At 26.2% G+C, this 115,571-nt stretch overlaps 22 protein-coding genes across 22 annotated transcripts; 11 read left to right on the top strand and 11 right to left on the bottom strand.

Annotated features, from left to right (window-relative positions):
- Positions 1 to 1,445: 1,445 nt before the first annotated feature.
- Positions 1,446 to 5,500, bottom strand: OCT59_002227 (uncharacterized protein; the record flags this gene model as incomplete). Its single annotated transcript, XM_025309739.2, has 8 exons — positions 1,446 to 2,859; positions 2,951 to 3,060; positions 3,144 to 3,223; positions 3,342 to 3,761; positions 3,843 to 4,238; positions 4,316 to 5,010; positions 5,100 to 5,255; positions 5,325 to 5,500. 8 exons carry the CDS (start codon positions 5,498 to 5,500, stop codon positions 1,446 to 1,448), a joined length of 3,447 nt encoding a protein of 1,148 aa, XP_025189868.2.
- A 1,479-nt stretch (positions 5,501 to 6,979) lies between these two features.
- OCT59_002226 (uncharacterized protein) lies at positions 6,980 to 7,448 on the top strand (the record flags this gene model as incomplete). The annotated part of the gene is made up of 3 exons (XM_066144352.1): positions 6,980 to 7,014; positions 7,097 to 7,136; positions 7,194 to 7,448. 3 exons carry the CDS (start codon positions 6,980 to 6,982, stop codon positions 7,446 to 7,448), a joined length of 330 nt encoding a protein of 109 aa, XP_065995522.1.
- A 7,863-nt stretch (positions 7,449 to 15,311) lies between these two features.
- OCT59_002225 (uncharacterized protein) lies at positions 15,312 to 21,063 on the bottom strand (the record flags this gene model as incomplete). The annotated part of the gene is made up of 14 exons (XM_025329871.2): positions 15,312 to 15,389; positions 15,467 to 15,819; positions 15,887 to 16,961; positions 17,034 to 17,457; positions 17,528 to 18,053; positions 18,136 to 18,400; positions 18,473 to 19,507; positions 19,580 to 20,089; positions 20,167 to 20,211; positions 20,287 to 20,413; positions 20,481 to 20,536; positions 20,608 to 20,765; positions 20,847 to 20,893; positions 20,966 to 21,063. The coding sequence occupies 14 exons, from the start codon at positions 21,061 to 21,063 to the stop codon at positions 15,312 to 15,314; spliced, it is 4,797 nt and encodes a 1,598-aa protein (XP_025189871.2).
- A 2,583-nt stretch (positions 21,064 to 23,646) lies between these two features.
- OCT59_002224 (uncharacterized protein) lies at positions 23,647 to 24,016 on the top strand (the record flags this gene model as incomplete). The annotated part of the gene is made up of 2 exons (XM_066144351.1): positions 23,647 to 23,685; positions 23,789 to 24,016. The coding sequence occupies 2 exons, from the start codon at positions 23,647 to 23,649 to the stop codon at positions 24,014 to 24,016; spliced, it is 267 nt and encodes an 88-aa protein (XP_065995521.1).
- A 67-nt stretch (positions 24,017 to 24,083) lies between these two features.
- Positions 24,084 to 24,320, bottom strand: OCT59_002223 (uncharacterized protein; the record flags this gene model as incomplete). The annotated part of the gene is made up of 1 exon (XM_025323760.2): positions 24,084 to 24,320. One exon carries the CDS (start codon positions 24,318 to 24,320, stop codon positions 24,084 to 24,086), a length of 237 nt encoding a protein of 78 aa, XP_025189872.2.
- Positions 24,321 to 24,911: 591 nt separating this feature from the next.
- Positions 24,912 to 25,205, top strand: OCT59_002222 (uncharacterized protein; the record flags this gene model as incomplete). The annotated part of the gene is made up of 2 exons (XM_066144350.1): positions 24,912 to 24,925; positions 24,989 to 25,205. 2 exons carry the CDS (start codon positions 24,912 to 24,914, stop codon positions 25,203 to 25,205), a joined length of 231 nt encoding a protein of 76 aa, XP_065995520.1.
- Positions 25,206 to 25,741: 536 nt separating this feature from the next.
- Positions 25,742 to 25,975, top strand: OCT59_002221 (uncharacterized protein; the record flags this gene model as incomplete). Its single annotated transcript, XM_066144349.1, has 1 exon — positions 25,742 to 25,975. The coding sequence occupies one exon, from the start codon at positions 25,742 to 25,744 to the stop codon at positions 25,973 to 25,975; it is 234 nt and encodes a 77-aa protein (XP_065995519.1).
- A 15,456-nt stretch (positions 25,976 to 41,431) lies between these two features.
- OCT59_002220 (uncharacterized protein) lies at positions 41,432 to 43,162 on the bottom strand (the record flags this gene model as incomplete). The annotated part of the gene is made up of 2 exons (XM_066144348.1): positions 41,432 to 42,381; positions 42,592 to 43,162. 2 exons carry the CDS (start codon positions 43,160 to 43,162, stop codon positions 41,432 to 41,434), a joined length of 1,521 nt encoding a protein of 506 aa, XP_065995518.1.
- A 2,544-nt stretch (positions 43,163 to 45,706) lies between these two features.
- On the top strand, positions 45,707 to 49,160 carry OCT59_002219 (uncharacterized protein; the record flags this gene model as incomplete). The annotated part of the gene is made up of 13 exons (XM_025331283.2): positions 45,707 to 45,769; positions 45,861 to 46,016; positions 46,083 to 46,312; positions 46,413 to 46,641; positions 46,716 to 46,785; positions 46,869 to 47,123; positions 47,252 to 47,446; positions 47,533 to 47,694; positions 47,799 to 48,069; positions 48,184 to 48,311; positions 48,376 to 48,550; positions 48,616 to 48,737; positions 48,829 to 49,160. 13 exons carry the CDS (start codon positions 45,707 to 45,709, stop codon positions 49,158 to 49,160), a joined length of 2,388 nt encoding a protein of 795 aa, XP_025189874.2.
- A 1,170-nt stretch (positions 49,161 to 50,330) lies between these two features.
- Positions 50,331 to 51,199, bottom strand: OCT59_002218 (uncharacterized protein; the record flags this gene model as incomplete). Its single annotated transcript, XM_066144347.1, has 7 exons — positions 50,331 to 50,338; positions 50,402 to 50,464; positions 50,540 to 50,605; positions 50,690 to 50,749; positions 50,817 to 50,873; positions 50,934 to 50,975; positions 51,124 to 51,199. 7 exons carry the CDS (start codon positions 51,197 to 51,199, stop codon positions 50,331 to 50,333), a joined length of 372 nt encoding a protein of 123 aa, XP_065995517.1.
- A 3,181-nt stretch (positions 51,200 to 54,380) lies between these two features.
- Positions 54,381 to 55,010, top strand: OCT59_002217 (uncharacterized protein; the record flags this gene model as incomplete). The annotated part of the gene is made up of 1 exon (XM_025331284.1): positions 54,381 to 55,010. The coding sequence occupies one exon, from the start codon at positions 54,381 to 54,383 to the stop codon at positions 55,008 to 55,010; it is 630 nt and encodes a 209-aa protein (XP_025189876.1).
- A 9,355-nt stretch (positions 55,011 to 64,365) lies between these two features.
- On the bottom strand, positions 64,366 to 64,835 carry OCT59_002216 (uncharacterized protein; the record flags this gene model as incomplete). The annotated part of the gene is made up of 2 exons (XM_066144346.1): positions 64,366 to 64,677; positions 64,794 to 64,835. The coding sequence occupies 2 exons, from the start codon at positions 64,833 to 64,835 to the stop codon at positions 64,366 to 64,368; spliced, it is 354 nt and encodes a 117-aa protein (XP_065995516.1).
- Positions 64,836 to 67,264: 2,429 nt separating this feature from the next.
- OCT59_002215 (uncharacterized protein) lies at positions 67,265 to 69,674 on the bottom strand (the record flags this gene model as incomplete). The annotated part of the gene is made up of 10 exons (XM_066144345.1): positions 67,265 to 67,340; positions 67,420 to 67,586; positions 67,674 to 67,798; positions 67,886 to 67,995; positions 68,072 to 68,238; positions 68,315 to 68,412; positions 68,492 to 68,604; positions 68,679 to 68,863; positions 68,955 to 69,107; positions 69,180 to 69,674. 10 exons carry the CDS (start codon positions 69,672 to 69,674, stop codon positions 67,265 to 67,267), a joined length of 1,689 nt encoding a protein of 562 aa, XP_065995515.1.
- A 1,137-nt stretch (positions 69,675 to 70,811) lies between these two features.
- On the bottom strand, positions 70,812 to 71,965 carry OCT59_002214 (uncharacterized protein). Its single transcript, XM_025312336.2, has one exon. The coding sequence runs from the start codon at positions 71,634 to 71,636 to the stop codon at positions 71,022 to 71,024; it is 615 nt and encodes a 204-aa protein (XP_025189878.1). The 5' UTR covers positions 71,637 to 71,965; the 3' UTR covers positions 70,812 to 71,021.
- A 3,214-nt stretch (positions 71,966 to 75,179) lies between these two features.
- OCT59_002213 (uncharacterized protein) lies at positions 75,180 to 75,914 on the top strand (the record flags this gene model as incomplete). Its single annotated transcript, XM_025323762.2, has 1 exon — positions 75,180 to 75,914. The coding sequence occupies one exon, from the start codon at positions 75,180 to 75,182 to the stop codon at positions 75,912 to 75,914; it is 735 nt and encodes a 244-aa protein (XP_025189879.2).
- An 896-nt stretch (positions 75,915 to 76,810) lies between these two features.
- OCT59_002212 (uncharacterized protein) lies at positions 76,811 to 77,476 on the bottom strand (the record flags this gene model as incomplete). Its single annotated transcript, XM_025323763.1, has 1 exon — positions 76,811 to 77,476. The coding sequence occupies one exon, from the start codon at positions 77,474 to 77,476 to the stop codon at positions 76,811 to 76,813; it is 666 nt and encodes a 221-aa protein (XP_025189880.1).
- Positions 77,477 to 79,323: 1,847 nt separating this feature from the next.
- On the bottom strand, positions 79,324 to 80,199 carry OCT59_002211 (uncharacterized protein; the record flags this gene model as incomplete). Its single annotated transcript, XM_025331285.1, has 1 exon — positions 79,324 to 80,199. The coding sequence occupies one exon, from the start codon at positions 80,197 to 80,199 to the stop codon at positions 79,324 to 79,326; it is 876 nt and encodes a 291-aa protein (XP_025189881.1).
- An 11,065-nt stretch (positions 80,200 to 91,264) lies between these two features.
- On the top strand, positions 91,265 to 92,406 carry OCT59_002210 (uncharacterized protein; the record flags this gene model as incomplete). Its single annotated transcript, XM_066144344.1, has 3 exons — positions 91,265 to 91,456; positions 91,537 to 91,648; positions 92,084 to 92,406. The coding sequence occupies 3 exons, from the start codon at positions 91,265 to 91,267 to the stop codon at positions 92,404 to 92,406; spliced, it is 627 nt and encodes a 208-aa protein (XP_065995514.1).
- Positions 92,407 to 95,906: 3,500 nt separating this feature from the next.
- OCT59_002209 (uncharacterized protein) lies at positions 95,907 to 99,212 on the top strand (the record flags this gene model as incomplete). The annotated part of the gene is made up of 1 exon (XM_066144343.1): positions 95,907 to 99,212. The coding sequence occupies one exon, from the start codon at positions 95,907 to 95,909 to the stop codon at positions 99,210 to 99,212; it is 3,306 nt and encodes a 1,101-aa protein (XP_065995513.1).
- A 753-nt stretch (positions 99,213 to 99,965) lies between these two features.
- On the top strand, positions 99,966 to 100,642 carry OCT59_002208 (uncharacterized protein; the record flags this gene model as incomplete). Its single annotated transcript, XM_066144342.1, has 2 exons — positions 99,966 to 100,373; positions 100,442 to 100,642. The coding sequence occupies 2 exons, from the start codon at positions 99,966 to 99,968 to the stop codon at positions 100,640 to 100,642; spliced, it is 609 nt and encodes a 202-aa protein (XP_065995512.1).
- A 3,299-nt stretch (positions 100,643 to 103,941) lies between these two features.
- OCT59_002207 (uncharacterized protein) lies at positions 103,942 to 106,309 on the bottom strand (the record flags this gene model as incomplete). Its single annotated transcript, XM_066144341.1, has 5 exons — positions 103,942 to 105,125; positions 105,196 to 105,556; positions 105,649 to 105,821; positions 105,914 to 105,986; positions 106,073 to 106,309. The coding sequence occupies 5 exons, from the start codon at positions 106,307 to 106,309 to the stop codon at positions 104,128 to 104,130; spliced, it is 1,842 nt and encodes a 613-aa protein (XP_065995511.1). The 3' UTR covers positions 103,942 to 104,127.
- Positions 106,310 to 113,339: 7,030 nt separating this feature from the next.
- On the top strand, positions 113,340 to 114,250 carry OCT59_002206 (uncharacterized protein; the record flags this gene model as incomplete). Its single annotated transcript, XM_025331286.2, has 8 exons — positions 113,340 to 113,436; positions 113,511 to 113,522; positions 113,594 to 113,638; positions 113,711 to 113,761; positions 113,833 to 113,871; positions 113,938 to 113,988; positions 114,067 to 114,135; positions 114,234 to 114,250. 8 exons carry the CDS (start codon positions 113,340 to 113,342, stop codon positions 114,248 to 114,250), a joined length of 381 nt encoding a protein of 126 aa, XP_025189886.2.
- Between the last annotated feature and the right edge of the window lie 1,321 nt (positions 114,251 to 115,571).

Raw genomic sequence — 115,571 nt, 5'->3', positions numbered from 1 at the left:
TTGAATTAATCGATAAAGTTTGTGATTCTTTATCAAGTTGTCGAATGTCGATCACTATATTGTTATACGAAACTCATTAATTTCATTGAAGTATGATCGATCGATCACAATTGATTGATTTCTGGCGTATAATTAAAATAATTTGTGTACACATGTAGATAATTTGACATTGTTTTCCTCATTTGGATCAAAAAAAAAAAAATAACTACAGTCAAACTTCGATATACCGATGCTTCCGGTTTGGGGAAAAAGTATCGGTACATTGAAATATCGGTACATATATGTAATTAGTAGATTATAATGCAGGCCAAAATCTAACTCTGGATCGCACTATACTTAATTCCAAGTCCAAAATTTCCAAAATTTCTTGAATATATTATGTATAATGTGAATATGATTATTGAAAAAAATCCAATTCCGGACATAAGAAAGATGCTCAAATTTTAAAGTTACAATTTTTTAACTCAGGCCAAACTTATAGTGCCGGCCGGAATTAACACTAGTGTAACCAAAATTATCGGTACATCTTAATAAATTATAGATTATGTAATCGATATGATCGACAATCCGCAGTGCAAGAATACTATAACTTAAACTAAGAATAACTAAGAATAACTTATATTTTTGTATATCATGTAACGAAACATGATTTATATCTAAGATATACAAAATAACAATGATATACAAAAAGCTAAAGAACGAAGGGAGTGAAAGATCAGAGTTTTAGTTTAGAATTGTTTGTCTTTAGCGTTATTCTTTAGTCTCGTTAATGAAATATCGCAGATCGCCGGTTGGCGGCTGAGACATTTCTTTTTCTTTTATGATTATTTTCTTTATGCTTTCGTTTATCATCAAAATATTTTCACTCGGCCGGTGTCACATAAATAAAGCATATATTTTAAAGTCGCGTATACGATACTGGGAACATTTCTTTTGTTTGTGAATTGATTCAAGAATAAGAATAAATGTACGTCCAATTATTACAAAGAATAACAATAAGGATTGAGAATTTATATGACAAGATTTTGTTTCACGTTTCACGTACGTATTTATATAGATAATTGCAAACAATTAAAATCATTTTAAAAATAATAAGTATTTAGAAGCCGCCGTACAATTTTATTTATTAACTTAGTATCATTTCAAATTGATGGAATATTAATAGTAATAATAAATCAAAATTTTTGCTAAATAAATATTTGTTAAAAAATTGGCGCATATTATAATGTGTTTGATGTAACCTTCTTATTGCGTACATATTTAATTATAGTAAATCCTTTGCGAAAGAGATCAATACTAGCTTTTAAAATACAGGTGTGTAACCAAGTGACACAACCCGAGTCACATAAAAAAACTATTATTAAAAAACAAATAAGTCTTTAATGTTTGATTTTATAAAAAGATAAAAATCAATACAAAAAAATAATTACATACTTGTAGAAAGATCAAAGAAATATCCCCGATAAGAGCGTTAAAGAATTTTCCCCATATAATTTTACGTTCCGCTGCACGAGATAATTTAGCATTAAATAAATATTAAAACTTCGAGATCGCTTTAATTCAAGAAAATTGAAGTTACTAGGAATTCGAATTTGTATCTTTGAACCAAGAAATTCTAAATGTGTAATGTCAACTCCTGCTAATGTAATAAATAATACTGTCGTTATTTGATTATCTCTATAATCTTTTAACCATTTTGAAAACTTTTTATATCCTTTTTTTTGTGTTGACTGACGATCATTTTCCTCTTTTTCCCTTTCAGCCATAAATTTTTTTATCTTATTTATAATCTTACTATACCAACTCTCTTTATTCGAATTAATTGCTTCGCTATTTTCGTTATTTTTCATTTCATTTATATCACTACCTTCTTCTACATCATCTTCAACTTTATCTTCATATTTATCTATAAACATTTTGACTTTTTCTAATTCTTCTGAAAGTTCTTTAACTTCTTTCAATTCTTTCATAAGGCCGTTAATTTTTTTTAATTCTTCAGCAAGTTCGTTAAGCTCTTTAACTTTATCCAATTCAGCTTTAAGATTTGTATAAACTTTTTTCAATTTAGCTTTAAGTTTTATATGCGCTTTATCCTTTTTAGGATCTTTTGTAAATTCGTCTACGTTAAGTTCGTTAACTTTTTTCAATTTAACTTTAAGTATTCTTGTATATTCTTCTTTAAACGTTTTACTCTTTTCAGGATCTTCTATAAATTCGTCTACTTTTCTCAATGTCGACGTTAATATTTCTTTTGGGAGTTTCTCAAGTTCTTTTAATTCATGTACAAAATTCTCAAATTGCATTATTTCTTTTATAAGTTCATTAATTACTTTTAATTTTTCTATGATATTTTTTACATCAACTTCTGTGTTATTTTTTACTTTATCTTCTGAGGTATCTTTTACTTCATCTTCTGCTGATTCTGCAATATATTTTACTAATTGATCTATAAGCTCATTAACTTCTTTCAATTCTTTCGTGAGTTTAATAACATCTTCTAGTTCTTCTATACTCTTTTTTAATTCTTTCACAACTTTTATAAGTTTGTTACATGTTGATTCTTCTTTGGGATTGGAACCACCGTCTTTTATTTTCTTATCTTTCGTATGATCGGGATCGCCGGCTACTTCTATTTCCATATCTTTTGTATGATCGTTCGTATCTTCTGTATGATCGTGATCGCTGACTATTTCTGGATGGTTGCTAGCTTTTTCTGATTTTTTATGATCGGTTTCATTATTTAACAGCTCATTAACTTTTGTTAATGATTTTTTAAGGTCGGTTTTCGTAAGTTCATCAATTATAATTATAAATGCAAATCCCAAATTTACAATAAACGGAAATGTCACAAAGAAAATACTAAGAGATGTAAAAAAAAAATCAGTGTAAAATAGTGTAAATAATTTTTTTGGGGGAAACTTTTTTACTTAATTATTTAATTGGATTTTACCTTGTGGTAAAAATATTTTCAACAGATCCTGCATCTATACTAGTAAAAAGAATTGTCGTTGCGAATTCTTCGATAGCGTTTCCACAATCATAAATTGCAAAATTGCCTTTCTAATAAAAGAAAAAAAATGTATTTTGTTTATTTATTTTGATTGAAATTTATAATAATTATAATTATGTATATTTTTATTTACCTTAAAGGAAAATGTGAATAATACAATATTAAATAAAACTGTTATAATAAGGTTTTTCCAATTATCCTCTATCCACCTAGCTATTATTCACAAAAATTTAAAGTATTTTTTAAAGGTAAAAATTAATTTAAAGTCGATTACGTTTTTAAAAAATATTTTTTTTTTTTTTGAAATAAAATTCTCAGAAAATATTCTTACGTATGGTTACATATCCATATTCATGATCCAAATAATTTGAATATTCACCAGATCCAATAAGAGTTATAAATTTATTCTTTATTAAAGTATCTAAATCATCAGCTACTGAATTAACTGAATTTTCATCTTCATTCTTAGCTTTTTCAATATTAATAGATAAAATATATTGTTCAGGAGAAACTGAAGTATCAATTTCATGTCTTCCATTTGAAGTTACTCGTTCTGAACTAACAGGGATCGCTTTAACTAATTCTTGTGTTAAATTATTAAAAAATTCTTTACGTTTAATTTTATCATGTTTAATACTTTTAAAATAATTGGTACCATCCAATGTTAATCGAACTTTTCCTTCAATTCTAGTAGAATTTACTTTTTTTCGATATTTCTCTTTTATACTATTTGCATGATCATCTTCTTGGACTATTAAAAAAAAAAAAGATAAATTATTTTAAGAAATTATAAGTTTTACTTATATGAATTCATTATAAATAAAATACTTACGAGTTGTAAAATTCCAAGCGCTACTTTGTATACCAATCATAGGTTCATGATAATCTTTACTACTTGCAAAACCATCATCAATTAAAACATAATATCTTCCACCAGGTTTATTAAACGTACTATTAATTATTGTAATGTTAATAATAGAACTAAATTCATCATCAATAAGTTCCACAAATTTGTCATATCCATTGTTACCAGTAGAAGTCATAGAAGTTATTTGACGTATAATACCATGACTAGTACCATCATCTTGTAAAATTGTAATATTACGATTTGGTGATAAAACAATTTTATTATAATATTTAATTATAAGAAATTTAGTTTCGGATGGGTCTATGACATCACCAATTTTAGGAATTGTGGTATTGATATGTAAAATACTATAACCATGATCTAAAAGAAATATAAAAAGTTTATATATAAGTTTAAAAGGTATTAAGAAAAAAAAAAGAATTTCTGTGTTACGTTACCTCGTTCCCCCTCAATTTTATACAAATCAGTGGTGAGTAAAGACCAACTATTTCCTTCCTCTGGTTGAGGAATTACAAGTGTGTTATTTGGTAAAACTAAAACATCAGCTACAGGATTTGCCAACGTGGGATATGTAAGGTCCCAATTAAAGAGGATACCGTAATAATCCAAAATATAACCATAAATATAACCATAAATATTAAAGTTTTTTTTATCACTATTTCGTACTAAATAATAAGATAAATAACCTCCATATCTTAATGATTGAATACTATAATCTGTAACATTTATATTTTGAAAAGTAGTAATATTATATACAGTTCCTGATGAAAGAAAATCAATTTTAATAAATGTCTTATCAGATTGTGTAGAGTTTGCAATTATTATACAAGTTTGTCCAACTCCTACATAAGTAAAATCACAATCAAGTAAAAGAACATTTATTGGAGTCAATGTTTGATAAAGTACGAATGGTCCTTGTGTGATTCCTTTTTCATATCCTAATAACAAGAAGTAAATTCCAAACTGTGGAGTAAGAGGAGTTGTTGAAATGGGGTTTGAACCTGTAAGTCCCGTATTATTAGGATAAATAAGCGCGTACCCTCCGTCCATCGTTGCAACTGTTTCGAGCGGGTGACCTGTAGGAAATATGTTAACAGTTTCTACAATCTGTTGTATGCCTCCATTTTCATCGCTTAAAAAAGGGAATATACGAATATTAAATTAATTTTAATCTATGATTTTATAATTAAAAATTAAAAATTTATTAATAGGATAAATTACATTTTAAATTGCTGTAAAGAAAAACCAGTAGAATTTGTTATAGGAGCGGTTCGGATAAATCCATTATCACGATGAACATTTAGCGTGATGGAATCTTGACCTGGCTTCCATTCTTTAGTAGTGTTATTAACGTACAATGGTCCCAGCTTAATTTTACTATAAAGGAAGTAAGTATTATATTTTTATTTACTGTATTGTATATTTAAAGAAAAATTTATTTATTACCTGTGAATTACTCCATCTAAGTCGATAACAATTCCCCAATCATTATAAGTGAAAGGATTGGTTATATCATCAGCTTCCGCGTAAGTTATTAACAAAAAATTTTTTTTGACGGGATAAAATCTAAGAGGATTTGCTTTTAAATATTTTGGAGGAATACAAAAATTAAAAGGTTGCATATTTAATTGGAAGGATCTTTACGAACTATTCTAACGACCATCGTGTTATCATCATAACAATCTATATTGAACACTCTGGGTATTTCTGCAGATAAAGGTTGGTTTTCTTCAAAGATGATTGATGATTTTACTGATGATAATGTTAATAAAATTATCGATAGGGATATAAAAAGTGATATATGATTTAATTTCATTTTAAAATTTTTTTCAGAGTTGTAATAAATTGAGTAATTAAATTTTTTTACTTTTTTTTTAAAAAAAAAAGGAAAAGAAAAAGGGTAAAGAATTTTTTTTTTTTGGAGTACGTCAGATTTTTTTTAGAATTTTTAATTAAATTATTATTCTCATTTTGTTATAATTTTTTTTAAATTAAAAATAATATGCACATTACTATTAAGCAGGGATAAATAATGGTTACATTTTATTATACATAGGAGTAATAGGACTTACTTTTTTTTTACAATCAAAAATTGAAGATAATCTTTGAAGTCACCAGTTACGTCACAACAATTTTGGAATCTTTGAATGAATGAGCGAATTCGATTATTAAAATTCTTTGACAATCCATTGTAAATTTGCTTATCTCCGAAGATGACCAATTTTGACTTTTTTGGAATCTTTGAATAGACTTCTTATTGCGTATTCCAATTATTTCTTCTATAAAGGGTAAAATTAAAATAAACATATAAATAAAGATTTTTTGTAATATTAATTGGACTATTGGAGTTTTTCTAATCCGTACTCCGACTATCTTTTGAAATTTTTTCATGAAAACAAATTTAGTAAATTCAATCAAATTTACTTAATTTACATAAAATAAAAAGATTTTATATTTGTTTACACGTTCTTATGCATAAAATTTCAATGAAAATTTTTTTAGTTATATAGATGTAATTTTTTTGTAACGTAATTTTTTGTAATGTAATTTTTTTTTTTATTAAAAAAAAAATATTTATGGCGTAAATAATTTTTTTTTCTGTGGTACTCTTTCCTCTTTTCTTCTCTTTTTATATGAATCAAAATAATTTATCCGAAAATTATTGACAATAAATATCCTTGCAGAATCGTAATTTCTTAATATGTAATACAGTAGCAATTACGCGGTTATTGCATATTAAGGAAAACAAAGTTTCTTTAATTGTTATTTGTTTTTAACTGTAATAACTTTTATTTATTACTATAAATAAATAAATATATAAATAAACAAATATATATATATATATATACGACCGATACATTTCGATAGCTTAATATAAATGTTTAATAATAAACTTAATCAAACTTAGGGCGTTCTCAAACATCTCCCTCAATTAGACCTGATAGTGATGTCATTGTGCTCAAGTATCACAATCAATGACGAGATCAATAGAATTATAAGCTCGATTTAGCTTGAGCATGCCTCTTTTATAGTTTAACATAAATTTTTTAAGCAACAGTTTTTTTTTATGATAACCAATTTTATAGTTTTCGAATTTCGACATGCCTAATAAAAAATTCAATAAAAACCTCAACCAGTTGCTGAAGTTTCAAACCCAATTTTTAATGCAACCACTTTAAATGATTTTACGAACTTGCAACTTTTTTGCAACAGCAAAGTCAAATATTGGCTCTAAATGAAGCTATACGACAAGAAAAAGTAAATACATATTCTTTTTAAATGTAATTTAGGTCTTTATTGATTTCTTTTTTATAGTCATCTTCTTCCATTGATTGTAATAATCCTGTCGCTATTTCTCCTGATTATGCAACTTCAACTTCAATTCCACCTACACCAATTCGTGCTAGCAAGCCATCAAATCGATGGACATCAGCAGAAATTCGGATACTTATTAAAGAGGTTGGAGAACATCAACAAGCTTTGCAAAAGTTAAAGATCCAAGGGAAAAAGGCCGAATTTGGGATAATATTGTTTCTATGTTGCAAGTCCCGTTTTAAAAGAACGTTCTAAGGCTTCTATTCAACAAAAGTGGGACACAGTTTTTCAAAAATATAGAGAGTACTTTCTATAATTTGAGTAAAAGTTAAAAGATAATTCATATTTGTGTCAAAGTCTCTATTATTTCTTTTAAAATTTTCTTGCATTAAGAATAAAATAATAATTTTTTTATATTTTGAAAGAGCTTGCTGAGAACTCATTTTTGTCATAAAAAAATAAAGTAAATTATTGTAATGATTGAGCATCATCTATCAACTGAAGATCATTGAGGAAAAAAGGTGGTTTTTAGCTCGCTTGTTGATCATCAAAATAAGAAACTCTTTGAAACTTTTTTGACCAATCAGATCATTCATCAGTCTATCAATTGAGGTGCTTGAGAACGCCCTATGTGTTTTGTTTTGTTATTTATTTTATTTATTTGCTTGATTTTGGAATTCATTCCTGTAAATAAATAGATTATATAGAAGAATATTTGATTTTGAACATGCTACATGAGGGTTTATTTTTATTACAATGTACAGTATATTACTTTGAAATTTTAATTCTAATTTTATTTGTATTCATACTTGTTTAATAACAAGCTTTCTAAAAAAAATCGTAAATTTAAAATTCGCGATAAATACTACCTACTATTAATTATTATTAATTACAGAAGAGGAGTGATCTAATAAATAACCAATATTATATAATTACAGTATATATTTTTAACTTTATCATAAAAAAGATTCTTATGAAATTTAAGTGTTATCTTTGAAAAATTGACAACATTACGTAGTTCTAGCAAGTGTTATATGAAAGAGAAAGAAAGATCAGTTATTTATTTAGTAAATTTATAAATTGACCAAAAAAAAAAAAAAAAAAAAAATTAACAAAAATAGTTAAAAGGAACCAAAAAAATAAAAATAAAAATAAAAATATTTAATAATACAAATAAAAAAATCAGGTTTGAAAAAAAAAACTGAAAAAAAAAATTAAATTTGAAAAATAAAAAATTTCTTCTGCTACAGAATTCCAAAGGAAGGAACATGATAAACTAAACCTTTTCACTGATTTAGCCATGAAAATCTTCATAGAAATTATTCTAACCATAAATAAATATAGAATAGATCATTAGATCACCCATAAAAAAACTGATTGTGCATATGATTATTCACACCTTTTTTTTTAACGAAATATTTTTTCTAAAAAAATTGTTAACATGTCATATCAACAGTAAAATAAGGTTTGTAAAAGATGTATTATTAGAGGAATTACCAAATTAAATCATTGGAAAAGATTAATGATGACATTAGAGCACAAAAAATTGCCAAACCAACCTAGAACTTGGAGAGATTTGAACCATAACACAATGTATTATGTAGTACCTTAATAGTTTGTTATAATAAATAATAATATCAAAGTAAATAAAATAAGCTTTTTAATTTTTTGCTAATAAAGAAATAAATACATACAAATGGTTTCATGATCGAAGTATAATTACCAGCACAAAAAAATTTTTCTAGCTAATAGCAAAAATTTCCAGGTTTAATTATATAACTTACTTATATTTGTTCTATATATTTTTCATTCTAGGATAACGTAAATTTATAACTATTCATAATTACGAAAATAATCCTCATTGATCAGACGCTATGTCACGGTTTCATGTTACACAAATCAAAAAATTATTTAAATAACTATTCTAAACATTCGCAGCCCGATTTTAATCTTCAATCTGGCTTAAACCTAAAAAAATGAATTTTAATTGTACTTAGTAAAAGAGTTCTATTCCTTTTCTTTTGGATGTTTTTTTTTTAAATAAAATAAAAAATTTTTAATTGTTTTAATATTCAAAATAGTCATAAAATTATTTTGATTTTATATGTATCTCGTATATGCATGGCTATTTTACGCAAGATAAAATAAAAAAAAATTTAAATCAATTGGCTGGATAATTTAATGGCTATACAATAATCAATAATACGAATTACCTATAAAATTATTCAATGATCAGAAATGATCTAACAAAACGTAAATTTAATTTATTGTTAAAAAAAACCCATTATTTTAAAATTAAATCATATAATTTACTTTATTATTAATTGTTAATGGAAACTAGTACAGACCTGAGAATTTATTTCATTAAAAAATTAAAAAAAAGACTTCAATTTATATGTTTATTTAGTTTATTTGTTTAAACAATACAAATGAAATTAACTATAGGGACAAAGTCCTACTGCATACGGCAGTAAAATTCTAATTATCTATCAAAGTTTTTCCAATATTGCAAAACACTCATATTATCAACATATAAATCAACTTTATTATCATCAGCAGGAAGTATAATTACCACCGCTACAATTGTTACTAGTTCCAACTCGAACACGTTAAACGAATTTTCTATATTTGTTTTAAATTTATTTAACATATTTGTTCTTCACAATTGTTTACCGTTCCCTCTATTGTTTTTAGTTTTACCTAATTAATTTACTAATCACTATGTCTCAACCGTCAAATATCTAATTAGTGGATCAGCTCAGATCAGGTACCCGATCCAACCTGAACTAAAAATTTGGACCAGGTCATGATAGGTTTTTAACCTACTTTTTGGGTTGAGTAACTTTATAATAAAATTAACATAATATAATATATTAATGTAAGTTTACTTTGTTACATTTTTATAACAAACTACATACAATTTATTATATTTATTTTTCATATAATTTTATAAATACTTTATTTAATCATAAAAAATATATTCCAATAAAATATCATATTGTAGTAATGTTAAAAAAAATAAATAGTAAATAATAAAGAAATTTACACCCAAGATCACTTTCCTTTCTTTAATTCAGTTACTTTTATCTATAAGTGAAAAATAAATTATTAAATAATATTATTAATAAAATTAATCATGTAAAAAGTTAATGTATATAAGTACCTAGGTCTAGTTTAGTAAAATCTATTGCTTCTATTGATTCTATAATATATAAAAAAAATAATTATATACATCAATAAAATATTTAAAGAATACTTTTGTAAAGTTAAATTAGGAAATTATTTACCTGAATATTCTCCAAATGAATTATTCATCCTTGTTATCAATATCATTTTTTGGTTCTGGAAGATTTTTAAAATCTAAAAGTCTACTCGTGTAAATTGCTTGAGGATTTGTAGTATATGAAAGAGTAGGACCAGTATATGATAATGATGATGATATTAACTTCTCATTAATTTTATCTGCTTCTTCAATTTGCTTTTTGAATTCAGATTCATTATCACATGATTCATTCCATAAATTGTTGAATAAATTATACAATTCAATAGCTTTAGGTCGTTTTAAAGGATCAGCATCCCAACATTGTTTAATTATGTTTAGAATTAATTGAGGAATTTTATAATTTGATTTTGGCCTAAGTCCTTGACAAATGCTAATAGTTAAGAATTTATCATGAGCAATATCATGATAAGGAGGAAGCCCTGTACAGACTTCATATGCAATAATTCCAAATCCATATATATCACTTTCTTGAGTAAATTCTTTTCCTCTTAAAACTTCTGGTGCTACATAGGGTAATACCCCATATAGTTCTTTACATTCATTTTGGGATGGTTTTACATTTGCTGGTCGACATAATCCTAAATCAGTAATTAAAGCATAATTGTCTTCTTTTAATATATTACCACAATGAAAATCACGATGAATTAACCCTTTTTCATGAATATAATTGAGGTTTTTTTAAAGATCTTCTAAAATATTCAACTTTTCATCACATTTTATTGAATTAAAACTATTATTTAAATGTTGTCTTAAACTACCATTTATTACATATGCCATTACTATTATAAAATTTCTAGATTCTGGATCTTTAGTAATGCCAAAACATTGTGTTATAAAAATTGAGTGTGAAATCATATTATGGGTTTCAATCTAAAAAAAAATCCATAATAATAATAATTAATAGACAGTTTAACATTTATAATAGCAGGACAATATCTTGAAATTACTATATACAAATAAGTAACTTACTTCTCTTAAAAAATCGGATGTAATATCTTGAGAATTATGTAAACATTTTAAAACAACTGGAAACTTCTCATATTCCCTAAACCAATATTTACTTCTTATCAATTTATTATTCTCAAAATCCCATTTATCTATACGTCCATCTTTCCAAATTGCTTTATAAATAGTTCCAAATCCTCCTTTTGCCAAGTGTTCAACATTTTCAAATCTATCATATTCAATCCATTCTAAAACGTCATGATAATCTTTAGCTTTAAGTTGTACTTTTTGAATAAACTTGTCAACTTCATGATTTCCACTAGTCCAATTTTTAAAATTTTGTTGGAATTTACATTGACACCAACGATCAGAAGCTCTAGGTTGCTTACATTCTTTGCATAAACCATTTTCTTTATAACGTATTTTTAATTCTTCATTTGATATTAACTTATCAATTAAAAACTTTGTTCTTCAGTTAGGTTCTTATAGTCAAAATCTTTTATTTGCTCAAGTACATCATCATTGAGTATAAATTCTTCCATATTGGATTAATAAATATTACCTCAATTTTATATCTAAACGGAGTAAAAAAAAATTTTTTTTTTTTTTTAAAAAAAAAGGGCGTATTTAAACGTATAACAGTTGCACAGCAGCGATTTACAAAATTATTTTTAATTTAGGCAAAAACAATAAAGCGTTCAAGAAGTCAGCTGATGATCACAGAAATCACTACTGATTATAAATTTCCTTTTCAATCAAATTCCAAACCAAAATACTTGTTTCACAAAAAAAAAGCTGTGTCGATCATCAAACGCCAAAATTTCATTATACTATATAGGTACTTCATTGAATTTGAAAAATACATTATCAGTAACAATATGTATTAAAAATTATAATTAGAATCAATCACGTTAAATTATTTAGGTTAAAAAATTTTTAAAAAATGTATTGTCCAATTAGTTTTAATTACTATAAATCTGTACAAAAAATTATAAAAAGAAGTAATTTCCATTATTATTATGTGAAGAAAATTCGTATTAACGAATGAATTCAGTTATGATATAATCATCATTAAAGTAGGTTAAGATTATAAAAATTTCAACTGCTTGTAAAATAAAGATAATTAATGTTATGACAAAACAATAAATTAAAATTTCAATCTATTATAACATCCTTTTTCCTAATAACCCTAATAACATGAATTATTGTAAAAAAAATTGGTATTTAATGACATAAATATTTTCTCAAAATTCAAAATTTTAATGTCAAAAGTATTTATTGCTCAAAGATACTTAAATTATCTTAAATAAAATCAGAAAGTTGCCTTTAAAATAATTGACTGTGTTATTTAGTTTCCATTATCTATGAAAAATAATTACAAAAATTATTCCTATATTAATAAATAAAGTAAGAAATGAAGCTATTTAAAAATATTTTTCTTAAGCGGATAAATGAAAGGTGGTCAGTAGAAAAGGGCAAAATCCAAAGTTTTGGTCAAAATTTTTTTATTTCCAATCATGGACACGTGAACAAAGTTAGCTTAATGACTAAAACAAGTAAATGTTAAATATAACAGTAAACTTTGATAAATAGTAAAATTTTATGGGAATTGCTAGGTTTTTTTTCAAATGTCACATGATGTACAAGTAAATTTATTAATCGGCTGACGGCTGATTTTTTTAACTTAGCTAATTTTTGATCGGCTAAACTTAAAATTTTATCGCAAAAGATATTTTAAAAAAATTTTTTTTGAAAGCATATTTATTCAAAATAATCTTATCTAATGAAATTTTATTTGCAAATATTAAAATTAAATCACACATTTACGATTTTAAAGAAAAAATCACTGTATTTATTTTTAATGAAGTGATACAAATAAAAGAAAAGATAAGTAAATTACAATGATCAAAAAAGGAGCGATTTGAATAGATTGCTTCTTTAATCCTTTTCTATGGGAGATGAAAAGGAGTGATGGGAGACGAAAAGAAGTGACGGGAGTAAAAAAGAGAGAAAAAGAAATAATGGAAAATGAAAAAATGTAATAGAGAATAATGGGAGACGAAAAGGATAGAATAATGAGAAGTAATAGGAGGTGAAAATGATGAGAGACAAAAAATAAAAAAGATCATGATAGGAGTTGGGTAGCAAAAGATAATGATGAAAAATAAAACCATAAAATAAAAAAAAATGAAGCTAGTAAGAAACGAAATATAAGATAGAAACAAAATAAATAAAAATAAATAAAAATAAGAAACATACCTTTATTAATTGTAGAACCAGAAGAATTATAAGATCTAAAAAAATGAAATAAAATTAGTGAAAACGAAATATGTAACAGAAACAAAATAAATTCCGCAAAGTACCGCAATTCAAAAAAAATAAAAGATACGAAACGAAACGTAAAGTGAAAAACAACTGAACCTTAATTGCAGAACCGGAAGAACTAAAGGACCTAAAAATAATGAAATAGAGTTAGTAAGAAACAAAGTGTAAGAATGTAAGTTAGAAATAAAAACAAAAGAAAAAAAGAAAATACCTTGAGACCGAAAGAACCAAGGAAACGAACCTTGAACCTATACTGAAAATGAGATGAGATTCGATAAACAAATAAACATGACAAGATCATGTAGCCAATCTGGCCAATCAAAAATATTAAATCTGCCACGTGATCGAAGACCCACAACGCGGAGATAAACGTGAGCAACATGTAGCATGGATAGCATAGGGGAGATGTCTAACATGGCACGAGAAGTAGCATGTATGATGAGCATCGAATTAGGAGAAATTATTTTTTTCATGCCCTATTCGTATCATCTGAATTGGGAAGAATTTTCTTTATTTGTGGATGGGGATAAAAAAATAATTTCCTCCAAGTTCAGAATTGGGATGAAAAAAAAAATATTTCTCCCCCAAGTTCGGATTGGGAAAAAAAAATATATTTTTACCCCATACAAGTAGAGTTCACAGAATAGAAATAAGTGGAATGCTATCCCATAGCCATGATTGAGTACAGCAAGAAGGATAGTGAAAGAATTATGAAAATTGGTTTACAGTCTATGGCTTTGTTCTTGTGATCGGTAATGCTGGCCAGTATGTCAGCCTTCATTACCGTTAGAGGGAAGTTTAGTGCGAAGTTTGTTATTACAACAGGGAATGGGTATCAAAATTATGAACAATTTTGGTCTGCACATTGCACTATGGCATTAACTTGAGGATTTTTAACTCATTTTACTCAAGTTGACTTTAGTTGTTCTAACTTGTATCCAAGCTCTAACCCCAAGGAACCAAAGAAACAAAAGCTGGTAAAAAGAGAGGAATAAATTCCTGTAGATGCAACTGATATTGTATTTTCATAATAAATAAATGTTATATCTGTTTACTATTTTCTTAATACAATAATTTATTAAGAAAAAATTATACATTTACACACATACAGTATCTTAGTTAGGACCGTCAACTCATGAATTTTGTAATTAAAAAAGGAATTCAATTCACGGCTCGGATAAGTCATGTGATAGTAACAGAAAAAATATCTTAAGTGCATATTTATTAACTAGGGATACATGGCGAGAGACTTCATCCCCTTCTTGTTTTCTCATTTCTCATATTAACAAACAGAACATTAACATAATTTTATAGTGAGTTCTTTTATTTATTAAACCTAATATTAACTAAGGAATGGAAATTTTGATCAATTGGTAGGAAAATAATTCAATATTTAATATTTATTAGATTTAAATTCGAAGAACAAATATATATAATTATGATATAAATAACAAAAAAAAATAATAACAAAAAAAAAACTAACAAATATACTGTACGAACTCACAGTATAATAAATCTCCGTTCTACATTGTTATTTCGCTATTTTACCTTTCATATTACCATTTTTAATAAAAAATTTCGCATCTTCTCAATGTTTCTAAGAAACTTGGCATATAAATTTCCGCAAATAATAAAAAGTAGTACTATCGAAAAAATAAAATAAAATAAAATTAGATATATGTATGAATTATATTATTAAAAGTATTATTATTATACTTACTTCATGTTCAGAATTATGATGTTGAATAAAATTATGTGATAATTCATGACAAATCATCATGAACCAATAAGTCATAGCATTAATTGTAGGTTTATTTTTACATTCTTCATCATGTAATTCACAATAAAACTTTAAATTGAAAAATAATTCATTATTACGATTGAATGCAATTGAATTTGAAGTCTCATCATAAAATACGTGAATATCTTTTGGAGTGAGTTCAAAAACAGCTGCAAGATTTATCAGTATACCAATAAATTGGTTTAATGAAGCATTGAACGCCTGAGGTAATTGAACTGAGTCTTCAGGAATATGAAGTTCGACTCCTTCGAAGGTATTAACACAATGTAAATCTGAAAAATAAAAAAAAAAATTAAAATAGAATTGGTAAAAATAATAAAATAGTATAATATTACATACTCGTTACAATGTTACAATAATTCATTTGGTTTTCATGGACAATTTTGATACTATCTTGATGATTAATAATACTACCCCTGTCGAAATTACAAGCTTTTATGATGTTCTTTGTGTTGGCTTGATTACTAGTAATACCTTTTGGATCAGAATAAAAAGTTTTTATTGTATCTTGTAAAAACTTTTGCAGAGTGCGAGTAGTTTCAGAAGTTATAGGAACTGGTTCTCTATTTTTTATGTCGACAGATTTTTCGTTTGTTATATTAATTGAACGCTCATTTGTTATATTAACTAGTTCAATATTAGCTACAGTAACTGATTCCCTATTAGTTATAGTAACTGGTCCCTTATTCGTTATTGTAACTGATCCCCTATTCGTTATATCAACCGATTCTCTATTTGTTATAGTGACGGGATCTTTATTTGTAATATTAATTGGTTTCTTATTCGTATAACTGTTAGGGTTTGATGTACTAGCACTTTGGTATATTCCTTGCCCTGGATATAATTGAGATTGAAAGGGTATAGAAATATTATCTACTGAAGGTTTAACAACATTAGAAATAGGTTTTCCGTTTTCTTGTTTCGTATTTACTTTAGCAGCTATTGGATTGTGTTGTTGTAATATACGTTCGACTGGATATCCCATTTCCTTTAAATCTTGTAAAGACGCAGTTAAAAGTGTGTTAACAGCAAAGATATTCTTCCACTCATGTGATTTGTAAATACTCCTAACTATGTGTTTTGAAATATCAAGCGAAGTCGAATTACACGTTATATAAAGAGTCCAAGAATCCATTTTATTATCATCTCGAAGAACGCTAGTATTATTATTCCTAGTCTTTTTGTTATTTCCTAATGTATAGCTTGTTTCTATATAATCAATCTCTCTAACTTTTAATTTTTTAAGCCACTCATCATCACTTTTAATATCATCTTTAGGATTTTTAAAATAAAATAAACTTGCTCTTTCTATAATTATTTCTTGAAATTGTTGAGATTTATCGGTTACTCGGATACTGCCTTTTGGAATTGAAGCTTCTTTTACAGAATCACGTAGTGATTTACATCCTAATTTCTAAATAAAAAAATTCTATAAAATTAGTGCATGTTGTTCGTATAAATATAATAAAAAGAATTAGTTATATACCTTATATAAAGTTTCTAAGTTATCCTCTTCTGGAGCTGTCAATGGATTAAAGATTCCTTGATATATTTTATCATCATTTATATAAATTTTTTTGGCCGTACCTAAGCGAGAATTATTGGTTTCTTTCATTTCAGAATTGATTTCTCTATTTTCTTTCGTTATAGCAACTAAAATTGGTTCTTTTCTCATTCCTGAAACCAAACCTAATTTACTAGTCATATTTCCAAAACTATTAAAGTCATTAGCGATTTTCCTCAAAATATTTAAATATTTTTCTACACCAATTAATTGCCACAATCTACGCGATGAATTTATCAATAATTCAGCATACTCTATTGAAGATGGTTCATCCTTGACACCACAACTTTGCAGAAATCTGTTGGCCTTATCTCCAAAATCAATTTGTAAAAAGAAAACTTTCAATCTAAAAAGAAGATTTTTTTAATTTTTTTTAAATTAAAGAGAGAACTTACAAAGAGAAAATAAATACGTACTCGTCTTGAACTTTAAAAAAACATTTACATGGTCTGGTAAGGAAAATTCCATCAGATTGATTTCGAATTGGAATAAAATCAAAATTAGCAAGTCTATTCAAATCAGAACGATTAAAATCTGTTTGTCGTGTCGCCAAATATTCAAAAATTTTTTCCGCATTAACCACATCTCGTGGAGGATTCTGCAATAACTCGTTTAAAAGCTCTTCACGATAAGGATGTTGGCGGACACCTAATTTTCCCACTTGATACTGCAACTCTCCATTAATAACTTTGAAACCCATTACCGTGCATTCAGGATTAATAAAGCACTCTAAGGGTTTTGCATAATTATCATGTAGACAAGGCAAAAATTCAACGTTTACTTCAGCTGGATGATAAATTCTAGAATATGTTCTATCAAAATGATTAATAAAATATCTGAGAGCTTTGTAGCGAATTTCAGAATCAGATGGAGATGCTGCCAGTTCCAGAATTTTTGTAAGTGTAGGAAATTGTTGTATACCCAAGTCAATTAAAAATTTCTCTAAAAAAAGTTTATTAATTTATTTGTTATTTGTAATTAAAAAAAATGTACATAATAAATCAAATAATAGTAATATGTGTACCTTCTGGTGTGTTACGAGTCCATCTTACTTTCCAATCAATTACCGGTAAACCAAGATCGCGATGAAGGTCTAAAGGTATATGTAGATCACTAATAACGAAACGTTGAGTTTGTTGCGAACCTGGCCAGATTCTTCCGTTCATTAACATATTTTTGTCATTTTGTTTGAGATCATTTGACTTTAAAGTAAGATATTTTATAAGTTGCATATAATCGCAATCTTCATGATTAGTAAGACGATCAATAATGAGGTTTATTTCAACAACCTATAAATAAGTTTAGAAATTTAGTTTAATTATTAAAAAATAAATTAAAATTTCAAAGAAATTTCTGGTTACCTTACGAACACCAAGAAACTCCATTAAATTCTTAACACTTAAAGGTCTTTGAAAATCGATCTTTGGTAAGTCAGGAAATAGATTCACATTTTCAAAGTAAGCCTCACTGGGAATTTTCATTCCCAATTTAGTTGGAATGCATCTCTTTCGCTCAAATAACTGGCGAAGTACTCTCTTGTCATTTTTCGAAATTTTATTAAAATTCCTTGCTAAAATTTCATGAATCTTTTCAGCAAATGTAGGGTCCGTTTCCAAATCAGGTTTGTTGACAATAAACCTTGTCCAATTAACTAAAGATAACTCTGACCATCTAAACCATTTTATAAGATCTTGGCGATTTAAATTTCTATAAATAGCATGTGGCAATACATAATCTGGAACATCTACATTGGGCGGAATTATTCCTGGATTCAAAAAACAACGGATTGTTTTCAAAGGTAGAAAATTATTACCAATATGTGCAAGTTCCATAAACCGTTCAAATTCTGATGTATCAACAGTATTCCCTTTTGACAAATAGGAAATCATCCATTTCAAAAGTTCAATCATTTCGTTTTCGGAAAATTCTCGACTCCCCAATTCAGTTAAAACATCGTGAAAATTCAATTCTCTTATAAGATTCATCGAACTTGCTTTCTTAAAAAATGCTTTACATTGTTCAAATATAAACATTGGAACAAGTGGAACGGTCCTTATGAACTCTGCCATTTCTGGGTTAGGAATACGAACATCAGATATCGGAAGGATGCCGGTTGTTGAAAGAATTGGCAATTTTTCTTCTGAACAATTGAAAAATCGGGACTCTGTTATTTTCCCAACTTGCTCATTTGGTGTAGTTGTACTAAAGGTAAAGTGTGTTAAAGCACGTGCTGCCCGTTCTTCAAACCATTCAAAACCTTGAGTATCAATACTCCTATTTATTTTATTCATTTCATCTTCATACAAGATTCTACACAATGTTCCTGCTAAACATAGAATCTCGCTATTATATTTAGCTAAAGTCATATCCACTAAATCTATCGATTCTCGCTCCACCTAAATAATGTAAATACTAGTATTAATGAAAGTAATTTTTTTCTTTTTTATAATCAAGATAAATATACGTACAGTAGGAATTACACGAGCTGATAAGTGAGAACAACATCCTGTAGTTTGATGAGTAGGGAAACCAATATATATCCTTCCTTGTTCCGGATATGGAAGCAAGTCCTTGAAGATCGGAGAAACATAATTTCCATGCTCTTCAAATCCAGTATAAATCATTTGAATGGTTGTTTCACGTGGTAGTTCTTTTTTTGTAATCCGTTTCATCTTCGTAGAAAACTCATCTTCGGCTCTAACATCCAAATTTCCACTTGCAATTTTAAGAGATATAGGTGTTGGGTACTTCGGATAAAATTTTCCTGTACAAATATCTTCCGGAACAAGTAATTTCTTAAAGCTTAGTTTAACGTCTCTAACATCTACCGAAGTAAGGTAGAACAATCCTTGTGGAGAAAGCCTATTAAACTCAGGAGTGATCTCCATAATTTCCGGCTCTTGTATTTCTTTTGATAGTTGTATTACTAATTCGTCATTAAAGTACACAGATATTTCCTGAAGATTTTCCGTAAATCCCTTATTAAAATGGAAAAAGAAATTAATAAATTATTGCTAGTGATTATAAGATATTATTTAAATTATTTTAAGCATACCAGCGAATTGACCAAGAACTGTGCGAATTCTTCAACGTCCTCCAACTAATTAAATGAAAAAAAGGTTAACATAGTGAATGATTCAAGCACTAAATATAACATACGTGCATAAATATTCACCTTCATAGGTTCTCTCATGTCAAATAAAAACGTTGTCCAATTATCAGTCGATTCCTGTTCTCCCCGCTTTGTATATAATTTGTTTCCACGCCAGTAGAAAGCCATTCCTTGTCCACCGGATGAAACACTATTAAATTAAGCGTAAATTAATATTAATTAATAGTTCACGTAACGATACTACTAAAATTACTTACAATGGGTTTTCACAAACTTGAAACAAAGAGTAGAAGCCTACGCCAAAAGCCCCTATCTGTATACATCATAAAGTAGAGTTAGATTTGTTAACTAACTTAATTTAACGAGAATTTTCGACAATTTTACTTTTTTCTCATCTGGATTTCCTTCGGCAATTTTTTTTAACCTTTCCCAATCCTCGGGTCTAAAATGGAATCCATCATTTTTGAACAGAATTCGAGTAACTTTATCCGTATTCGGTTCAGTTTCAAACTTAATTTGGATACTTTTTGATTCCGCATCATCTTTATTTAATAACGATAATTATTATAATCATATATCATATTATAAATCAATAATTAATCAATAATAAATAAAATTATTACCAGAATTTTGCAATAACTCCCGATATATTACATGTTTGGAAGAATACCTAAGTTAAATGGCGAAAAAAAAACATTAAAAATAGCGAAAAGAAAATCCAATTTTAACTAAGGGTGCTTACCTAGCCAAAATTTTATCAATCAAATCTCTTTGATTGACTTCGACTATTTGTTCTTCGGAACCTGATAGGATTTGATTTCTAAAGTCGTTCACGGACATTGATATTATAGTCTAATGTGGAAAAAAAACCAAAAATTGCAAAAAGAAGATAAAAGGAGCTTTTTCAAAAATAAATGAATCAAATATAACAAATTTGTCAATTGTCCGACTTCATGTGCACCATTGTGATCATACTTGCATCACCCCCACTTTTAATTTTAAGTCCAAGCAAATTTCCTTATTTATTATAATTTCTAATATTTGGGCATTTATAGCAATGTCAAAAAAGCAACTTTAGGATTTGTAACACGTGTAAATTATTATCCGGTTAAAAATCAAGTTTAAAGGTCATTTGTTATGCTTAGATAATTGCGCCACAATATTGGGCGTAAAAAGTCATTACTTTGTAACACTATGAAGTATTTACTTAACTTTATACAGTAAATCAATCATAAATAAACCAAGATCTACATTACAAAATGGAAGTTGGATTAACATTATTTTCCGCATGGATTCTAAAACGTGGAGAAAAAAAAATTTAGTTGGAAGAAATTTTCCGATTGGCCATTTGTAAACATCACCAAAATTTATATACCTAACGAATTTATAATAATGACATTTGTTAAGCGAACAATTATAATATGAATGCCACATATAGAATACCGAATTCACCTTTAGATTATGCATTTCTGATTTGATTATTTGTTAAATTCACTTTCCTACTTGCACAAACATTGACATTCTTTAGTTTGTGGATTTTAGTACTCAAATATAAAGGACATGATTGTTAATATAAAAATAATTGTAATAAACGTTAAGGCTTTCACGAGAAGTGATTCAATCGAGTTCAAAATGACTATATGGAAAAAAAAGTGAATACAAGTTGTGCTTGAACTTCGCCTTCTTTTATAATATAACTTAAGCGAGCATAATTAATATACATATATTTAATATGTAAAACAGTTTATTCTATACTGTATTTAACGAATATTATTCTAAAATTTATAAATATAACTTAATTTAACTTCACGTATTTAAAATACAAAAGTTATTAATGTTACGCTTGTAGATAAATTCTTAAATCCTTCTATCTTAAGATAGAAGGATTTAACTAGCTTGGCCTCTGTACATTTCTGCGATGAACTTTTCATTTTATAATTTCCGTCAAAAAAATTTGATGTTTAGATTACCCTCCTGTATAAATAATTTGAATTGTGCAACATGAAATGTGTGATATATCTGCGCCAATTTATTATAGTCGATTGGCTATCATGGTCATGTGCACAAATCCATGAGATTTTGTGGCTTATCTAATCCATTTTGTCTCAAAATAAAATATATTTCTCAGCTGAAAAAAAAAATATTAATATAAAAAAGCCCATTATACATACAATGTGATATGCTGCGGTCAATTGCATCATCGGAAATTTATTTTTTTTTCTGAAATTTTAAAATTTTTTTTTTTTCAACCCGAAAAAAATTTCTTTAATTGGTTTTTTATTTTAAACTGAAGAAATCATAATTTTAATTGGTTTCAATTTTTTTAAATATTTTATTTTTCAGTTTTTTACCAGTTTTTTTTTATTATTCGGGTTTCACTGTATTTATTTATTTATAATTAACACTAATATATAGTATATCTAATTATCAAGCGTAGGGCACTTATGATTATTAGGTACTTGGATTCTTGTCTGTTTTAAATACCAATCATATTTAAGTACATTGTGTGACAATTAATATACGACCCTAGCATCGCCACCGAAAGGTGGTAACCGAATTTATTTGCCGCCGGTTACATGTGATTTCGGATAACCATTTTCGGTAGATTAAAATGCATTGAACTTTTTTTTTACAAATAAAATTTAGATACTTTTTTTTTATAATTATGGTTTTGAATCAATATTCGGTGCAATATTTTAACTTTACGTTCCTAATTAGTCCGAAGTGTAACGAAGGACTATATATTATTCGTATTGGTTTCCTGTTGTCCGTCCGGCACGTGATGATGTACAATGATAACTGCGCTTCGGACTTGATAACGGTTTCCGTTTCCTAGTATAATTGTTCTAAATACATCGTATTCTTATAAAATCTTCATAGTTTGACGGTTTTATAGCACTATAATATTATTACTCATTATCTAATGACAAAATTTGAAAAATCATTTTTTATCCATAAATGTCGTTTTGGCTTGTTATTGTGACTCTACTTCTAAACATGAGTTTATAAAAAAAAGGTATAGTGAAGAAGAAAATTGATTTGTTAAAATGAGGAAATCACATGTAACCAGAAATATCACTTTTTGGTGGCGATGCTCTCCGTTACCTAGTTTATTAAAAAATTTTGACTCATTTGAGGTTTGTATAAAAAAAGCTAAGTGTAATTTGTAAATATATTATCAGCATAACTATTGTCACATGATTATTAAATGATTTTCATCGGATTTAAGTTTATTTTAGATTAGGCTGTTCAGTTTGTACAACGCAATACGAAAAGATGCCGAAACGGCATCTTTCGTATTATTCAATTTTTTGGGGGGTTTTGTCGAACGCCAAAAAATAACCAATCAAAATTGATATTTCGATAATTTCTTGAGTCGTCATCTCTTCGCGTGTTAAACCTTTTTTACGCGTTTTTTCAATTATGTCTTCTCAACAAATTCAAAAAGTCCGAAACTCTAAAGTAACTAAGCAAACTTCAAAAACGTATAGACCTTTAGCACAAAACCTCTAGCACCAAATCCTATAGAACCAACACCTTTAAATTCAGCACCTTTAACGCAAAGATAAGACCTTTAGAATTAGCACCTCTAGCACAAAGACCTTTATCACCAAAATCTATATCCATTCCTTATTATTATCTATCAAGCCAAAAGTCCAGCTTTGAAATGACTAACCCAAATAATATTTTAATGGGTTATGGAGCTAGTACTTTGTTGGCTTTAAGACCAAATATCCAATATGTAGAAGGTACTGAAGTTAATGGTGAAATGCCATTCAACACACATGTATAAATAATAAGTAATTCATGTCGCATACGTGCTTGCTCCTTCTCATACTCCCATCTTTGTTTTTCAACTTCTACCTTTCTGATTGCAATTTATATTCCTTGTCCATTCTATCACGTTCTAATTCAAATTTTCGTTCAGCTATTTGGTTAATGCTATTCATATCATCAACCAAAAACTCTACTGTTGAATTCTTTTTTCTTTTTGTAGTTTTAACTTCCTTTTCTTCATCATTACTGATATATCTTGTTGAATCATTTGAAAGAAAAGAAGTATTAATATTTTCACGACATCCAAAAATACTATCCATCTTTCAAACCATTTTCAATCAACCCTTTCAGATCCTTTTGATTATTCTGCTTCTTTACTTTTTCATACTTTTCCAATATTCGTTTAATTCTACCTTTAATGCTGTCACTAGACTTTGTTTTAATGATTTCAGTAGAAATTAAATTATACATAACAGCTTTTTTTCCTCCTTGTAGTTTTCCGTATTATCTTTTAAATATGATAATAACTTATCAGTTTCATCATCACTCCATCTTTCAATGATTTGAGATTCAACTTCTCACTTTTTTGCTTATTTTTTTTTCTCATTTTCTTTAGTAACCTAAAATTAATGGTTAATTATCTGCATAAATAATATTAATAATAAAAAATATTATACTAACTGTCAAATCTTCTCAACCGAGACTTAACCAGCTATAACCCTCGAAATGCGCCTAATACCCGAATGAGTTAATCGAAGCGAGTATACCAAATCATCAGCGCTTCATGCGGTATTATCTCGATACGATGTGGCCTGATAACTGCGACACATTTGAAATCCCTTGTGCCGATTCTATAGCACTTAGCAGAACCGGTGCAGTGAAAAAGGCGAGCAAAAAACACTCATTAAAACATGGAGATTAAGGAGTTCACTTCTAAAACCCGTTTAAGACGTTCGGGTACTTGAGAAAATCATTATATAATTGACAGGACAAAAATCGCGGAGAATTTTGGTAGAGTCATCCAACCCGTACAGGAGACACAGGTAGACCAAGAGGACGCGGACCCAGTTACTGATAATCCAGTTGTACAGGCTGCGGAATTAGTTCCTGAAGAACCACCTGTTACTAAGGAGAAACCAGCTCCTAAAGAGCAACCTGCTCCCAAAAAGACCCACCGCCAGTCTTATCTAAGCCTGATCGCTTAAATGCGAAACTCGCACCTGTTACTGAGGAACACTTTGAACATTTGTGTCCAAAATACCAATAGATATGATTTCTAAATGATCCACTGCGTTCTTGTAGTGAATAGTCTTTAATGTTGTCTTAGAATAACTTTTTTGGTAACAACTTTACCATGGTTTAAATTTTAGCTGATGTGTATGTAGCAAATGTAGGTTAATGATATTTCTTGAGCATTATATAAACTTTTTTTATAAAATTAAAGCTGCGCTTAGTAATCCAAAGAATAATTCTCATGATTTAGTTAATTAATTTTCCTAAAAATTTTTTTGTCAAATAAGTTTATTAATAAAAATATTAAGAAATTGAGAAATTCTGACTTTATAAAAATACAATTTACATACATACAATATGCTCTTAAATTACACCAAAAATAAAAAAAATGGTTATAAATACTTTATAGTTTTTAGGATTTTTGATCCTAGCAATTACCTATTAATAATGCACAATTATCACAATATGGAAATCAAGATATTTAGGCAAATTTTATGGAAAAGAAAAGATGATTTTATGTGAAAAATTTTCACCACTTGTTGATAAATTTGGGTTGAAAAAAGAATGGGGATATGTCAAGTTTTACTTACAATCTTATAAAATTCAAGAATTCAAATTTCGTGAATGTTGGAAGCATATTTTTGATACAGACTCTAATTTTATAATTAATTTTCCAATATCACAAATAGGACTAATTATTCCTTTGTCAAATGCTAATGTTAAACGTATATTTTCACAATAAAAACTTAAAAACAAATTATGAAATAAGACGTCATTAGAATCTCTTAATCAATGGTCCGGAACTAAAAAAGATGGATTACGAAAGCGCTTATGAATATTGGTTTATTATGAAAGAGAGAAAATTTGGAAATCTTTTGTTTGATATTTTGATAAAATAGTAAATAAAATAAAAATTTTGTCTATAAAAAATTAATAATATATAATAAACATCTTGTTTATAAAAATATGTGTGCATTGCAAACACGTTTAAATTTAATTCGTGATCCGCCTACAGAACAATGTTCCAAAGTGTATTGAATGATAAATTTGCACACTTATATATTAGTTTCACAAATTTTATCAACGTATACTTGTAATTTAAGGTTACGACATTATACAAATTACGACGTTATACAAATTGGTGATATCGCCTAAAAAATGACTAGCTATATTTGTATTACAACCCTGGCTGAAAAATAGTGCTTAAAACTGAAGGGACTAAAGGTTCGTCAATAATTTTTTTTATTGTACGATTAGTTAAAAAATTTTTTTTTAGCGACACTGGATTCCGGCCTTTAAAAATGTTATATTATTCAATTACAAAAAGTGTAACATCACAAAATTGATATTTTTTTTTATTAAAATATTATTTATATGCTGGTAAATAATTTGTTTTAAAAGTTATAAACAAAAAAAAAAAGTATTAAAATTATTTATTTCTATCAATCACAGGCTGTCTAGTTTGTTATGCGATATTTTGCTTGTATCGAGCAGTATACCAATTTTAAATGATTAACACTTTTGGAAAAGCAGTTTCTTTTAAAATATAATGTAAGTTTATTCCACATTTCCTGCACGCTATATCTATCATTCTTATCTGGATTTCCTGCTAATTAAATTGTAAAAATAATTCCCCAAAAATGTATTAATAGTCTTCACTGGTTCGGAGACAGATCACGAATTAAATGTTCGCTTATATAATATAGCACACATGATTGAAAACTATCATGTGTGTTGTGTTAACGTTCTGAATTTTGAACACTGAATACAACTGTGAACTTGATAATGTAAAAATAATAAATATTCATAAAGTCTGAAAATTTTATCATTACAGCAAGAGTCATAAGAATCAGGAAGGTGTTTAAACCATAATTCTTAGCCCAAAAGTTAAACCAACATGGTTGTAGGATAGTGCATGATCAGCATCTTTGACGATGTGTCAACATGATTTTTTGTTCATTCTTTGATGATGAGAGACAAAGGTTTTGAAAACGAAGATCCCCATACCTTAAAAATGTTTCTTATTATATGTGTGTCTTTGAAACAAAAAAAAATAATGACAAAAATATGACAAATAAAAAAAAATTCCTTTTAAAATTTCAGGGTTGGCATGAAATAAGCAATAGACTTAAAACATATTTCACGACTTCTTTTTTTTGGGGTTTGAACAAGAGTTATAAGGAATCAGCAGTTGTTATAAAGTGTTGAAAGCATTGAATAGTGGTTTCTATTTTTACTATTTTGTATTGCCTTCTGTTTTATATAAATAATGTTTTTTTGAAGTATTTCAAATTAATATAATTTTAAACTTTGAATTAGAAACCCTAATTATTGTAACTAGATAGTATTATTTTTTAATATTTATCTATTGTGAGGTCAATATTCAAATCTTTAAAGATTTACCAAATTTTTGCATAATGTGAAACTTGCAGAGAATAATTTTTAATAGACATTAACACCTAATTTGGTTGACCTAGCCATTATCAGTTATAGTGACAGGATTCTATAAATTTGTTTCTTTTGGTTGACTTTTTAAATAAATATTTTGTCTATTGAAATATCATATTATTTAATAATGTATTTAAAATAAATATATTTATATTTACTAATTAATGATGAAGTAGATTTAATTTTTTTATTCCAATTAAAATAATCCATCATTTGTCAATGCTGTTATTATTTGATTGTATTCGTAATTAAAGGTATAAGGGATATTATAATATAAGTTACTATATATTCTCTAAAAAATTTGTGATCTAAAAAATTTAAAAATATAATATGGGATTTCACTTCTAGTGTTACGCAGTAAATTGTTACGCAGAAATCACGTGATATAACTGAACCCGTGATGCCGATCAATGTAGTAGATGTCGAATATGTTCGATATGTTATATATGTCCGATATATAGAATATATGGTATATAGGGAACATATAGAATAAATAGTATATATAGATAATATAGTATATATAGGGTATATAGCATATATAGTATATATAGTATATATAATATATATAGCATATGTAGCATAAATTTAATATGTTAGATATTATTTTTCTTAGTAAAAATTTGTTATAAAAAGACAGTGTAAATGCGCATTATAAAAAAGTAGTTCTTTAGAACAGTTCTTAAAAATCTTTAATAAAATTAATTAAAACCCATATACCCTTTATTTTCGTGTTGTTATTTCTTATACACTTTATTTTTATTCATTGTCTGTATTTGGTTAGTTTAATCCCTTACTCGTATAGGCTATTTGGAGAGCTATACCATATTCGCATTTGATCGGATTTTTGTTAAGATTTACATTGAATTAATTGAATTAGTATAAGATCTATGCCGATCCTATTAATTACTGACCCTACCGATCCTTCTGCTTACACTAAATATACCGCTTATTTTTAAGCACATAAGAACTGACTCATAACAATTGGTGCCTTCTGCCAGAATCCTTAACATCCCTGTTGACCCAAAGTGTATGTTTGTAGCGCATTTTCAAAGGAACATTAACCACGATAGATTACATCAAGACCTAAGAAGCCCTAACATCACCTATCGTCATCGTGACCGATCCTGCATCCACTGTTACCCACCTGAACTGTTATTATCCGACAACTTTAGTACCTTTTGGGACTGGTACAGCTCGGAATACCCAGCCATAACTTATACTCGGTACACTCAACAGTATTTAGAGGAGCTATCATACGTCGAAGGAGAAGACATTTGGATAGCTATAATTGATTTAATTTTCAGTATTAGATATTCCGACACACCTATTCTAAATTTTGAAGCATTACAACAAGAAATTTGGAACGTATACAGCATTACCCAAGGATTCCGCCTAGATTTATTCATAATCGCCTATAATTATAGCGAAATTAGGTTTTCAACATCACCTGGTTCAGAAGAAATTGTAAACAATAATCCACAACCAATAGCTCAACAGCCTGATAATATGGCCCAACCAAACCAACAAGATTTCCAGCAATTGAGAGCCGCCATAGCCGCTTTAACTCAAGCTTTGCCAAATACTAACAACGCATTGGCCGGAAATACCCAGGCGATTACCAATCCACCTCGCCGGGAAGGAAAGGTAGCCGAGCTACCATATTTCTATGGGGGGAATCAAGATCCAGTAGCATGGTTGGAAGACTTTACCCGAGCGTGCAATGCAAATGGGATTGCAAATGGTCGAAAATTGGAGGTTGTGCCGGCTTATCTTAAAGGAGCCGCCTCCACTTGGTGGAATGCCAATCAAGCATTACCAAATAATAACCCGAATAAGGTTGTTGCATGGACCGGCAACAATAATAATACTGATTTTGTTCTGAATTTCCCTGCCGCCTTTAGAACACAAACCCTGATCGAAATTTGGACTACAGAATTGGAACAGAAGCGACAACAGCCCGGAGAAGACGTCAATACGTACGCCGCAGCTCTACAAGAATTATACCGAAGAGTGGAAACAAACGCCTTTGTATACCCAGAAGCCATCAAAGCTCGGAAATTTGTCAACGGACTGCTGCCTGACCTATATGTCACTATAAAGCCCCATAACGATCAGACTTGGAATGCCGCAGTAGATAGGGCGAAAGCCTACGAATTGACACATCAAGATCAACATGCCGTTAGTGCATACTTGAATAAGTTCGCGCCATCCGGCACCAATACACAGTCGGAGGACTTATGCAAGGCAATTCAAGAGTTGACCAAACAGGTACAACAATTGGGCTCCGGAAATAGAGGATATCGAAATAATAATAATCAACGAAATGCTGTACAGCCTAACAATCAAGCGCAACAAAATCCAGCCATACAATCTAGAGTGACTTGCTATTCCTGTGGACAACCGGGACATATTGTAAGGACCTGTCCCAACCGAAACAATAACGCGGCACCCGCTAATAACAACAACGGTAACAACAATACTGGTGGTAATGATAATAATAATCGCACTACACCTCAGCAGACGAATAACGTGAGTGAAGGAATCGCCCAGATTCACCAGTTGCTTGCCCAGCTGGTGCCTCAGGAAGAATCTTTAAACTAGATGGCGTACCTCATGGGGTGAGTGTACCCGCCAAATCACAATTCCCTCAAATCTCACCTTACTCGAAACTTACCCGGCTACTCGACTTACTAGAAGTAAGACTAGACTAAACCCATTGCAAGGAACACTTAAGAACGATTCGAAAGATGAAGAAAAGATGGTGCGGAATAAAGCAAAGCAAGTTACCGAATCTAAAAATGCTGAAACAAAGAGAACGGTCCAGAGGCCTCCTAAAAAGAAAGTACCGGTTGTTGCCCCGGTCAATAGAATGGTTGAACCTTACACGCCGCAACAGTTTTTTGATCAACCCGCAAACATTACAAATGGACAGTTATTGGCCTTGAATCCGAAGTTTGGCTTAACCATAGCCAAACAATTAAGAAAACCAGTTGTTCGAAAGAAGGACGAGGAACAAGAGAAAAGACCAACAAAGGAATCAATAAATAATGAGACCTTGGAAGAAGGAATTGCTCCCGAGACGCAGGACCTGATGCAAGTAAATACAGCAGGACCAAATGATGACAAGACGTCTGCATTATACTGTGATGCTTCAATAAATCACATAAGGTTCCCTTTAATCGTGGATTCGGGCTCAGCAGGAAGCATCATATCTTTATCCTTATTGAAAGACTTGGATATGGAGATAACCCGAGCTTCGAAAACAGTGATGGTAAATGTAAATGGAGAACGACGAAGGCCGTTGGGCGCAGTATCCGATATCCCTTTAATGATAAAAGGATGTATCATACCGATGGATGCGATTGTACCGGAAGCAGACTCCTATTCTGCTATTGTAGGAAACGACTGGTTGCGGAAAACGAAAGCCGTTATTGATTATAACAATAATAAGATGGTAATTGAATGGAAGGGTAAAGTACTTGAAGTTATAACCGAATGTCAAGAAGCACCACATCATATTGTTAGTATTGAAGCCTCCGGAGTTGAAGAAGAGGAAGAGGAAGTCGCCGAAGAAGATGTGATAGAAGAATCTGAAGAGGAGTATGAGACTGATGATGATGATGAAAATTTACAAGAGCAGATGTATTGCAATACGCAGTTCATCACTCAAGAGGAAGCTCAGGAAATCGAAGAGCTTTTGAAAGATGATACATTCGTTGAGAACGAATGTTACTATCAATATAAGGAAGTTGAAAAGGGGAAATTCCATACGGGAAATTTGGATAATGAACAACGACAAAAATTTCAAGAATTCATGAATCGGCATAAGGATTTATTTGCCTGGGAACCGGATGATTTCGGTCGAACTTCGATAGTTAAACATTGTATTGATACCGAAGATGCAGTTCCAATCAAGCAAAGATTCTATAGGACATCATACCAGAATCAGATCTTCATAAAAGAAGAAATTGAACGGCTTCTAAAGGCAGGATTAATTATTCCGTCCAATAGTCAATGGACTTCGCCAGTGGTAGTTGTCGAGAAAAAGAATGGTAAAAAACGATTATGCGTCGATTACCGAAAATTGAATAAGGTAACGAAAAAGGACTGTTACCCTTTGCCTAGGATAGACGACATGCTGGAAACATTGTCAGGGTCCCAGTGGTTTTCTTCATTAGACCTGGCAAGTGGGTTCTGGCAAGTAGAGTTGGATCCGAAGGACCGAGAAAAATCAACATTTATTACGAAATTCGGAATATATGAATTCACCGTTATGCCGTTCGGCTTATGTAATGCCCCGGCGACCTTTCAGCGTCTTATGGATACAGTCCTGCGAGATATCCTTTGGCAGTATGTTGTGGTTTATATCGACGATATTAATGTAGCGTCAAAAACGTTCGAAGAACACCTGTTACATTTGGAACAAGTATTCTCGCGATTAGCACAGGCCAGATTAAAGTTGAGCCCGGAAAAGTGTTTCTTCTTTAAAGACGAAATACCCTTCTTGGGACATATTGTAAGTCGAAAGGGCATTCATACCGATCCTGAAAAGTTGATAGTTATTAAAGAATTTCCTGTTCCGAAGGATCTAACACAACTTCGAGGGTTTATAGCGTTGGCTTCTTATTATCGAAAGTTCGTGAATAACTTTTCAAAAATAGCTGAACCTTTACATCGTTTGCTAAAGAAGAACGTTCCTTACATTTGGGCAAGCGATCAACAAAAGGCTTTCGAAAATTTGAAAATATGTTTAACGACCCCACCGATATTAGCTTACCCAAATTTTGAAAAACCGTTTATGGTATTCACGGATGCTTCTACCTATGCATTAGGAGCTATATTAGCTCAGAAGGATGAAAATAATAACGAGTGTGTAATTGCTTATGCGAGCAGGACTCTAAATAAGCATGAGAGGAATTATGGTATTACAGAGTTGGAATGTCTCGCGGTTATTTGGTCTATCAGACATTTCCACCATTATTTGCATGGCCAAAAGTTTGTTGTAATAACAGACCATGCGGCGTTAAAATATCTCCTAAAAATGACGAATCCCGTTGGCAAACTTGGACGATGGTTAATGACATTGAATGGCTACGACTTGGAAATCATAAATCGCCCCGGAAAACAACACTCAAACGTAGATACACTTAGTCGGATTAAACACTAAAAAAGGAGTATTTACGTTTGAATATTTTTTTACATCGGACACGCATTATTGACACCACTTTACGGACTACCCATATCGATTTGACGGAATGGATTTATCCATATATTTTTCACTCGTACAATTTTTAACGGACTATTCTATGCCAACACACCTAACAAAAGAGCAGCGGGCTGCCATTAAACGAAAATCGAGATATTTTATCGTATTGAACGATCAATTGTATAAGAAAAACAAGGACAACCCAAACAGACCAATAAAAGTTGTCAAAGAGAGTGAAGTTGAAAGTATATTACATCACTCACATTCAGACCCTTTGGCCAGTCATTTTTCTATTGATGAGACATATCGAAGAATAAAAATCCGATATTACTGGCCCCAAATGTTCAATGACATTCGGGACTATGTCAAAAGTTGTGATGAATGCCAAAAGAGGGGTAAAAATCGGAGGAACGAGCCTTTACATCCGATAAAAATAGGACAGCCTTTTGATAGAGTCGGCATGGATATCGTCGGACCACTCCCGAAGACGAAAAAGGGAAATATGTATATAGTGGTCGCCACGGAATATCTTACCAAATGGCCGGAAGCTCGCGCTTTACCAAATGCAAAGGCTTCATCTGTTGTGTCTTTTTTCTATGAAGACATAATATGCCGGCACGGATGTCCAAAAGAGATCCTTACCGACCGTGGAACCCACTTTGTAAACGAAATGTTGAATTCACTCTGCCAAGAGCTTGGAGTAAAGCACCAACTATCAACAGCTTATCATCCTCAAACGAACGGATTGGTGGAAAGATTTAACCGAACGTTATGTGAAGCATTGGCAAAGTATGCCAACGAAAACAAGGATGATTGGGACGTGTATTTGTCATCGGTATTGTTTGCCTATAGAACTAAAAGGCATAACACGACCAGACACGAACCATTTTATTTAATGTATGGCAGAGATGCTATATTGCCGATTGAGTTTGCCGTCCGGACTACTCAGGTTGATATATCTGAGAGTGATACTCAGCAAGACCTTTTTAATCGAATTCATACATTAACTGGGAAAGTTGTGGGAGAACGGCTATTAACACAAGACATAATACACCAATCACAACAGAAGCAAAAACAACGTCACGATAGTGTTCTTCATGACGTGCAGTTTAAAATCGGTGACTTAGTTCTCCTTTATCAGAGTCAATTACGAGGAAAACAAAAGTTGCGGGAACGTTGGAAAGGACCGTATTATATCCATGAGGTTCTAAGCAATGGTGCCTATAAGTTGCGAACCTTAGATGGGAAAATTTTGAGAGATCCCATCAATTCGGAACGTTTGAAGCCGTATAACCAGCGTCAGAACGTAACACCATGAAAATTTGTGTAAGGAATTTTTAAATTGTTGGGGAATGTGCATATGACGATCATCTCCTATTTTAGACAATCAATAGATAATTGATGTACCGGTTGATGAAGATTTGTGAAATTTTTTTTATTTGATAATTTTTTTTTATATATATATTGAAGATTTTTTTTTTTTGAGGATTGTTAAAATTATTAAAGAAAAAAATGACTCCATATCAGTGTATATTGAAAGATTTACGAGAAACTCAACCAGAATATGTTGTTCCTTATCCAAAACCATATGAAGATAATATGAACTTCGAGGAAAAGTTCCGATTAATGAATGAAGCCACAGAAAGATCTAAGCGAGTTGGTGACAGAGTCCTATGGTTAGTTAATTTGTTTTATCTAGGACAATTGTTGGAACGACAAACTAAAGATAATAAGCAACGAAACTATTATCGACAACAATTAACGGAACATTACCGAACTATTGTCACTCGAATGTTCTATTTATTCGAATATCTGGGAGTCGAACAAATCATGCGCACGATCCGAATAACGCCCACATTACTCCGAGAGGTTAGCCAAACCGAATTTCAGAAATTGGTAACTAAGGCTCTTCAAATTTTCAACGGAGTTGAAAACTTGAGCGGGGAGTGATGTTACGCAGTAAATTGTTACGCAGCAATCACGTGATATAACTGAACCCGTGATGCCGATCAATGTAGTAGATGTCGAATATGTTCGATATGTTATATATGTCCGATATATAGAATATATGGTATATAGGGAACATATAGAATAAATAGTATATATAGATAATATAGTATATATAGGGTATATAGCATATATAGTATATATAGTATATATAATATATATAGCATATGTAGCATAAATTTAATATGTTAGATATTATTTTTCTTAGTAAAAATTTGTTATAAAAAGACAGTGTAAATGCGCATTATAAAAAAGTAGTTCTTTAGAACAGTTCTTAAAAATCTTTAATAAAATTAATTAAAACCCATATACCCTTTATTTTCGTGTTGTTATTTCTTATACACTTTATTTTTATTCATTGTCTGTATTTGGTTAGTTTAATCCCTTACTTGCGTCTGATCGTATAGGCTATTTGGAGAGCTATACCATATTCGCATTTGATCGGATTTTTGTTAAGATTTACATTGAATTAATTGAATTAGTATAAGATCTACGCCGATCCTATTAATTACTGACCCTACCGATCCTTCTGCTTACACTAAATATACCGCTTATTTTTAAGCACATAAGAACTGACTCATAACACTAGTAAGAAATAAATTACTCATAAATATATAAATAATATAATGTGGCCCTTTTTATCTTATCATAAGCATTACTGTTTTACTGATATGCCTTATCAGATTGAATAATTTCACATCCAAGCTTCATGTATTGCTGATTAAAATTTGCCTTTTTCTTTTTGGCTCTTTCAATCACCAAATCCTTTCCCACAGACTGTGCACTCACTATGTAACTAGTAGCATAAACTGACTTCCAAAGTTGCTATATCTCTTCTTTTATGAATAATTGATTTTGAGGCGACATTCGGTAAAATTTCTGTTTGATCAGAATGGTACCTCCGGTGTTAATATTATGTATAACCACTGAGGTTTAGCCAAAATTGTTCAAATTCCAAACATCCTGCCACAGTCATATTTTGGATCTCATCAACAGTCTCTTACACTTCAAGCAGTAAAATAAATGTTTCCTTTTTTAAATTGCAGGTATAAACAATAACTTCACTTGGTAAAATAATATTTCAAAATTATTTAATATAAAACTTTGAAATACTAAACATATTTTTGTAATCAGATTTATTCTGTCTAGTCTTACTTATTAAATTTTAATATATTATCATATTTAAGCATCTGGTATTACTAGAAAAATCCTATCAATTGTAGTATAATTTTAACAATAAACCATAATAAATCTATTTCTCTTTTAGCCCATCTATAATTGGCTCTTCATATAAATTACATTTTATTATACATGTGGTAATGAGAAGTATTTCCATAATCTGTAATCCAGTCCTGTCCTGCTGTAGTTGTCTCTGGTGTTGAAAATTGTCATAGTATATAAAGGACATTGAGTGGTGGTTTCTGTTTTTTACTATTTGATATTATCTTCTGTTTTAAATAAAATAAAGTTTTTTTAAAGTATTTCAAATTGATACTATTTTAAACTTTGAAATACTAAACCTGATTTTTGTAATTAGGTTTATTTGCTTATTATATTATCATATTTACTAAATACCTGGTATCACTGGAAAAATCCTATCAATTGTATTTTTAAACTATAATAACCCATAATAAAATCTTATTCCCCCTTAGTCCCCCTATAGGTTCTTTGTAAATGTAGTTTATTATACATAAACCATAGGGAATCAGGAATTAATAAGAAGTACTTCCATAATCTGTAATCCAGTCATGCTGTAGTTACTACCTAGTTCATTACTAAGAATAGTCAAACATTTTTTGAAACCTCATTTTTATCTCTGGTCCTAGCAATTGTTATAGTGTATAGAAGGCATGAAGTGGTAGTTTTCACTTTTACTATTTGTATTATCTTCTATTTTATATAAAATAAAGTTTGTTCAAAGTAATTCAAATTAATGTAATTCAAAACTCTGAAATATTAAACCTAATTTTTGTAGTTAGGTAGTAATATTCTTTTAATATTTAATTCCAAGTCACGGGTCGCCCACTTCACATCTTTTTATCTTTTTACAAATGATTCACCTTTTCTTCTAACAGATTTTGTATTAATGTGTGTAATTCATTATTATTAAATATTATAAAAAGACTTTTAATATCTAATATTTGGACAAAAGTTTGGTATATACAAATTGCATTATGTGAAACCAGCAGAGTATAGTTTAGATAATAGCTATCAACACCTAATTTAGTTGACCCATCTATTACTTATGTTTATCAATCATAGTGATAGGACTGTTCCTTCTGGTTTTAACTTTTTAAATAAATATTTGTTTAATTTAAAATGTCATAGTAAATATATTTGTATCTACTAATTAATGATATTAAGCACTATAAGGTATATATGAATTTGTGAATAGTTGTTTAAATTCTTTTAATTCTTATGTGATTTAAATGAATTTTTCCTTAGAATATTTCAAAATAAATGTTGAAGTACTTTAAATTCTTATTAACTCTATTGGCTATAATAATATTATAAGTAAAGTGATGCCTTGTTTTCTTGGATATGAATTTTTCAATTTCATCTATTAGACAACAATGGCTATTGTACTAATTGGACTTATAAATACTATATTGTTAAGAAGTAGCAGAACGATGGTCCATAGTTGAAAAGTTATTTCAATCATTGATTTACAAAATCCTAATCAGGATTCCAAAAAGATATAAAAGAGCGAGATATATAAAATATTATTCTAATTGAAATTCCTAAAATAATGGTACTTCAAATCTATCCAAGTTATTACATAAAATAGATGATTTTTCTCTTTGCATTGTTGAAATACTATCTATTCTTAACCGCCATCCACTCAAAGATTTATTATTATTAAAAGCATGATGCAGCCACATGACAATATTACATATAATGTGACTCTTAATAAAAATTTTCCGGGTTTATTGCCTATGAAAAATTTTAGGGCTCTCGTAACCCTAGGGTTTTATACGAACTTATCATCTGATTATATGGTAAAATTTTCAAAGTTTTAACATAAGTAATTCATATGTAAAAAAAATATTCTCTATTTCTTAAGCAAAAAAAGGAAAAGAGAGAAAAGATGATTAGATTAATAAATTTTGAACCTATTTATTTATTTTTTAAATCAGAATTTACCACATGATAATATCAAAGCCTAAGTCACAGCCACACATCTTCGGCCCACTTAGCAGAAATGAATATGATATCATATGTCAAATCAAAAAACTACAAGTTTATTAAAAATTATATAATAGTGTAGAGATATATTAAAGAATGAAAGTAAAAATATACATAAATGATTTGTATCATACATTGATTAGAATGACAATTGATATAAATAAACTGATTACCGGTTACAAGAAAAGTTCAAAGTTTAATAATCATTATTAAAATATATTCCAATAATAATAAAAGCTTTATGATGAGAAAATTAAATAATAATTTGTACCTTTTCTAATAGTATATTTTCAATTATTAGAGTTTAGCTGAAATTATCTTAATATTGCAAACCAGAATTAAAATAATTATTACTGTCATTAAAACCACATAAGTTTCAAAATAAAAGAAAAAGTTATATAATCAACTGGCAGTAAATGTCATATATAATAACCAAATTTGATTGTTTTTTCACAATAACCTTTTAATTCACTTTGTTCTAAATTAAAATTTCATGACAAAGCTCAAAAGCCACTTATTTTACTATATTAATAAATTCTTGTTGAAAATCAGGAATGAGATACTTATTATTGATAATAAATTAAAAATAAATACTGTATATAATAGATTTAGAGTAAAAATTAATGATATTTATATAAAATATGCAGGCTGATTCCTATGGCTTAGTTATGCCGAACAAATTGTTTTAAGGCTTAGTTTTAAAAAGCCTTTAGCCTTTACTTACATATCTGCTTACATAATAATAAGAAACCTGTTAATCATACGTATTGTTTTGTTCTCACATGATTTATTAGAACATAATCTTTATTTAACGAGGATACTTTTAAAATTGTAATACGATTGCGCCACGGCTGCAAAATTAATTATGGCCTATATCACGTGCAGTAATGTCATAAGTTTTTTTTTGCAGTAAGATATATACCCTAATGCCGACAAAAATTTTATATAAAAAATAGATCATGATAAATTTTTAATGTATAAAAAAATTTTTTGAAATAACAAGGTTATATAAGAATATAAAATTTATTTTGTAACAAATAATTTATTTTTCGGAAATCTTTGCTATGATATCATTCCTAACCTCCAATCCTCCATGGAATAAATAATACTAAATTAAATTTTAATGAATTTGGATTTTTTTATTTCTACAATAATTTTAAAAGATATTTTTGAAATTGAAAAAAAGAAGTTTTATCAAATCATCATAGAATTCAAAGAATTTTAAATTCATAATAAAATAAAATTTCAATATGCCGCATTTGTTCTAGGTTATCAGTAAATTTTAATGATAATATAAAAATATTAAATGTTAAATTAATTAATTTTCTTTCCTTCTTTTTAATTATTTAAATTAATTAATAATATTTTATTTTAGTTATTACTCAGGATATTTTTTATGCAAATTCAATTTTGGTGATAAGTTTTATTTGTATAATATTTCGATATTATTAAACGGTGACATATTTTTTCAGGAAAATTTTATTGATAATGAGTATATAAAAATTGAAAATTAAAATGATTTAGGTCATTTTTTCTATCGCAATGAAATAAAAAAAAAAACGGAAGATAATAATCTCGCCGTAAAATATATAAACAGATTATTACATTTGAAGATTAAATATTGAAAATAGAATAATATAATATATATCCTTTTTCTGAATATAATGACGTTATGAGCAATCTCTATTTTATTTCAAATTCTAAATTTCTGTTTATCACTTTCTATTCGCCTTTTAATTCAAAAGAAGATAAATTAGCTATAAAACAAAAGACCGATAACTTCCTTTTAATTGAATTATGTAGAAATCTTATTGGATAATTTTATAATTTCGCACTAAAAACAAAATTGTTAAATAAATTCTTTTTATAAAAAATGTTTAGAAATTAATTTGATTTTAATATGGAATTATTTGAAACTGACCTTCTATTAATACCAGGGAGTCTCAAACATTGAAAATAATTACGCATAATCACAAATCCTCAAATATTCCGAACTACTACTGAGTAAGTATCAAGATATCGAAAATGAAATTTTTAAAATGAAGAAAAAAGTGTTTTTTTTTTTAACTATGAAATCTCTTTTTTTTCAAAAAAAAAAAAAACTAATCCAAAACGTATTACTTTTGTACATAAATTATATTATTTAGGTACTTCATTATAAAATATTTTAATATAATCTAATCGGGTTGGAATTTATTAAAAAAAAAAAGAATCGAAGAATCCAATCTTGATCATCTTTCAAACGAAAATGTTTGAAACAATTGAATATCCAAAATTATAAACATAATAAATCAAAACAATAAAAAAAAATGTCAAATTTAAAATTTATCCATAAATGAGGACAATGGAAACATATGAAAAAGGGTCAGCTACGATACATTACTACACGTGATTCCGTGATTAAGTTATAATAAGACAAAGGTAATATTCTTTTATATATCGGAACAGACGCTACTTTTTTTTTTTGTAAATTTTGAGATTTCATAAGAATATCTAGAAATTACATTTCCGAACATTTTAATTTTTTTTAAAAGAAAATTGAATAATATAATCCTGATTAGAATAGATTAGAAAGATCTATAAATGTAATTGAAATATTATGATATTGCTTGCGATACAGTTAAACAACAGTAAATTTATCTGAACGTTCAACATGAATATTATTAGTAAATAAAAATTCTGAAACACTAATTCAATTGGATATTTATTTAGTAGTTAGATGAAAAATTTCTGTTGTCAATTACATAATTATCAAACATAATGTATATCTGCTTCAAATCACCTAAATAAATCATAATATCTGTCGTATGACATTCCAAATAAAAATATTTGTAAATATTAATTGTCAATTTATCTGTCAAAAAATAGAAAAAATTAACTGTCTGTGGCATTTAGTAGGTAGCGTGCAACTTGTATCAAACGAACACGCAATCCACTTTTTTTGCAGGTCTATACTATACATAGTTTTTTTTCGATCAATTCGATTTTTTTCCCAATATTATTCAGCTTTCATCCAATCCTCCCTTTTTATCTTTAACACTTACAGAACTCGCGATTTAGAAACAAGATTTTGTATAATTTTGTATAGTAAAAACATTGAAGAACTTGCTGGCAAAGTTGGTTGAAACTAAAAGCGCCAAATTATCCAATCACGTAACTACTTCATATGATATCCCTCATTTGTTATTTCTCCACTCACATTTGGCACATTAGAAATAAAGACGTGATGTGATCAATCCAGTACCAAATGGAAAAAAATCAAAACTTCTATAATGTATTAAAATAGATATATCATATAAATTATAATGTTAAAAATATTTTATTTCATCCAACTTATTAAATCACAAATAATTAGTTGTTTACAATATCAATAACTCTAATATAAGATTCATCATATTCATCATATTTTTGAACTTTAATATTATATAATTCAAATTCTTTTACTTCATCTTTCAAAGAAACCAAGTCTTGATTATTAATAAATATGGCTAAATATTTAGCCCTTTTCTTTTTCATAATGTATTCTTTTATATGAGGTAAAATATCTTTGACTTCCTCTTGAACTGTGATTTTAATAAATAACCTTTTGATAAGAGTATTTTGAGAATTTCCTAAAAATATTTTCAATAGTTTACTTGGTTTAATACTAAAAAATTCTAATTTTAAAAATCCTAATTTAGAAGGAAGAATTTGTCCAATTGATGAATCGTCATAATAATCATAATAACATTCAAATTTTATATCAAGATAATTAAGATTTTGATTAATATTTTCAATTAGGCTAAGTGTTGGATTAATATTATTATAATTGGGTTCTATTAATGAAAAATATTTAATTTTTCTACAGTATTTTATAATTAATTTGAATAATTGTTGTTTTTTTTGTATTGGTAATTTATAATGGCCAAATCCAAAATTTTCTAAATCACTACCAAATTTTTGTATTAGCAATTGTAATAATTCAACATTTAATAATATTTGGTTCATGATCAAAGATTTTAATTTAAATGGTCTAATAACATTAATAATTTGTTGAACAAAATCAGAATTTAAAGAATAACAATAAATAATATGAATAGTTTCTAAAACATTCAATTGATTGAATATTTCTTGAATATTATTAATTATTTCCTTAAAATCAATTATATAGAATGTAATTATTTTCAAAGTATTTGAAATATTGGAATTTTTTAATGATGAAAATGAATAGTATAAAAAGTTATTTTGTTCAAATGAAATTTTTTTGAGATTCTGTTGTGTATTAATCATTTGTGTTAACCATTTTTCAACATGCTTAGTCCCTTCAAATTTATAAATATTAATAATTCTAATATAAAATGATGAGATTGAATTACAATTAGAACATAAAAATTTTAGTAAAAGAAAGAAATTTGTATTAATATCGATATATATAATATCCATATAAAATATTAAATTTAAATGTCTAATATTGCAAGTAAAATTTGGATTTTGTAAAGTTAATTCCATAGTATCATTAAGATAGTAATTACGATCATCATATGTACGTACTTCAACTTCAAAAGAATGTAAATTTCCTTCATTTTCAATAAACATTTTAAATAGTAATCTATAAACTAATATTGAGATCTCCAAATGTATAAGCAAATTTTTAGTAATTAGTTCAATAAAACTAGGATAATTTTCCCAATGTTTATCATCCATTAACCAATTTTCAATAGAATAAGCAACTTTATGTGTATTTAAACGTTTAATAAAACTAGAATAATTGAATAATGTACTGGAACAATTTGCTATTAATTCCATATTCACTAATTGTTTACAATTTGCCATTAATTCCATATTCACTAATTGGTTTACATATTCATTAAATTTTGTTCTATCATCCTCATTTAAATTACATAAGTAAATTTCAATAAATTGAAAATTTTGAACGTGAGTTGAAGAAAATGGATCTTCCCATAACAATGGAATTGCTAAGCGACACCATAATTTGTTGACTAAAATACATGAATACAATGTTGAAAGATCATTCCTAAAATACTGTATAATTTCACATATTAATTCAGGTAAATTTCCTAAAAATAGTTTTGAGTATGCCATGTTTGTGAAGAAAAAATATATTCAAAGGAGAAGTTTGTAAGTTTGTTCGCATAAATTTGATGACTATTTATAGTCGATGTGTGTGTTTGTAAATAGTAATATTACATAATATTAATTGCACATGATTTAATGTATACTAATTTGTCAGTCTTAAACATTCAGTATTAGTTGTTAATTAATACTTTAAGTTTTATACTATGTTTGTTTTAGTGTTTGGCAACTCTATAAAAAAATTCTGGAATAAATGATCGTTTTTCTAGTTTTTATTCCAAAGAAACTCAGACACGTGATCATTTTTCTGAAAAATTTGTTCATATTGTTACCAAAATTTTTGCTTAAGATAGAATTAATCAAAGAAAATAGTTGAAGATCGAACAAGTCACATGATGTAGCACGCAGAAATCCTATGATTATGGCTGAGTTTATTACAATATGAAACATTTCTTATAATATATTTTAGTTTTATTAGTTACTTACATTAATTAACCACTTTTAGTATTATTATTATTTTTGACTCATAAGTATTCAATTATAAGTATCAGTTTAATTATTATAACCGTAGAAAATTGCTTTATTAGTTTAGCTAGAGAAGTTTCTTAAACTTTACATACTGTTGATGAATCATATAGAACTTATACGAAATGGTAATGGAAAGGTTTTTGCAGATAATTGCAATGGAAAAAGGACAATTAATTGATTATTCATATTAGTATAATAGGATAATATTGATAAGTTCAAACTGTCATGTGTGAAAATGTAAGCATATATAGAGCAATATTTTCTTTTGAATAAAGATTGTTAACACCTGGGTAAATCTAACAGTGAGTTTAGATTGTGTTATCCGAAGTATTGTGTTTTTGTATAATTTGTTTGTTAGTTTTTTCTTTGTAGTAAACTTTTCGCGTGTTTTATTTGTTTTACCTTTGTGTTTGTTATTATTTGTTTGATAGATTTCTATCTTTAAGAAACTCTTACATTTTTTACCATCATTATTAATTTTCTACTGAGAATTATTAGTAATACTCTTATATTTAGTTACAATATTATCAAAACACTTATCATTTTATTACTTGGCCTTTTTGTCACGACTGTTCAATTTGACATCTATGACGTTAGTTATCACTTCAAACCAAATCGGTGATAACAATATAAATAAAAATGTCTTAGATCAATAAATTAATAAAATGAAACGTGACTTACGAAAATTATTAAAGGATGAATCAATTGATATATATAAAAAACCAATTGACTTCATTTGATTGATTACACAGGTGATCAGATCTTCAAATCTGGAATTGGCGTTATTTCAGATTTTCTCTCAGAACCAAATCTGTCCAAATTTTATTAGTAAAGTCATAATATTTTATAAGTCGATATCAAAAAAATCTTGATATATCAAAATTTTTTCAAATTTTTTTAACATACGGTACCTTCATATTATTGTAATTTTTTAAAAAAATGCTTAATTCCGGTTGAAATGATTAATTTCGACCAGAATTAAATTAAATTAATTATTTTATATCCAAAATTCTTCACAAATATCTCATACAATTTTTTTATTTTCAATTAAATTTTAAAAATAGTTTCACTTTTCTATACCTTAATACACAAAAACCTAACATAATTATCATATAAAATCCGGTATAAAAATTTATTGTATATGTTCTATGTAAGCACTGGACATTTTTCATGTATGTTATTGATCACTTTATAATAGTGATACACAAATTTTGGTCACTTTATAATTAGTGATATACAAAATTTTGATCACATTATTATAAAATAATAAATAAGATACGCGAAAAAGGTCTCAGTTGCTTTACGTCATACATATCCAATAACTTTATTATCAGTCATGTTTATGATAACTGATTTACACTAGGATGCTACTCTATCATGTGGCCTTCGGCCATATGATATACATAGCAATCCTAGTGGTAAATCAGTTATCATCTACAACATGACCGATAACAATTACATATTGGATGTTTTGATATACCGGATATTTTCTCTAGAACAAACCAATCTAATTTATCGTAATCACCTGTGTAAATGGATATTTAAATATAATTTTCTTGAATTTAAATTATCTTTAAATATATAGTAAGTATATTATAAGATACTGTAATTCTCATTTCTGTGTTCTGAAATTTAGAAACGGTCTTGAATCCTTAATAGGATTAAAATTAATACATTTGAAATGAGAAGTTTAATCACGTAATGTGTGTATTATGAAAGAACAAAAAAACTGAGACTTATAACGAGTGATACGGAAAGTTGTAGAGTCGGATCAACCAACTGAGTACTGTATGATATTAAATTGATGATGTGTATGATCACTTGACAACTTTCGAAATTAGTTTATACAGCATGATTTGTGAAACTAATACTAGTATATATATAGTATAAAATCATCTTATGATCTGATAATCTGGTCAGTTATACACGATATAAAATAAAGAAAGAGAAAAATTTTTTTTCACGCGTTTAAATACCATTTATTGTTTTCGTGTTAAACAGATGACTTTTCACTGTGAAATAAACATGTCTTATACTAATTTTGTTAATAAAGAAGATATCATCTATGAAGAAGATCTTGTTTCGGAGGTAAACTTGCTTTTTACGTGTATATTCATAAAGTAAATATATTATAATAATAAAAAATTTCAATTATATAAATATATTCTTAATTAAACAGGAAGATAATACAGAAATATATATTACAAAAAATATCACAGTTAAAACGATAATTCACTCATTAACTCCATTAGAATACCCACCAACTAGTGAAGAAGGAACTGCAATAATTTATCATGTTGAAGGGTGGCAAAATATAGAAATGGCATTTGAAGATGTAATATCAGTTAATTTTAAATTATATATTATATTAAAAATACTAATTATTTCATTATTTTTGAAGGTTCAGTATTCTATGGGTTTGCCTTGTGGCCAAAATAAAACAACTTGTACATATCTTGGTGATATTGCTGTAATTAAAAAAGATAGAACATGCCACGGAGTAAAGATTTGTGAATTTGCAGATCCAGAACTTCGGGAAATGGAACACAAGTCGGTAGATCCTAACTCAGATTTACGTTTAAGAATGAGTAAAGAGTTATCAACTGATAATGTGAATTATAACACTTTTGCGTAAGTATTTGGAAACTTAAGGTCTTTTATACTATTTTTAGTTGTACAATAATCCTTGTCATGCATAATAGCGATCATTTGCTTATTATTTTTATTTTAGTAAATATTTAGCTGCATACAAAACTGAATGTCGATATATGCGTGATGGAGTTCAATGTAATGGAAAACCTATATTAAAATGTTTACGACGTCATGATGAAACTGTACCTCCATCATATTTTATTGGTTGTACTGGTTGGAGAATGAATGAAAAATTTCATCGGTTTATTAGTATTAAAGAAAATGTAGACCTTAACTTACTTCAACAACTTTTAAATGGATTATATGAGGTTAGATATAAATATTTTGAATATTAAATTAAATATTTTATTTGCTTATTTAATTTATTTAATATATACTCTAGGGAGAAACGGATGAACCAGTAAATAATTGTTATTCAGTATTCAGCAATAGTACGAAAAGAATATATTGTCGTAAGTCATTAAATTTTAATATAATTTTTAACTTTTACTGCTAAATTACTTCAGTTTATTCACATAATTATGTATACTATCAGCACATCCACATCGTTCAGAAAATACCATTACGCAAGGAAAGCTTATGAAAAAATTATGTGAAGTTAGATTTTCTAAACTAATTCCTGTTGATATTAAAAGCTGTCCATTTGTGATCCTTATATCAAAAGGAATTCATACTCATCCTCCGCCACCTCCAAACCAAGTACCTGTTACTATTCGTACACGTCTACAAGAATTAATTCACCAAGCAAATAATGATAATACTGATGTTACTCCAACTCATATTATAACAGGTAAATAATAAAAAAATAAAATATATAAATATTTATTTATATTTATTTATATTTATTATACAAGATTTTTTTTTATTTTTATAAAAATTTTTTAAATTCATACTAATTGTATGTATTTTATTTGATAGGAAATTTAATTAAAACTTATTTTGGCGTTGAATATCTTTCTGATATACATGCATCATTAAATAATACTGATCGTCTTCGGTATTATATTGATAAGATTCAGAAAGAAATTCATCCACAAGGGCAAGGATTGCTAGGAGTTGTTTACAATTATTCACGTAATATTAATAATTTTCGTGATTATGTAAAACGTTTAGGTATAAATTAAAAGTAAATTTTACTTTTTGTATTTAATTTATTTAATGACAGTTTTAAGGAAATAATATATTATTTTTATTATTAGAATTCTTTGAAGATGAACATGTAATAATTGTTTGTACAACTTCTGAACAATTAAATGAATGGATAAAGTGCAAACATTTTCAAATCGATTTGTCTTTCAAGCGTGTAATGGGTGAAATAAATGAATTTGAGATTAATTATTATAGTAATGAACATAACTTGAGTAAGTTTCTTACTATATGATAATTTAATATATTTTATTGTTTTTAATACTATAAATTTTGAAATTACTATATATATTAATTGATAATTGATATTTATTTTTAGTTCTTACATTTGCCCGAGTGTTTACTAATCGTGCAACAACTATTGCGTATCAAAGAATTTTTCGCGTTTTATTTGATCTTGTATTACAATTAACGGGTTCACCCCCTCAGTTTAAACATATTCATGGATCTGGTTGGAATTGCATCATTGCAGATCTTGATTATGCCCAAGCAAAAGGACTTGGATTGGCTCTAAATGAAATTGATAATACAAAGGACTGGGAGGAACATTTGGTTCATATTTTTAGATCTTGTTTAGTCCATTATAAAAGGTAATTATTTGTTTTTTTTTAAGTCTAAAGAAAAACTATTAAAAAAAGATATTATATTTATAAATAAACTTTATTTAAACAAAAAAACTAATTTATTTAATTATTAATATTTAGAAAAATTCGGGAAAAGGGTTACAATGATATTGTAAAGAACAAAATGATTGCACTTCTTACAGCTGAATCAGAAAGTGCAATTAATCAAGTATTTGATGATATTCAAGCAATTGAAGAGAATGCTGCAGGTTAGTAAAACTTAATAAATGAATTTTTATTGTAATATATATTACTAAATGGTATTATTTTTAGATTGGATTACGTTCTATCGTCAAAAATGGGTTATTGCGTCACTTAATAAATCCATGTCAAAAATTGCTAATGATGTTTGGATAACATCACCTGATAATACAAATGTAGCAGAATCGGCTCATGCGCTAAGCAATCGACGTGGAAGAGATCTTAAATTGTTAACGGCTATTTTACAGTATGTAGATATATAATTTGTTCTTTAAAAAATTATTATTTATTTATTAAGTTAATTTATTACAGTGGTCAAAAATTAGATAAAGAAAGATTTACTACCATTTATGTTCACCAAAAATATAATATACCAAATAAAGGACGTGATAAAGGTCTGATTTCACGTAATGTTATGTCCAATAAACGTAATGGTAAGTATATTTTTAAAATTTCAGTTGTAATGCTAAATAAAAATATTGTAATTAACATTAAATTGTTTTAATTTATAATTTATTTATATAGCTAAGAAGTTGACGAAAGTAGTTCCTACCAAACGTAAACAAAATGAACATACAGGTTCTAATAAGAAAACTAAAACAAATATTATTGAAATTGAAGAGAATGATAAAGAGAATATATGTACGATTTCTAGCAGAAAGATTAAAACAAGAAATGGTACTGAAGGGGATGATAAAGAAAGTGAATTTACTTTAAAATTAAGTGAGCTTGAATTTCAAGAACGAGCTTTAGCTTTAAGGGAACGTGAACTTATTTTAAGAGAAAAAGAAGCAAAAATTCGTGAAATGGAATTATCACTTGCCGAAAAAGAACATGTGTTAAATTCTACTAAATAGTCTAGGTAACAGCAATCTTTTTTTTTTACAAATTAAACGAAGTAATTAGCAGATCATTTCTATTTTGACCGCTATTATATCGGTATATAGAATTTTATAAATAAATCAAAAATACCACTAAAATTTGATAATTTATTAAGTTTTTACATATATTTATTCTTTAATAAATAGATTTCAGTAAAATTATAACATAAATTAAATAAAAAGCAATTGAGTATGAAATTGAAATTTAAAAAGTTATACATCACACATTTCAAATGTTAATAAGTATATCAACTAACATGTAATGTATTGTATAATTAATGTATTGTATGATTATACATACCATACTCAATACAATTTTAACGTCATACAATACTCAGTTGGTTGATCCGACTCTACAACTTTTCGTATTACCGACTTATAACCATTAATAGTTTTGTGAAAATATCATACATTTTTTCTATTACATTTTCGTATTGTGCAAAATGCTTCAAAAATTTTTTTATTTAAAAAATAAATCTTTTAATCATATGGCTATTGGATTTAACTGATATTTTATATAATTTTTAACTAACTCGGGCAAAGTATTTGCTCAAATTAAATAAAATACGATAAATCCAGATGATCAGATTACAGTCACACTTTATACATACTATATTTCACCCGAAAAGTATGTAAAATATCTATAATAACTCTCTTCCTCAGAGCAGCAAACTAGAAATTGATGAATGTTACTATAATATTTAGCTCGGTTTGATAAATCTTTTATGTATAGAACTATCAATCGTTTCTTGTCAAATAACAAAATACAAGAATTTCTATAAAGTTTAAATTGACATAATTTTAAAAATAGTTTTTTAAATACAAATGTTACGTATTATAAATATATAAAACTCGTCAAATTTTGATAAATATTATGTATGATTTGGTTTACTTTCTTTTTAGCTTAACAAAAAATAATTATGTTATTTATAATTTCTCATGAGAGCTAAAGAAAAGGATTAAAATAATAATATGGATAAACTTATTTTATTGCATGTTAAAATATAAAATAAATAAACAAATTATTTAAATTACAAACTAAGAATCTTGAAAGATATAGTATCTTACTACTCTAGTCTTTAGTGTTTAAATAATTTATAATAAGAAATGCTTCAGTTGTAATAGTGTTTATAAATACATCTGTATCTAAATGTCTAAATTAAAAAATTTAGTTAAAATTAAATAAAATTCAAACACTAATATAAAAAAATTCTTACTATCAGGAATTTCCAATTCCTCTTGTTCTTCTGAATGAAGATTAGGATTATTTTGAACCTCATCTATATTAAAATAAAATTAGAAAATAAACAATACTCTAAAATAAATTGCAATCATTAGATAATTATATTGAATACCATCAATATCAATATTCTTTCTTTGTTGTTGCATTATTTCTTCTCTATAATAATTGTTTTGAACATCTGAAGATTTTAAACAATAAATTAAATAATAATCATAAACAATTTGTGATAATTAAATTGCATATTTTGATTAAATTTACTTACCAGTTTTTGATGAGTTTATTTGTAATTCATTAAAAACTTGGGGTAAAATTTTACTATTATCTAAACAATAAATTATTGTCAATATTATTATTCATGTTAAATAAATGAACTAATGAAATAGAAATACCTTTATTAATTAACGTATCACTATCCCTTTGATTAACTGATTTACCAAAATCATCAACTAAAAAACATCAAATCAATTAGTTAACGCACATATTTACATTAATCTAATAATACTTACTGTTATCAGGAATATAAAAGTTATAAGGTTTACTATAAAATGCTAAAATTTCAAAATATTTAATTTAAATTATTTATAAAATAAGAAAATTTAAAATATTTTATTACCTTCTAATTCTTCTATTATTTTAGTTAAAATAGTATCATTAGAATTAGTATCCTTTAAATAATTAACTAGAAAAGTAAATAACTAGTTATATTACCTTCTGTTGCATTCCTTGGTTCAGGAAGATTTTCGAATTGATGAAGTTTACTTGTACTATTCATATAATTTTTTAGACTATTGATATTACTATCTATTTCTAAATAATTATTCTCTTCTCGTTGAGTCAATGATTCATTTGATTTACTTTGATAAAATAAATTAATTCCACTTATTTTTTTCCAAAGTGTGTCAGTATCAGGTCGCTTTGACGAATCAGCATCCCAACATTGTTTCATTAAATTTTTATATTCTAAAGGAGTTCCTGATACAATTTTTGGTCTTATGCCATTAACAATATTCATAGCGAGATCGTAATTATGTTCATAATTAATAAATGGTGGTTGTCCAGATGAAATTTCCCACATAAGCATTGCAATACTATAAATATCAGATTTAAAAGTCTGTTCGTTTCCGATAATAACCTCAGGTGCTACATAAGGAAGATTTCCATATATACTTTTTAATGGTTTATCTGCAAGGTCCACAAAATCCAAGATCACTAATACTAAATCTAGTTTTAAATAATATATTTCCAGAATGCAAATCTCTATGAATTGCATCCTCATAATGAACTCTTAAAAGCGCTTTAATTACATCAACAGAAATTAGAATCCTTTTTTTCCATGTAAGTTGATTATGATTTTGTTGTAAATATTCTCTTAAATTTATATCCAATTGATTCATTATAAGCATGTAACTTCCATTTAATGGATCTTGTGTTAATCCATAACATTGGACAACTTCTCCCCATTTATTGCTTATAGTTAAATGTGATTTAGCCTACAAAAAGTTGTATCAAAATTTTTAGTACAAAGTTTAGTTATTGCCTTTTTAAAATATTTATATATTACAAACCTCTTCAAACCAACTTTGATTTGCATTTTCAACATTATCTAATCTTTTAAGTACTACATATTGTACAAATCCAGATTCTCCAATTCTTTTTAATTGTTGCTCTTTAGAATCCCATTTAATAAAATGCCCATTAATCCAATCTGCTGTATAAATTTCTGAGAATCCGCCTTTTGTTAGATATTTGACATTTTGAAAATTATTATATGGAATCCATTCTGGTATTAAATATGGGCTTATTGCTTTCATCTGACATTCTTGTATTAAATTATCAATATTATCATTTCCAGATGTCCAATTTGAAAAATTTGCTTTTAAATAATTTCGAACACAATATTCACAATATAATATAGCTAAACATTCTTTGTTACAATTTTCACAAATCCTTTTTGTTCCTTCATTATTTACAATTTTACATTCGTCATAATATCCAGTTAATATTTCTATTGCTTCAGATTTTTCATCATCTGTAAGCGATTCATCATCAATAATTGTTTGTTTTTTAAATTCATATTCTTTGTGTGCATTATTGTAAACACTATAGTCTATTAAAGCATATGCTCTGTTAATTGCAGCTCTAACTAATTCTTTACGAATATCAGACATGGTTAAATTTTATTAAGAAATAAATTTGAAACAAAATAAATAAATAAATCAGAACGAAGTTGGAGTCATAACGTCATAACTCTTGAATTATCAAGTTAGTCATATAACCTAATGAACGTTACAGTCGTTACACGCTGTAAATCAAAAAATGTACTACCCGAGTCTGTGATACTGATTTACATAATAGTGTTTATAAAAACGATACCGTATTTTATTTTAGGAAATGAGAAAAAAAAAGGGTTTCATCAAATAAATAAATTAGAAATCTTATTGTAACAATTATAATAAAATGCTGCTTTCTATTATGAATACTATTTACATAAAACTATTAATTAATTATTGCTCAAGTAATAAGGAGTAATAAGGGAAATCACCACAAAATTTTATTGAAAATATTGGAAATATAAAATAATTATTTTTAGATCTTTTGTTAAATAATCCTAATTATATCTTAATTATTTACTTCACCCTTGATTAATTTTTGTTTTATTTATTGTATGTACAGTAGTTATCATAATACAAACTTGAATAAATAATTAGACCAAAATAACCAAATTAAACAAAGTAAAACTTAACAAAGCAATATAAAAATATGAATTTAATTTTAATTGAGACAAATTTCTTGATTATAAATTTTTTTCAGAAAAGGTTATTATTATAAACTGAAGCGTCAAGAGAATTAAATTCTTTTACTTACGACTGTTTACATGGTACAAAATTCTTTGATACACATAAATAGTTAATAGAAAATAATTGTATTACAGGATCAGACCTAAAAGAGATAAGTGACATGTTGTGTAATTTTGTGTAACATTTTTCACAAAAAAATTGAATTGAATAAAAAGAATTGATATCTCTTCAAAAAGAGGATTGAATGTATTTTTAAATTGTATTATTATTATTATTAAAAAGAATCTCATATTTTGTTAAAAAAAAAATCTACTGTATTAGTATATTACTTATACCCTGGCTAATTAGGAATAAAGTGAAATTTTACTAGAATCGGATAAATGATCGGCCGATAGGCCGGATTCTAAAGTAAAATTTTACTATTCCAATTAGCCATAATAGGCCTGTTCATTTCCGGTCGGTTGCATTTTTCGGTCGGATTTTGTTGTACAAATCTATTGATATATATATTTTTGCTAAATATTACGTAAACAGAAATTATCCAATTTTGGTTGGTTATTTTTGGCGTTCGACCAAATCAAAATTAACTTAAATCTGACCGAAAAGTGCGACCGACCGGAATGAACAGGGCTAATATAATTGATTTATCTCTGCCATTTACACAATAGTAAGTACTTTATAGTATATCATGAGTATAAATAGTATATTTTATTGTTGAAATCCTATTTTCTTTTGCTTGGTTTTTTTTTTATTTTAAAAGATTTTAAAAAAATGATTAAATTTTAAAAAGCTTCGGAACTATTATTATTACGCTTGAAAAACAATATTGAGATTATGAACAAACTAAAAGCAAGTTTTTCTTATTTGAAAAATGCAATGAATTACTCAAATTTTCAAATCCGTAATTTTTACTGCAAAATATCCTAGGAACGGATAAATAAATACATATAAAAATTACTACATTTGCATAATTATGTAAATGGTGCATAACAACGTGTGGTAACAAGTTTCGTTGGAAATGATCGACAAAATTCTACGTATGACTTTTTAATGCGCAGTTGATACAGTTATCATTACGTTACACAGGATAAAATTATATAAATTCAACCATTTTTCTCAAATTTTTTTCTTTTTTTTTTTATAAAATAATACTCAATGAGTATTTCTCAAGAAAATAATATTCTACCTTCATCTTCACTACCTTACGGGAACTTGTCTCCCATGACTTCTGCAACTGGTCAACGTAATAATAGTATGCAGCCAATAACTCCAAGCCTGGCTTTCTTTTATAATCCACCAGGTATTCTCGTAAATTATCATATTACTTGTGAAGAAGTACCAATTTCCTTTGAACTTGTATATCAATTAACAAATGATACCGATGACAACAACCAAACTTATAATTATGATCAACCGAAAAGTTATGTATTTTATCACAGTCAAATTGATACGAAAAAAATTTATCAAGTAACTTGCGAATTAGCTTCATCCCAATTTTTAAATAAAAAATTTTATAATATAAACTACAACCAGCAGAGTGTTCAACAACAACATCAACAGCAACAACAGGAGATTTCTCCACTACACCTTAAATTTCACTTGAAGCAATATTTAATTAATTACTTGGCAACTAAAGAAATTTATAAACAAAATTTGCATGGAAATATGATGCAAGATAATTTTAACGACGAAATCGTGAATGGTTCTCCTTCTTTTCGTGGCGATTATACTCAAGAATATGAGAATAGTCCGGCATCATTCAACCAGGACCCCGAGCAATACTGAAATAGGTAACAAGAAATAACGCGTAGAATAGGCTAAAATAATCATGAAAATCTTTCCTTTTTTAGATAAATTTTGATAACGTTGGTAAGAAATATATTACTTTATTTAGTAACTGACTGACATTATCATAATTCCGGCCCTGAAAAAATGCGTAGAGCTAATAGTAAAATTTTGCCAATTTCCTATGACCTATTTATATATTGTTCGGGGTCCTATTCAACCTCAACAACGATAATATTCAACAAGTTTAAGGTTTTTTATTGGAAATTTATTATTTTTTTTTTAAAAAGAATGTATTAGTTATTTATTTTATTATTTTTATTTATGATTATAAATTATTTACTGTATGTATATTGTTTATAAAGTTTACAACATTGAATAAATATTAAATTTTTAACCTAAATATGAAAGCATATTTAAATAATAAATTTCTTGTTTGATAATAAAAGAAACTTACTACTCACGAATACTCTTATGTTCACTACATACCTTCCACTTATTTGTTTCACTCATATATTGGTCATATAATTTGGGAATTATAGCATTTTCCTGTATTAATTTTAATTTATTAATGTTTGAAATAATGAAATTAAAATTTTACTCGATATTTCATTACTTCGTTGGTGCGGTATAATATCATTTCCCTTACAGAGTTAATTTTCGATTTCTATATCAGCAATATACCGATCAGATTAAGTTGATATGCGAGGATTCGTTCTACAAATATTATTATCTATCACAAATTATTGTTTTTCTAAAAAGGACTTTTTTTTAAAAAAAAAATAAAAATAAAAATAAAAAATAATTAAAGAAAAAATACCTTTAGGCGAAAGACATAAAAAAAAGGTAATTTTTTTTTAGAAGCAATGATTATTATAAAATTAAAATTTTAATAAAAACAGTTATTACTGTATAATGGCGTGTAGCTAAAATTTGTGGTACAACTTTCCATTATTCTTTCAATTTTTTTTTTTGTGCTACGTTTACATTCCTAATTTTGTTACGCCATTAATCTTATTACGTAATGCAATTAATTGTACCAATTGTACTGTACTGATGTACCAATAATTGATCCACTAATCATATTATTTTTTTCAGGTGTTACACTGAGTTATTTGCGTATTAAAAAACGGAAAATTTTTTTTTTAGGATAGACACATTCAATTCAAATCCGATCTGTAATACAAAAAATACAAATTTAATTTATCATCTCAATTTTTTTAACAACCAAATTTATTCGATTTTTTTTAAAAAATAATAAATCTATTTTGATATTTTTATAATCTTCCAGGAAAACTATACACCCCCCTTAGAATAGTATGTCTTGATAGATGTTTCACAAAATTTTTATAAATTCTTTTGTAAATCTATTAATATATTATATTGTAATAAAAATTTATATCTACAACAAACATCGAACTATTATTTAAATAAATTTAGAGCATAAGAGCATATCGCCAAAAAATCACTCATTTCCGACAATTAACAAAACATTTTTTTAAAAAACTTGACGATTTTTTTATATGACTTATAATTTAAATTTTCGTTCACTGTATACGTTAAGTAATAAACAAGCTCCTTTTTCGCAAATCATCTGATACCAAATTACCAAAAAAATGTTAAAAAATATAGTAATGTTTTGCTACGTCAAAGTATGAGTAGATTATCGTTTATTTATTGATAAAAAAAAGAATTAAATATCAAGAGATTAAAGAAAGGGATATTGTTTAAAAAAAAAGACAATGAAGAAATAATTGTACAACTTTAGCTACACCCGGGTGGTAATAAGCACGCCGACTGCACGCCGTCTATGCAACTAATGCAAGTGATGCATAAAAAATTTTTCAGTAAAATGATGAGTTTCTTCGGAAAAATGATCATTTATCGGGGTTTTTCAAGAATTTTTTTTTATGAGGATTTTCTCTTTTAAGTTTTAATATTTCATAATAACAATAAAATTTGTTAACAGTGTTAACTTCAATATAAAATAAATAAGAAAAGTTAACCGTTAGGTTAGCTCCCTTTTTTCAAAGAAATATATGAGTAAAATGGATGAAATCTCCGTAAGATCGATGATAAAGACGATATTGATATAAGCAACAATATTGATAAAGATACTGATAAATTTCATAACGATCAACCTATTACGAAATTAGAAGTATCGCCAAAAGGAAATTATCTCGTAACTTATAGTAAAGACAATCGTTCAATTGTCGGTTGGAATGTTTAGAACGTTAAAGATGAGAATCCAGACCAAGCTGTTAAGTTTAGTAAAAGTGAAATTCCTGAATTACGCCAAATGTGTGTTTCCGATGATAAGAAACTGCGTACATTGATCATAAAGGCAAAATAAGTAAGAATAATTTGTAGATTTAAAATGTTTGATATTTTATATATTTTATTTATCTAACTACGGTAATTAATAACACTTATCCTTTTAGAAATATACCATTTAATTAGAAATATACCATTTCGATCAGTATCTCTGTTCAGAAGCTTCAAGTCTGAACCTAAAATAGCAATGAAGAAAAGAAACGTCGATTAATAATATTTGAAATGGAGAAAAAAAATAATTATTAAACGGACATTTGTAATCTACCTATATTGTTCCATTTCGATCAGTGCCTTCTATTCCGAAGCTCCAAGACTGAACCTAAAATAGAAATGAAGAAAAAAGATAGAGAAATTAGTTCAAAATGAAAAAAAACAACAAAAAAAAAGTTGATCAGTAATATTCAAAATAGAAAGAGAATACTCACATTATTTCATTTTGATCAGTTCTGTTCTGAAACTCCAAATCTGAAACCTAAAGTAATCTTTGAAATGAAAAAAAATAAAAAATTAAAAAACAATTAATTAGTAATATTCAAAATGGAAAGAAAATACTCACATTGTTACATTTAAATCAGTACCTTCTAAGGTTGCTGGAGAAACTAGGGGTTTTGGCAAGTTGGCGAAATGCCGAAATAGCAAAACTTTGCCGAAACTATATGAAAGTCTTATTAAAAAGTTAGCGAAACTCTGGAGAAAAGTGAAACCTGACGAAACTTATTATAAATGCCGAAACTGCTGAAACCTTGCCAAAACTATAATAAAACTATAGTAAAATCTTAGAGAAACTAATCGTAGAATTTTGGAGAGGTTTAGGCAGGTAACCTTAGTACCTTCCAATCCGTTCTGAAGCTCTAAGTCTGAACCTAAAATAGCAATGAAGAAAAAAATGGGTCGATTAGTAATTTATAAAATGAAAAAAAAAAATAAATAAATAAATATTCCATTTTGGTCAGTTCCTTACTTAAAATAAATGAGTGAGTAGGTTAGTAGTAATTCAAATAAGAAAAAGTAATTTGTGATTTGTCAGCGAATAATAAAATAATAATAATAGATTTTTCTAACTATCACCGGGGTGATGATCACCGGTGACTGAAATTATGACGATCGACCAGCATTAAAAAATATAGTGCCGGTAAAAATTGATAATTCTGGCCAACGGTGATGATCACCCCTGAGTAAAAATATAGAATTTAATAATAATTCCAACTTCGAAGTTTTTTTTTTAAAAATTTCGAAGATCAAAATTTTACTCTTTTATTTTACTTTCAGTTCTAAGCGAAACGTTTCTAAATGTTTCAAAAATTTATTGTTTTTAACTAATAAAGGAACATAATCATTTTTAATTAATAATAATAATAAAAATACGTGAAAAAGATGGTCGCATATCTTCCATTTGTCGTTGCAACTGTTTGCCCGTAGGATATTTGATTACTTTTTTGTTATAGGTGTAGCAAGAAGAAATCCATCATCACGATGAACGTTTAATGTAATAGAATGTTTGGCCGGGCGACCATTCGTTATCAACAAAAGAAGTCCTAGTTTAATTTTATTATAAAAAGAAAATACAATACTAGTTATTTCGATGTATAGTTTATTTTATATATATAAAAAAGCCAATTTATTTACTTGTGAATAACTCCATCTAAGTCAATAACCATTCCCTAATCATCATAAGAATATAGATTATTTGCATTTGCAGCTACCATATAAGCTACGAACAAAAGATTTCTTTTTACGGGTAAAATTTGAGAGGATTGATTTTGTAAGAGTACAAAAATTAAAGAGTTGTATGTCCAATGATATATCACATTCTTTAATTCCATTTGGATAAATCGTACGAATTGAAAAAATTCCTTCAAACAAGTTCTATAATCATCACGTTAGGTATCAATTATTTTATTGGTGATGTTACCAATTGATTATTACATATGAAGTATAACTTCATTATGAATTTTATATGAGAAAAACCATTTTAAAAAATAAATTATCATCACTGAAATTTTTTAGGGTGCGTCACCAAATTTATTATACAAGACCTTTTTTTTGATCTTTGAAAATGATTACTTTTTTTATTTTTCTTATCTTTTTCACAAAATGGTATTGAAATTTTCTTTATTCGTAATCCTACTAAAACTATCATGAAGTACAAACAATTCTTGATAGAAAAATAAATTATATGTTTTTCCAAAGTTTCTTCTTAAGAAATCATACATAATCTATATTATACCTTTATCATTCGTTTAAATGAATGTATTGAATACAGTTCAGCTGAAATTTCATGAAAAAGGGAGAAAAAAAAATTCTTTCCGTTAAACTTTTTTTTTTGTTATGGATAAAAGGAGTATAAACTGATTCTTTTTTTCTAGTTTAAGCAATCAAGTTTATCCCAAAATTTCGTAAGGTGTATCACCAAGTTTGACTTTTGATTCTTTGAATGAAAAGTAATTACATCAATACGTACTTTTTTTTATTGCATACATTTTTGGAATTTTTCAATCCATACTTAACTTTTATTATCTAATACTTAAAAGCTTTTTGGAATTTCTAATTTTTTATTAAAACTCATGTTTAAATACTAACATAAAGAAAAAAAGAAAAGAAAAGAAAATCAACTTTTCTGAACGGAATTACGAATAAATAATGAGCTTTATTTATTGTTGTATGCATAAAAAGCATCGATATTGTTCGATTACTTGCTTGAATACTACCATTTTTGGATTTTTTGAATAATTTCGTTCAATTACACTTTTTTGGTTTATCATGTCAAAACAATAAGTTTATCCGAAGTTTCTATAAAACGTAAATATTTGTTTTTAAGCAAGCTTTCTATGGAAAGCCGTCCTTGACAAAAGGTTGATGTCCAAACATCATGAAATATAATGTTTAGACATCATGATGGTATGTCTAGACATCATGTTTGATATATGTAGGATGATGTTTGTACATTATTTAACATGATGTGAAAGACATCAACCGACATGATGTCTAGACATCATGCTGATCGAATTACCAAATATAGTAGTGTATTTATGAGTTACACAAAATAAAATCTACTATATTTGGTAACATGATGTCTAAGACATCATGTCGGTTGATGCTTGAGCATCATGTTGAATGATGTACAAACATTATTCTACATATATCAAACATGATGTCTAGACATTATCCAACATGATGTCTGGATATCAACCTTTTGTCAAGGACGGCTTTCCCATAGCTTTCGTCAACCCTTTTTTGGTATCACGACTATCACGTGTAAACACGGACCATATGGATTAGCCAAATTAAGCAGTTGAATGTTCGATCACTAATATTCTTGTATGACGATATTTTTTAATTTTCGCTAAATTAAAGGATGATAATAAGCTTGTTACAAAAGACAAAAAATGACTAATTCACAGTCCGTGAATTCGATAATAAAATATAAAAGGTTTACTGACCTTAGTCATACCTATATGCATGTATATTTGCTTATTTTAATCAATAATGAATCAAATCAAAATTCTCCTTCTTGTGAGGAATATAAAAAGGGTGATTTTTTTCCACTCTTTCCATTCCTCACAAATTTGATGATAATAATAATTGTAATATAACATACTTTACCACGTTCTTTCTCCCCTAAAAAAAAAAAAGTAATGAAATACAATATATTATTATCATTTATAGTTCTCTTATCCCTAATTACCATTTCGTTAGCTTTTCCAAATGGTAATGAATTATTGACTAGACCATTTGAAAAACGAAATCAATGTCGTTGCGCTTTCATCATCACGTATTTCAATTCTAGTTCCAGTTGGAGGAGTTTTAACTTTTTCTCAAAACGAAGGAGGCCATGCGGAAATTTTCAGCAGGGACTTCATTGAAACGAGATTCAACTTTTGGACTTCATATTGTTGATGAATACCGCAATGTCCTCTTTGATCTTACTAGGAAAACGAAACCCGTTTAAATCCGTCACGGTGGTTTTCAAAGTTAATAATTTACACACCAGAATTTTTTGTTTTTAAAAATTTATTTGTTTTTTTTTTATATATTATCGAAAACGTTATTTTATAATATTTAAAAAATACAGATGTTTAGTACAAAAAAAAAAAAAAAAAAAAATACGATACTGATAAAAAAACGATTAACCCTGGCAAGTTAAATTAGTTTTGACTATATTAAATGCACAACAAATCACTTGATGAATTTCTTTACAAATTATTTAAATTTTATTAATTTTATTCATTAGTAATAGAATTTTTATAAGTTTCTAAGCATAAATATACATATTTCATTATGATAATTTTTTTGATTATGACATTAAGAAAAAATTGTATTATTAAGGTTGGTATTTAATTTATTAAATGTTTGATATAATGATTTCAAATCATTGTCGGTTATAATAAAAAATAGCTTTAATATTTAAAATACATTTTGTTTTACAATGCAAGATCGTTTATCAAATAACGTTTTAATATATAATCACGTAAAATCAAAGTTGATTGAATCGTCTTTTTTTTATTGAACGCGTCAAATTGCAAACATTTCTGTTACTTGCATACATTTTTCAAATATTCTTTAATACTCGATATTTCACACTTAATTCATTTAATAAATTTCATGCAAATATCTATGTCTAATTAAAATATGGTAAGATAGCTGATAACGCTTAACGTTGTGGTTGCTCTTCTCTCATTTACTTGTCTTTAGTGTAAAAATTACTTAATTTACCTAATTCATAAAATAAATTTTCGAAAATTCACTCAAAGGAATGATATTAAAAGAGAATGACATAGAAGAGATGCATCCTTCACGTGACATAGGCAGGAAGTGGAGAATGACTGAAGAGGCCAGTGAGGCGCATTTAGCACATGATTGAAATGAGAAACGCGAGAAAGCCGGAGCAAAGTGGCTGAAGAGACTCATGAAAACGTGAGGCACGTTTGGTGGCTATTAGGGTACGGAGTTAAATTTTATGCAAATTATAAATTTTCTTATAAAGATATATTATTCTATTAACAATAATCACAAACTCTTGTTATGAAAATACAGATTCGACAGGTATCGGTAAATATTAAAATTATATCGATTATTTTACTAGATATCCGCATATTGAAATTATTAAACCATTTAAAATGTATAAAAATATGTTAGTGAAAATTTTATGCTTAAGTTTAACTCGTTATAAGATAATATTAAAAATTAATAGGTATCGATAAACTGGTTTTTCATAATTAGTACAGTACTATATTTGTTTTATTTACGGACTACGGGGACAAATTTAACATTTTAATAATTATTCTTCACATAATCACATTATCTTTTAATTTTTACTTTATATTTTTACTTTTATTTTTACTTTCATTTTAATTGATGATAATAAGTTTGTACTAAAAAAAATTCAGTTGTTTACATCATCCTATACATAGAATTAAAATGCTTTTAACAATAAAGTTTTTCCAATTCCTATTATATATAATGTTTTCAGTATACAAAATTGAGTTTAAAATCAACATTTGTCCATATTTGGATTATTTACAATGGTATTGCTATTATGCAACCAAATAGATAAAAATAAATGTGATCTTTTTATTTTATTTTACTTTTTTTGCAAATATCATAGTATCATAAAAAGTTTTATTAATTTTGAACTTCTGCCAGAGATATTAAGATTTTAACTTTTTAAATAAATTAAGATCTAATTGACTATCATATTCTCTCTTTTTTGGTTGCTTTAACTCATTGAACATGTTGATATGATGTTGGTCAAAAATACGATGACAATTCACGTGAAATATCCCCTGATTTGCATTTTATGGATTGTGCTAGTAATTGAAAATAGAATTTTGTGATATATTTACAATGAAATAGGAGATAACTAATTATATATCATTTTTTGTGAAATCAATTTTGTAGATCTATTTCAGCCCATGCGTCTCCTGAAATCTGGATACCACCTTTCGAGTCTTATATCTTAGTGAGATGTCGCAGGATTTTTGAGACGAACTGCAACATAAACAAGAAGTGGTCAATAGAATATCAACATAGTTAGCTTTGATAGATTTTAGCGTATAGATAGATATATATAGAAATTAACCTCTCGCTTTCTCTGATGTTGACACGTGTACTATTATTAATAAAAATTGAATCTACTTTCTCTTGCTAAGTGCCTAAGGCCAAGCATTTACGAAAAAAGTTTTCACATGTTGTGGGTATGAAGAGGAGTATATTAGAATACGCTAACTTTTTTATCTTTAGGTGCAAGTGTTAAGCCCAGATCTTACCATTTTTTCCTCTGAGAGATAGACATGAAATCATTCCACAGGTCTATATTTTGAATCAGAATTTTCTTTCCAACTGTATTAGCATTAATAAATAAGTTTAACATTAAAATACAGTATATAAAGGACCATAGATCCGCTTTTGCTTTGCAAATAATATCAAAAGTCAATAAATTGTTGTAAAGTCTAAAAGACAATAAAATATTATAAAGCTCAGTGTATCACTACTTTTTATCATAACAATATGTATGGATAAGATATTTTTTTAATCTCACTTTTCATTTCCGTCATGGCATTCCGTGAGATGCTATCCTGAGACATCCTAACAATGGATATGATCCAGAATGTTTTTTTTTTGGGAAACATTATTACATACACAGTTCTAGCAGGTGCATTCTTATTTTTTCGTAAATATCAGCCCAGGACAAATAATGAACTTGAAAGAACAGCCTGGTGCTAAATAATGAACTTCAAAAAATGCGCTCTGAAAATGAGTGGTGGAATGACGTAATCTCACAAGATAAGTCTATCATGCCGCAGTCTGCATGTGATTCATTGCCTGTGATATGTGATTCGTGGCGTTATCCTAATACATATTATTCTGCACCTATTTCTAGTCAGATCAAACCAATTCTCTTCTGCAAATCAAGCCAATACCCCATGTTCAGTAATGAGAATAAAATATATTGGGTCAAATTTACTGTCATTTTTGACCAGAGAAGAAAAAAGAGAAATGTTCTTCTTGATTTCTACCCTTATTACTGGTTTGGTGGTTGAAATTGCTGCACCAAATGCAAACAATTATAATCTTCTCTTGATTCACCTTCCAAGAGATATTGATGGTCACTGGACAATTTTTGGAACTGTGCTTCATTGTTGTGATCTAAGAAAGTTGGATAAGACGTCAATAAAGAAATTTCATTTGACTTACATATGTGGAATTCATTTTTTTCTTCTTGAGGCCTTTCTTTAGAAGAGGCGTGTATAAGTGACATAGGGTGTCCTATAGGGTAATTATCATTATTGTTGTTCCGTTCACTTTTACAACCATTGGTTGCGGATGATTGGGACTGTTGAAAATTTGATTATTTTTTCTAATGTATATTAAAAGAATAAGCATCAACATCATGTCATGCATAAAAGAAAACTAACCTTTAAGACTTACTTATACAGAAATCTGTCCTACCATGCTTTGTACTTCTTCATGGAGACTTGCCTCTCTTCGCATTGGTATCCTAACCCAAAAGCAGTTGGCTTATTTAATCATGTGTATGAAAAAAGATTCCCTCAATATAAAAATGATCATACATATGAAATGTTATATAGATATAATGTAATATGGATCTCGTTTAACTCACTGACAATTACTTCACCAACAATCATTTCATCAACAAGCAATTTCACCAATAAATATAAAAATTTTATAAATATTTTTACCAAGATTAGTCACTGATTGGATTCACTGCTAAATTTCATGGTTAGGTTATTAGTTAGGGCTGCTAGTTATAAAAGTAAAAAAATTTTGTAAAAGTTAAACAAAATTTTAGTTTACTTTATCAAATTAACTTAGCAGGTAATAGATAAGGGTTAATTGATAGTTTGGGTATTTTTTTTGTTTTTTCTTGGTTTTTATATATATTCTTTTAGATAGATACTTATGCTTTACGTGTACATGATAGTTCCACATTTGTGAGAATTGTTACACTAATAAAGTTTAAGATCCAAAAAAAAAAATTAAAATAAAAATAAAAATTTTTTTGCATATATCTTTATATCTTTAGTATAAAATGGGAAATTTTTACATATTTTACAAAAAGAAAAAGAACCAGAAATAAGAAATTCAGATTCAAACAGTTTATAATGACCAGGATAATATAAAAGATATTGATTTTCCTTAGAGACATAATCTATCATTTTAGCTTAATTCTATCAAGAAATTATGATTTAAGGAGGGTCTGCCAAAAGTTTACTACCTAGAATACAATCATATTCATTTTTTCTGGGAATTGTAAAGGTGTATTCTTGTTATTGGATAGGTTGGCCAGTTGTGAAGACTTCCCTATAAAAAATAAGTGTCCGGAAAATGTCCGGAAAACACTCGTTTCCAGACACTCATTTTGTCCAGAATTTGTCCGGAAATTGACCTGAAATATTTTTTCATATAATTTGGCACAAAAAGATGATCAACAGGTGACCATCATTATAATTGCTTTTAACCTAAAGTTTTATATCATAGATATATAGTATTTTTGCCTGCTCAGCAAATTTAATTAGTATGACAAAGAAGGTTATGAATGTCAGACTTGTGCTTTTTGCATTTTTTTACAAAATTAATTTATCCTTTTTTGGAAGTAGCGTCCAGAATTTGTCCAGTTCAAATTATCTGAATTTTTACTATGTCCGGAGTTTATCTGTCCGGAATTTGTCCAAAATTTTATACTGGACAAATTCTGGATATATTCTGGACAAAAGTCCGAATATGTCAAAATTTTAGGTATCAAATTTGTAGCAAAAAATAGACATTTTCTGGACAATTTCCAGACATTTTCGTGGACATTTTCTGGACATTTATTTTTTATAGGGGCTTGTGTCATAAAAATATGTCAGGTTGGTCTAAAAAAGCATCAGTTTCTATGTCAGAAGAAATTGCTTATAGATTTTCTTTGTAGTTTTGCTCTTGTGCCATTTCTTTGATAATCTTCCAGATCTACAAAAATTACTTTATGGTCTTATTTTTTGTAAAAAAAGCTAAAATTACCTTTTCTAGCATCCATTTCTCTTCCAATTGAAGATAAAACATAAAGATTAGGATTATAATTGATAGAGACAAAGTTGACATTGTCCATTTTGATGTTTTCTTTTGTGATAAATATCAATAAGATTTTATGAAAACAATGAATAAAATGGTTTATAAGTAAGAAAAGTAAAGAAAAGTAATTGAATATGAAAAAGTAAGGAGTAATTACACAATTTTTACTGGGATAAGTATCAAACTCCAATATTGTCATTATTATAGTCGCATCTTAAAGTTCATTACGCCAATAGGCTATTGGATGACTTCCATCTGTTGGTCACAATTTGATGGATATGTTTGATGTTATCCGAAAATTCTTCTATTGTCTTTATACATGAATCACAATCTCGGTGAGATCATTACATCCTATTACAAAAAATAGCAAAAGTAGTTCTAAATCCGAGAGACTCAGAATCTTTTGAATTTAGGATCAGTTTCAGAATCAACTCGAGTTGGCTCATTGAATTCGTATGATTTGATGAAAGAAAGGAAAGAAAAACTATTGAGAATCGTTTCATGTACGTTTGTTTATATATATAGATAATTACAAACGATTATAAACATTTTAATAGCCGGACAAATCAATTATTACGTAAACTTATGTAAAAATATTAGGTATTTAGAAGATGCACAGTAATATATAATTTATTTAAGTTCAATATTATAATTAAATTATTAATCATTTATCAAATTTTACCACAATTAAATATACTATTAAAATGATAACCATTTTTTATTATAATATAATAACGATTTTATTTAATAATTATTCTTAATTCATTTAATGAAAATGTAATTTACTTAACTATTTCATAATTCAATACTAATTTTTCATGCACAAATCATAAATTATATTAGTTAACCTAACTACTTGAATTTTGTATAACAGCTCGTGCTTGAGCTATTGAAGGAAAAACATAATGTTCACATTCATAACACCTTAAATAAACAATTAATATGTTAAATACGTAGTAATTATATTAAGAAGTTATTAAATGAATAAATTCAAATTACATACCAGGCTTTATAAGTTTTTAAATCAAGTGAAATATTATGATTTGCTTTTTCTTCATAGTGTTGAATTCCATGTTTTTCATCAAAGCGACCACAATGTGGCTTACAGCAAGTAAGACAGAGCCAAATAGTTTGTTTTGATAATGCTTTTGTATTATTATTAACACAAGTCTATTTATTTCATGATGATAATCTGATTAATATAATCAAAAAAAAAATAAAGATAAAAATACAATTATAATTAACGTGAATACCTACTGTACATTTAATATTCAAAGGCACCAAGTTTGGCAACTTCTTTTCAAGTTTCTTTATATTCACTGATTCTTTGACATGCTTGCAACTTATATTTAAAAGGTCAAGAATTGAATTGCTTTCCGTATCTAGTGTGATAATGCATCAAATAAATTAATGAAACCTCATTTAAACCATTTGTAAAATTTGGACCAACTAGTATAATTTAATCCTACCTTCTTCCTCCACATCTCTCCTGAAATATTTTTGAATAATAGCTTGTGCTTGAGCTATAACTTGATTTTTATTCAATGAAGGAAAAACATAACGTTTACATTCATAGCACCTTAAAATAAACAATTAATGTGTTAAATAGTAATTATATTAAGAAGATATTAAATGAATAAATTCAAATTACATACCAGGCTTTAAAATTTTTTAAATCAAGTGAAATATTATGATTTACTTTTTCTTCATAGTGTTGAATTCCATGTCTCTCATCAAAACGACTACAATGTGGCTTACAACAAGCAAGGCAGAGCCAAATAGTTTGTTCTGATAATGATTTTGCATTAGCATTAACGCAAGTCTATTTCAAAATGGTAATTCGATTAATATAAACTAAAAAAAATCATTTATAATTAACGTTCAACTTAAATACATACTATACAATTGATATCTGAAGGTATCATGTTTGGCCACCTTTTTTTAAGTTTCTTTATATTTACTGATTCTTCAACATGCTCGCAATTATATTCCATAACTAATAAAATGATACATTAAAAAGGTAATTTAATATATATTCGCAAAATTAAACCAACTATCGATATGTTTAATCCTACCTTTTCTCTCTATCTTCACATCTCTCAGATACTTTTTGATAACAGCCTGCGCTTGAGCTATACCTTGATTTTTATCTAATGAAGGAACAACATAAAATTCACATTCATAACACCTTAATATATAAACGATTAGTAGGATTTAAAATATATTACGAAAACATCAAATAAATCAATCCAAATTACGTACCAGGCATTAAATTTTTTTAAGTCAATTGAAATGTTATGATTTACATTTTCTTCATAGTGTTCAACTCCATGTCCTTCATCAAAACGACTACAATGTGGCTTACAACAAGCAAGACAGAGCCAAATAGCTTGACTTTGCAAAGAACTAGAAGGTTTTTTAGATTCGATACTATTTTTAACACAAGTCTGATCGAGAAAAAGTAAATTGTTAATAATAAATATATAACGGACTAAAATAAAATCATATAACGGAATATATTTGAAATATTAAACATACCACACATTTGATATCTGAACATATCAAGTTCAATATCATATTTTCGAGTTTCTTTATATTTACCGAATCTTTAATATGAATGCACCGTTCATTATTACTGTATACAGCGGGTACGAAAAATGTAGATGGAAATTCTTCGACTTCTATAAAACTCTATTTAAGAACAAAAATTATTTACATGAAAAAATATATAATAAAATTTCGAAAAATAAATAAAATACATACACAATTTTTTATTTGATTCCGTTCAGAAATAATTTCATCAAATTTCTTTACTAATTCATCAATAGATTTAATATTTCTCATTTTATTAGCAAATTCATTTTGTAACGATTTATCATTTGAAAATGCTTCTTTCCAATATTTTTTAACTTCATCAATTTCTTCATTTATTTCTGCATCACAACAGAGTGAACAAAAATCTCTAGTGAATTTAATAATATCACCTCCATCATTTTCCGAAATATATTTCATATATTGTAATTTTCTTTTAGAAGTATTTTTAAACATTGTATGAAATGGATTTTCTTTTAAAACTTTAATTAATTCATCAATATTTTTTATGTTATGTTGCGAAATATTTATATTAGAATTAATTAAAAGTTTACATATTCTCAAGATTTCTCGATCGGTTGTTATTTGTTTTAATTGACAAAATAATTTAATTTGTTTAATCCATTCTTCTGGATGAATTGTTCCATCATAATTTGGTGGTTTCATAATGAAAGTAAGAAAGGGAGTAGTGGGAAATTATTTTTTCTCATTTTCTTTTAGTGGCTCAATTTACGCCAGATCATCACGTCACGTGAGAAAAGTATCATGACGCTTTGACATTTTATTCAGAAAATATTATGTCGGTTCTTTATACGCTGAATGTAATCGTTTCAAGTTAGTTAAACATCGATCCGTTTCTAAAGAAATTTCAAGAACTTCTATGATAGGAGAGGTTAAATTTCTTCCAGGAAAGTTAATTCACCTCAATGTCCCTCTAGTACCTCCCTTACTAACCCTCTGCTAAAGAAACGAAAATAAAAAATAAAACTAATAAAAAAATTAAATTAACGAAAATGAGAGAATAAAATAACAAGCATAAAAAAAAAATCAACGAAATAAAAAAAATAACAAAATATCAGAAACTCACTTGCAACAGTACTAATCGCCAATTTCTTATCCAATGACATTCCTACACGAGCAATAAAATAAAAATAAAATAAAAAAAAAAGCAAAAGCAAAATAAATAAAAATAAAATAAAAAAATATTATGGTTATTCTGCGTAAGGTTGACAATTATTATAGAAATTACCAAGCTTCAACTTACCATAATGATGAACTCGATGGTGTTGGTTGGCGTTTTACTTTTTTTTTCGATTTTTTTTTATCACTTTTTTATTTCTATCTTTTAATTACTTTCTAATAAAATTATTTTTCGACAATAATTTTGCTTATTTGAGTCGTTGAGAATGGATCGTCCATCAAGTTTTTCAGGATCTGGTTCTATTTGAAATCCAAAAAGTCAATTAACATATACTATGTATATATAAATTTTTTTTTACTACGATTTATGGAAATAAGCGTTGTCATGTTGCTGGAAAGTTCCTTTATTTGTCGCATCTCTAAAATCTCAAAGAGCATTATTTAAAATTCGCATAATAAAAAATTATACCTGTCTCGATTCATTCACTATACGCAATGTATGTAATTCGTTATAGCTAAATTAGAAAACACGTGCTTGCATGAATTTTTAAATTTAATATAGTGCGAATATTTAATATATGAATTTTCATTTCATATTTATTTTTATTTAATTGTTTGCTAATCGGCTATTACTCGTTTACCCATTTTAATAAGATAAGAATGTACAATATGTACTTTCATAATAATTTTTTTAATGAAATTAATAATGAAAATTAGTAAACGCTAATTAAGATCATTAAAACTACTAATCAATATCACCGCTATTTTTCTACCATCTACTTAATTATTAAAAAAAAAAAGAGAGATTCTATCTTTCCTTCTAATATATGTAATATATGTAAAAGAAACTAGGTATAATTTGTAAGTTATATTCTAATAATGATAAGACCGTTCATCATCATCAGAATAGCCATTATTCTCATCAAAAGAGCTATCAGACTCATCGTCACAATCATTAGCAAAATGACTTGGACTGCCACATCTAAAACATCTATAAACCTTATTGTTATCATTCTCATCACAAGAGCTATCACTTTCATCAAAATAATCATTACAATCATTAGCAAAATGATCGGTACTGCCACACTTAAAACATCCATGAGAATTATTATTATTATCATTCTCGTTAGAATAATTACAGTTATTAGCGAAATGACCAGTCCTACCACATTTGTAACAAGTATCATTCCCAGAAGAAAGGTATTGATGAATACTCTGTATTTCTGTTTCTGATAAATTCACATTAGTATAACAACTGCCCCTTACATTATCAATACCGTATTTGTTCATATAATCGAGAGTTTTAGTTAATTCTAAGTGGGAATTATCAGTTTTTTCAGACTCAACAATTCTTATTGGCTGATGTAACCATGTCCATTCTGAACCGGATCCATTGCAATGTTCTTCAAACCTAACATCAACACTTCTAGAAGTTTTCCCGACGTAATATTTATTATTTCTGCACTCCAAGACATAAACAGTAGTCATTTTGATCAATAACTAGATGAAAACACCTTCGTTTAATTTATAAGGGATGTTAAAAATTTTTTGTCGAGTGATCAAAGAGAAAGAGTTTTTCTTTTATTTACGTTGATCGTATAATTAAGAAAAAAGGTCGAGAAAAATGTAAGTACTACACGTGAGAAGAATTTAACCGTCTTTTATAATAGAACAAGTTCTTTTACTAATAGGGTTTTCAAAAATATTGGACGACTACTGGAAGGAAAACGAGAAGTCCTACAAAGCTTATCAAGGATATAATACTAGGTTAAACGCAGGAACCGGAAGTTTATTAAAGAAGTATGAAGAGATAGCGTATGCAATATATCGAAAGAATCTCCCATTTTATCATGTTTCTGTAAAATGATTTGTTCCTTTTTGTTGAGGTCAATTTCCTTTTTCTTAACTCTAGCATCATTTTCTTTGTTCTTTTGCTACGTTCCCCATAGGGAAACGAACGAAGCAAGATCAACGTGGCAAAAACTTAATTTAGTTAAGTGACTAAGTTAGAAAAAGTTGCTATACATGAAGATCACAAGGTAATACAAAATGTATCGCTGATTCGCTGTCATCAATAGATCACGTGAAAATATTACAATATGTAAATAAGGGCGAAAATGAATTTAATAAGAAAGCAGAAAAACATAATTATGAAAAATACTTGGGAAGTGATTCTTAGTACTTAGAAAATGTCAAGTATTTAACGAGATGGTTGACGTGAAACTGTCACAAATTCGAGTCGGATATAGATGGCAACTATCAAGTGATAAAGAACTCAATAAAGAGATACTAAAATAGAAAAAGCTAATTATGATTTGAAGAATTTGTTGAAATTACGATGTTAAATTTGATAAATTGATGAAACTTAACGATAAACAGTTTAAATAGAATTAACAAAAGTGATAGAAAATCGATAGTAGATGAAGGTATCGAAGGCGCATATCAAGTTATGAAGCTTTAAACAAAATGAATTTAACTAATAAAATCGTGTATTGAATAAAAGATATGAACAGAAATTACCAACGGATAAAGAGAAGAAAATGATAATAACAAAGTTTAGATAATTTATGACTTTTTGTTGGATCGTTAGGTCTTAGTTTAACAAAAAGTATATAATATAATCATTGATGGTTTTTATTATTCTTTTTCTAGTTTTTTTTTAGATATGGTAGTAATTAGGTTGTCTTAACTGATGATCAATCAATAAATCAACGAAATTCATAATAAAGAATAGGTTACATAGCACATAGTATGTCTAGAATGATTATTTACTGTAACTCGGAAATGAATCTTGCGAAACTTCGTAGAATATTCATTTTCATCAGTTTAATACTTGAGAGACAATCTTATTAAGAAATTTTATGTATTTTTAATTATAATTGACTTTTAATAAATCTAACGCACATAGTTATATCAAAGAAATTTCTTGTGATTTCGTAAAATGAACGTAACACTTCTTGCGATAAATAGTTTTCATTATTGACATTATATTCATCGAATAATATCGAAGGGCACCCGCATGATAAAAAAAATCATAAGAAAAATTCTTGTCATATAGTTCTTAGAAATTTATTCAGACATTACTAGACATTTAACATAAGATTTTCTCTCCAAATATACATTATATTAACGTTAAGTACTTGCAAATATCGAATATTTTTCCTTTTTATCACTATTCGATAATTAGTATTTGTGATACATTGAATCTTAGAGTCATCGTTTTGAAAGAATAAGAATTTGAAAGAAAGAAATTATATTCATATGATAAGATCTTTAATAACGATTAAAAAATTTTACTTTTTTTACTTTTTTTAAAGATTATTATTACCGTAAAGTCCCGAATATAAGCAACCTTTTTTTGTTATAGGGGTGCTTATATTTGGGTAAATTTATATATTTGGTATATTGTAGTATTGGCCAAAATTATCATAGTGTTGGTCAAGGGTGCTTACTTTCGGGTAATATAAAATCTGGGGGTGCTTATATTCGGGGTGCTTATAATCGGGACTTATGTTCTTCCCCAAACCGGTAACCAATAATTTATACGTCTAAAATTTAGTGAAATATATGAAATATATTTTTATGATATAAAAAAATATATAATTGCATTGTATTTAGTTAAGAAACTTTTTATATATTCATAAATCATACCCCCTTTCCCCCATGTGATTGGACGATTTAAATCACGGTAATCAAAAAAAATAGCTAAATAAAAATCTAATATTTATTTACTTAAAAAGTTTTATTATATTTTTAGGAATATTCAAGAATACATGTATTGTTGTGAAACATTTATAAATAAATTTTATAATACAAAATTCGTTCTTATATTTTATTTTTTTTAGATCAAATTATTGTTGCTATATAATTTTTACAGTCACGTTTACGCTTTATAATTCTTATTAGAAAATGTTACGTTGATTATACTAGTTTTTTCAACTTTTCAATTCGTTCATTATACTCTGAATGTAGTTTCTCCATTACGGTGTTAATTCCTCTATTAAATATATATACAGTATAAAAAAAAATAACGAAAATAAAAATAAATCTTTTCAAAATATAAAAAAAAAAGTAAAATAAAAAAATAAAACAAGTAAAATAACGAAAATAAAAGATAAAACAAATAAATAAAACAAGAAAAGCAAAAAATAACAAAAAAATAAAATTCAATAAAAAAAAAATAACTGAAAAATGAAAAAAAAACAATATAATGGAAATAAAATAAAATAAAATAATAAAACAATAAAAAAAATGGCGAAATAAAAAAATAAAATTATAAATAAAAAAATCAAATTGAAAAATAAAAAAAAATATTATGGATGTTCTGCGGAACTCCTAATAGGCTGACGATGGTGCTGATGGCGTTTTATTTTTTTCTTCGATTTTTTTTTATCCCTTTAACTTCCATTTCACTTTCTAGTAAAATATTTGGGTTGTTAAGAATAGACCTTAGTCTGTAAGTTCTTCATTATGGTACGAAGGATCGACCCCTATTTGTAAATAAATACTGTTATAATATATATATCAGAGGATGGTTTTTTTGGTTTAGAAATAGTTGATATAAACGGGATATGTGAAAAAATTAATATAGAGGATAAGAAAAAATTTGTTAAAATTGCATTGGTGATGGTACCGTGTAGCGACTGTAACGTCAATACAGAATTGAGAACTGATAAAAATATTATAAAATAGCTATGTGATTATAGCGAGATAGGTAGCGTAAGAAGAGAGCAAGATGATAGATTGTATATGTATTTGAGTTTTGTTAATACGATATCAGAATTGAAAAATATATGTTTAGTGTTTAAAGATGATAAAAGAGATACATAGTGAATGGCTACACAAGAAGTGAAAATACCAGCAATCAAAAAAGAATTAATACGTTGTAAGAATACAATTCAAGAAATTAATATTAATATGAATAATATTTTAGTAGATGAATATAAGTATAAGATGGAATTGTATACCAGTAGAGGGTGCATTTAGAAACTGGTTTAAATTAATAAGTTATAATAGTACAAAATTGATTTGATGTTGCTGGACTATGTGAAAAATTGTTTTGTAGATTCAAAAGAAGCAAATTTAACAATTGATTGGCCATTGTCTTTTAAATTGATTAATAATGAATTTAAAACGAAATGTAATGTGACTAATCAAGAAGACGCGTCGGCAAGAACGTTTAGGGTTAAAAATTTTTTGAAAATGTTGCCAACTTATAGAACTTTAAACGAACGTAAAGTGTGTGGAATAGATAGTGCTAAGTGTCCTAGATGTAATGTTATGGACGAAGACTGGGAACACTTATGGGTATGTGAGAAAAATGATGATATAACGTCAGAATATGCGTCATTAGAAAATAGTATTCACGAAATTTTACAGGAGATTAAAATGAACGATAGTGATGAGATAAATGTAAGACTGGTTGAAATGAAGGATGCTTTGACTGAGGTATCAAAGTCACGCTCTTGTATCGAAGTAACAGAAAATGTTCTTAGAGAATTGACAAGAGGTATTATCAACGAAAAGTGGATTAAAGTGTGTAAGGTTAAAGGAGATAAAGATATAATTTATAAAATATATAGATATATGGATAAAATACAAAAGTTATTTTGGAATAAAGAAACGATAGAGCTCGAAAAAATTAGAGGAATAACGAAAGAATTAAAAAGGATAAGAGGGAAAAAAGTAATTGAGAGTGAAGGAGATGAAGGTAGTAGTGACGACGAAGGAAAGAATAAAAATGAAAAAAAAATAGTAAAAAATTAAAAATAATTACAAAAAATATGATGTTAGAAAATAGTAAAGATAACGTATTTAGATTAGGAGAATATGATAAAAATAAATGGGGAATTAGGTAGATATAGTATACTTCGTTATTTGCGGCTCGCTCATTACTTGCTGTGGCTGGAGCTAAAGGAATTGTTAAAATCAAACATAGTGTTGGATCGGTTATAAAGTTATACGAAGGTTTTTGATATGAAGAGATTGAGTTGGGCTCATTTAGAGTTGTTTCTTAATTTATATGTATTTCTAAATTTACGATGTAATATGAAATTTAAATACAATTACTAATAAAGAAATGCGTTTATCAAAAAAAAAAATAATAATATATATATCAAAGCATTATTTAAAATTCGCGTATACCTGTCTTAGTTGTATGCAACTTATGTAAAATTCGTTATAGCTAATCAATTTCATATATTAATTGTATATACTGTATTGTCGAATATTTAATGTATAAAATAATTTTCTTTTTCATATTTATTTTTATTTAATTGTTGTTAATTATTCGTTTATTCATTTTAATAAGAAAGAAAAGAACATACAACGTATTAATTATATTGTATTGCAATTATTATTTCTTTAATAAGATTAATAATAAAATTTGTAAATACTTAAAATACACGTAATTGATGAATCAAAATTGGTCAATTAGTAGGAAGGTCTCTTTTACTACTACTACAACTTTGACAATATACAATATCCCATTACCATTCTTTTCATTCCCGGTTAATTACTAAAAAAGATCCTCTCATTTCGTTATATATATAAAAAGAATACTTAACACTATGATATGAATAAAATGTCAATATAATAAGCGACCTTTTAACGTACTGTACTATTTAGAAACTAGTTATAACTTGTAATCATTTTATACATTTTTAGTTATTACATCTATTAGCATAATGACCAGTATGGCCACACCTGTAACATACAACATAACTAAGGCGTTCATTATCATCATAATAGCTATTATCCTCATCATTAGAACTATCAGACTCTTTATAACAATTATTAGCAAAATGACTTGGACTGCCACATCTAAAACATCTATAAAACTTATTATCATCATTCTCATCACAAGAGCTATCACTTTCATCAAAGTAATTATTACAATCATAAGCAAAATGATCGGTACTGCCACACTTAAAACATCCATGAGAATTATTATTATTAGCATTCTCGTTAGAAAAATTACAGTTATTAGCGAAATGACCAGTCCTACCACAGTTGTAACAAGTATCATTCCTAGAAGAAAGTAATTGACGAATATTCTGTTTTTCTGTTTCTGATAAATTCACATTAGAATAACAACTGCCTCTTACATCATCAATACCATATCTGCTCATATAATCGAGGGTTTTATTCAGCTCTAAATGAGAATTATTGCTTCTTTCAGACTCAACAATTCTTATTGGCCGATATAGACGTGTCCATTCTGAACCAGTTCCATTACGATGTTCTTCAAACCTAGTATTAACGTTTCTTCTAGTTTTTCCGACGTAATACTTATTATTGCTGCACTCCAAGACATAAACAGTATCCATTTTGAAATTTATAAATTTACAAAACTAGATGAAAATACTCGTTTTAATTTATAAAGGAATGTAATTATGCGATCAACACAAAGAAAAATGCAAAACAAGGTTTTGAGTTGCAGATCTTTGTATGACGATAGATAAGGTATCGGTTACATAGCATGGGCTAAATTTTTGTAACATAAATCCTAAAATGTAATTGTACTTGATTTTTGGTTAAGATAAACTGATCTTAGAAATATTATTCGTTCTTAATAGTACATTATATTTAAATTTTAATATACAATTTGTAATTGTTTATTGTTGTGTTTAATTTTGAAACAATACTATTATTTTCTTTATGAACAATATTTTTGCATAACTATTTACTGTGACTTGACTTTTATAGGTTTGAAATGAAGCTCTGCAGATGTTCATTCTTATCAGTTACTTGGAAGATTATTTAGTTTATCAAAAGTAAATTATAATTAAAATACATAAAATTTCTTTTACTAGTAATGCACATGACTGTATTGAAGAGATCCGGTTTTTCAAGTGTTTCCGTTTATAGTGCATAAAATGAACGTGACATTTTTACGATAAATAGTTTCCATTATTATTATTTTATTCATCAAATAATATCGGACGAAGCACCGCATGATAAATTAAATTATAAAAAAATTTCGTCATATTTAGTTTCCAGAAATTTATTCATGACATTAATATTTATTTAACATAAAATTTTTTCTTTCAAATATTTTTAATTATATCACTAAATACTTGTATAATATTTAATATCTTTCCTTTTTATAATTAATATTTCTATATAGTATTGTATATTAGAGTCATCTTAGTTTTGAAAGAAAGAAATTATATTCATACATCAATAATTTCAATAACATTTAAAAAATCTTTTCAGTTTCGATTATTGTAATTATTCAAAATGTTAACCAATAAAATCGTTATGCGTCTAAAATTTAGCGAATACATCATTTAATCATTTATGATATCAAAATAAATAAATAAATAAATATTTGCATTGTATTTAATTAAGAAACTTTTTATATGTTTCATTGCATAATTTGCATAAAATAGGCGCATCCTATAATAAACCACGTGATTGGACATTTAGACGCAACGGTCGGATTTGTTGCCAGGTTACACATGATCTGTTCACATGATCCGGACGATTATACTACATTTTACTTACTTTCGCTATAATAGACAGATCATGTATTTTATTTGTAAATATAATTAACGCTAAATAGTTTGTTCTTATACATTACAACCGTCAGAATAACTATTATTCTCATCATAAGAGCTATCAGACTAGTGATGCAGTTGGAACTGTCCCTATGAATTGGCCGACATATAGCGGATTGTGGCCACAGTTACGGCAAAACCGTGTGAAACCCAATGTGACGTTAATGTTATTAATGCCGTAAATTTTACTGTGCCCAATTATGCCATAGAGTATAAATGGTCTAAATAGATAGCATAAATGAAAATAGTTTAATAATATACATGGCTTAACGCCTTAACAGTATAAATTTTTTTAATCTCTCCGAATTTGTTATCAAAATTTAAAGTTTCCATACTGGCTTTAAATAACTACTTTGTATAAATTTTATGGAATAATAATTTTAATAGTAATGAAGGAGAAGAAGAATGAATAATTAGAATGATATAAAAATATGATATTCACATACTTTATTTATGCTTTATAATATATGTTTTTAAGACAAATTTAAAATTTAATATCTGATTTACATAAGTTAAAGTGCCTATTTACGATACATATACCAGTTATGGCGTATTTACCAGTTACGGCGTATTTAACAGTTCCAATATGCCGTATCTTAAAGTAAGAGTTATAACTAGTTATAACTCATCCCAATGTGATCGAGTTCCAACCGCGTCTCTATATCAGACTCATCATCACAATCATTAGCAAAATGATTTGAATTGCCACATTTAAAACATCTATAAGAATTACAATCATCACTTTCACTTCTATAAGAATTACCATCATCACCTTCACCACCATTCTCATCATAAGAGTCATTTTCATTAGAATAATCATTACGATAATTATCAAAATGACTCGGACTGCCACACCTAAAACATCTATAAGGATTATCATCATCATTTTCACTATCATTCTCATCATTTTCACCATCATTTTCATCAGAATCGCCACAATTATTAGCATAATGACTAGAACTGCCACATTTAAAACATATATAAGAATTATCATCACTTTCACCATAATAACTATTAGTCTCATTATTTTCAACGTCATTTTCATCAAAATAATTATCACACTCATTAGCAAAATGAATGAGACTGCCACGTTTAAAACTCCCATAAGAATTGTGGTTATTTTTGTTGTAAGAATAACCACAATATTTAGTGAAATGACCAGTCATACCATAGTTGTAACAAGAATCATTTCTAGAAGAAAGTAATTGACGAATGCTCTGTTTTTCTGTCTTTGATAAATTCACACTAGAATAACAACTACCTCTTACATTATCGATGCCATATTCGTTCATATAATCAAGGGTTTTATTCAGTTCTAAATGTAAATTAACAGTTTTTTCAGACTCAACAATTCTTATTGGACGATATTGGCGTGTCCATTCTGAACCAGAACCATTGCGATGTTCTTTAAACCTAATATTAACACTTCTGCTAGTTTTTCCGATGTAATATTTGTTATTATTGCACTCTAATACATAAACAGTATTCATTTTGGATATAATAATAACTAGATGAAAATACTTTCGTTTGACTATCAATACAAAGAAAAATGCAAACCAAGAATTTTTTTTTTGAAGATCCATCTTTATTAAATAATTCATTAATTCTCACATGAATATGTTTTTAAAGTTTCGAACGCAGTCAATACAGGTTTCCCTTTGTTAAAATTTCCATTTTTATCATGATTCATGAAATGATTTTGCCGATCGAAGATCTTTATTTGTTGGAGTTGCAGATCTTTGTATCGATTACAAGTTATCTTTCAACCATTACCCAAAACGTTGTAAACATTATGTGACCTAATCAACTAAAAAGCACCTCATAAAATAAAGCATCCCATAAAATAAAAATTATTATTCCACTATGGTAGATCATGTCAAACCATTGTACCCCGGATTCTTTTGATATTTTATTGGCTGCTATTGAAGTCAATTGATATGTACCACATGACGGTCCATTTAATCGATCAATAAAAATATACCCCAAGATTTTAGGGACTAGCCGATACGTATGACTAAATATTTGTAACATCTGTAATGTTTATATTGTGTTTAGTTTTGAAACAATATTATTTTCTTTTTTTACTTGACTTTTATAGGTTTTGAAAGGTTTTCACGTGATTCCATTTATAATGCATGAAATGAACGTAACATTTTTTGCGATAAATAGTTGTATTTTATTCATCGAATAATATCGGATCACTGCATGATAAAATAAATTATAAAATGAAATTTAAATTTTACATTCTATTAAGTACTTTCATAATATCTATTAATATTTCTCCTTTTTTATTATTATTCGTTATAATTTGATAATCGATATGTGTCATATATTAAATCTTGCGTTTTAACAAAAGAAATTCATACAACATATCTTCAATAACAATTAAAAATTTTTTTCTAAAGATTATTGTTAAAGAATGTTATTTTCCAAACTGTTAATCAGATATAAATGTTACAACTAAATTTAGTGAAAGTATTTTTTTTTTTTTTTTATGATATCAAAATAAATAAATATTTGCATTATAATTAATTGTCATATATTATGTACATTTTATAATATAATGATATTTATTAATGATTTAACAAAAATTTAAATTATAAGTAATTATTATATAATCTTGAAATGCTTGAAGTTCGATATAATGAATTTATTATTTATACTTGGTAGATTTTACTTCTTTATTTGTCTATACCGTATTTTAAATAATTTAAAATATAATCATCGTTGATTTTAGTTAGGCAAAATTTATACCGTATTCAAAATCCGCGAGAGTATTATCTAATGTCAATAGTTATAGTTTATTTTAATCATATTAACAAAATTATTATTTACTTTTTTTGGAAAATAAACATTAATAAATTAGTTATTTAATTGGTATTAAACCCATTTTTATATACTATCATTATAATTTCTCTTGATTCATAAATTTTCGTACGTTTATACTTTTGACCACGTGATAGCATTGTTCACCAAATCATTTCCCTTATTGGTAAAAAGATTTGCAATTTAACGAATCATTTGGTTACACAATGTTTATGAATGTAACTTTATTTATATGCGTTCCGAAAATATTTTTTGCTGCTTCAAACTTTATTCTAAAAAAAATTTACAGTATATTTATTTCATTATGTCTGTTAATAGAGAACAATTAATTGATGCTGCAATTGATAGAGCATATGCACTAACAGACTATAATCTTTATGATAATCTACAAAAACGATATGACAAACAATTCTTGCTGATGAATCACTTACAAAAGATGAAAAATCTGAAGCTATAAGAATTTTGACTGCAATTAATGACAGTAGTAAAATTATTTATAATGAAGGAACAAGAAGAGTCTGTGAAAATTGTGGCCAAAATTGTTTAGCTATACTATATTGCGAATATTGTGTTCGAAATTATTTAAAAGCAAAATTTTCAAATTGGACATCTGGAAATGATAATATTGCCATATGATAATTTAGAAAATATTAAATATTTAACAAAAGGTGGATACTCCGAAATCTATACAGCAGTTTGGATTGATGGATCATATTATTTATGGGATTCTAAAGGACAACAATTAAAAAGATTTAGGAAACAAAATGTGGTACTTAAAAGATTAGAAAATGTTGAAAGTGCAAATAAACGTTGGTTTAAAGAGGTTTGTAATCTAAAAATGTTATAATTATTTATTTTAAAGTTTTTCTAATATTTTCTTTATTTTATAGGCTAGTTCACATTTATATATAAGTAATATATGGTCAGATGCGATTGTTCAATGTTATGGTTTAACAAAAGATCCATTAAATGGAGATTATATGCTTGTAATGAATAAATTGGATGCAAATTTAAGACAATATTTACAAAAAAATCATAATCAACTTTCATGGAACGAAAGAATTCGAATTGTTGTTGATATAATTGATGCACTTCATAAAATTCATCATAGTGAAAATGCAATTCATAGAGATTTGCATTCTGGAAATATATTATTTAAAACTAAATTTTGTATTAGTGATCTTGGATTTTGTGGGCCTGCAGATAAACCATTAAAAAGTATATATGGAAATCTTCCTTATATTGCACCAGAAGTTATTGCAGGAAAAGAAACTACTTTTAAATCTGATGTTTATAGTATTGCAATGCTTATGTGGGAAATTTCTTCTGGACAACCACCTTTTAATAATTATGAGCATGATTATTATCTAGCGATGATGAATATTGTTAATGGTATAAGACCAAAAATTGTGCCAGGGACTCCTTTAGAATATAAAAATTTAATTATACAATGTTGGGATGCTAATCCATTAAACAGACCAGATGCTAAAATACTTTAGGATAAAATAAGAGAAATTAATTTATATTACCAAAATAATTCAAATGAATCAACTAAATTAGAAGAAAATGATACTAGATCGGAAATGAATAGCTTAGAAAATTTATACTAGCAGTAGCAGGCTATTTACAAGTAAAGTTCATCAATTTGAAAATCTTCCTGAACCAAGAAATTCAACAGAAGGTATTTATTATAATATATAAATACATTAAAAAAAAAAATAACAAAAGTTTAATATAAGATTTTCCATTTTATTATATAGAAGAACAACAGGGTATAAATTAAGCAATTTTTTATAATTTTTTAAAAATAATTAATGATAAATTATCTCCCTTTATTAGCATTTCATGGTAACAAATCATATGATTTCCATATCCCTGAGAATAGTAAGTATTTATTAGGTTCAGTTTATATTAATCATTAAAACGACACAAGATATTTATTAATTTTTTTTTTAGTCGATGATATTGGTAAATTGAGTAATCAGAATAACAATTCTTCAGAAATAAGTGGGTAATTTTATTTTTTAAATATTTATTTTTATTTGAGTTTATATTAATTATTTATAAAAATTTTAAGCTAGCAGTAACAAATCATTCAAAAGAAGATTAGATAATGGCAAGTAAATATTGGTATATTTGTCTAATTGTCTAATATTAAACGCTATTTTAATTTTAGATTTTCAAGAAATAGTGCAACAAATGAAGAGATATCGTATTAATAATGACGGTATATATAAATAATTATTTGACCCTTTATAATAATGACGATATTTAGCTTAATTTTATATTATTCCCAAATTTTTTATTTATAGATGATGAAGAAATATATAATAATCTAAATTTTCATTTTGAAGAACAAGATGAATATGAACTTCCCGAGAGTAAGTATTTTAAAAGTTTAAATTTATTTAATCATAAAAAAAGTTTTTAATTACTAAATTCCATTTTTTATTTAAAATAATATTACTTCTAACATATTTAGATATAGAAAACTAATATTAATTTATTACATTTAAAGTTTGTAATAAATAATGTACTAAACACTAAGACTAGAGTAGCAAGATTAGACATCTTTAAAGTTTTTTAGTTTGTAATTTAAATAATTTATTTTCTTTCATATTATAACATATTAATAAATTACTTTATCTAGTATGATTTGTAGTAAATTATCAAATTACGAAAATTAATGAAATATTTATTTTTTGATAATCGTTACAATAAAATTTTAAGTTTATAGTTTTTTTTATAGTTTACACCTCACATTATTTACGAGTGATGACAAAATATTGGTGAATTTTGGCAACTTTTTTAATTGGTTGCATTTTTTTATTTATTTCTGTTAGATCTAATAATCAGTGAATTCTTGAATAAGATATATTTACTACTAGTGATATAATTACATCTAAAAAAAACTTTTTTTGTTAATTTTATACCAACTTCACTTTGAAGATAATTAGACAATTTCCTTTTTTAATTCTACAACACGAACAAAGGTTCTTGCACATTTTATGAGTTGAAATGATATTTCACTGAAGGTTTTCTTTATATTTCCTTTATTTTATTTTTAATTTTTATAAGAAATTTTATTTCAAATAAAATGGACCCAGAAATATATATAGGGTCAGGTGATGAAAAAATTTTTTACTATGAGCTATACGAATTTTTCAGGGTGATAATGTCAGTCGGTTACTATAATATGAAATAAAATTCTGATATGAATTATCAAAAATTAATTCAAAATACGAAAACTCAAACCTGACCCTTTTATATATATTTCTGGGTCCTTGTAGAAGTGTAAATTTTCTATAAGATTTTTAAATTATAAAAATATTATTAATTAAGTTTTATATAAACTCTGTTTTACTGAAAAAAATTGAAAACAAAAAACATCATAAAAATTCTATGTTAATATTACATAATTAAAAGTTCCAAGCTTTCCTTAGTGTTACAGAATAGTTCATATTTGAATCATTTTGAAAACCGCAAAAACTGGTGGGCTGGACTGATCTTTTGGCCGGTCCTTAAAATTTTTTAAATTTTCTTATTTATAACAGTGGGTTGGATCAACGAGATAATGAAATGCAGGTCGCACTAAAAATTATGACATTAACTAGTAGTGTTGCGAAGTCGCAGTGACTTGTTGATAATTCGCCCTAATTGATTATTAATAACCAGTGATTCGGGTTTCGCTAATTTTGTACAAATTTAGTTAAAGTTTTTTTTTTAATTGTATAATATTATAATATTACATTATATTAGTTTCAGTTGTTTTATTAATATTATATTATATTTGTTTTATTAAATGGTTTTTTATTATATATAATTTTAGTTATGATTTGTGGAGTATTGATATTACAAAATACCAACATATGAAAATTTTGGTATTTTGAAATGAAAACTTATTAATAATATATGATTTAACATTTTTATTAGAGTTCCGAATGGGTCAAGTCAGGTCAGGTTAATTGATAAACCTGACCTGAAATTTTTTTTCAGGTCAGGTCAGGTCAGGTTATATCAGATTATCTGTTTGACCTGACCTGAACTGAAACCTGAAAATTTTCAGGATTTTTATTAAAATATCAAAAAAAAATGGTGCAAAACATTTTTTTTGATTCACTTTTTATATTAAAATCGTATAAAAAGGTGAATCGTGATACTGCAACTAATTTTTTTATATAAAAAAGTGAATTCTGATACCGCAATTCACTTTTTATATATAAAATCAATATAAAAAAGTGAATTCTGATATCGCAACTCACTTTTATTATATAAAATTAATATAAAAAAAATGAATCCCAATATCGCAACTCACTTTTATTATATAAAATCAATATAAAAAGTGAATAATAATACCATTACTTATATTATATAAAATCATAGTTTCAGGTCAACAGCAGGTCATTCAGGTTATATTGATGTTACAACCTGAACTGATGCTGAATTGCAATTGTTAAACCTGACCTGATAAATTCAGGTCAACCTGTCAGGTTACCTGAATTTGGTCAATCTGTTCAGAACTCTAATTTTTATATTAGATGATAAATTTATATAAATGGTCCAAGTTCAGACTGGCCTCAAATCTCAGACCAGGACTAGTCTTTGCTGGGACTGATTCAACTCTACTAGAGCTCCATCTTAATTTTTTTTTATATTTAATATTATTTAATTTTTATTATTTTTATTTATTCAGATTATTATGAGTGATTGGTGATAGAGGTCTGCAAATGGAACCCAGAACCCAGAACCCTAATCTGGCCCAGACCTAGATCTGAGTTTGGGCTGGCATGATTTTTTGTTAAACCCAAATTTTCGTAATTCTGGCCAAACCCGTCTTTATTCTGGCTGAAATTAAACTGTCTGAAATTAAATTGGCCGTTTTACAACAAAATGATATAATAATAGTCCAGGTCCAGTCTTGGCCAGATTTTAATATATTAAGACCAGGCTGGGCCAGGCTGGGCATTTTAGGTTAATTTCCAAGTGCGGACTGGGCTGGATTGTAAAATAGAGGTCAATGCAGGCCTCTAATTGGTGATACTGTAGTTAATATTTAAATATGCAGATTATGAACAAATTACATTATTTAATTTAAAAAATTATGGTGATAATGTAAATGTTTACTCTGCATAATTACCATTTTGGATGTAAATGATCATTTCCAAGTTAGTTTTAACAAAAAAATCAAAAAAGTGATATTCAAAATCTTTACCACTCTAAGTATATATTATATATTAATAAATTTTTCATTTTATGATTTTTGCTGTACAACAATGAGGCTTGATGATTGACACTTGTCATACATGTGATCCTTGCATTTTGCATACCATATATACCAAACAAAGCGTTTAATAATAATAATAATAATAAAATTATATTACCTTTTCCAGTTATAGAGCATTTTATATAATTATATAGTAATGGCTCTCAGTAATCATAAAGGTAATGATTATATGTATAGTATAAACATTTAATACAATTAGAAATATTATAAATTTGTTTAATTCTATATTCTGGTAATATTGAATTTGAAAGGAAGCAGCACTGAAGAATTTGAAGGAAGTAACTCTGAAAAAATCAAAGGAAGCGACTCTGAAGAATTTGAAGAAAGTAGTATCAAGGAATCTAAAGGTATGTTAAACATGCTAAAATATTAAATTTTTATTTGTAAATACATTTAAATACTATCTATAATTACCTAATATTCAAATATAATTCAATCTAACTATATTATACAAAAATAATGTTAGATAATTTAGCTCGTAAGTTAATAAGTTATCTTACAATTGAATAATAATGGAATTACTTATCATTTTTTTTACATTTCATGTAATTAAATAATTTATTTAATGATTAATATAATACTATAGTCAGTAAGTTATTAGTTATTTAAATCTTTAATTCTTTACTTTATTTTATTTATTTTTACATACTAATATTCAAATAACTAAATTCTTTATTTAATTAACTATTTAATAATTAATTGTATTACAGATGGTAAGTTACAATAACATATTTATTTGTTTAATATTCTATATAATTCAACTAATTGTATTCTTATTTAAATGACTAGATTGTAAGTGATATATTTAATTTACAGTAAATACTTTTGTATTATATTTATATTTAACTAATAATAATTAATTATAAATAATATTAGGGAGTAAGTTATATTTCTATTATTTATATAATTTAAAGCTAACTAAATTCTTTATTTAAAAAATTATTTAATAATATAGAGGGTAAGTTATTTATTTAAATTCTATTATTACCTATTTATATAATATTTTTATATAATTTAAACTAACTAAATTCTTTATTTAAAAAAATATTTAATAATATAGACAGTAAGTTATTTATTTAATTCTGTTATTACTAATTTACATAATATAATTTAAACTAACTAAATTCTTTATTTAAATAGATCGTAAGTTATAGTTGTTTATTTGATCCTATTGTTACTTATTTATATAATATCTAAATATATTTAAACTAACTAAATTCTTTATCTAAAAAATTATTTTGTAATTTCTTTTAGTTGGTAAGTTACAAGTTATTTATTTAATTCTATTATTACTTATTTACATATATAATTTAAACTAACTATATTCTTTATTTAAAAAATTATTTAATAATATAGGAAGTAAGTTATTTATTTAATACTATTATTACTTATTTATATAATATTTACATATAGTTTAACTAAATTCTTTATTTAAAAATTATATAATAATATAGGAAGTAAGTTATTTATTTAATTCTGTTATTACTTATTTATATAATATTACATATAATTTAAATTAACTAAATTCTTTATTTAAATAGAACGTAAGTTATAGTTGTATATTTAATTCTATTATTACTTATTTATATAATATTTAAATGTATTAATTTAAATTACTAAATTCTTTATTCAAAAAATTATTTTTTAATTTCTTTTAGTTGGTAAGTTATAAGTTATTTATTTAATTCTATTATTACTTATTTATATAATATTTACACTAACTAAATTCTTTATTTAAAAATTATTTAATAATATAGCATGTAAGTTATTTATTTAATTCTATTTATTACTTATTTATATAATCTTTACAAATAATTTAAACTAACTAAATTCATTATTTAAATAGTTTGTAAGTTATTATTTATTTATTTCCATCATTACTTATTTACTTAATATTTACATATAATAATTTAAACTAACTAAATTCTTTATTAAATAGATCGTAAGTTATAAGTTATTTATTTAATTCTATCATTAATTATTTATATAATCTTTACAAATAATTTAAACTAACTAAATTCTTTATTTAAATAGAACGTAAGTTATAGTTATTTATTTAATTCTAATATTACTTATTTATAGAATATTTAAATATAAATTAAACTAACTAAATTCTTTATTTAAATAGATAGTAAGTTATAAGTTAATTATTGAATTCTATTATTACTCATTTATATGGTATTTTAATTTAAACTAACTAAATTCTTTAATTTGAAAAATTATTTGATAATATAGAGTGTAAGTTATTTATTTAATTTTATTATTACTTATTTATATAATATTTTACATATAATTTAAACTAACTTAATTCTTTACTTAAATAGATCGTAAGTTATCATAAGTTATTTATTTAATTCTATTATTACTTATTTATATATAATTTAGACTAACTAAATTCTTCACTTAAATAGAACGTAAGTTATAGTTGTTTATTTAATTCTATTATTACTTATTATATAATATTTACATATAATTTAAATTAACTAAATTTTTTAAATAGATTGTAAGTTATTATTTATTTAATTATATTATTACTTATTTATATATATTTGCATATAGTTCAAATTAACTAAATTCTTATTTAAAAAATTATTTAATAATATAGGGAGTAAGTTATTTATTTAATTCTATAATTACTTATTTGTATATATAATATTTAGGCCGTTCCAACTTGATTATTTGTTTAACGTCCACCACCCCCCTCTATTTTTTAAAAAATTTGAGATCTAATAAACACATATTATTAAATACCCCCTCTATTTTTGAAAAAATTTAAAAGCTAATAAACATATAATGATAAATAATCCCTTCTGAAATTTTCAAATTTTCCTATGTTTATTTATTTAGTTTGTTTAACTTAAGCCCCCCTCCCCCCTTAATTTTTTCAAAAGGCCTGGACGTTAAACAAACAATTAAGTTGCAACAGCCTTACATATAATTTGACTAACTAAATTCTTTATTTAAAAAATTAGGGAGTGAGTCATTTATTTAATTATATTGTTACTTATTTATATATTAATATTTACATATAATTTAAACTAACTGGATTCTTCATTTAAAATATTATTTATAATATAGAGTGTAAGTTATTTATTTAATTCTATTATTACTTATTTATATATTATTTACATATAATTTAAACTAACTAAATTCTTTATTTAAAAAATATTTCACAGATGGTAAGTCATTTATTTAATTCTATTATTACTTATTTATATAATATTTACATATAATTTAAACTAACTATATAAATACTTTATTTAAAAAATGATTTTGTTATTTTAATTAGTTAGTAAGTTATAAGTTATCTATTTAATTCTATTTATATAATATTTACATATATTTAAACTAAACTAACTAAATTTGTTATTTATTTTCTAATTTCTTTAGTTGGTAAGTTATGAGTTATTTATTTAATTCTATTATTATTTATTTACATATAATTTAAACTAACTAAATACTTTATTTAAAAATATTTTGTAATTTCTTTTAGTCGGTAAGTCACAAGTTATTTATTTAATTCTATTATTTCTTATTTGCATATAATTTAAATTAACTAAATTCTTTATTTAATAGATCGTAAGTTATAAGTTATTTATTACTTATTTATATAATATTTACATAATTTAAACTAATTAAATTCTTTATTTAAAAAAATATTTAATGATATAGGAAGTAAGTTATTTATTTAATTTTATTATATTTTAAAATATCTACATATAATTTAAACTACCAAATAAATACTTTATTAAAAATTATTTATAATATAGAGAGTAAGTTATTTATTTAATTCTATTATTACTTATTTATATAATATTTGCATATAATTTAAACTAACTAAATTCTTTATTTGAAAAATTATTTATATAATATAGCTTGTAAGTTATTTATTTAATTCTATCATTACTTATTATTATAATATTTGCATTAACTAAATTCTTTATTTAAAAAATTATTTAATAATATAGGGAGTAAGTTATTTATTTAATTCTATTGTTACATATTTATATATAATTTAAACTAACTAAATTCTTTACTTAAATAGAACGTAAGTTATAGTTGTTTATTTAATTCTATTATTACATATTTATATAATATTTACATATAATTTAAACCAACTAAATTGTTTATTTAAAAATTATTTAAAAATAAGCTTGTAAGTTATTTGTTATTTCTATTGTTATGTACTTTATAAATATTTATTGTTAATTGGATCCTTTCATATAAAATTTCTTGTTACTTTAGTTGGTAAGTTGTGAAATATAGGTTATTATTATATATATATATATACAAAAACTAAGATATATATTATATTAAATTTTCTATTTAAATTTCAGAGTAAGTGTTAATCTCAATTTTAAATTTTAATGTAATTTTTAATATAAACTTTAATAATATACTAATTATTTAAATTTATTAGATTTGGAAAAAGTGGAAATACAATTATGGATAATTTTATTTTTGAAAAAAACTTAAGATGGATTCCTTATGATAAACTTAAAAATGTTGAATATCTTGATAAAGGGGGATTTGGTATTATATACAAGGCTATTTGGTTTAACAATAATAAAGATAATGAAGTAATTCTTAAACTTCATAATAATTTAAATGAAAATTTAAATGAATTTTTAAATGAAGTATGATAATATGTTATTTATTTTTTTTAATTTAAATTATAATTTATTTATATTAATATATTATTATTATTACTTTATAGTGGAATTATCATGAAAGTTGTTTAATTTCATATAACATTATTTATTTTCATGGGTTTACAAAAGATCCAGATACTTTGAAATATATGGTGGTAATGGATTATGCAAATGAAGGTAATTTAAGAGGAAACTTAACAAGAATAAGCAAAAGTGATTGGAATCAAAAATTATATATGCTATTTGAAATTATTTCTGGACTTAATAATATACATAAAAAAGAGCTTATTCATTGCGATTTTCATGATGGTAATATTTTAAATCATAGTGAGGGTAGAATTTATATTAGTGATTTAGGATTATGTAAACCTGTAAAATCATATTTGAAAGAATATAATATTTATGGTGTAATACCATTTATGGCACCTGAAGTTTTAAGAGGCAATCCTTATACTCCAGCTAGTGATATGTATGGTTTTTCTATGATTATGTGGGAATTTACATCTGGGAAACCACCATTTAATAATATAGAACATGATTTTCAACTTAGTTTAAGTATTTGTGAAGGTGAACGACCTAAAATTATTGAAAATACTCCACAATGTTATGTAGAATTGATGAAAAAGTGTTGGGATGAAACCCCATTAAAAAGGCCATCTTCTGAAGAAGTGTTAAACATTATTAATAAATGGATGGCTTCTCCATATAATGTTAAAGATATTAATGAAGAATTAAAATACAATATTATGGAATTTATAAATGCACCAATTGGACATAACAATAATATTGATACTGGATCTCATTCGCAGGCATACTATAAAAGTCGCTTACTTGATTTTACTAGTAAACAATTGAATGAAATTCTTGAAAGTAGATATTCACAAGCTAATATAAAAGTGAATGAAAGTGAAGAATTAGATGATTTTATGATTTAAAGTTATTAGGTAAATAATATAGTATAATAAGTATATAAAAAGAATTAATTTTGAAATTATTTATGTGAAATTAATTTTATTTATTTAATTATTTAGACATTAATCCAACCAATTATTTGTGATTTTTATAAGAATTTATAGTTTTTATAAGTGCGTGGTATTTTATGTCATACATTTAACAGAAATTGTTGTTTAGATTTATATAAATACTAAGGCTAGAGTACTAGTAAAATATTTTACAAGATTCTTAGTTTGTAATTTAAATAATTCCTTTTTTTATATTTTATCCATATATGTATTCTCTTTTTTAGGATTATTTAAACACTAAGGTTAGAGTAGTGTATATATTTTACAAATTTCTTAGCTTGTAATTTAAATAAATCGTCTTTTTTTAACTTTTCCAATTATTAAATATAAATTATCAAGATAGTAATAATATAAATATATAAAACCATTTCCAATGCATAAAATGAAAAATAAATAATATAAAATTTTTTGTACTCATTTCAATGGCTGATTGTATTTAATTTATATGTTTTTATTTTTAATATTATTTAAATTTTAAATTCTGCTCTCTATTTTTTTTAAGAAATTATATTATTTTTATATTGGTTGAACTCAGTTTCTGAACTGGTTTGAAACTTTTCTTATTTGATTAATGAATTTATTGTAGTAAAAAAATAAAACCCAAATTAGACTGATTTACTACATTTTTTTCTAATATACCCACTCCGTTTTCAATCCATGATTTTGACACAAAGTTGCTCTTGCTGTTTCTGGATTAAGACGATTTCTTGTTTTAGTATTAGTGTTACCTGCTACAGAAAAAGTCTGTTCACATGCCATACTCGTTTTCTTTAAAAATCGTAATGAGATTCAAAGTTACACAATTATTACATGTGTTATCACTGTTTTGGTCTGGAGTGATAACTAACGTCAGATGTCAAACTGATCAGTTGTGGCAAAAAGGTCAAATAATAAGATTATAGGTGTTTCAATAATTTGTAATAGAAAATTAATAATGAAAGTATAATTCTGGTAAATAATATAAGGGTTTCTTGAGAATAAAAACCTATCAAACAAATGATGACAAAACACAAGGTAAAACAAGTAAAACACGCGAAAAGTTTATTGTAAAAAAAAACTAATAATTAAATCATACAAAAAAAAACAATACTTCGGATAACACAATCTAAACTCTCTGTTAGATCTTCCCAGGTGTTAACAACTTTTATTCAAAAGAAAATATTGCCCTATATCAGATATATGTTTACATTTTCACACATGACAGTTTGAACTTATCAATATTATCCTATTATACTAATATGATTAATCAATCAATTGTCCTTTTTTCATTGCAATTATCTGCAAAAACCTTTCTATTACCATTTTGTATAAGTTCCACATGTCTATATAATTCATCAACTATGTAAATCTCAAGAAGCTTCTCTAGCTAACTAATAAAGCAATTTTACTAATGTTATAATAATTAAACTGATACTTATAATTGAATATTTATGAGTCAAAAGAAATAATATTACTAAAAATGGCTAATTAATGTAAATAACTAATAAAACTAAAATATATTATAAGAAATGTTTCATATTGTAATATTGTAATATAATCATGGGATTTCTGCGCACTACATCATGTGACTTGTTCGATCTTCAACTAATTCCAAAAATATTTTTTTTTCTGTTTCAGGCTTATTGCAGTATATTTATTTCATAATATCTGTTATTAGAGAAAATTTAATTAATGCTGCAATTAATACTAACAGATTATAAGATTCACGTATACACAAACAATATGAATTTCAAAAACCAATAATAGAAATGATGATATTGATAATTTAATACGAAAATGTCAAATTAAAACGCCTAAACCAAATGGGATAATTGAATGGATTCCATATAGTAATTAAATATTTAACAAAAGGTGGATGTTCCGAAATTTATATAGCAAAATAGATTGGACATTTTAAGGAATGGGATTCTATAGAACAACAATTAAAAATACGTACTAATAATATATCTTTATTTTATAGGCTACTTCACATTTGAATATAAGGAAATATTTACAACGAAACCACAATCAACTTACATGGAAAAAAAGAATTCAAATTGCTGCTTGTATAATTAAAGCACTTTTACGGGTTCATGGCGAGAATGCAATTCATAGAGATTTGCAATCCGGAAATATATTATTATTCAAATTTGGTGAAGTATTTAATATTACTATTTACTTGTTTGATTTTTGAAATTTTGTTTGAAATTTTTTAGTAATTATTTGATTTTTTTGTAACGTTAGTATTGTAAATCTAATTTTTTTTAGTTGATAATGTTGATAAATTAAATATTCAGAACAGTTCATCAAAAATAAATAGCATTTTCAAGGGTAATTTTATTTTCATATACTTATTTTTTATTGGAAATAATCAATAAATCAATATTAATATATGGCTATATTTTTATAATAATTAACGTATTAATTTAATCACTTAATATTAAATGTAATTTTGTTTAATTTTTGATGTTCAAGAAATAATGCAAGAACAAATATCGCGTTAATATTGATGGTACATAAATAATTAACTTTGTAGTAATAATAATTTATTAATTTTATACTCCCGAATTTCTTATTTATAGATGACGAAGAAATATATAATAATCCAATTTTTCATTCTAAAGAACAAGATGAATTTAAACTTCCTGAGAGTAAATATTTTTTAAAGTCAAAGTTTATTTAATCTTAAAAAAGTTCTTGATCACTAAATTTCATAAAATATTTCTTCTAACGTATTTAGATACGGACGAATTATGCAAAACTAAGTAACATTAATATTACATTATTACATTTAATTAATTTGAAGTTTATTTTTTATTATAAATTATTTAAACACTAAGACTAAAAATGGGTTATTCTTATCGCTGTAACATTAAAAAATTAAAAGTCCGGTTTTTTTTAACGATGTTAATATTAGATATTAAATATAATTCTGGAACAGAATTCTTATAACTTTTAGTCAGCATCATTAACAGTAACTTTGACAGTGTCTATTATGGCAATTGTGAATTTCAAAGAAGCGATAAAAAAATTTTGATAATGTAAAAATAACATATGATAAAATAAATATAGTTAAAGTAAAACGAAGCTTTTATTATAATTATAAATCTTAGAAATTAAAACTTTCCCACATTCGGGTATTTTTTTCCTAAAAAAAATATTACCGATTAAATATTACGTCACAAAAAAAAAATATTTCTTTTTTTTTACGGATAATAGGATCATCAAAAGCATAGTTTGTTACACCATCCCCTCGAATTTTTTTTATGTCACGTTAAACAAAAATGTGCATACTTTCAAGTCTTTCATATCTCGGCCCATTCACTGTCGCACAGCCTTCTACTGTCGTAGATCTTTTTTTTATATTTATTTATCTTGACAAATTTCTACTAAAACTTTTTATTTATTTATTTTTTTTTTTAAAGAAAAAAATAATGTCTAGCATTTTATACAATACATCCAACACAGACGGTATACAAGAAAATAATACAGATTATGAACATGATGAAAATTTCTTTGACATTTTATATAATACGCCCAATACTACAGAAGACGATATACAACAAAAAGAAAAAATTGATTACGAAAATGATGAAAATTTCTTTAAAGAGTTGGTCACCGATTTTCATCATATGATTACGTATACAAATGATATTGATGACGTTGAAAATTTTGAAAGTAATGTAATTGAATGGATAAATAATATAGAAGAATTTAAAGATATAAAATTTAAAAAAGTTATTGAATCAATGGAAGTTCATCAACAAAGTGAATCATGGTTTTCAAGTTTAATTGGATTTTTTTATCAACATGGTATCGTAAATATTAATAAGAATATAGAAAAAGCATTAAAATTATATTTATTATCTATTGATATAAAAATATTAAATAATAATGATCATCTAAAAAATTATAATATCATTATTGGAAAATATTTATTATCATTATATTATTATAAAGGTATTATTTTATTTAAAAGAAATTCTTTTAAATGGGCTATTAAAAATAATGAAAGTTCTTTTGCTCAATATCAAATAGGAAATTGTTATTATAATGGTAAAGGAGTTAATGTTGATATTAAACAAGCATTTGAATGGTATTTAAAATCTGCCAAAAAAGAAAATTCCATTGCACAAAATAAGATTGGTTATTGTTATCAATATGGAATTGGAATATGTAAGGATGGAAAGAAAGCATTTGAATGGTATTTAAAATCATCTAAAAAAGGAAATTCGGAAGGACAAGATAATTTAGGTTATTGTTATCAATATGGGATTGGTATAGATATTGATAAAAAGAAAGCATTTGATTTATATTTAGAGTCCGCTAAAAAAGGAAATTATAATGCTTGCAATCATTTAGGAATTTGTTATCAATATGGTTATGGAATAAATGTAGATAAAAGAAAAGCATTTGAATGTTATCTAAAATCCGCTGAAAATAATTTAGAAGGACAAAATAATTTAGGTTATTGTTATCAGCATGGAATTGGAACATTTATAGATAAAAGGCAAGGTTTTAAATTTTATTTAAAATCTGCTATGAAAGGAAATCACAATGCACAAAATAATTTAGGTAATTGTTATCAATATGGGATTGGAGTAAACATGAATGAAAAAAAAGCATATGAATGGTATTTAAAATCAGCTAAAAGAGGGAATCATAATGCACAAAATAATTTAGCATTCTGTTATAAGAATGAATTTGGAACAATTAAAAATTATAATTTAGCATTTAAGTGGTATTTAAAATCAGCTGAAGGTGGAAATTATAATGCACAAAATAATTTAGGTGATTGTTATAGAAATGGATTAGAAACGAATATAAATTATAATAAAGCATTCGAATGGTATTTAAAGTCAGCTGAAGGTGAAAATTATGATGCACAAAATAATTTGGGTAATTGTTATAGAAATGGATTAGGAACAAATAAAAATTACAATAAAGCATTTGAATGGTATTTAAAATCAGCTAAAGGAGGGAATCACAATGCACAATATAATTTAGCATTTTGTTTTAAGGATGGTTTAGGAACAAATAAAAATTATAGTATCGCATTTAAGTGGTACTCAATATCAGCTGAAGGCAAAAATCATAATGCACAAAATGCATTAGGTTACTGTTATCAGCATGGAATTGGAATAAAAACAGATAACAAAAAAGCATTTGAATGGTATCTAAAATCGGCTAGAAGAGGAAATTCTGCAGGACAAGGTAATTTAGGTTGTTGCTACCAATATGGAATTGGAACAGATATAGATGAAATGAAAGCATTTAAATGGTATTTGAAATCTGCTAGAGGAGGAGATCATATTTTACAAAATAAAGTGGGTGATTATTATTTTTCGGGTGATATAGTTATAAAAAGTTACATTGAAGCATGTAGATGGTATTTGAAATCGGCTGAGGGAGGAAATTTGAAAGGACAAAATAATTTAGGCTACTGTTATCAACATGGATTCGGTACATATGTTAATGAAAAGGAAGCATTTAAATGGTATACTAAATCTGCCAGAGGAGGAAATCATTATGCGCAAAATAATTTAGGTTACTGCTATCAACATGGAATTGGAGTATGTATTAATGAAAAGAAAGCATTTGAATGGTATTCTAAATCTGCTAAAGGAGGAAATATTGATGCACAAAATATAATGGGTAAATGTTATTATTCTGGTAAATGGGTTGATAAAAATTATAATATAGCCTTTTCTTGGTATCTTAAATCTGCTGAAAGAGGAAATCATAGTGCACAAAATAATTTAGGTTATTGTTATCATTATGGAATTGGAGTAAATATTGATCAAGAAAAAGCATTTGAGTGGTATTTAAAATCTGCCAAAGGAGGAAATCATAATGCACAAAATGAAATCGGTAATAGGTATTATTTTGGTAAAGGAGTTGATAAAGATTACAGCTTAGCATTTGATTGGTATTATAAATCGGCCTTTGGTGGAAATTTGATAGGGCAAAGTAATTTAGGTTATTGCTATCAACATGGGATTGGAGTAAATATTGATGATGAGGAAGCATTCCAATGGTATTTAGAATCTGCTGAAAGAGGAAATCATAATGCAAAAAGTAAAATAGGTGATTGCTATTATTATGGTAAAGGAATCGAGATAGATTATGAGGAAGCATATTTTTGGTATTTTGAATCAGCTTTAGGAGAGAATCATGATGCACAAAATAAAATAGGCGATTTTTATTATTTTGGCAAAGGAATTGATAAAAATTACGAGTTAGCATTTGATTGGTATTATAAATCAGCTTTAGCAGGGAATAATGATGCACAAAATAAGGTTGGTTATTGTTACCAACATGGAATTGGAGTAAAAATGGACAAAGAGAAAGCATTTGAATGGTATTTAATATCTGCTGAAAAAAATCATGATGCACAAAATAAGGTAGGTTATTGTTATCAACATGGAGTAGGAATAAATATTGATAAAAAGAAAGCATTTGAATCGTATCTAAAATCTGCTGAAGGAGGAAACATTAAAGGACAAAATAATTTAGGTTATTGTTACCAACATGGAATTGGAATAGATATAGATAATAAGAAAGCATTTAAATGGTATTTGAAGTCTGTTGAAGGAGGGAGTTTTGATGCACAATATAATTTGGCATTTTGTTATAAAAATGGTATCGGAACGGATAAAAATTTGAGAAAAGCATTTGAATTGTATTATATTAAATTGCCTAAAGGAGGTTACAAGAATGAAATTAGAATATCTACTTGAAGTTCTATTTAATAAACGGAAATAGAATTTTGTTTGATAATTATTTATAATTAGGTTTTATGGTAATGTAAAATTTTTTACAAACCATTTCTGATAATTATTATGTAACATATTTTTTATATTTCTAAATTTGTCCGCTTAACTTAATTGGTGTGATTTCACACCTTATTAATAATAGACCGAATTTTCTATTTGTATAAACAATTACGAATGTACTTTAAAAATTTTTTTTGTAGTGAATAATTTTTTTTAAAAAAAAAATCATAAGATACATAATTTCCATATAAATATATTCAAAATTTTGGCAGAATATTTTCAGCAATGAAATTTATGATAAATAAAAAAAACCAACAAAAATATATGTAAAAAAGGTGATTCAACGATATTTATTTTTAAGCTTAAGATAGAATTATTTAAACAAGAAAAATCTGCTGAAAATAGCAAAGAATCTGAAGATAAATCATGAAAGAATAGTATCAGGTCTAGTAAAATTGAAAATAACTTTCTTTTCTTTCATCTTACCAGAAAATGCCACACCTAAAGCATCATATGACGTTGCTGTTCACATTCTACAAAATTTGGATGAATTTGAAAGGTATACAATATTGGAATCCTTCTTTAAGGATATTATTGATCTTCAAACTGGAGATTGGTCTCGATGAATGACCTTAGAACAACAAGAAAAGATAATTATGGAATTAAGAAAAACTTTATTGGCCATGCGAAGAGCTGCAGTTCTTACAACAAGTGAATATGAAAAGAAAAACAGAGAACTTTACGTTTCAGTGGAAGATCATCAAGCTGGAAAAGAGAGAATTACAGATGGATGATATTAAAATAGTACTTCCAATGCCCATTTCTTTATTTGATCATAAATTAGATCAAGCTTATGCAGAAGTCGAAGCTGAAATATCAGGAACTTCTGGTCATATGGGATCATTATTAAGATGTAATTCATACTTCTTTGATGATAATGCAGCTTACTTTTCTTCACCATTATCTGCAAGTTCAGCGAATACTGGTAATAATAGAGCAAATTTCTCAAGACTACCAATACCTCCCGGTTGGTTAAATGTTCAACCACGTGAAAAAGTACTTGAACAAACTAATGAAACGGCGCCAGACATTCCAACAACTGAAATCCAAGAAGAAAAGATTCTGGTAATAGTGAATTTAGTGGTGATAACAATAATAATGTAGAGAGGAGTTTAAATGGTCAAAGATTAAAGAGACCATCTGATGGTCCATCTACACCATCTACACTATCTACACTGTCAACACCAAAAGCTGAGAATATTTCTCCTTCAGAATGTACAAGATCACTTAATAGTCAACCTTTAGAACGCACAAGGTCCATTGGTCAACCTTTGGAATGTACTAGATCCAGTGATCAACATTTAGAATGTACCAGAGCTGGTGTTCATACATAGTAGTTCAACAAGCATGGGTTTCCACTTAGAATTTGGCGATTGTCCATGTGATAGCAGATATTTTAGCAGATCACAAAGCAGTATGGCACGACGAGGTTCCAAAGATATAACAGCAGCATATCATATGCGATAAAGTTCATATGGACGTAGTTAACCTGATAGCGATGATGCAGCAAGCGTAAAAGTACAACTAGTGAATGTGAAAAACATGCATTAATGCGGTATTATTTAAATAGTTGCCGGTATGATAATTCATTTACTAATCGTATCGTACCTGTTCTGTTTGTAATATATATTACTACTACTAAAGTTATAGGTATTACATGTACAAAGGATCATATAATATCATAAAATTCACACAAGCGTCCAACTGATAATTAAAGACGAAGCTAAAGTCACCAAACTAAAAGCAAAGATAAACCAGTGTTCGGCATATGACTTGAAATGACCAAATAATTCAAATGACAAATGACAAATGACATGTCATTTCAATGCTCAAATGACAAATGACCTTGGTCATTTGAATGTAATTTTGGTCAACATTATAATTTTTGCCTACACTACATTCATTATTTTTTAATTATAGTCACATGATTATTTATGTGATAAATATTAGCCAATCAAAATCAAATGATTGAAATGACCAAATGACAAATGATTATGAATAATGCCATAAATCATTTAAATGGTCAAATGACCAGGTTATTTCCAAACACTGAGATTAAGGTTGCTGGAGAAACTAGGGGGTTTTGGCAAGTTGGTGAAATGCCGAAATAGCGAAACTTTGCTGAAACTATATAAAAGTCTTATTAAAAAGTTGGCGAAACTCTGGAGAAAGCGAAACTTGACAAAACTTATTATAAATGCCGAAATTGCTGAAACCTTGCCAAAACTATAATAAAACTATAGTAAAATCTTGGAGAAACTAATCATAGAATTTTGGAGAGGTTTAGGCAGGTAACCTTAACTGAGATAAACAGTTAATAAAATGAAAATGATTATAATTTATTACTTTTAAATAGTTTGAACTATTGATATTTTTAAGCAGTTAATTGAGATCTTTATTGTAATTTATGAACTATATAATAAAATTGCCAAATTTACTTTATTTGCTATATATAAATTTTATTGATATTACGCATTTGTAATTGTTATTGAACATGCAAAAGACTACTGTCTAAATTTGAATTATGTAATAGAAAAGGTAATAGAAAAGAAAATATTAAAGAGAAATATCATGAGAAAGAGAATTTTAATCAACAAAAACATCATATTATAATCAGCGATAATTGTGATTTATCTATCATAGTTGTATAACGTCAATATTTTAATTCGTGATTCATTTAAGAAGCGGAGAAATTCATATATATTTCATGTGAATGTAGCCGGCTTACCTGTTCAATCGTTATTCCATGAGAGTATAAAGAATATTCGGATTCCAAGCGCATTTTCTAATATCTTTCCCGCCTATAAAAATGAATATAATAACAACACTGTCTATCACTAGAGTCTTTATGGATTCCAAATTATAGAAAATTTTCACTGTTTCTTGGACGAATCACGAATTAAAATATTAAATTAATAATTAATTAATAGTATGATTAGCATCATGTCCATTCATACCTGTATATTATTACCATAATACTTTACTGTATACTCGCATTAAATGTCACATCATACACATACAAGCTCAGAAACACTGACAGGAGATAATGTTTTCGATTGTTTACAAACACATTTGATGTAGTGTCGCCAGTGTTACCAGTATCTCCAGTGTCTCCAGTGGATATCCTAGTGGTGTGGAAGATACTTTAGCAGCATTAAAAAGGAGGCGTCTGAACTAAAAGTATAAGCATAATTTATTAATCTTAGAATTACTAATATAGTAATATTAGATTTTTAATTCTCTCAAAATTTAATATCTTTTTCAGACTAATTATTAGCGGCTAATAAATCTCTCAGGATATTTAATAATTTAGAAACTTTCTCACTTACATTTAATTTCTTTGTTCATATTGTAAAAATTTATTTGTAGATATAAGTGTACTTTTATTTTCTTTTTTATTATTTTTTCTTTCTTTTTCTTTTATTTTTTTTCCTTTTTCTCCTTCTTTCTTATTATTTCACAACTATAGATGGTAACCAAAAAAAATATTTTTTTTTTTAAAAAAACAGGTTTTTTTGATTTTTTTTTCGAGACAAAAAAAATATTTTTTTTTTGTTATTAGATTAACTTTTTTTTAAAAAAAATTATTCCTTACCATGGGTGAGATTTGATATTAGCCCAGGTCAAATAAATTGTCAAAAATGACAAAATGGAATTTATGACCTTTTAAATAATCCTACCTTTGTTAAAACCTTTACAAACACGCAACAGGAGATTTATTATGAGGAATTGATAAATTACATTGAAATGAGAAATTGGGATTAGATTTAATAGTTATTAGTATAGATGAAATTTTTTCTCTGTTAGAAAAGGTTTATCACTATAATAGTGTAGTTAGTTGAAAAATAACTAGCCGCAATGTAATCTGGACCCGGCTCAGGTGTAGATTGTTGTGGAATTCCAAGGGATTTCTTGCGATTAAACCGGGTTGGGATGATCAGCAATCAGGAATTAGGCTCCGTTTTTTGGCTAACTACACCATTATGAATTTCACATACCATTTTTAATTTACTTCATAATAAAAAAAAGTTGACTCAAAAAAATTCAAATAAAATTGGAAATCGTTTCCTATTTTTAATTTATTTTTTCTAAAAAGTGTTTTTATAAATTCAAATATTCATGTTTTTATTCTTCTTTTTGTAAAAGAAAATTCTCAATATCTCACTATAATTAGTTACAGTTGCATTAATTTATAGTTATGATGATTTTTTAAATTCTAATTTTGAAAAAAAGATACGATCATTAAAAATTTTAGTTAAAAAGGTCTTAGTAAAAATAATACTTATAAGGGTTTTAAAGAAATGTAGTGTTCATTTTTTCATATGGACCTTCAGTTATCAAAAAAAAAACTATCAAATGGATCCTATTGAAAAAAAAGAAGACTATACATTGTATAAATAGAATAGAAAAATCAGGGTAATTTTATAGATAATAATAAATAAAGTATTTCAATTATTATATTATAAATAAAAAAATTCTGATTAATAAATTTCTTACTTGCCAAATTTTATTCATTTTTTTCATTGGCTATAGTTTGTTGTAATTAATAAAAAGAAAATCCGTTGAAAAATTGAAGGTTCGCGATAAGTCTCTATGTGCTTCCATTATTAATAGGTATGTTAGATCAAAAATGTCTTCTTACGATTATGTTTAATTATAAAAGAAAGTATATATAATAAAATAAGGTAAAAATTTTAACTATCATTATTTTAGGGCAATGTGTTTACTATTTTGTAAATTTTTATAAAAATAAATACTGTAAACTAATGATCTAAAATTTTAAAATTTGAATGAGAAAAGTTTATTAAAAAACTTATTTTTATTGAAGTCTTTTTAAATTATTTTTTGCTTTCTCAAGTCCTTGTTTGGCAGATTTTTCATACCAATAAATCGCTTTATCTATATCTTTTGTAATTCCATCTCCTTTTTCATACAATATAGCAAGATTATTTTGTGCTACATCATATCCTAAATTTGCTGATTCTCGAACTAATTCAAATGCTTTTTGGTCATCAATTTTAGTTCCAATACCATTATTATAACAATATCCCAACATAAATAATCCCGTTATATGTCCTTCTTCAGCTGATTGCTTTAACAATTCAAAAGCTTTATTATGGTCTTTTTCAATACCCTCTCCATTTTTATATGAAATACCAAGATTATATACTGCATCTATAATTCCATTATTTGCAGCTTTTTCATAATATTCAAAAGCTAATTTTTCATTTTTTATAGTTCCATATCCATGATCATAACACAAACCAACAAAATTTTGTGCTAATGTATGATTTTTTTCTGATGCATTAATAAACAAATCAAATGCTTTATCATTAATTTCACTTGTTATAATTCCATAATAATTGAAATATCCAAGAATAAAAATAGAATTTGAACTATTTTGATTATTTAATAACCAATTATAAAATTCTTGTGAATTTAAATTATGATTATTAAAATATTCAATAACTTGCTGCTTTTCTAATTTCCAATTGATTCCTTTATTTCCTAATTTATAAATTAAATCATTTATTTCATCAACTATAATATTAAAATCCTTTTCAGTTGAAAGATTTTCTTGTTTACTTGATATTGCCATAGAATCAATTTCTTTAGTATTCATTTTATCAAAATTTTGAAAAGGTTGAGATAAATCTCGTAATTCTAAATTATTAGTACTTATAAAAAAATCATTTTCTTGTTCATTTGACATTTGATGGTTATCTACTATTACATCTGATTTTGTAGTTATTTCATTTAGCCAATCAACTACTTGATATATAGTTGGACGATTATCTGGTTCCCCATCCCAACACTCTAAAACCAAACATAATTTAGAATTAATAATATTTAGAATATAAAATTTAAAAATTAAAATATTACTCACCGGTATAAATTTTAATATATTCTTCAGGAGTATCAGGAACAACAGTTTCTCTAAGACCTTGTAAAATTTCCACAGCTAAACCAATATCATATTCTTCATCCTCAACATAAAAAGGAGGCTGCCCACTAGATATTTCCCAAAATAATACGCCTATACTATAAATATCACTTTTTTCATTTAATGAGAACATTTGTGTTGATTGATTATTATTATTTCTTCGTCTACTAAAGCTTTTTGGATCGACATAAGGAACCACACCAAATAATTTAGATTGAAGATTAGACGATGCTCCAATTCTTTTAGATAATCCAAAATCTGCTAATTTGATTGTGTTATTACGGACTAGTATATTACAGGAGTGCTATTAAAAAAACATATATATATATTCAATTTTTTTAAATTAATAATACAAATACATTATGATTAATGATTAAATAATGTTAAATAAATTACCAAATCACGATGCACTATTTTTTCATTATGTAAGCATGATACGGCACAAGATAACTGGTATGCCATATTATATTTGTCATCCCAAGTAAGCTTGTTAAAATTTTTCTTTAAATAACTTCGAAGAGTACCACCGTCGGCGTATTCCAATACTAACCGATAATTATTATGATTTTCTAATGAATAAAAGAAGTAATTACTAAATGAATTTTTGTAAAATTTTGCGATTAAAAGAATATTATATTTATCAATGTGATGTTAATAATACCTAACTCAAGTTTTGTTACTCCATAGCAACTAATAATGTTATCATGGAAATCAACTTTGCGTTGAATTTTTAACTGAATAAAAAATAAAATATTTGAAATAAACATATTAGATAAAAATTCATAGACGAAAAAAAATGTATTATACTGCATTAAAATACCTCACGAACGATTTCTTTCATGGTGAGGTTATTAAGACTAATAAACGATTTTAATGCAACTAGTTTTCCTGAATTTTTCCAATTTGCACGATATACGTTTCCGAAACCTCCAGTACTAATATGTTGAATATTATTAAAATCTTCATATTCATAAAATTTTAAATATTCTTTATCAACAGCTTCTTCAATCCAATTGACCCATTCATTTGTATTATTTGTATTTTCGGTATCTTGCATTTTGATATTATCGAACGTATTGAATAATAATAAGCTAACAGAAAGTTAAAAAATGAAAAGTAAAAATTGTTAAAGTTTTATTGTGTATGCCTATTATATAATTTTTTTTCTCCGAATAGTCGCACAACGTACAACGTGATTTTTAGTATTACCAAACAAAAAAGTCAATCAATCGATACCTGAGGCCTGAGCCATGGTAGCGCAGTACCGCAGTACCGCAGTAATTTACATATAAAACGTCATCGTTAAAATTTATTATTTTTTGCAAATTTTTTTTTTCCATAAAAAAATAAATCTGTTAAGGGATTATCAAAAAATTATGATTTTTTTTTTAACTTTAGTCTTACATACGAAATAGTTAAGTTTGTTAGACTTGAAATCAATTTTTTTATTATTTTGATGGTCAGATGAGTGACTCTCTTCCATTCGAAGATAAACTCCCTAGTCCTGAAGGTATATTGAAAAATACTATAATTTGTATTATTATTTTCAATTAAAAGTATTATAAGTCACATAATTATTTTCGGTTCTATTATTAAAATATATACAACTTTTTTCATAGAAAGAAAATCATGATAAATAAAAATTTATTTTACGTTATTTGAATAAAATTGAATAAATGATTCCTATCACAATCATTCCAACAACATATTTGGAATTTTTTTTAAAATGTTTTATTATAAGATGAAAGAAAGAGTATTCTTATTTATCAAAAAGTATCATTACAAAGTTTACATTTATATTGTTGTTTAGAATAATATAAATATAATAAATGTTGCCTTTTTTAAAAAAAAAATTTAGAGGTTTTTTTTTTATTTCTTTCATATTGAGAAAGTTTCAATTTCCAAATTAGAAATTTTCCACTCATCAATTAAATGAATAAGGAGAATGATGATTTACAGCCAATTTTTTTGGTAAAATATATTATCAAATTTTGTTGCTATCACACTGGTAAAACTTCAATATTTGAACAAGTTATTTTAATTATATGAAAATATAATTCGATTAACGGTAGTGATAAAGTAATAAAATTCAGTAAAGAAAGAATTTCGAGTTTTAGTAAATAAATTTCTTTTAAATTATTAACATCAACACTATTTTCATTTTAAACAACTATGAAAACAAATTTTTAATTCCACTAGATTAATAAGAATCGAAATTGTTTGAATAATTAAAGCGCAATTACAAAGTTCAAGAATTCTCTAAGAATTAGAATAATAAGAATTATCGTGTTTAAATTTATTTTCTTTCAAATTTTTTGTGAGAGAAATAAATAGCACTTACAGTATATTAACATTGTAATTTATCTTTGAAACTGAATTTCTGCTGCTTTTTGACACCAATGAAAGGCTTTTGAATTTTCAGATTCTATATTTTCCACACAAAATTCAATATGAAAGATTTTTGATAATTCAAGAATTATATCCTCAAGGCAAATTATAATATAAGTCTTTAGAGTTAAAAATGATAATAAAGATTTGTTTATCATTAATATCACCAAATATACCTTCGACGATTAATTTATTTATATCTCCTGAAAAAATCAATTGAATACAGTCGTCCAATGGTTATGCCGAACCTACAGTATATATACCGAAAACTTGTTATAGCCGGAACATTTTATATTTTCTAACGGTCATGTGACTATATTAATTTAGCCAATTTCATAGTATAACTAATTTTTATATAATTCTGGCCAGCGCTATAAATGTGGCCTAAATTACCTAGTATCGAAAACTAGTTCAGTCTAACGGGATTCAAAAAAAATCAAAATGAAAAAATAATAGTGTAATCGGATTATATTCTTTTTTATTTGATCATTATGCCAAATAATCTTAAATTAAAAATAATATTACTTTTGTAATCTAGTTTATACTCTACTTTTGCCAAAATTTGATTTATCTTCTTTTATAAATCACTTACATAATACTTAATAAGAAAAATAATCTATCAGTAAACGGATACCAGATTATACATACTATAAAATTAATTTAAAAATTGATCATAAGCTCATGGTTTGAAAACATCCTACGCCAAAAAAATATATCATGATACTTTAAAACTATTACTTTAACTTCAGAAAAAAAAAACTTTAAAAATATCTAATATCTTTTATAATTTTTATAATTGTAATTTATAGTTTTAATGTGTAGCCTCGTAAGTTGCTCATTTCAAAAATGGTTAAATAAATTTTTATTAAAACATTAACAAGAACGATTTTAATAGATGCTGGTTTACCTGCAACATACTCTATTTTGATTGCAGTTACGGATGATAATAAAACTATGTTGAGTTGTGCTTTAGGCACTAATACTAGTTAATTATTATATTTCGGATATTATATTTTTTATTAAATTAAATTTTTACTTTGTTATTTACTTTTATTTTTTTTAGTTTATATTTTAAATAAATTTTATTTATTTGTTCAAACTTGTTAACATTTTTACCTGTTTTTATAACTCATATTATGTTTAATAAATAAAATTGATCAAAATATATCAAATGTAATAGTAACAAAAAAAAGCAATAATTATTACATATTAATATATTAAAGACGCACAGCATTATAAATTTGTAAAACTGAATTGATAATAATAATGAAATATAACCTTATCGTTGAATCAGACATTCACTCTTGTATAATAGGTCGTTATATGATGTAAGTATGTGAAGCCTTTTCAAAAGCACGTAGTGCTATTTTTCTTTGGTATTACAGGTAGGTAATACAGTAATTAGAAAAATTATTTTTCAAAACTTTACATCACTAATATAAATGAATTACAAAATAGCCCAACTTTGTCATAATGTGATAGCTTCATGTACTAGATATAATAATCGCAAAAAAAAGAATATAAACTCAGAAACTACACAGTGAAATTCGAAATAATGGAACCTCAATAAACCGGAACTGGCCTTATACCGGAACTTTTTTCCGGAACCAAATCACATTAAAATAAATTTGATATAACGGAATTTATTAGTAAATTCTCGATAATGGCTATAACGGAATAATGGAACAATATTAAAAATGATTCGATTTACCGGAACACGTGACGATTCACGGTTTTAAACCAATAAAATTAGCAGCGTGATGACCTTTTAGAAATTTTAGTGGAATACGCAAGCTTTGAAGACTCAGATGAATATATTGACTAGGAATGTTGAAAATATTGAAGAATCTTTATCACTTTATAAGGATGTAATATAAATAGAATTTCCTAAATAAGATTGTTTATTTGGAAATATTAATATATGTGAAAGTATGAAAGCCCTAAAAATAAATCGATCATACACGAAATTTTTTTTTTTACACTTTAATCACGAACTTTTTTATTGAAAATATGTCTAATAGTGAAGTAAGAAAAGCAAAAACAGGTAGGACAGATGATTTTTTTTAAGTTTTAGTTAATTTCAGTGTATAAAATTTCTCAAATAACGTTTTAAATAAAAAATAATCTAAATTTTCAATGTTCGTCGCACATGTCGCACAAATAAAAACGATTTATATATAAAATCCGGTATATCGAAATTTATTGATATATTGGAAGCCTCGATATACCGGATATTTTTACTGGAACGGATGGTTCCTTTATATCGAATTTCACTGTGTATTTAAATAACTACGCCACGGCCGCCACGTGATAATAGTGATAATACTAATTCTTTATAATAAAAGCTAACATCTTTTTATGACATCCTTTAAATTTAATAAAATTTACTATAAAATGTAATAAAACATTTATTATAAAATTTTATTTTTTTTTTAGCTTGGTTAAAATATCTACAAGTTTATGCTTTTATTAGACATTTAACTGTAAAAAAATTAATTATTTTATTATAAAATTCGTTCACTTTACAATCTTTAAAGTATTAATTCCTTACTGAAACTAAATTAGATCATTTAGGCTGATTATATTTTTCTCCTTTATAGTTCCATAAAGACCATTATTAACTGTTAATACCCTTCCGTTGTTGGTTAATTATTTGAATAATCTAAATAATTAAATAGGTATTATACTTTTTCATTCTTCAAAGGCGGTTTTGCAAGTTATAGTGTAAACTTTGTTTTACTCACCAATAACCTCATAAATTCTAACGAACTAATTTACAATTATGTCTAATAAAAGAGCGCTAAATTCAACATCATGTTAGATGTTTCAACATGGAATTATATTATAAGAGACAATGATATAAAACGCATTGGTATATTAGGACCCCGAGCAATACTGAAATAGGTAACAAGAAATAACGCGTAGAATAGGCTAAAATAATCATGAAAATCTTTCCTTTTTTAGATAAATTTTGATAACGTTGGTAAGAAATATATTACTTTATTTAGTAACTGACTGACATTATCATAATTCCGGCCCTGAAAAAATGCGTAGAGCTAATAGTAAAATTTTGCCAATTTCCTATGACCTATTTATATATTGTTCGGGGTCCTGGTATATTCACTTTAGAAAACATTTCTTTTGTAATAATTTATTAACTAATTGCAGTAAAACTGGTGGATTATTGTATTGTTTAGTAATATTTAGGTAATAAACTTTTCAAACTAAAAATAAGAAAACCGTTGCATATGGATTTATAAAAGGTTGACATTTGTTCCTCTTATATTGACCGATAAAAAGATAAGAAACTTTTATTTCAAAATAAAAAAATATACATTCATTAAATAAAAACAAATAAGGTTTACGGGATAGATTATAATTTCGTGCCAATTGTATATTAAATAAAGTTAATACCGGGAATATTTTTTTTTTTTTGTTTTCTAAAGTTTTTAACGTGTAATAAAGTCATAAAACTTTTAAGGGTTTAGGACATTTTGTTTATACCATATTTTTAAAAATAATTCAATAAATATTAAAAATGTAATCATCGTTGATTTTAGTTAGACAAAATTTATTACCGTATTCAAATCTGCGAAAGACCGAAAGTATTGATAATAATCTTTATTATTTTTATTCTAATATCATTAGAATCACCTTAGTTAAAATTTATTTTATCATATTACAAAATTATTTTTTTTTTTGGGAAAATAAATATTAATAAATTATTTAGCTGGTATCAAACCCATTTTATATACTATCATTAGATTTTACTCAAAGAGCTTTTAGTTAATTATTATTTCTTGATTAGTACGTTCATACTTTTCACACACGTGATAGCATTGTTCACCAAAACATTTCCGTTAAATTCCGCAGGTCAGTTAACATCTTTTTTCTTCGAAGATTTGTCAAACATGATATCACAACGATATTTTATAATGGAATCCATCTTAAAATTATTAAATTACATTATGATATAGCTTTTTATTGTTACGTCATTGTTTTGGAGACCGAGACTGAAGTATTACATACTTAAAATGACTAACTTTTATTAGCAAATTAGCTGGGATTATTATAATAAATATTTTAAAATATTTGTGACTTTATAGATTAGTAAAATGTTCAAAAAAAAGCAAAAATAATCAAAAATCATGTGACCGATAACGGAAATGAACCCTTATTTGGTAAAAGGATTTACAATTTACTAAATTAGTTTGTACTAGAGATTACTTAGTGAATCATTTGGTTACACAATGTTTATGAATGTAACTTTATAAGTAGAATTTCGGAGACCGCTCCAGAAATATTTTTTTTTCCGCTTCAAACTTATTTTAAAAAAAATTTTACAGTATATTTATTTTATTATGTCTGCTATTAGAAAAAGTTTAATTTATGCTGCAATTAATAGAGCATTTGCACTAACAGATTATAATATTTACAATAAAAGACACAAACAAGTGGAATTTCAAAAACAAATAATTCTTGCTGATGAATCACTTACAAAAGATGAAAAATCTGAAGCAGTAAGAAAATTAACTAAAGTTTATGACAGTAGTAAAATTGTTTTTAATAAAGGAATAAGAAGAGTTTGTGAAAATTGTAACCAAAAATGTTTAGCTACATTATATTGTGAATTTTGTGTTCGAAATTATTTAAAAGCAAAATTTTCAAATTGGACATCTGGAAATGATGACATTGATAATTTAATACAAGAATGTCAAATGAAAACAATTGAACCAGATAGTATAGTTGAATGGATTCCATATAGTAATTTAAAAAATATTAATTATTTAACAAAAGGTGGATGCTCTGAAATCTATACAGCAGAGTGGATTAATGGAAGTTATAATGAGTGGGATTCTAAAGAACAACAATTAAAAAGATTTAGGAAACAAAACGTGGTACTTAAACGATTAGAAAATGTTGAAAGTGCAAATAAACGTTGGTTTGAAGAGGTTTGTAATCTAATAATGTTACAATTATTATTTAAAAGCTTTTATAATATTTTCTTTTTTTTATAGGCTATTTCACATTTAAATATAAGTAATAAATGGCCAGATGCGATTGTTCCATGTTATGGTTTGACACAAGATCCATTAAATGGAGATTATATGCTTGTAATGAATGAATTGGATATAGATTTAAGAAAATATTTACAACAAAGTCATACTCAACTTACATGGAAAGAAAGAATTCAAATTGCTGTTGATATAATTGATGCACTTTTACGAATTCATGATGAAAATGCAATTCATAGGGATTTGCATTCTGGAAATATATTACTTATTATTGGTGAAGGGTGTAATATTAGTGATCTTGGATTTTGTGGACCTGCAGATAGACCATCAAAAAGTATATATGGAAATCTTCCTTATATTGCACCAGAAGTTATTGCAGGAAAAGAAACTACTTTTAAATCTGATATTTATAGTATTGCAATGCTTATGTGGGAGATTTCATCTGGTCAACCACCATTTATTAATTATGAACATGATTATTATCTTGCAATGAATATAATTAAAGGTATAAGACCAAAAGTTGTACCAGGAACTCCTATAGAATATAAAAATTTAATGATACAATGCTGGGATGCTAATCCGTTAAAGCGACCTGATATTGTTACACTTGAGAAAAAAATAAGTGAACTTAATTTATATTACCAAAAAAATTCAAATTTATCAGAAGAAAACAATAATTTGAAAATGAATAACTTAGAAAATTATACTAGCAGTAGCAAATTATTTACGAGTAAAGTTCATCAATTTGAAAATCTTCCTGAACCAAGAAATGCGACTGAAGGTAATTATTATAGTATTAAATAGTATAAAAAAAGTTCAATAACTAATATAATATTTTCCTTTTTTAACATATAGAAGAGCAACCGGGTATAAATTAAGCAATTTTTTTATAATTTTTATTTATTAATAATTAATGATAGATTATCTCCTTTTATTAGCATTTCACAGTAACAAATCATATGACTTTCATATTCCTAATCATAGTAAGTATTTATAAGTTTATATTAATAATTAATATGTTACAATATATTTATTAATTGATTTTGCTTTTTAAGTTGATGATATTGGTAAATTGAGTAATCAAAGTAATAATTCTTCAAAAATAAGTGGGTAATTTATTTTTTAAAATATTTATTTTTATTTTGAATTTGCATTAATTATTTTTAAAAATTTTTAGCTAACAGTAACAAATCATTCAAAAGAAGATTAGAAAATGGCAAGTAAATAATTGGATATTTGTCTAATTTTCTAATATTAAATGTTATTTTGCTTTAATTATTAGATTTTCAAGAAATAATGCAACAAATGAAGAGAAATCGTATTAATATTGATGGTATACTATGCAAATAATTGTTTAACCTTTTATAGTAATGATATTTAGCTTAATAATTTATATTACCAATTTTTATAGATGATGATGAAATATATAATAATCCAAATTTTCATTCTGAAGAGCAAGATGAATTTGAACTTCCCGAAAGTAAGTATTTTAAAAGATTAAGTTTGTTTAGTCAAAAAATTTTTTAATTACTAAATTCCATTTTTTATTTAAAATAATATTTCTTTTAATGTATTTAGATATGGATGAAAACTAATTGACGTTAGTATTACATTATTTCATTTATGAATTATTTAAACACTAAGACTAGAGTAGTAAGATTAAAGATTCTTAGTTTGTAATTTATATAATTTTTTCTCTTTCATATTATAACTTACTGTATCAATAAATTACTTTATAAAATTATTCAAATCATATACTATTCATTGATTTATATTTTACGAAAACCAATGAAATATTTATTTTTTTATAATTGCCGCAATAAAATTTTAAGTTTGTAATTTCATTTATAGTTTGCGCCTTACATTATTATTTACAAGCGATGAACGAACTTTAGCAATTATTTTAATTGCTTGTATTTTTATTTTATTTATTTTTGTAAATTTAACAATCAGTGAATTCTTGAGTAGATAAATTTACTACCAATAATTGAAGAGTTTATTATAAAATTGATATAATTACATCTAAAAAAAAAAATTTTTTTGTTAATTTTAATATATGCACCAATCTTAGTAGATACCTTCCTTTTTTAAATCTATAACACGAACAAAGGTTCTTGTACATTTTGAGTTGAAATGATATTTCTCGTTTATTCTAAAATTTAATAATTAATGAAAGTTTAGTTTCATAGATTCGTAATACATTATATTTAGAATCTATAAATTCATCTATTTTCTCTCTCTTTGTAATGATATTTTCTTTTTCACAACCAACTTGTTTTAAGATGACAATTGATGATTAACTGTTGCTTTAAGGATTATTAATTGTCTTTTCTTTCTATTCTCATTAAATATTTGTTCAAATATCAATAACAGCAAAGAAAAATAAGATTTTACGATTTCTATTTTCTGTTAAAAGTGGTCTGCAACTTCAAACATTTTTTTTTTTTTGATACCTTTTCAGAGATAAGTGGTGATAATTTGTTAGGAAAGTTCGAAAATAATTAAAAATTACCATTTATCACACGTCACAGTCGTCACATTATAATGTACTGTATTAATATATCAAAAAAAAAAAAAATTAATTTTAATACACTCATTATCTTCATATTCTAAAGAAAAGTTGAGTGCTTTTAATTAACAATCTTGAATATAAACTGTGTTACATTTTGAACTATTTTACACCAAAAGATTATAATTGGTTTTAGAAAAGGCTTTTACTAGTCAAATCAGAGAATCAGATGGGAAGGAGAAAAAAATCCAGCGATATACAAAAAAAAGGTTATATAGAGATTTTATTGTTTTGGTGAAAAAAAAAATGTTTCATTTGAATTAATTATCTTTGTAACAATTCTTTTTACAATATGGAGTCGTTCATGATTTTTTTTCGAAAATTGATAAAATAATTCCTTTTTTTCA

This window comes from Rhizophagus irregularis, chromosome 10 (genome assembly GCF_026210795.1).
Source record: "Rhizophagus irregularis chromosome 10, complete sequence".
Lineage (NCBI taxonomy): Eukaryota > Fungi > Glomeromycota > Glomeromycetes > Glomerales > Glomeraceae > Rhizophagus > Rhizophagus irregularis.
Note: the sequence above shows the minus strand (reverse complement) of the source record. Positions and strands in the feature narration are given on the sequence as shown.

What these genes read in the sequence shown, in the direction of transcription:
- OCT59_002214 (XM_025312336.2), bottom strand. Translation starts at nt 71,636, where the DNA reads ATGACTACTGTTTATGTCTTGGAGTGCAGAAATAATAAATATTACGTC.